This window comes from Larimichthys crocea, chromosome XXII, assembly GCF_000972845.2.
Source record: "Larimichthys crocea isolate SSNF chromosome XXII, L_crocea_2.0, whole genome shotgun sequence".
NCBI classification, from domain to species: Eukaryota; Metazoa; Chordata; class Actinopteri; family Sciaenidae; genus Larimichthys; species Larimichthys crocea.
In genome coordinates this window covers 10,903,406-11,047,584 of record NC_040032.1, presented here as the reverse complement: position 1 = coordinate 11,047,584, position 144,179 = coordinate 10,903,406, and the positions used below count along the sequence as shown (strand labels likewise).

At 43.7% G+C, this 144,179-nt stretch overlaps 2 protein-coding genes across 6 annotated transcripts; one reads left to right on the top strand and one right to left on the bottom strand.

Annotated features, from left to right (window-relative positions):
- The first annotated feature begins 42,038 nt into the window (after positions 1-42,038).
- Positions 42,039-114,569, top strand: robo3 (roundabout, axon guidance receptor, homolog 3 (Drosophila)). 4 transcript variants are annotated; one of them, XM_027273451.1, is made up of 28 exons: positions 42,039-42,604; positions 57,378-57,704; positions 77,659-77,816; positions 78,545-78,665; positions 79,870-80,008; positions 80,889-81,016; positions 82,168-82,179; positions 89,743-89,867; positions 92,536-92,707; positions 94,740-94,945; positions 100,400-100,481; positions 101,904-102,072; positions 104,300-104,466; positions 104,558-104,679; positions 104,789-105,005; positions 105,537-105,661; positions 105,752-105,938; positions 106,383-106,628; positions 107,021-107,060; positions 107,219-107,358; positions 107,518-107,802; positions 107,904-108,051; positions 108,575-108,793; positions 108,978-109,177; positions 109,389-109,496; positions 109,874-110,041; positions 110,504-110,646; positions 113,704-114,569. In XM_027273451.1, the coding sequence occupies exons 1-28, from the start codon at positions 42,541-42,543 to the stop codon at positions 113,713-113,715; spliced, it is 4,230 nt and encodes a 1,409-aa protein (XP_027129252.1). In that variant the 5' UTR covers positions 42,039-42,540; the 3' UTR covers positions 113,716-114,569. The 4 variants fall into 4 exon arrangements, with proteins under 4 accessions (XP_027129252.1, XP_027129254.1, XP_027129255.1 ...); XM_027273452.1 differs by having other exon boundaries at positions 42,040-42,604; positions 108,981-109,177; XM_027273453.1 differs by lacking the exon at positions 82,168-82,179.
- Positions 114,570-122,299: 7,730 nt separating this feature from the next.
- Positions 122,300-139,505, bottom strand: robo4 (roundabout, axon guidance receptor, homolog 4 (Drosophila)). Of its 2 annotated transcripts, none has more exons than XM_019267880.2 (18): positions 138,991-139,505; positions 133,894-134,220; positions 131,758-131,915; positions 130,566-130,686; positions 130,292-130,430; positions 129,923-130,050; positions 129,496-129,843; positions 129,270-129,391; positions 129,014-129,185; positions 128,686-128,883; positions 128,556-128,598; positions 128,304-128,416; positions 127,595-127,921; positions 127,351-127,455; positions 126,995-127,130; positions 125,248-125,469; positions 124,815-125,164; positions 122,300-123,609 (listed from the first exon to the last, which is right to left on the bottom strand). In XM_019267880.2, exons 1-18 carry the CDS (start codon positions 139,187-139,189, stop codon positions 123,425-123,427), a joined length of 3,393 nt encoding a protein of 1,130 aa, XP_019123425.2. In that variant the 5' UTR covers positions 139,190-139,505; the 3' UTR covers positions 122,300-123,424. The 2 variants fall into 2 exon arrangements, with proteins under 2 accessions (XP_019123425.2, XP_019123426.2); XM_019267881.2 differs by lacking the exon at positions 138,991-139,505 and adding an exon at positions 135,767-136,054.
- Between the last annotated feature and the right edge of the window lie 4,674 nt (positions 139,506-144,179).

Genomic DNA, 144,179 nt, shown 5'->3' with positions numbered 1-144,179 from the left:
CTTTTAATATATTTCCTTTCTTACGTCACAACAGAGTTTTATTTGATTGGATAAAATATTCATTTGTTTCACTAGTTCCCTCCATATTATATTTGAGAATGGACCAAGGGGCCTCAAATCCAAAACACTTTCCATGTTTCCACAGCTTCATTCAGACACTTGATAACATCCATGCTGCTCACACGAACCAAGCTGATTCTTTGTTTGTATTGACACACGCTGCCACAGTGCTAGATTCCAAGTTTTTGCAATGTGAGGAAAAAAAGAGGAGAAAATAGTTAGGAGCAGAAACATTCTCCCTGCACGGGAGTCACGTCGCTGACTCTCCAGAGCGCCTCCTCCAGGGGAAGAGCAATTAGGATGCATGCCACAGCATTTACTCTGCAAATTAGCAGCCACCTCCCTAACCTGGTAGGAGAGACGATCGACAAAGGGAGTGCGAGGGAGGTGGCAGGGGACAGGGTGTGCCTCTCATCCCTCGATGTGCTCTTTCATACCCTCTCTCTCTCTCTCTCTCTCCAGCTTTGCATTTGAAAGAGCTGGCACTCGCACATAAAAGCAAATGTCAGGGGGCAAAGGCTGCCGCTGACAGAGCTTCATCAAAGGAACAGCACTAATCTGATTTTGAGAGACAACACATCCTTTTTTCTTTTTTTTTTTGGCTCCTGCAGGCTGTCCAAAGTGGATAACTTGTATTTAATTTGTGCAATGGAATATGAGAATAATTATCTCTTAGATTATTGTGGTAGAGGTGAAGAGGATAAAAGATATTCTTGATGTTTTTGGTCACTCTGCTTTTCCTCAGTCTTTGAACTGATGCCACGGGTGAAGTAAAAAGTCCAGAGAAACCATGTAATGTACTGGCACCATTGAAACCAGTAAAGGATACTGTAGCTGCAGATAGATATGTAAGAACAAGGGCGACCTCCAGTGGATCGCAGGAGACCCTGACGTTCTGAGGTGGTCTCATATAAGGCAGACAGAACAGCAGCATAAGAACAAGCTCTTGAATTTAAATAAATATTTATTAATATTATTTAAATATGTGGAAGTGTACTGAAATGATGGAACTAAAATTAGCATGAGGCAGTAATATAACACAATAGTGGAACATTATTAGATGTAGGCCATCTTATGAAAGCAAGCTTTAAAGCTGCAGATATCAGATGTTTGTATTCTGCGTGACTAACTGCAAAAAACATGACAAATCAAAATCAGGTTTGGACTATTGTGTGGCATACAGCCTGAAAACATCATTCACATGTTAATGCTGCCTCACACACTGTGCTGGCTGTGTAGATCTGTGCTTCCCTCTGGTGGTCTGATGGGTAAAGCTCAGCCTCAGACTATAAAGATCTCCCAGAATATACCTGAACTCAAACCTATTCATCCCCGCCATGAAAGCTTCTTAACTATTTAACCCTTCACTAATTGTTTCAATATTCGTCTTCATACGTTATGACTGATGATGAGGAGCTTTGACAGCTGCAGGGTTCATTCATGAAGACAGAAGAAGCAGAAAGGAAAAGGCCCTTGGTGAATTCCCATGGGGATACCACCAAACCCAATCGTCCTGTCAGTGTAATGCCTGTGTTAAAACACCAGATGTCAGCAACACGTCACAGTGCTGCTCAGTAATTGGAGCTTCTGATGTGGAGGTCTAGTCCAGGTCTTCACTGGGACATTAATAAAATGTAATAATGCAGGTTTATTCCAAACACCACTACACAAGGAGCGAGGCATGCAAACAGATGGTTGTGCTCAAGGTTCTAGTAATGGCTCTATGAATTGGCTTGTGCAGTTGTGGTAATACACCTCTTCAGACTGTAGTGAAGTACTTGTAGGTAAATGTACTTTTGAGGATTAACATTTTATCCAATGCAGCATTGAAAATGTTCCTAATGTTCTCATATTATGTCATTGTAATACAGATCTGCCGATAGTTTGTGTACAAGTAATTTCTCTTACTGACATGATAAAACCTCATCACCCATTGTAAAAACACATAAATATAACGTACATGTGATGCTCTTCAGATTTTGATGGGGAATGATAACAGGTGTTGTAGCTTCAGATAGTGCTGTGTTCACATTTAACCACCAGGGGGTGATATGGATCTTTACTGGTGTTGTCATCAAATCCCACAGAAGATATTCAGTACATCAAATGTTTGGAAACACATTCTTCAATGGTTTTTCTTCTTCCCCTAAAAGCAAGATATGTTTTATATTTACATCGCTTTGACGACGGCATCCTTTCGATCAGCTTCATGAGGTAGTCACCTTGAATGGTTTTCCAACAGTGTTAAAAGGAGATCTCATACATGCTGAGCACTTACTGGCAGCTTTTCCTTCAGTCTGTGCTCCAACTCATCCTGAAGCATCTCTTCTGGGTTCAGGTTGGATGTCCGTGGAGGACAGCACTCCGTCACTCTCCTGGTTGGTCAAAGAACCCTTAAAATCGAACCGTGTGTTCTGGTCATTGTCCTTTTGAAAAACAAATAATGATCCCGCTAAGCTCAAACCAGATGGGATTTTGGCTGCAGGATACTATGGCAACCGTGCTCGTTTTGAATTTTGCCATTATGTCCAGCACTACACCCCCACACTATCACAGCTTCTCCATCTTCTTGCAGTGGGAACCACACATGCAGATACCATCCATTCACCTCGTCTAACCTAGAGCAATTCTTCTTCTTCTTGCTGGTCTCTCTCTCTTTTTTTTTTTGCATCAATTTGACCACAAAGGCCTGATTCATGCAGTCTCCTCTGAACAGCTGATGTAGAGATGTGTCTGCTACTTGAACTCTGTGAAGCATTTATGTGGGCCTCTAATCTGATGTGCAATTAAGTGGCATTTTCAGAGGCTGATAACTGTAATGAACTTATCTTCTCTCATATTTAAAGGTCTTAAAGATTTCCAGCTTTTCTTAAAGTTCTTGCCAACACTCTGACTTTCATTGATTAACCTTTGACAAGGCACACCTGTTAATTGATTCCAGGTGACTCCCTGATGAAGCTGATTGAGAGTGTACAAAGCTGTCGTCGAGGCAAACGGTGGCTCCTTTGCAGTATCAGAAAATATTGCTATTTCATAGTTTTACATGTTAATGTACCAAACATTCTGGAATGTGACCTCAGATTTATGCACTTGAGCTGTTGTCTCACAGCTTTGTTTTTTTCTCTGAACCCTCTCTCATAAACATTTTACGGCTTCACCGTATGCATTGTCCGCTCGCTACATATCAAATGCTACTTTCCTGTTGTTTGGTGGGTTTTGTTGGGGAACTATGGCAGGTGAGTGGGCGTCACTGATTTGAAACTGTTGGCCCGCCCCGCCCTCAGACATACCTTCATCCATCACTCTCCCTGGCACGCTGACACGCCCCCTCTCCATCTCTTGTGGATATGCTGTTTGTGTGTGGGCGGGTCCACTGTCCTTTCCTTGTGGAAAGTATAAATGTATATGCATGTGGCCTCAACAGTAGGTGCTTTTATGTTTTATGCAAAGCCTAAATTAAGTAAAGGACAAAGCACAATAGCAGGCAGTTTGAACGGAAAAACAAATTCGCCTCTGGCCTTGAGCGTGTGAATGTCTGTGTAATCTTTTAGTCATTCTCACTGATTTATACAGATGTTTACTCACTCAGAGTCTGTAATTAAAAATAAAACAGTTTGCCTTGACATTTTGAGTTCAAGTTCTACTTATTATCAAATAATGGAGAAGAAATAGTAAAAAGATTCAAACAGAATCAGGCGTTCCAGCAAAAACAGAGGTTTTTCCATTCATTTCAATGGAGGCTAGTCCATTTCCGGACCGGAAAGTCTACAACACAGGCATAAAACATGCCAGCATGTGGGAGAGAGGTTGATCCAGATCCAACTTTTGGGAAAATGGATCCCAACGCCACGCTCCGCAAGCCAATCAGACACTCTGATCGGTCAAATGTCTCTGAAGCTGAGACTATCCAGGTGGACTCATGGACTAAACTCTGATAATCTACCTGTGTGTGTGTGTGTGTTCTGACTTTGTTTGTTTCATGTACCCAGCTTCTAAATCTGAGTCCTACTTGCAATTTACACGCCCACAGCAACCCACCTCAGCTCCCCATCACCGGACAACCCTGCTACATCTTTCCACAACACCCGATCCCGTGTGAACTCACGCTAAATCCCATGTTTGCAACTCAGAACTAAAGAGCACAAAGATAGAAGGCGGATCAACACACCATATGTTCATACAGTATGCCACCGGAGACACCACTGAAAACTCCCCCCCAAAAAACTTCCCAAACAATGCTCCAGCCTATAGAATCGGAGGAGAAACTGAACAGCTGTGTGTTTGAATTGATCGTAAGCGCTTAAGAACTTTCTTCAGGAGGCGTACGAGTGAATATAGGAGATGCGAGAGAACTGGCAGTTTGTTGGCTTGCGAGAGCCTGCACATGGTTTATGTGGGTAACGTGGGACCCGGAGATCAGATGTGCAGGTAATTGCTATAGGTGAGCAGCATCTGGCATCAATGAGCACCTCGGGGAGACTGGGTGCATTCCAGCGGCGTCCCCATCCTCAACCTCACTTAAATCAATTAACTCCACAGAATCTCTCCTCTTCCTCCCCCTTTTTTTTCTCCTCTTTAATTTTCCTCCTACTCTCTTCTCCGCGCTTGCAGTTCTTTTACCTTTCTAAATATATCTTTGCCATGAGCGATTTTGCCTTCCCAGCCCCCAACGTCCATCGATTTTCCTCCCGTATTGATCTGAAATCCGCTGTCTGTGTGTGAGAATGTGCAAGTGTACCTCTTCGGTTTAGCGTGGGTGTGTGTGTGTGTGTGTGTGTGTGTGTGTCCTCGAATCGGTATGTGTGTGTTAAATGGAGTTTTGTGCTTTTGGGCCCGTCTCGTGTCCCTTTGGTTCAGCTCTCCAGCTCAGATGTTTGAATGTAAACCCAGAGAGACTCTTCAGACTTTGACCACAATAGTCTTATTTTCTTATTTTAGCAGGACGCTGCTGTGTCTCTTTTAAATGTGAGCCTCCCAAACCACAATGGGTTTCTTTGCTCAGCAGATGAAAGGAGCTGCTGGAGCCAAAAACGCCTTTTATCTTACAGTCATGTCCCATGTTTATTCCTGTTTTAATTAGAATATTTGTCATTTGCTTTAGTCAGTTTACCAGGATATTCAATTATTACACTCTGGTGTTCATAACAAATAATTACAACATCTTTGGAGAACAGGCTTAAAACATATATGTACCACCATCATCTCCAGTTGACTGTGAGACAGTAACACAGTATAGCAGAAAGGGAAAATTCCCCCCTTCCCTGCCCTCAATGCCTGGTTAGTTTGGGATATCGAGTCGAGATGCTTGAAGGGTGAAATTCATTCTTCCACCTTCCCACAATCCTCATCACAATCTTGTCTGAGAGGCGATCGATGCCCAAGCAATATAGTTCTGATATATGCTGCTGCCGATGGGGCGTGATTTATGCCTGCTGCACTGTGGACACGAGGCGTGCACTTGTACTTGGGCCAGATTTCCACACAAGAATAGAGTGATTAGAGAAATCAATCAGAAATGCAGATTTTTTTTTTAGGGTACTAATGTAGGAGTTAGGAGCCAGCCTCGAGCTCGTGATCGATTTTAGAAAAGGGCTTCGTGTTTATTAACAACACACTGCAGGTATTGCTTAACATCTGCTACCCATTCCTCTTCCTCCGTTCCTTCCGGTGTCTCAGCATAGTTGCAAACATCAGGGCTCATTTAACTCTCTGCCGAGGAAAACATTTGCCAACATTCAGTCTTCTCGGTGAGCGGCAGCTTAGTCATGGTGTCACGAGACCGTTATTTGGTCACAGTTGCATCATTATCTAATGGTGTCTGAGTTAATGCGTTACTGCTTGGTGTCAATCACCTGACAGCTGCAGGAAGTGACAAAAGACAGGAAATCACCATATTGAAACATGCATCTTTGTTAGCTGTGGTTGCTGTTCATTGCAGGATGGTTTTGACATTGTAAAGATTGTATTGAAAACAAATAATCAATACGTCACAACGCAGCATGGCGTGCATCAGTGCTGCAGTACTCAAGATCAGTCTTGGTCGAGTCTTTTTGAAGGTCTCGTTCTCTTCTTGGAATCAACGCCACTTTCTCCGGACTTTATTTTAAGACAGGTCAAGAGCACGTCTGTGGGGATATCACCAATGTTTCCTATTTCCTTGACTGTTGCATTCCTTGACTAACATTTCTAATTAGAAATATCTTCAACTCTACACGCTCTGGTCTTAGTCTTTGTCCTGATCCTTCAAAGTCTTGGTCTTCTCTCGGTCTCGATTCACTGGCATGTAATGAACAGGAACATCTCTCTAAAATCTCACCAGTATTCTTCTATGAAGTTAATTTTCAAAGTTTGTGCATGAACACAACATGTCTTTTCTTCCTTCTTGTTTATTAAACTTAATCATCATTGATAAGTATATGTTACAAAGCAGTCCCGGAATGACCTCCAAGACCTGTAGACTCACTATTGACTGTCAGTTAAATAAAGCATCTCAATCATGGATTAGCTCTGAGGAGATACAGTGTGTATCAACAGCAGTACTGCAGATACCCTGCATGGAGTTATTCTAGTTTTTTGTTCTCTGCTGGAATTTGCAATCAGATACGAAAGTAAATGAAATCCACCGGTTTGTGCTCACTGTCCGATTACTTCTAGTTTGACTACAAAATCTATACAGCACGCACTTAAACAATCTATTGTAAGTTAATTTATAAAGACTGTAATTTGCAGAATGCAATTATCACGCACAGCCGTCATCAACCATTATGTCGAGACGAGGGGAATCATTGTATGGTCTATGATTTTACAATTGAATTGTCCTAATTGTAAATCTATTTATCAGCGTCTCTTCAGACAGGTTTTCGAGACTCTGTAATTTGATTAGTTCTTTTGCAATAGTTGTGACAAACCCGGAGTTTCCTTTTGTGCAATTAGATTATTCCAATCAGTCACTTCTTAAAATCTTGCTTTTACTGGCTCAAACACAATGCTGACAGACCCAAACCTGTGATTCTGTGACTGTCAGTCATCTCTGTCTCTGTCTCCTCTTGCTGTCCATTAAAGAAGAATGCATCCTATGAATCAGAACAGATTATATAAACTCAACGCTGTGCTTATTTTTGGCTTTGTCATCCAACACGCACACACTTCAGTGCCGCTGCTCGTCATTACGGATGAACAAAAGATAATTGAAGAATTTGGTGTTTGTCGATGACGGTGGTGGAAAACACCGTGCAACAAAAATCTCCTGTAGCTGCTCATTTTGGTTGACATGCGGTGAATGCGAAAGCCATATCGCATGATTCACTTCACTTGATACTCATTAAACCATTCAGTGACTCCCTGTATCTTTATGAGAGGGCATTGTCATCTAAACTAAAATGTTTTTTAGTCAGGAGAAGATTTTAATATGAACACAACACTAAAGACAGCTGACCGTTCAATCCACATCTGCAGCCTTTAATAAATTTCTTAGTATACTGTACCTGTTGCAGATGTCTGTCTGCATGTTTTCGTGGTGCGTCCCAAACTGCTTTGATTCAGCTTTTTGTCTGATATACAGTGTCAGCATGGTTTCATTTCCTCCACGTTTCGCTTTCTTCCCGTTGAACCAATCAAGTCAGCTAACAGTGAAATAGTGCAACAGGTCGAGCTGCTAAGTGAGTTTTGTTTGCTGGGTTGCCTGGACTGTGAGCTCAGTGGGAGTGTTAGTGTTTGTAACACAAGGAGGAAGAGGAGGGTTTTTCTTTCCGGCCTGTGGTGCGGGCTAATGCTGATGCTGTCCATATTTATCACAGTGGTTTGCACTCTGAGCCAGGAGGTGCTAAATCACAAAAAATAACAATTTCTACGCCGAGCTTGCTGTGATGGCACGTCCTTGATTGTATCATGTGATGCACGTGCAGGGAAGCATCTGCCTTCGTTATGCTACATATTGACTTTCCATTAACTTTGTTTATCTGCAGTTCTCTAACAATTCACCAGCTTGTTGCACTGAAACATACAGTGCAGACAGATTCACTGGTGTAATTTATGGTTCATTAACAGATTGTCTCTCTCTTGTTTCCATCTGACTCTAATTTCACAAGCGCATCCCCTCGTCTTCAACAATGTTGAGAGTCACTGTGTCGGAGGAAAATGATAATTGTAATGAACTGACCAGGTGTTCGGCGTAGGATGCAGGATACAGGAAGGACCTCGGCTGTGTGTCCTGGGTTCAGGCTTCCTCGTCCACATCTGTCCACGGAGCATCCTTTTTTCCTACGCCGCTTCCTCCCCTCAAACACGCAGGAAAGTCCTCCTTCTCAGTGTTACAGCCTCTAATTTAACTCCTACGAATGCGGTTCATATCTGTGCGTGCGGTTTGAAGGATGCATTTCAACCAGCAGCCAAACGAGGCACTTCCTGTTTGTTAGTCGGAGGATAACGCCTGATAAATGACATCACCTCCTCTGACCATTCCTATCAAGCCCAGAACATACTGTATCCCCAATCATCTGCTAGAAAAAAAGAAGAAAATGAGCTCTTTGAAAGGTATTAAATTCCATAATAGATCGTCTTCCCACCACAGAGGTGGTATGTAGGGGGGATGCACAAATAAATCAATACAACAAAGTGGGCTGTGCAGGGAAGAGAGACAGCGGGCTGAAATATTAACCAAGCGCCATAGGAACACAAGCCAAAGCCTATGAAATAGAGAATCCATTATGGGCAAGTCTGGAGTTGTCTGTGGAATTGGATTCAGTAACAGGAGGGAGGGGGCGTAATGCCCGTTCACCGTTTTTATTGAGAACTCATTGCACGGCAAAATTGAGAAGCCATTGGTATCGATCAGTGACTGTACGGAGCGAGAGCGCAGACTTCCAAACAGGCTCCGCTTCTCATTTGTTATTTTTCTCGGCTCCCCTCAGGTGGAAGGCACACTTCCTTACACGCTTTTTATTCATATGTCTTTCTTTTACAATCTTTATTTCTCACCATGCCGTGAACTTGTTTTGCATCTGCTGGCGCAGACTCTCCACCTCCCCCCCATTTCTTCCTTCCTTCTTTCCACAGTCTCTCTTATTTCCCCCCATTTCTTTTTCAATTTCATCTTCTACCCGGCTGCTCGAGGTGTCCGCAAAGTTGCATCAAGCTCGATGAAATCTGAATGTTTTTTGTTTTTTTTAAGCCAATTAGAATGAAATCTGAGACATGAATCTTTGTGACAGGGCCATGGACCTTATAAAAAGAACTCAAGAGTATATTACATCATATAAATGAGCTTTGTGTGTTTCTTCAGCGTTTCAGTCCTTTTTAGTTTATTTGGAGAATTTTTCGGGGAAATTAATAAAGATTTGTCTAAAGATTGTCGACTTCCTGTAGATAATTTGAGGTCTGACATCTAGCTTTCCACTGTATTTTGAATGTCGCCTTGGTTTTTCATTTGGTTTGACAGTGCTAAATCCTGCTGTAACAGGAGACTCTTATTTTATGGAGGAAAATACAGAAATCCGAGAAGCAGAAGTGGAAGTCGAACACCTCTTCCTGACCGGAACCTCTTAAAAATGCAAATGGAGATCACATATCGCATCAAACTGAAACTGAAGATTCTTTTTCAGCCAGCGATCTTCTGAGTCTGAAAGAATTGTGGTGCATGTCTCCAGCTATTGCACCATTTCTGCTCACATCCCTCCTCCACACCCAGATATACTATCTCCTCCTTCTGTGCCTGTTCTACCCACACAGTCCCCATGCCTCGATAATGACTTTGGAAATCCCCAGCCACAGGTAGTGGCGACACAGCTCCTCCGAGAGCACCTGAATGCTGGACCTGGTCTTGTACAGTTAGATTGCGTGGGGAGATGGAAGGTGAACGAGGAGGAGAGCCAGGAGAGTCGGAGATAAGATGAGACGGCTGTAGCCTCTTTGCACAGGAGGGTGATTGTAGAGCAGGGCAGGGTTGTTGCTGAGATCAGACAGAATGTTCATCCCCTGGATTTACACTCATACGATGCTCGCTCTGCAGTCCAGCAGGATTTGTGACTGCATTCCCCCAAAATCCATTTTCTCCTTCTGTGTCTGCAAGCCTGCACATGGACATGGACCCTGGTTTAACTTGGAACAATTTATAGATCCCCACGTTGTTACAACTCTTCCTCGCATAGTTATTTTAACACGTCCCAGTAGACAACCATAGTGTCTTATCCCATCCATCATCACCACATACTTTACCTAATGCTTCTCATACCTTAGAATATATTCAGTAAATATAAGTCACGCTACTGCAGCTGTGAGTCATCAGTCAGAAAAATCATTAACATTTTCAAGCCAAGTGTTTGATGGAAGTCCAGCAGTAAGCATAATTTCTTTTTTATCATGGACACGTCAGATGTGTGGCTGTGACACTCGTTTCAAATGGTCACTGTGGCTCTGGGCTTGGCTCTGCTGCTGTCAGCTTCGCCGGCTTTTATATTTGCTTCAGTGGACCAAGCTGAGTGGGAGATCACAGAGATATAGGTCCTTGCACTTGGTCCAGCTGCTTACAGCAAGCTGTGTGTGTGTGTGTTTGTGTGTGTGTGCACACTCCTCGTGGGCAATTTGATTCAGATTCAGTGGAAATGATAGTCAGGCAAATTGTTGTTTTCCCTCAAGTTTTCCACTAAGCCATGGTTCCATATTTAACAGGCGTGAGTTATTAAATAATGTGCGCCAACAATAGCAGGACCCACCCCCGAAATCACCTACTGCCTGCAGTGTGTGCTGGTCTTTCAGAAGCACAGCTTCAGTAGACTGGAAGGATTGTGTGCTCAGAATACAGCCGAGTCGATCACTGCTGACACAGAAATACAGAGACAAGAGCGATTTCTGAAGATAGATAAAGACACATTACATACATAGTTTAATGGCTCTATTTAGACATCCACAGCAGCCGACCAAGGTTATGAAAAGACGTTAATAAATACTAAGAAAGTCTTAGGTGAACATTCTTAGAAGAACATCCATCAAATCACAGTGTGAAAGGTCGTTTGTAGTCTGGCCCACAACTTCACTGTTTTGGTTCACTGTCACAAATCTTCCCGCGGTGTTTACAGTCGGCAGCAGTTCACAGGGAAAGAGCTCTATCAATCTGTACTGTACACTATCCGCTCAGCAGACAGACACAGAGAGACGTGCTGATGGACACAGTGGAGCATTTAACAGCTGAAGAGCCACAGATGTTTCTCTAAGGGAGTTGGTGGATACCAAAAACGGAGCTAAAAGAGAGAGAATACTGTCCGGAGACATGACTCCAGATGAAATCTAATGTCGCAACCTAAATGCCGGATGTGTAAATAAGCAGCTATTTGTGAACAAGTTCTCTATACAAACTTAAAAAGTGATCAAATGTCAGCGTTGTGTTCAAAACTTGATTTTGCAGCACCCCAAGTGGCCAAAGGAAGTAGTAAAAAGGTCCCAAGGGACTAAACGCATGAGACAAGACATCTTTATTGAACCACAATCTTTTCCTAACCCTGACCAAAATGCCTAAACCTATAACCAGATGCAGGACTCGGGGATACAAACCCTTCTGTGCTGTAGAGAAACAGTATAAACTACAGCCCCATTTGCCTCTGCATTACTTTTTCACAGAAACAAAACAAAGCTCTTCCTACATATGAAATAACATTTCCCCTGAACTTATATTTGGCCTTACAATTCAGAAAATAAATTGAATTTACTGGAGGCGGTGTTGTAAGTGATTGTAGGTAACAGACTCGCTTGTCTAGACTGTAAAATAATGTAAGCTTGCCGACACACTCTGTCGGAAAAACATTGTGTAAAGTTGAGCAAACACATGTTCAAATCCCAAATCACACGGTAACAGATGATACACATTTCCATATTGCCCCAGTAAAGCGTTTGAATTTATGCACTCGTGCTTTATTAAGAGCGACGCAGCACGCGCTGCATCTGAATGACAATGCTCAGGCCATGTGTCAGTCCATCTGGCGGGGATCCACAGCCATGCAGCACCATGCTTTGACTTCTTTAAATAAAAAGATAGACCTCATCTGACGATATATACAACACGGCCAAGTGCAAACGGGGGTCACCCTCTGTCACCCCCTCACTACGAACCACTCTGTTTTTGTCAGACATCTCCTTTCTTCATTGCTGTCTGGGTCCCAGTTATGGTTGGCAGGGGTCACTTCGCTTTCATTTCCATTCATGTCAGGAAATGAATTGTAATTCCATCGGGCCGCTCTCCCTCCATATCCATCTTCATGTCAGTTCATGTCAGTCTGATTCTGTGTTTTTCACAAATCAAGTGAAAAATTGGCAATTTCAGTTTGTGTGTAACACAAACCAATATCACCATTATGACTGAATATGAACTGTTTTTGATGTTTTATAATGTGTGTACTCTACTGTTTCCATGGTTGGACGTTAAGAAGGGATTTCATGTAATTTCATGTTATTTCTCAGCATGGACATTGGATTTCCCCAGTTTATAAATCTAACCCCAGCACAGAGGATATTTTTCTTGCACTGTTTTGCAGTCGTCCATGTTGTAGGTGGTCTGACTGGTTTGTGGCCACGTTAAAAGAAAAAAAAAACCCAGCCACTGTGTGTTGGAACAAAGGGAAGTGTTGTCTTTGGGCACTGGTCTGGAGAGATGACGATAAGATAAAACGTTAACAGAGCCACAGAGTGGCAGGTCACATCAGGTGCACGCAGATAAAGTTAGCAAATAATCTGCATGAAGCCGAGGAAGCAGGTTCACGCACACAGAAATATAACACATAGACTATAGGACATCAGCATGATTTCATGTCAGATTTTTCTCTTCCTGCATGACTTCGAACATGCCTGTTTTAACCAGAGGTGGAAGTAATGAATGGCAGTACTCAGATTACTATGGTTAAGTCGATTTTGGCGTACTTTTCTTGTTTGTTTGTCTGCAGCCAGATCATGATCTGCAGCAGATCTTAACATCAATAGTTTTACTTGTCAGTGAGTGATATATCTGTAATGTAACAGTACGTCTACTTGACTTTGGTGGAAGGACTTGTGACTTGCTAATTGTTTACTACTTCATCCCACCTCTGGTTTATTTACATTTTCAGAGAATTCAGGTGAAATATTAAGTCAGATATGGAAAATTCCACGAGCAGAGATCTCTGCATATCAGTACAAAATGAAATTTAAATCAGTGAATGGGAAATATAATTACTTACTGAGTCACATCACCTATTTTTTGCAGCTTCATTCTGCTGCATTCCAGCACTGTATGAGGACTGACGGCATATCTAAGAGCCGATCACAGAGGTCGATCCTTTTAGAGCCAATCAATCAAGTCTCTCTTTCTTTCTCCCCCTCAATCTGTCATCCTTTTTGTCTCTGACCCATGCACTGAACAGTGTGGAAATAAATAGATGAATGTGATGTTGGATGTGTAGTAAATGCAAAGCCTGCAGCATCATGTGCCACAATCTCCTCTCATCATTACTGTTCCCAAACCAGGTGCCAGGTGGTCTCAAAGCTTGAGAGTCGGGACAGTGTGTAGACAAGACGGCTGCGTGTGGACAAACAAACACTCCTGATTTATGTGTTTGGAGGAGGAGAGCAGCAGTGAAACAGAGATTAGATAATTACAGTGCAGTGACAGGCAGATTCTGATCCAGTCTGGGGGGTTTAATATTCTCCTGTATCTATTAAATAATCTTGTGTTTCGTGATTGACTTGGCTTTCTCTGGCACTCTGCCATCGCGGATCGAGCCAGCTGAGCCAAGATCGATTCTCATGTTAATCCATTACTTCTGACTGGCAGAGAGGAGAGGCTGGCTTTAGGCTCGACCGCGGCGCTATAGTATGTGACCGGTGAAGCTGATGACAGTCTCCACGGGGCTCGCATACTGAAAATGATAATGCTACGTTGGAGAAAGACGTCTGGGAGGAGACAGAAGCTAAAACATTACAATGTTACAGTCCAAAAAAGATGCAAGTCATAATGAAGGAAGAAATAATGCAAACTGATAGGATGTCAATAGAATGTGCAGGGAGCGTCTGCTCTGGAAGACGTAACAAATGATGTGGTCAGCTGCAGCAAATGTGAAATAGTGCAAAGAAGCCCAAAGGGGAGGCGAGGACGAATTTCAATCAATCACTCTGAACAAACTCACCGTTCAGGTCTTTATTTTAAGAGCACAATCGTTCACACAGATTCACAGTATTTAATTTTTTTTGCAGTTCTTTTGTATGAATCAAGACAGTTAGAGGTCCCATTCTGTTATTTCTGTTATCAGCGTGCCTGATAAAGAAAGGAAGAGGAAAAAAAACACACAGTAGGGAATGGCAGTTGCCCGACTATCACGAGTTGCTTATCAGAGCTGCATTGAATTGAAATGAGGTGCCGCAGCCATAAAAAAAAGCAGACACAGGGCTCCCCGTAGGCTTTGATTGTAGCTTGTTTGCAGGAGCCTGAAGGGTTAACGCGCCTTGCACACACATGATGGCCGAAGGAAAGGTGGAGAAAGGTCATTCAGGTTTTTTTTTTTTTTGATGGCAGCTCATCAGTTGGCTGCTGCGACACGGGTCAACACAGAGTTCACAAACAGACAGACAGAAAACAGAATAAATGTGTTCAAACATTTGCCTCTTTCTGTTATTGACTGTCAAGATTTGTTGGGATGGACACTATTCATCAGATTTTTTCCATTTTTGTGATATTTTGCAAATTTTCAACGAAGTCTAACTAAAATGTGGATATCACACTGAAAGTTATATTTACATTTTATGCTTATATCGGCTGCAGAGGCAAAAACAAAGAGCTTCCATGTATATCGCTGTGAACAGATGGATGCAAAGTGACAAAGGGAGGCAACAAATCATTTGTCTTTTTGTATTTGCATGTTTTACGCCGCAATAAGAGACAAAGAGCATCCCATGAAGCGAAAGTACACATGGTCATAATTACTCATCCAAAGTTAAACAACAAATCTCTGATTAAATTGTTGATAAGTGCTCGTGTTTCAGGGTAGACACACTCGGACCTGTAGTCAACAGGTAACCGCTAATTTGTTATTCATGAAAAGCCACTTGTACATAAAGCTGCCGTCGGCTGCAGCAGCAGCTAAATTGCCCAATTACGTTAATGGAAGACCATTTCTTTGTTCGCGGTGGCCATATTGGCGCTGGTGGAGCTGATGGTGGTGTGGGAGGTAAAAAAAACAAATGTAAGTGTACACACACACACACACAGCAATTTTATTTGTTGGAAGAAGGCCACTATTCAGGCTTCAGAAGGTCCAGGTCTGGACTAAATTACTATTCGTGTGTTTGAAGTGTTCTGGCAGCAGCGGCAGTTCAGACGGACGCTGGGGGTTTGGATGGAGTGCATAATGTCACAGAAACAGCTGGAGAGAGCTAATGAGGCTAGCAGGGGTTGCTATCTCCATCAGTGCATCTCTGGCCTGACTCAGGTGAAACTGGAGGAAATCATCTGGAATTAAAAACAGAACCGCTCTCAGGGTTTTTACCTCTCCACGTTTATTCCTCCACCTTCATTTCAGCCATCCAATTTCCCCCTCCTTGTGCTGTGGGTATAAAGAACACCTCTCTTGCCCTTATCCCAGTATGTCCTGCTGTCTGGTGCTGCCCTGCTCCTGCTACAAAAGATTATTTTGCAGATATTAACATGGTAATGATTGGAGAGGGGCTCCACAGGCGTCTGACCACTGGCTTTTAGTCACGGTCAAGGGAGAGCAAATGAAAAGTTACCTGCTGGGCCTTGAAGTGAAAAACGGTGTACGTGGTGAGATTTATGCTGTGTGGGAAAGTACATATGTGTGTGTGAGAGAGCAAGAACATAGTTACTTGATAAAGTTTTTGTCCAGGAACTCATATAGGACTGTGTAGAAACCTGTATTTCTGGGTTTCAAAGAATAACTGTGGTAAATATGGACATGTGTATTTGTTATGTTGACATTACTTATGATCAAAAACTAGCAAGTTCTGTCTGTCTGTCAACCTTTTATTTCATGAAGCTCAGTCCCAGATTTAGTCTGATGGCATGTGGCTTGGTCACTTTCTTCTTTTTTCTCCACTTCCTCTGTCAGCGTCCTCTTCGGTCTTTTCTTCTTTGTCATTATGTCCATAGAGGCTGCTGAGCCTGGTGTCATTGCCAGCCTGCCCAGCTCAGGTTCTGGCACAACACCGGCTCCACTTCCCGTCTGCATTCACGCATTTGCCTGTGGTGCAAACACTAACACTTCCCCAGTGCTCTGAGCTCACAGTCCGGGCAGCCCGGCTAACAAACTGAGCTAACAGCAGCTACAGTTGGCAACAGTTTACTTTACTGTCCGTAAAGCGTTACGTACTTCTCACAGGTTTTTATGGAATCAAACCTTACCGTGTGACTTTGAGCACCAGTGATCTCTGATAATTGCGTGGGGGCAAAATATGCAGAATCTCTGCAATCAGCTTGGAGATCATCCAGCCATTCAACCTTCATTTCCATTCTCAAGCGCAGTACACAGCATATGGCAGAGCATAATTGCGGAACATTCACCGTTTGACCTATACACGCGTTCTGACATTTTGATTCCGATTGCCGTGCGAGAGCTACAACCTTAACAAGCATGTAATACAAAAGGTCCGAGCCGACACGCCGCCTGTGAATTCCTTAAGTGAGCTGAAAATGGAAAACAGACACAGCTACGACATTTCCTCGCAATCTGTCTGCAGCCGTTGAGTGTCTAAACATAGAAATTACAATTCACCACACTTGCCATGATGCTTTATAACTGTTAAATGTACCTGGGGGGGCCTCATGTGGCAACAGTTTTCTGCATTAACATTCCCAGCTCATATCGGTTTAATATCATCCCAGAGCTGTGATGGTGGTCCACGCGCAGCCGCCGTGGAGTCCAGGCATGTACTTTTATGGCTATTGCCGCACGGCAGCAGATGAAATCCAATTAAGGCAATGAAATCAAATCAAGGAGGCTACATCTGGATATGCTAATTTCTAACTACTTTGCTGCTAAATCTAATTCTTTCCCAAAGGTCATTTTTTTTGACATGCTTGTAACATGCATGCCGTACATCTCTCCAGCGGCCGCCGCCCGAGGACGACTTTGTGGGTAGTAATTTGGCAAGGCTATGGGTTTTTATTGGCTCAATTTCAATTAAATACAATTACAACCTGTTTTTGGTAATTGAATGACACAAATGGCAGCTCTGTGTAACTCTGAGGGTGGTCTCACATATGGCGGCTTTGTGTATGCGGACATGTGCACTATGAAAAGACTGAACACTACACAGCCAGATATCCATGTGACGATAAATTTGCATATATCAACCAAAAAATATGAATGTTTTTTTTTGTTTCCATCTGTTTTTGAGGTGCATATTTGCAAATGTGCTGTGATATGTACTTTACTTTTCATTGTACAGATGCTCAGTTTGGCCTAATCCTGTAAATGGGAAATGTATTGATGTGTTTATTCTATGCGCATGTGGACAGACACTTTACATACAAATACATGACATACTTTTTTGACACCATTTTATGAATTCAAACTCACCAAAATAGCAAAAAAAAAAAAAAAAAAAGCTGTGTGCACAGCACCTTGGTCTTGCTCCAGTCCTGAGCTGCTATTCATCCCCCCCTTCAGCAAAGACAGGCAGACAGAAGACGGGAGGAGAGGAGGCTCTGTAAGAATGAAATATTAATGCCTTCTCTCTTGGTCGCTGGCCTTACAAGGTCATCTGCTCGCTTTTCATTGTTGGAAAACAGCCTGACGGCTGAAGCAATTGAAACTGAAGAGATTTCCACCTTGTCCTCACACAAATTAAACCAAGGAAGCCATGACTCTTTGTTGCGTGACCTCGCTACACATTGTTACCTGCAAGGGAAAGAGGGAGGGGAAGGGATGGACGCAGAGAAGGAGGGAGAGATTTGCTTGTGAGACAGAGGAGAGCTTTACCTTCATTTATTTGCTCCTGTGTATCTGCGGCATGGCTGTCATACACGGGTGTATGTGTGTTATGAGGTGTGTGTGTGTGTGTGTGTGTGTGTGCGCGAGGTAGGCGTTCTGTGTGTTTTATGTGAGTTGTATCCCTCATGTTGAAGGACAGACACAATCAATAGAAGCAATCAATGTTGCATGAAGGCTGGAGGGAAGACAGTTCCTGAGGTCCCCCCGTATTTTTGTCTGCTGTATTACACACACACACACACACACACACACACACACACACACACACGTACAGTAAAGTCTCCCAGAGTTCAAAGCGGCTTAGCCAGTGTTGCCTCTGTCCACAAACGGCTGCTCTTCATACACATCCGCAGCAGCACCTCTTTGTCAGGATGCTCGCATTCGCCGTCTTATCTAACTACAACAATTTTCTTTCATTTCTCTCCCGCGATGCCTTTCATCTTCCCAACCTGTGTGCACGCAGAAAGATAACCGAAAAAAAAAAAGCTGATTGCAGCAGAGGGAACATGGCCTACTATTCTGCTGGTCACTGCGCTGGCTGCGTTGCAATGCCAGCTGGGATGTGTGCAGCAGCAGCACGAGGCACCGAGGCGACAAACACACAAGGTGCACAAATGGAACAATTTTGGAATGTGCTGAACCGTGTTAATAAAAAAGTCCAACATTTTAAAACTGCCCACTTCAGATCTGAAAGACATGCAGAGCTGCTGCTGATTGTTTCACTTTTCTGCATGTCGGTGCTTTTCTTGTTAACACAGAACAAAACATCTGAATTGGACGATCAAGCTGAGAGAGATCATGCTTTTTTTGTGATCATAATTGTATAATTAACATGCAAACTAGAAAGCACATCATACATCTGAAAAGGATGCACACTTCTATAAATTTGCTTTATCAGTAACAGGTCAGATTACATGTGTATCTCTGCAGAAACATAATTCTGGCTTAATGCAGATCTGAATTTCAGTCAACCACATCTGACCAGGTGCAGCACGACGCAGAGTATGGGAGAGTCTGGGATAGTTTTCCTCCGGGGGAGTCTAGGACGAGAGCCTACAGGTGGGGTTGAGGTAGAGTGTGTGCCATGTATCGAGGCGTGGAGGTTTGATTCCAGCCTGGGTCCTTTGCTGCATGCCATCCTCTCTCCAGCTGTGACTAATACATTGAAATCCCATCATTAGCAGGTTTGTTAGCATGTAACTAATACAGTCTAAATACTAGTGTCTAAAACATGGATGACATTACGCACAGGTTTCTGATGAGCTGTGGTCAGCTGCTGACTCGGCCTAATTACCATCGATGAGGCAAAAAGGTGGAAAAACAAATTCCGTCTCAGTACAGTACCGTCATGAACGGAGAAATTAGCTTCAGAGACCAAAGCCATTTTTTGAAGCAGGCTGTAAACACGTTTATTTCTGCTGTGAAGTTGGGCATTTTAACATGTGGGCTTATGGGGATTGAATCACTTTTGAAGCCTCTTGGCACTTCTGCAAAGGCTTCAGTTTTTCAGCCCAGGCAGTTGCAACTTGAGTCAAACACAAACAGTACTGCCAATAAATCCTTGGTGAAGGTTGAAATGTTCCGTTTTTGTCCGAATCAATGAGGGGCAGGCGTTTCTGTGTGTAACACGATACAGTTCAACAGCAACTAAATCCTCCAAAAACCAGCATACAGCAACACCTCTGCGTTTGTTTTAGCCAGGTGTACCTAATGCACATGCACACCTACTTTCATTCAAACCTGTCTCACAGAATTTCCAACCAAAATCAGAGTCTGGCTGAGATCTGAAATTCCAGATTTGGAGCTGACCAAGAATTCCAAGTTGTTTTTTGTTCTGCGTGTTCTGTTCCAACACCAACATGCTCATCTGTAAGCTGTTATGAAATAATACAGTACAGTCAGTGAACCCGTTCACTCCACATATTCAGACTTCTTTAGACTCCGGCAAAACAAAAAGAGTTAATATAAACTGACCTTCAGATCTGAACTGCATGTGCACATTAGAGCTGAGCTGTAAACATGACACAATAATAACACCCACCAACATGGAAATGGGCTGTAAACAGCAGGGGCTGATGAGGGGAGACAGATGAACATAGAAGATGAGAAAAACATGTCATAACACCAGTCTGCTCCCTCAAATGAGAACATACTCCTCGCAGAGTGTCGATCCACTAAAAGGTTGAGAACTTGAACCGAGGTCTGTTTGAAAAATGAGGACTTAGAATGTGATGGGGCACCTTTGCTTTAATAATTCACACGCTGAGACGTTGGAAGCTGTTATCGACTGCAACATTCGTTTAGGTCAAAAGATGAAAGAGACGTCTCTGTGTTGAAAAGCTTTGCACTCTTTGAGCTGTATTACATTTAGCACACCTAGATATGCCATGTCTTGACTTGATATCAATGTCATCTCAAAATATTACAGTTCGATTGCTACAATATGTCTCTGCGTGCATGGATTGAAGAGTGGGTTGAGTTCATTTCAGGCATAGTGAGTCATTTGAAGAGGAAAAAAACAAAGCTCCGGACATCAGACGAGGATTTTTTCTACTTTACAATCACATCGTTGGCCTTTCGTGCCACCGAGCTCTTCGGTTTTTCCACATTTCCAGACGAATGATACTCCAAAAATTTACTTCCACTCCCACGTAATTAACACATTTTTACCGCACCAGCCTTCGACATTCCAAACCACTTCAGGCAATGTGCCCATGCAATTTTAGACCGACACGAGCGGAGGCGGCGAGGGGAAGAGCTTTGTGAGACAGCTCTCTCTGATGTTGCTGCCGAGCGTTTTGCAGAGCTTTATTAGATTTACAGACCGAGTGAAAATGGACCGCTTGATGAGCTCGACGCCGGGAACCGCCTCCTTCCCCAACTAGCAGGCATCCTCTTTGTCTTGTAACGTCTCAATCATGTCTCAGACAGACATTTAATTTGTTAGATCTTGTTAATTATCTGCCTTTTTTTTCCCTCTTCTAGTATTTGAACAATTAGCTGGAAAGAAGTGAATTTGTTTGGTGACAGAAGCTGAAATTAAAAGGCTCGAGACAGCAGGAGCCGACTGTACCGCACTGTGAGGTGAACGCGGTGTTGCCGGATGGGATCAAAAGACATTTGAATTTCCTCAGAGGTAGGAATTCATGTGTATAGACAATGGCCTCGGAAAAAGCCTTTCATGTTGTATGCATAAAGAATCTTTTCTTGCACGGTGTGGTTTGATATTGATTAGGAACATTTCAGTCTGAAGCCACAGCCATCCCCAAAGACACACTGCAGTAGCTGCCTGGTTTAACTTAACTTAACAATAAACTGCGTTAGTGGCCCACACAATTAAAAATGATGCGTATTTAACTGAGCTATTTATCCCATATGACATCTTCAATATCCACAAATCTGCTGTGCAGCCGTGAAGAGGAAGAAATAAAGCGGTATAAAAATGTAATCAACACGACACAGACATGCTATGACACAGAACACGGGCTGCGCTCAAGGTCGGCACCGTGGATTCTGCTGACACAAGAGTTGAAAACAGCTTATCAGGTTGAACGATAACTCTTTAACCGCTGGACCAGTCGTGTCCATTTTCTGATGTATCATCAGCTTCATGCTTCATCGCTGAGGAGAAGCTGTTTCTTCTGGTTCCTGGGAGAAAAGATTCCTCAGTAATAATGCAAAATTTTCATTTAATCATTTAATTTAGAGGCATGTTGAATAAGCGGTGGTCCCACAAAGTATGTTTACACAATGCCGATCCCAGAGTTTAGCTCAAAATTAGACATTTCCTGTGTACTTGCACAGATTGCCGCCATCAATAGGAGCTAACGTCTAGGAAAACACTTGTAGAATGTAAATACAACGTGCCTCTTTTAAAAAAAAAGATAATTATTGGCATATTTCACAGCAGAGCGGGTCTCCTTATTTAGCGATTTGGGGCTGTTGATTATTTTAATGATTAAATCTCACAAACACGCATTCATCAGGTTGAAACAAGGAATGCAGACAATTAGATGAACCTGATTTGGAACAAACAAGCACATGGAAACAGAAAGCTTTACGAGGCTTCATTTTGAGACATTTTCATATATGATAATTTCAGGAACGATAGGGTCAGGGTCGGGGTTCCCGTTTAAGGAAACTGTCATATAAAATGGATGGATTCGTATGCACACAGCTGAAATCCTTCAACAAGTGACAAACAATAATTCAACATTGGACAGAGAGGATGCTTCAGTGCTGATGCTCTCGTTGTCCCCCCCCTCTTTGTGAACCACAGGTGCAACTATTCTAAGCAATGCCCACTCTGAAAAATGCACTCATGGTGATGTGTTTTGCTTATTATGTCCACGCTGAGCTGAGATGACACTGGTGTAAACACACATGAAACCTCCAGCTATGGCGGGGGGAAGTAACCGGTGGAGGTACGGGTGTAGGGGGAAAACAAAGAGGAGGTGGGGTGCTTTGTGAAAAAGATAATTGCATCTTTTAATTGAATCCCCGGAGCATTGAAATGCTCGAAGGGTGATTGGAATCAAACCAACCTCAGCCTTTGTTTCCTCGCTCTTCCACAAACTAGAAGGATGCATTGTGATCATCTAAGAGCTTGTATTAAATTCAGATCTATACCTCCATCTCATTTCTGCCCTTTACACTGTGTTCTCCCTAAGCGCGCACGTTTGTTCGCGCCTCCTCTTCTCCCATGCGCTCCGGGCTGTCATCCTCTCTCCTCCCTCCTCACGTCTCTCCACGTGTGAGCGTCTCTTTGTTGTTTACTCGTCTGCGCTGTCATGTCCCGATCCACCGCGCAGCAACAAGTCAAACTGTCTCTTCAGATTTTTGTCCTTTTTCCTTCTTCCCTTCCCACTGTTTCTTTCCCCCCTCCCTCCACTCTTTCTCCATCCTACTCAGTTCAGGCCTAATTAGGAAGATTCCTCTCTGATCAATAGACCCTCCTCATGGGAGCAAACGAGGCATCAGCCCAGAATGACGGCACGAGTGTGTGTGTGTGTGTGTGTGTGTACATGCATGCAGAGTGGGGTGTCAGAGGGTTACGTGTAGATCCTGCTTAGCAAACAGACACTGTATGCATGCGCACACACACCTTTTGTTCTCTGCAAACATCCTCCACACACGTGCCATCATTTCATCTATGCAACATGTTTACTACCAGCTGTCAATAAACCGGGATCATCAGTGGCTCGGTGTTTGCAGTGCTCACATTTCAGCATATTGTCATGCAGAGAAGTTTACCTGTGATTGTATTTAATGAGAATTGTGCTTCTTGAACTTCCTACAGCAATCCAGGGAGAGAGAGCTGCATCATAATTATAAAGCGAAGCTGAAATGTGATGATTCACATTTGGCTGCTTAATCCATCCATTGTTTTTCGTCAGTGCTGGCCAACTTGCCAAGGTGTTTTACATCCTGGCTCGGAAACGGACCCATGAGTTTGGCATTTTTCTACAAATGTACACGTACATTTTCTAAGCTTATAGGCAGGTAGACATGATTTAGGATTACACAGCTTCAATTAAATTCCTGTATCCCGTAACCTCGCCCAAACAAAGCCTTCCCCCTCGCACTAAATCCTACATTAACAATACATTTCTGTTAATTTCCCCTTTTACAGCTGACGAGGGACAGGCTCTGCTTCAAGGTCACAGCGGTGGCAGTATATTAAAATTTAATCGCAGTCATACACAGATTTAAAAGTGAGCAGCGTGGGGAATTAAGCAGCCAAAGAAAAATCATAAAAGGGAGGCTGCATCTAATGAGTCAGGAGTGAATGATGTGAACTTGTTTTCGTGCCAGTGATGTGAGAGCAAAGGGCCCAGGGCCGCGGAGGGCCATCTGCGGCTCCGAATCTGACAATTACACTGAGCACTGTGGCCAAAGGCACAATCCCTTTGCTGCTGTCAAAGAATGTGCATTTTTTTTTTGTGTGTGTGTCTCTCGTCGTCTATTTTCATAGAAATGCCTCATAATCTTGTCGGAAAAACAACAGCCAATTAAAATAACTGCAATCTGTATGCATAAGCCTCAGCCAATTTATCCAGGGAGCCTTCTGAAAGTGCAAGGTTTCAATATGCAGCGTGTTTGTGCTTGGCTGTGAGTCGGCATTAGCTATGCACGGCGTCGGGGAGACAGTCAAACAAAGCAACAAAAAAGCTAGCCGCTGTGCACATGCGGGCTCCAGAGATCTGCGCTCCCAGACGACTGCTTAACTATTCTGGGAGTCGAAGAAACTCAGCCACGACTCAATTAGTGAAGAGGGTTGGATATATAATTAGTTATATAACATCTTTTTTTTTTTTTTACGATTGGTTGAATGTCATGCGTGTGTATTGCAGGTTCGTGTCACCTGAGGCCAGATGTGGCGTCACATCAGCTGATAAAACAGCTTTGTAATCCAGTGATTATCCTCATGTGAACACACACGCGCATGTAGGCAGAGATAATTTAATATGTTTCTGTTTTTTTTAAACTTTTATCCCCACATTAATCACTTGTGTATTCTACCTGTCCTTATGTGTGTTTGTGTGTGCGTGCATGTGTGTGTGCTGTTTCTCCTCTTTGCCCTGGCGTCTTTAGGCTGATTACTACAATGCCTGAAGGGAATACACCATTGTTTATGTTATTTATGAGTTTCATTTAATTGGGCTGAGAGTAGCGAGGCTCAGTCAGAGGCGTGCTCCTTTTGGCTTAAGCACAGTGCTCTGTCAGTACTGCAGGCTATGTTGGAAGGTGAGGCTGTAATTACTGGAATTTATTTCAGTGTGTCGCGGGCGGAATAGATGCATGAGGCGACAGTTCACAAGGACCATCTGACGGTCACGCTCGAGCCCCATCTCTTTCTTTTGCAGCTCGTTTTATTTGGATGTTGTGCAGTAAATCATTTGCTCGTTCCATTGGCTTCATGATTGCAACTCTATTAATGAAAGGTTCATGCACAAGGCCTCACCTTGGCTACAGATTCCCTGAATCAATACCAATGAATGAGTAAATACCGGTATTTCACTTCATTTAGACATTTTATAAGAGCCCTGGTCTCAGTTCATGTTCTTTCCGTGAGCAGGAACACACGGGAAATTAATACTATGAAACCTCGAAGGTCTGTATGAATATTTTATAACATTAGAAACTGAATATTTTTAGTTTTTGGACTGTTGGACAAAATCTAGACTCTAGAAAACTGCTAAGATGTTTTTGATAGATACAGATAAAGATATAAAATATATGTTATAATACTGACTGATCTTTGTTAAAGTGATGAATGCCTTTCTGAGAAGAAAGCTGCTTTCCATTTGCATTGTTGGTCAAAGTTAGAATTTGTTGTACGCTATCTGTGTAAGAAAAATGTTTGTTGGCCAATATTATCTGTCCATGATATATTGCTTTTTCCACTTAACTGTCAGTATTAATGCTTAAAGCAGCAAAATGTGAAAGCGATCGCTCATAGTGATGAACCTACAGGAAATGATCAGCTGAATTTGCAGCTCTGCCCATCTTTAGAGAGCTTTGTACTGAGTTTCGGCTCATTATTCAGCTGTCCGGTCTACAGCTTTACTGATTTAGCTCACTCTCATGACACAGCAGACAGACACAGTTACAGTTACAGCAACGACTAGCGGATGAACATAGTGGAGCATTTAGCAACTAAATTTAATGGATGTGTGAATGAGCAACAATATAAACAGCAACTGTTGACAAGTTCATTGTAGCTACTAAAAGCAGCCAAGGTATTTCAGGTTTAAAATAAATGAACGTCTTGATGTCCAGGCACACTGACCTGAGTCAATAGATCATTCATGCCCCACTGTCAGAGCTTTTATGCCAGTGATATTTTTAGTCAGTAACACGGTCATGCATGAAATACTGTTAAAGAAATGAGGAGTGTGACAAAACAGCTTCTATTTATATTTCAGCGGTTCAACACAGCAGTTGTTGAGTTAAGTTAACAGCAGTTTATGACTAAACACTTCATCGTCATTGTGTATGTCGGTTTTATAAAAGTCTCTTACTCTGACTGAAAGTCAGAATGCTTTTTGCTTTATAAAGCGATTGTACAAGAGGATTTAAACGGCAGATCAATAGTCATCTCCTTGCAGGAAAAGCAGATTTTTACTGTTTGACGTCGGTCGATTATAATACATAATACATAATAATATGTGTTTTGGTTTCTCAGCAGATTATAATACAGGATATACAGCAGGAATATGCTGCTTTGTTCATGAGCCATGTCATCTGTTGACAAGCAAATATTTCAAATATACAAATTCAAAGTCCCCCCTCTTAAAAACTCCTATACATGTCAAGCACATGCAAAGCAACTACCTGATGAATGTAAGTCCAATGGTCGCTTTCCCTTTAGCTGTTTTTGATCTCCATCAACTCTTAAGAAAAATGTCTGGTGTTTAGTTGCTGTAGTGTCTGCTGTCTGGTGCTGAACGGGCAGTGATGAGTTATTTTTGCTGAAAGCAGCTGCCTGCTGTGGCCAAAAAGGATGCTGATGAGAGTGAAGCCATTAAGGTTTTTAGGACGGAAAATCAAAACAATGAGCTGAAAACTGCAGGGAGCTGCAGAGGCAGGTGATAAATGTGTATTTGTCACTGTGACCGACACCTCTCACATGCAAGCAGGTCACGTGATCCACGCTTCATACCAAATTATTGATCTTGGCCGCTTCATGAAGAGCAGTGTGCGAGTGTGCGAACGTTGTTTGTTTGTTTTCTGTGACTGTATCCATCATCTCTGACTCCTCGTATTCATCTCATGACCCTTGATTGGGTTCCAACATCTGAGTCATCGGAGAATTAACTCGTTGTTGGCAAACTGAGATGCCATGTTCCAACACGGGCCTCGTTATGGATATCAAAATGGGAGTCCAGCTCGGGAGACACAGCCAGTCAAATCCTAATGAGTTGTTGGCATGCCAGCTCCGCTTCGCCTACCCAGAAAGAAAACACTAGCAGATAATTGGCCAATTTCATAGCTGGGATGTTTTCTCTGGCTTGAGACTCTGTGAATTAACAAGCTGACCATCACAATATCATGGGTCAGTTCCAATGAAAAGACAGAAACTGATGATGGGCTACAAAGCTAACGATGTCTGCCATTAGCAACGGGAGCTTCGCATCGCCCCAGTCGGCTCTGACAGAAGCTGCACTGGCTGTTTTTGATTTCGTCAGCTGTTGTTCGTCGGGTGAGAGGCTGTTCTGTTCCTATTACAATCCATACATAATATTAGCAGTGAGTGCTCCGTATCCTCTCTCTCACTGAAGCCTGCTGCTGATGGACGATGAACAGCTCCGAATATTTCATGCAGGGATGTTTGTTGGCAATACAGGAATCAAGACGAGCAACCATGTTTCCATAGATGTGTTTTGAAGAAGGTAATTGATTGAAAAAGGTGTTTTTAATTTGGCATTAAGTTCTGGCGAAGCGAACATTTAAATCAGCTGTGTCCCACATGGCTCTATACATAAGCACTTACACAAAACTTCACACAAATGCCACATGTTCTCGTTTCCTACATTGTTTTTCTGTGATTGAGATCCCACTGACTTTTCTTTTAATTACATCATCTCGTTGCACGCTCGTCTTCTGTTTTTCCCAGCTGGAGAACTGGTGCCACATACTGCTCGTCTCATGAACCAGCTCCTTATATTTGCATATTGGATAGAAATAAGCATTTATTTGCATTCTAACAAATGACTCCAAATTCAGTGAAGATCTGCAGCACGTTTGGATGGAAACAAAGCTAGCGTGTGTTTAAAAAAAACCTCTCTGGCAATGGTTTCATGCTTCATTTCGCAGCCATGCAGCAGTGACTGTTGGCTTTGTTTCAGTGCGGAGCTGGGGACTGACAGTAAGTGTTTCAAATGAGTTGTGCCTCTGACATAAATCAGTGATTTGCCGCAGCGAAAGACAGAGATGACATGAGGTTTTACACCTACGTCATCTGTGAGTCACCGGTGATCTTGCCCTTCTAAATACGTGAACGCCAAATTTTGTTTTTGTTCTGGGTCATGCTAAAGTGTGAGCTACGTTTTGGCACTGCAATACAAAGCTACCTCTGCAAACTGTTTCACACTCTTCTTCAACTCTGCTGGTGTGAATAGGCAGCATTAGTACGAGTTTGAACTGGGTTGTGATGGGTATTGGGCAGATGGTGCTGTGCAGTACACCGACTAAGTGGACCCAAGGCTTCAGCGAACAACATGAGGTCAACGAGATCAGCCAGCTGAGTGTTTCAGAATCTTTCATGCTGCAAATCCCCAAGGCACCCCCTTTTTTCTCTTCACACTTCTTAAGTTACATTCAACCATTCCTTGTCTAGTCAGCAGACCTGCAAAACAAGTTTACCAGAAAATCACAATTCACAGTGTCGACAAAAAGTCTGGAATCAGTTTTTCGAAAAATGTTTTTGGAAGCATGATTTGGAAGACAGCAGACGTGCGTGACTTTGTATAACAAAAAAAAAAATACACAGTTCAACATCCATGGAATCATTTTCCCGTCAATCCAGGTAAACTCCCACTGTGCTCCTCAGTTTCAGTGCTGGAGTGAAAACAACAGATCTCAGGATGCATATCCTCTCAGCATCCGATGAGGCGAACAGACACTGAGAGTTGATTTGCAGCTCTCTGCGCCCACACAACTTGGTCTCGATGCATCTAATGCTCTCATGGCTTCACAGCTCACCCTGCCGTTTCTACTCCTCTCTGCGGTGTGAAGTGGAAATGATAAGAACGGGAATCGCAGTCGACGCACGCTGCCATTCAAAGCCTCTCTTTGCTTCATACTTATGTCTTCTACTTCCCCTCTTCTTCCTCTCTGTGCTTCGATTTATCTTCAGATGCTGTTGTTGACATTGACCTTACCTCATTGGCATGAGTGATGCACTCTTTTCCTTCCATTAGTGTCTAACAAACCGTGCTTACAAGTTCTGTTTACATTCCTGTTTTAAGTCTCCAGGATCCACAAAGCACTTTAAGTGGACATGTAGAAGTATTGTGAAATGTTAATTGAAGCTTGTGTTTTTAATGCTTGAGATGAAATATCTGATTCTTGCCAGCCAAATCTGAAGTTTGGAAGTCATAGTTTCAACTATTTAGAATAAATTGCTATCTTCAGTTCATCTTGTAACCACTCCCGCGACAAACCTCCTCATTATAAACCGGTCTGAGGGCATGCATCATAACGAGGCGAGATTTAATTGGAAGGTCCTCATCAAAATTCTTATCTCACGGTATATCCATCCTTATCTGCATTCATTTTGTTTCCTAAATGATCTGCACAATATATTTCCACTCCCAAGTCCAATTTGTGGGATTTGCTATGCAGATTTTCTAACTCAGCGTGCGTTCTGCCTCATAAATGTTAACCGGACTCAGTAAAGAAGAAAATGTATAGACAGTGCATGCCCTTTCTATAGGAATGTCAGCCCCTTTTGACACGCTGGGTGAATGTACTCTGAATGTGAATTATGAATCATGAAATCAGCTAAAGAAGGTCTGGTAGAGTATAATTTAAGCTTTAAATATGCAAGTGGAGAGTTGTTTCTGCTGCTGTGATGAACTGTCTGTCCTCTGGAACACAGACTGAATGTGTGTACACTGTCATGGCCATAGCCACAGGACTCAGGAAGAGGTAATGGAGCGTAAATAATGTGCAATAACAGTTGCCTGAGCAGCTGTAAGGTTGATTCATATCAGTTGTTGTGTTTATTGAGGATGCTATTCTCAGCTGCACACAACAATGGTTGACTTGTACAAAGTACTTCTTAACAGGCTCAGACCTTTGCTCTTTGGCCTCCCCACCTGCTCTAAAACTCAGTCAAACAGGTGTTCACACCACTTAGTGCTCCGACAACCTATTAACTACAAATAAGTCATTATGTGTCTTTGCTCTTTGCAGACTCATGTCTTGACACGAGTTGCTGAGTCAGAGCTGCTCTGCCGGGTAGGTCTACCTATCAAAAGGCAGTTGTCCATGACAAATGTTTTTGGCCATGCTAGCAGCATAGCTTTGGGGAATGTTGGTGTCTTAGTAAGTTTTCCACTTTGGTCCAGACTAAAACAAATCTCAGTAACTATTGGATGGATTGCCATGTCAATCTCTACAGAGGTTCATGGTCCCCAGATGATGTATCCAAATGACCACTGTGAGATTCACAATTAAAATGTTTCAACATGCATTGGGTGGATTGGAAATTTGGTACACATGTTCATGTGCCCTGAGGCTGAACCTTCCTGAAGTAGTACTTGGAGGAATCTCTGAAATAGTGTCATTTAAAATAAGATTTGCATTTCCTGAAGTATTTTCAGCCTGACACGTTGTCACGTTCTTTCAGAAAGTGCGCGCATACATCCCTGATTAGCTGAAATGTGACTTAAGTGGATAAATAAAATTAATGCTTGAATGCAAGCAAAAACGTGGCAATAATGGCTCCACATGGGAAATATAAGTGCACATCAGGAGTAACACTTTTCTACCAGATTAACTCTGGTTCTTGAAATGGTTTTGTTCAAAAGAAATAAAGCCTCCGTGTGTGTAGCTGAACAGGATCGGCCTACGCTGTCAAAAGAATGGCACCTATTTCCTAAGGTGGTACATGCTATGAAATGTTTGACACTCGCACCAAACTAAGATGGGGTATATGATTTGCATTAAATGCTACGTGTCAAACATCAGCATGTTTAGAAGGATCTTTAATTAACTGGATCTTAAATTCAAGAAATCGTTCGTCAATATGGTATTTCATAGATGTTCATTAAAAATAGGAAATGGAAGATTAGGACTGATGAACCTGATGCTATAACACTGTCCTGCACATGTGTTGAAACTGTAGATTAAAGACATGAGGAAAACACATCCCACAAACATGAGGAGACAGATGATGAACAGAAAATGTCAGAGCAATCCCTTCTCTGTCCCTCAAGTTGCCCAGCTTCAGGGTTGCTGTTTTCCATCAACAACATTGGACAACAATGCAAAACATGTGACACCTCCCCCGAGGGACGATGTCAGATGACGCTGGAGACACTCATTGTTACACTTAATGCGTTAAACCTCCCACTCACCCCTGCGCTCCCAAATCTAACCATTATTCACCCCTCATGGTCAAACCTTGCGTGCAATCCCGTGATAGCCCTCATTCAAGCAAACTTTAACCCAGCTGACTCCCTCAGAGTGATAGGCATGAGGGCTATTGTCTTGAAATCAGTCAGAGAACCACAACACTCGGCTAGGTCACCGCCGCTCGCGTATTGTGGGCTGCGCGTTCTCCCTGGGGTCATGCAGTGTCCCTGGTCATGCTGGAGATGTCATAAATAAAGAGAGACAGTGGAAGAGAGAGAAAGAGAACAATGAATCCCCCATTCTCCATGCTTCCAGCTCTGTCCCTCTTCCCCATCAGCCACCGGGGACATTGTAAATCAGAGGGCAGGGGTGGGAAGAAACCTGAGCCGAGAGCAAGGCAGTAAGGCAAGGAGACATTAAAGGGCGAACCTGGCTTTCTGAAAGCATGGCCATTCCTGTCATCATTAGGCAGCGTGGGAGACAAAGGGACAAAGAGGTGATGAGGCATGGGATGGGGACACAGCACATGATGTCTTTAGATAGGACGTATATAATAAAAAAACACACAAACACGAATACATGTGTAGGCCCTCTTGTGCATTCTGCGTCACTGGCACGCCCACGCAGGTCATAAATCCAGGCCGGGCTGGGTTTAGTTCTGACAGCGCTGCCGCTGGGAGACAAAGGTAATCCAGCAATAATTTTCAGCGAACAAGAGATTTTGATTTCTACCCTGTCAGGGAAGAGAAAGCTGAAATCATCTGCGAAGGGCTTTCTTCCAGTGCAGCGCTGCCAAGCCTACAGCCGAGCAATGTCCTTGCATTCACAGGGATAAAGCCATCTCTGACAATGGTGGAGGGAAAAAAAAAAAAAAAAAGGAATTGCTGATGGAGAGGGAAGAGGCTGAAGTGAGGCAGTGATGAAAGGGATAAGACAGTGTGTGTGTGTTGTGTGTGTGTGTGTGTGTGTGTGTTTGTGTGCTTCTGTGTACCTCGCTGCACTCCCATCGCCATGCCAACCATTAAAAAAAACCCAACATGTATTTATGGGAGTAAAACCATCACACGGATTAATGATCCAGACTTTAATTATTATTTTATATTTATTTGTCCTTTGGAAGGACATTGAGTAAAACTTGGCTGTGCTTGTACAATAATAATAAAAATAAAAAAAAGATACAGAATCAGTATGCACAACAGGTTTCCCATCAACCTCTCCTCATACAGCCCCAAATTGTTCCTGGTTGATATATGGTCTCTCCATTCTCTCGTTTAGCGAGCCTGTCGAGGTAGGTTTACCTAGTTCCACCTGTCCCTCTGGCCCCAGGTATCTCTCGTTCTCTCTCTTAGTCTCAGAGGTAACCAAGCCTTGTGGAATGTTTCTCACCCCCCCTCCTCCGACCTCGGCGACTGTTTGGACTTGGCTCTCACCCTTCATCTCACATTTTCCCCTTGAGGTATAGCGAGGCTTAACCCTGACAGCCTGTGAAGAGGGTCGGTGCGGAAAGCCAGTGCCACTTTTCACTGGACTCTTTACATTTGCCCACCAGACAGGGGGAGTGGAGTTATGAAGGAAAAGCGCCGAGAGGCATGAGAGCGAGCTCTGTGTAAAAAGAGAAAGCTCCTTGAGGGACCTTTAGGGGGATTCAAACCGGAGAAGCTTCTATAGGACTGATGAGCAATCACGCTGCACTGGCGCTATTCAACGCTGGTGTTGATGTCTCACAGGCTTGATCATTAAAGTGTTACGTGCCCTTGTGAAGTTGTGCTTCATACAGTGGAAAGACAATAACGCAATTAGAGCAGCGGGGACAAAAATAAATCAAAGAAGAGCAAACTATCTGATATTGCTCACGGTTCATGGTTGTTCCATTTCTTTCTTTTTCCAGGCCGTGAGAAGCATACAGGAAATGTTATATGAGCAGATACAAGGCTGATACAACTTCACTTTCACTCGGGTAGAAAAATATTGAGCAAATCCAAACACAAATCAACCATATGAGAATTATTTCCCTGCTTCTTTATACTTCTCACACCTTTTGTCACCAGGATTGAGTCACTTCATTTCAATCGTGACAGTAAATGTGGTGATTTTAGATACACAAGGCCAAACACACAAAAGAATATATCTCTACAGACATTCATGGTCTGTAGAGATAAAAGCAAAAAAGCCCATCTCTACCTTTATTTTCACGTATACCAGAGACGGGAGTGCAACATCAAACACACCGTGTATGATGTCTCATTTGAAAGATAAAACTTTGTGAATGTCAAAGACAACAAAGCTTAAAAACACGACCAGTCTTGTGGCCCACACTCATCCCAGTTTTGGATATTTTACATCATCACCTCTAGCTATTTGTGTTTCAGCGTGAAACGGCTATTATAAATTGTCATGCTCCTACACTATATCTTTTTGTATGGCTGCTATTCTTTTCCTGACTCCCAGAGTCTTTAGAATGTCAGCGGTAGCAAGATAACAAGCTGGAAATAGCTCTTCTTTCCACCTCTCTGTAAAACCTGTATGTCTATTCAGCTTTTTACTGCTTTTAACCAAGCAAAACGTGTCCTATATGCCAAACCTATGACACAGATTTAAATTCTATCAGCATGTTAGGGCAGTATACCCACACTTATTTGTACCTGCAAATTATATCCATGTGAATTTAAAAGATAGAACCAGATATAATAAGGCGTTGGGGTTTTGGCGTTCTGAACCTCTGACCACAACTCAAGCTCATCTGTAATGAGGGAACTAGAGATCACTTTTCCATAGTATCACAAGTTTTTCTTAAGATATTTGTACACGCCTGTAAGTGGAGATATTAAATTGGTTGATCTAGTTGAGAAAAGTAGATCAGGTTCTGTAGATACATTGCAGCAGGAGGACATAAAGCCGTCCTCAAACAACAAAAGCAAATATATTCCGATGACCTTTGCATTGCGGTAATGGCGGAATTTATAATTGCAATCACTTATAAACCAACAAAGGTGCTGTTTAAAATAATAAAACTTAAAGACGCTTCAAAAATAGCGATAAAAAATCTGTGGTTTGAAGCGATTTAGTGGAAAACGGAGGCAAGACCACAAGCTTCTGAAACCAAAGTGGCCTGAAGTACATCGACCTTTCCTCCTGATTACAGATGAATTGCTCTCCCGCTTTATTCCACAGTGGCTCTTGCCACATGTTAGGTGTGGTTTGTGCTATGTGAAAAAAGTCACTGCAGTATCATATGCGCACTCGGTATCTCACCATTTATTGCCATCTCCCATTAAAATGAGAACATCTCTGCCGTGTGTGTTATTTTCCTTTATTAGATCCATTCTCAATACCACAAATGAGCTGGCTGTGTATATTCATTGTGTAATTACTTTCCCTTTCCAATTTGCCAGACACAACAGCTCTGTCCTGGAAATATAATGGGGGCTATTTTGCATCAAACACAGCTAAAGTAATAACAGAATATTAGCTTACCTCTCAGCGGGGGTCCGATGAGATGGGGTCAGATTCAATGCAGGAGACAAAAGCTTCTGGCATTTTCTGTTTGCAATCAATTGGCAAAACATAGCATTGTCTGATCTGTCTGTGTGTGTGATAATTACTCCCTGGAAGTGGATATGATGAAACAGGAGTATGAAATGGCATATAATATCAGGCTGCAATCTCCTTTCCACAAATGTTATCTCCATTTTCTTATTTCAGTAAGCCTGTTGCAGATCTCTTGATTTAAAAAACAGCTTTTGCATGCCATAAAAAAAAGGCAGTCCTGTATGACAACCACAGTTACAGTGCCCTCAGCACTAGAAACACCTATGCATGTCAACTGATCAATGCCCTTTCTTCCCCTCATGCCAATGGCATTCCATTTATTCTTACTGAAAATACGGCATCTCGGGCAGGCCAACTAACTGCTAGGCTTGAATGGCTCCTATCACACACCATAATAGCTTGTATGAAAGGCCAGAGATGCCTGTTAATGCCAGGTGAGAGCAGGAATGGTGCCGGACGAGCAGAGACTATTTTGTTCAGGGTGTCCAGCAGCTTGTGTGTTGGAGAGGAGGGGGGGGGGCATAATTGTTACTACCACCCCTCCTCCCTGGAGCCCCGGTGCAGACTGGGAGAATTGAAAGAGTCATTTCATCTCAGAGGAAACGAACGGATGGGAGCTCCGTGGGGTGGGGAAGCAGACGAGGCTAAATTACAGAGCAGTGCGGCGTGGCAGCCGGTTGTGTACTCTGACCCTCCGTCCTGACACCACTTGGAGCCCGAGAAAAAGGCTATTTCGAAGAAGATGTACGTCTTCTACAAGAAACGACAAGGGGTGGACACAATGACATGACATCCTGTATAATATCATCCAATCCAAGACAACAGCCCTGCAATAAATATTACCTCTGGACAGAACAATGATTGGAGAGATCTTCCCTCACTGCTCCAGATATGTTGTTAAGGTGTCCAGCAGTTTAAAACAATAACACAAGAACTACTACCTTGCAGCCTTTATAAATGACCACGAGTTGAATCTGTTTTACAAAGCTATAATTTAGTATTTCAAGCAAACTGTTGGTCTCTGGTATCAAAGACAAAGCCTTGTATGCCCAATCATCTACCCGAGCATGTGTTTCCTTTGCTTCTGACAGACAGAAGTCATCATTCCAACAAGTCGTCCAAATTAAACAACAAAAGACGTCTTTTGTCATCCGGCGACTCATAAAGCATTTCCTGATTCGACTCCACCCTATCAGTGTGATTGCATCATTTGTCAGTGCCCTTCAAAGACGGTACAAATCTAAAATAGTTGATTATACTTATAGGATCAAAAATGACTTTGTTAGGGTTGTTTGAGGTTCAAAGAATTCCTTCATCAAGGTAAAGCGACCTAAGAAACCAGCGTTTACTGCTGAAAATGGGAAAATGAACAGCTGTTTTCTGTGTCAAAGGTCAACTTTTTGTTGACTGGTCCAACCATCACATCCTCCGCACTCTCTATTATTGCTCACGGCGTATGGGTGAACAAAGGTTGTCATATCCAATGCTGTAAGGACAGCTTCCAAAATAAAGGAGATGACACTGTATATACATTGTTTAGTGAATGGCAGCACATTTTTCTTCGTTAGGTTCATGTAACGAAAAAGAACTTTCAGTGGAAGAATTTATCTCCTGAGAGCTGGTACATCTGTGATGGCAGTGTCAATCTACAGAGCATCACATGTCAAGAAACTAGTGGTTTAAAACTATATAAAGACCATGTCATCTGTGTCTCTGTGACCCAAGCAAGTAAACAATTAAGGGAGATTGTAGAGTAAATTAATTCCACTGTGCCAATGAAAATGTCCTCGTCCTTGTACGAATTGAACGGAAATCCAAGACATGAGGTGCAAAACTCTGGATAAACATTCAGTCACCGGATTCAGTCCCCTTTCATAAGCGATTCTCATTATTGGCAACCAACTCAACTGCTGCCTTCAGAGAGAGATCCATAGAGCTTAAGGTGCCCGTGACAAAAGTAATCCCCACTCATTACAGAATACAATCAGCATATGAAACCAGTTGAATGGTTAAACCCCAGTAGATAGACAAGAGGTTAATGTCGCCTTTGACACTCCAATCTGCCCTTTTCATCATGATGTGTGGTGGCAAGCAGACAGAGACGCCCCAGCCCGCTCTATCTTCATACACCCACATCAATTCGTAGATTTGCAGAGAGCGTGGGGGAGTAACAGAGGGTGTGTTTCGCTTCACGGCACCAAAATTAATAGGGGGCCCCTCATTATGGAGAAAAGGGGTAAGACAAAGAGGTCTTGGTGAAGAAGGGGGAGCTAGAGAGGTGGATTCTTATATAATGAGATCAGAGGAGAGAGTGTGAAGGGACCGGGGAGAAATGAGATGATATATGTGAAAGAGAACTCTGGCCTGAATGCAGCCCATCGGATCGCTCATATGTCCTTGCACTCGTACTGTGGGACTGAATCCAAGACGGAGGGAAGCCGGAGAGAGAAACAGGAAATTAGTTGCCCCATTAATAGCAGCCCTGCTTTTTCCTTCTCCCCGCTCTGATTCTCTTTCTCTTTCTTCATCCCTCAGGGAGGTTGGGTAACAGCCAATCTCATTGAAAGGCAGATCAATAAAGAGATATATTGTCATCTCGGTGCGCCACCCTCTTAATCAATTAATCTATAATAGAATTCATTCACTGGAGCCTCTTAAAGGGCCCGTCCTCCCATTACCAGATATGGGTCAGAAAGGGTGTAGACATATAGGGGTCTCATTACTGGTAATGGGGGGAAAAACTGGAATGGGTTCAAATGCTTGTCTATAGATACAGGTGATAGGAGTTTAATGGCATTTAAGAAGCAGTGCTTATGTTTTCACCAAGATTACCAGCAGCAGCCCTGATGACTCTCCATGCTCTACTGCATCATCAGATATAGGGACACATGCATTAGACTGACTGTGACTTTCAAAATGTAAAGGCTGCTTACTAGACAGTACGCCGTTGATGTTATCTTCATACACGGTTATTTTCTGCTTCAAGGTTTGGTGGCGGTGTTGCACCGGCTATAACCTCATAATAAACGTTCCATCATGGCCAGCCATGCGGGGGTCGTAAAGGTACTTTAAAGATGAACAACACTGTTGAGCAAGCAGTGTTTGAGGAGTAAATCAGAGCTCAAGGTTAGCGCGAGTGAAAAGCAATGTTTCCAGTATTTGCACATTGCGTGTTGTCCCCACTTAACAAATGAATTCACAGAAAGCTAATCTTTGACATCAACAGCTGTGGGCGCACACATCTTTGGGACTTCCCCATTACCTCCAGCAACAACTTCAACTTTATCAGCTCTAATTGTAAGCATGCAGTATTTCCTCTGGCATACTCCCAACAATATCAGAGCCGCCATCACTGTAGTTCATACATGTTAAACGTGATTTATACCCAGGAAGGAAGTCTTTCTGAAAAGGATGTTGGCCATTTCTTTGTGGGCAGAACAGTATATAACTTCATAAGTGTTCTGAGGACAAGAAGAATCTTGTTCGCCTTCAGCCAGTGAACAAGACAGCCATTGTTTTCTTCAGATTTTGGGCTATTTTATAGCAAGGTTTGGGTCACGTAGCTATCCACATTCCCTCTTCACGCCATGAATTTACAGTACGGCTACTTGGCTGATTCATGTTTTGGGTTCTTTATCGCTATGTGCTATCATTTGCAAAACAAATTCTTTTAGGAAAATATGATAGATGGTTCTTTTTGTTCAGTTCAGCACTGATTCATAATGTCTAAGAGTGCAATGCTCACATGTGCCTTGGGTTAAACTCGATTACCTTGACACACATGATATGAAATGTGTTCAAAACACGTAACAGCAATGAATAGAACCTTTTGTACTTGTGCTGAACAGATATACGACAAGTCATCTACTCCGTATTAGAGGCTAAACCCACAAAGAAATAAGATATGAACAACTGAACCATGCCCTTTTTTGTGTTAATCAACACCGAGCTCACCTATTATACTCTCAGTAGAGGTGAGAAGGTGACTCACATCTATGTGTATGCACTGACGGGAAATGTTGTTGTCTGACAGTTCGTGAATCATCTTGACCTATGCATGCTGCCAAAAGGAAAATAATCGAACAAATAGAATTGTTGCATCTTTTTTTCAGAGCTACTGAAAGTTTCCAGGAAATCCTTTTGAGCAATAGAGTGTCTTCCGCATGAGGAGCATTAGACACGTGGTGAACTAAATGACTATGCAGACTGCGTCTCTTCTTAAATTAATAACACTTTTGCAATCACTCTCATTCATTATTTTTGGAGCTGACATGCAAAGTGAGATAATAAGTCCAAATGGCTTTCAGAGCTGCTCATTTGGGCTTCTTGGCAATTGAATTTTTATTTCTGCAGAAAAAGCGGACACTTGATATTGCTCTTTCGTTCTTTATGAAAGCATTTAATCAACTCCAAACAGTGTGGAATAATGATATTGCTTGTAGTGGCAGCACAAGCTCAGCCAAAAGAAATAAGCAATCCAGAGGTCAGGGATACATCATAGTCTCAATTCACTTAAAGTCATTACTTTATTTATGAACAGAAGCCCAGTTGGCCGATGCATTACGCAAATAACACACGTTTTGGCTGAAAATGATGATGCATTATGTCTTGATCTTTGCATGTTAAATTTCAGCTGTCTCGGTGGATCTGTGATAATTAAATGTATTAATGTAATTTATCACAGAAAGTTTTAAAGCACGCTCTTTCCGCAAAAAGCTGATTTTCAGACTCCTTCCATATAGAAAAGCCAATTTTAATTTATCATTTAAAAAATCCCAGCATCCATTTCAAACACTGATGTATAAAAGATAAGTCCCGAGCTAAGGAAATGAAAACACACCGACCAAACCTTTCCGATTAATTAGACTCCATAGATCTTTTTATAGGGCCGCCAGGAAACGTTTTAATGCTGGCATTTCCCAGAAACTGACTCTGAAGGTCTTTACAATACATTCGAATGAATGGCAAAAATCACTACATAAAACCAGCCTTTGTGTGTGTGGAGAGTGGCATAATTCTATGATCTATGGCTCAGCTGCAAGTGTGCAGAACAGCACCAAACCGCACTGATGGGCTGTCATTGTAATTCAGTACCTAATGTGGATAATTAGTCTAAATTCATGGAGTGCTTGATTCCACTGACAGCTACGCCAAATGTTTGACGAAGGCACCAAAGTAGCAGCATCAGTCACAGGCGAGCGGAAATGCATTTAGTGGAGGGCCTCATCATGTTTTATTCAATCACAGAGCGATGCTCAATTAATCAGTTTTTGCAATTAAATTAAACATGTACATGCATAAAACATGAAAGAAATATCAGGGGTGTTTAAGCACTGCTTGGTTCTCAGTGCTCCCAAAAAAAGAGAGCATTTATTCTCAGCCCTCTGCAGCTGGCTCACTGACTTTAGAGATGTAAAATATATTTTTTAAGAACCCTGTGTGGCATAAAATCTCATCTTAGTATGCGCTGCTTGATGCATGCCTCCATCCAATGCATTTCGATAAATGTCAAGAGCTGTGTGTTTACTAGGTCTGTCTGACCCCTAATATTTATTCAGCTCAACAGCACTCTAGCCCAATCGTTCCTTATTGCAGAATTGTGGCTCTTGGTATGTCAAGTCTCATTGGCTGCAGCTCGCCGTATCTCCTGGCACATGTAATATTGCTTTTCGCTTTCCATCAAGTGCAGGCAAAGCCTGTGCTTAGATAAATCGTGACATTTTGCAGTGGTGTGTGGGGTTTGTTTGTATGTCTTAGTGCCTGAGTCATTTCCACCGCCTGATTTGTATACATAGCACCACAGTCGGCACGATCAAAGGTCTTTCACATGTAAGACAAATTTGCATTTGGATTCATACTACTGCCAACATAATTTAGGCCTCTCTGGTTAGATAACAGCTTTGAGATAAATGTTGACATTTGCACCACATTGAATAGCATGACTTCAATGAAAAAGGGTTGTCTCTAAATGGATTTGAATCTATAGGATTATAAAGGGCCTCTGTACATTTCACATTTGCTGGAAACCTGTCTGCAATAGATACTATAGTACAGGATTATACATGTCATGTTGTGAAAGTATGAAAATATTAATATTCACACCAAATGATTCAAAGATATGAAATGCAGCGTTTTGTGTCACCATCCATGTCTTTGTAGATGTTACCCTCTAAAGATGGATAACCTTTTTAACATTTAAGAGAACACTGAATCCAATATGACCTTAGATGATCATTCAACCCCAATTAACCATTAAAATGCTGTCAACATGTGGCCAAATTAAAATAATGAAATCAATAAAATAAGAGCAACATAGAGGACTTTCTCTGTCAACGTCCCACAGAGGCTGCTACGTCCGGTTACACTGCCTGCCTGCCCAGCTCCGGTTCTGGTTCTGGCACGACACTGGCTCAGAGCTCAGAGCTCTGAACTCACAGTCCTGTCAGCCTGTCTAACAAACTGAGCTAACATGAGCTGACAGCAGCTACACCTGGCACTAGTTTACTTCACTGTCCATTAGGAAACTCTGTAAATCACAGAGAGTCGATGCAGACCAGCCAGAGGACATCAGAGGAAAAACAAGGATGCATTTTCTCCATGAAATATGATCCAGTTTCACCAAAATCAGTGAAATAGTTGGCGGTGTGGGACTTAATATCGGGGATTGTGCCCAGAACACAATGTTACATAGTACAGAAGTCTTACAGGGTGCAGAGTGGGAGTGACACCTGATTACACGTCAGTGTAACACCAGCATGATTTAAAATCTGTTACTTCATGGCAGAAAAGTTACACAGTGTTGCTTTAACCAGCTTCAACAGTAAAGCCCTTCAGTGGCTGAAAGTGAGTGCGCTGGCCCTTTAAGGGAGAGCTGCTGGGAATGTGAAGGTAGACACAATCAAAGGAGACTAAACCGGAAGCTGCTGAGCGAGACTTCAGAATAAAATCCCAGTATCGGCACAACAACAAACGAGTGACAAGAAAAACAGAAACTTTTCTCATGATACATAATTACACATAATTTGAAGAATATAATTAATCACTGGATTTGCATAGGGATGTGTGTGGAAATAATAATAAAGGACTCTTATTTAGATATTTATTTTGGATTTGTAGGCAAAATAATAATAATTATAATAGTAATAATAATTATAATAATAACAACAATAACAAAAGAAGGTTATGGTCAATTACCACAGACTTTCCTCTGAGTTTATTACTTTTATATTCATGTCGATAGGAAATCATTCAGCAGTGTTCCTGCTCCTTGGTTTAAAATAATAATAATAATCATAATAATAGTTTTATTTTTAAAGTGTGACCGGATCCTCCCTGCCTCACTGTGTCTGCTCTCACAGCAGGGTGCACAGCATCGTGTTTTGTGATGAGGCTGCTGGAGTTAATTCATTCCCAGTAACGGAGCAGAGGAGCTGCAGGAGTCAGGAGCGGTGTGTTTGACAAAGTGAAGAGTTCTCCTGTGCGCACACTTTCAGGACTAACTCACTCTGAGAGGAAACGGCTTTCAACGTTTCTCCTCTTTGATATTAACGTAAAAAAAAAAAAAAAAACGGGACTTGACTTGAGCGTCCGGGGCGCTCCCCGGCCAGCCGCGCACTCACAGCCGCCTCTGCGCTCATCACCTGCGGCTTGCTTCTCGCGGACCCTCCGCTGGTTGGACTTGTGGAGAAAAAAAAAGTTCCCCGTGCTGGATGTCTGAACTTCTGGTTTAATTGTGCGGCGGCTGAGATGCTGCCCGTGGAGTTTGATGCGGTTTGCGGAGGTTTCATCCCATAGACTGGAAATCATTCTCACTGTGTGTGTTTGGATATACCACCAGCCCGTCTCACAAAACAGTGAAGACTGAAAAAAATCAGAGTGTATAATGGAGTACCGCCACACTTTGGTTCCCCTACTGGTTTTATTTGCACTCAGAACTTTGGCATATGGTAAGTTTAAATTGGCATGGCTTTGGCTGCTTGTTTTTGGGTTATGTTTGCACAGATGGAGCCTATATCCTTCATATCAGCGGCTCCCAAACTAGGTCTCACACACACACTCCCCAGGGCCCCAAAGAAAGAGGGTCCCACAAATATATGAGGAGAAAATGCATTTCAACACTAATTTCACTCATGTGGAAGTTTCTATTTCCATATGTGGATTTATGGATCCTTGGCATGCAGACAAATATAGGATCCCTCCATGCACATATGTGAGTATATGTGCAAAAAGTGAGTAATCCTCCTGCATGATGTCATTTAAAAGGCCACTTAAACCAGCAGACAGCCCATATGCAGCTTTGCTGTGTGCTCTTGCCCAAGGGACCCTGGATTCACACCAGCATCTGCTCCCCCACAGAAATCGGACTTTGTTGTGATTCTAGCCTCCTCATTTATCTCTATTATTAGGCCCATTAGGTGAAGACATATCCTGGGCAGCATGATACAGCCCGTTTGCCCTCACTGATGCGGTGGTGTACTGTAAAGTGAGCATGGCAAGGGGCCGGGAGTTTGATTTCCTTCCTGTGGACAAACTGCTTTAAAAATGTATGAATTCTTTTTATTGCAATGCTTTTGGATTTCACCAGATGCTGCATGTTAAATGTTAGACCAGTCTCCATCTGCTTGCTTGCACTCTTGTGCTGTATTGTGTGAATGCAGGATCTCGAGCAGGCGGATGATGAAGATATATTCTGTGGTACAAAGCTCAGTTTCCTCTTTCTCAAATCTGCATTCTGGCCTTTAATGACACAAAAACACTAAACAGTGTGCAGACAGAGGACAGAGTAGGACTCTCACTTGCAGGCTGAGTCACCTCTGGGCTGATGAAACCCTCCTCGGTTGAGATTAGACGATAGATCCACCATCAATCACTGATGTATGACCTGTAAATTGCTACCAGTGGGGCTACAGGCTCTTTGTCAACATACCTATGTCGTTGTGTTCTACACACAAACACCCCCCGACTGTGATGTACAAAAGCATTTTTTTCCTCCCAACGTGACTGTGATGTGATAGTTTGTGACAGCGTGGTGTCTTTGGGGCCCTGGACCGACTGCTGAGCCTCCCTTTTTACAAGGCTGTAAATATTGGCTATGAACCCACAGCATATGAACTCAGCATCTGTGAACGTGCTCCTTCACTGACTCCAGATGCTCCTGCGGGACTACAAAGGCTGGATTAAAGCTACTTATTTTCACTTTAGCACAACACACAGTGACTTCTCATAAAGAAAAGTTCTGTTTTGCAGCTTTTATTAGTTGAAGTACATCACATTTGAATACACACACCTGTGTCACATTCTGACAGTATCATCCAGAGCTACTTACATTAAAGAGAGAGGAACACGATGATACATACACGATGAATTCAGCTTTATATGATAAGATATGATAATAAGAACATAAGAATCTCTCTGGCTTCCTGTCTCCCTTTCCCTTTTCATATCTGAAGGGCCCCTTCATGTGGCGTCAGAGTCCCGTTTCAGCTGTCTGGTCTTCAGACTGTTTGTCCAGTAAGGTGACACTGGAGTCTGTGTTCTTGTTTTTTTGCCAGTCATCTCTGTCACTATCAGTCAATACAGTCAGTCAGTCTTCTTGCCGCTCTCGTCAAACAGGGCCATGTGTTTGCCCATGCTCTCGTTGAACGGCTTGAAAAGAAAAAGCTGCCTTGTTGTCTTGTGTGTGTCCTCAAACAGACCAGTAACCAGATCAAATAGCCCTGCACCAAACCTTGATACCACACACTGTAATTACAGTGTCAGCGTACAACTCCTTCAGGGAGGGAAGGGTGGTGGTGGTGGTGGTGGTGGTGGTGATGTGGCTGAAATAACAATTATCAAGATGGCTGTTTTAAAGTTCTTGCTTTGGATTCGGGCAGGAAGTTGTGACCTTTTCACATGAGGTGTTTACGACATGCTGTCATACTCAGTGACATACAGTGGTCAAAGACAGTTTGTTTGTTAGAGCTGCTGCTGGGAATGAACTTGTGACAACTGTACTGCATAAAGCATTTAAATTGTTAACCTAAAACCCGAGTATCAACCGGTTAAAGGTTCAGTTAGTGAGTTTTACCCATAAAAGAAATCTGTCTCCAAACCAATCCAGTGGAAGTGAATGGATTTTGTGGTGTTCCTGTTCCACTGGATAATCAACAGGCCTCACAGCCAGCAGGTTTCATGGTACAAAGTTGGTCTCGAGGACTCCCGGTAGGCAACCAAGCAAGATTAGACGGGTCAGACTGAGAGCTCCGAGTCAGAAAGTTGGTCTAACAGAAACAGTTGACAGGAAGCTCTGTTGCATAAGATAACGTCAAGATTATCGTGGCTGTTTAAGCAGATATTTGTTTTATTTATAAAATGCCAAAGAGTAAAAAGAAATCTCTTCAGATGAAGTTGACTGTCTTGAACTGGGAAGTGTTTGACATTTTCGCTTAAAATATAAATTAAACAATGAGTTTAATTTACATCAAGATAGTTTCTGATTCATTTTCTGCAGACTAATTATTTTGGCTGTATTAAAGAATCTCAGGTCTGTGTTTCCTGGAAAGATACAACCTGAAACTGTGAAACCAAATCTGCCTGCATGGCGAGATATCACTGTTTTTGTTTATCCTTCATTATCTGTGATGCATATCCAGTTTTTTTGATTACATATTACCTAATCGATCTCAGCGCTCAGGGCATCAGCCCTTGAATTAATTATCCACACTACAAAGGGTTAACCCAGATCCAGCTCCTTATTGTTTCTCATTGTTTGTGACACTAACCGCTTACCGCTTACGTCACTGACGATGTGACAGACGTGTAGTGTAACCACGGATGAGTCCTTACAGCAGAGCGAGGTGACACACAGCTGCTCAGGTTTTTTCTTATCGACGTATTGACGACATGTCGGCTTTTTTCCTGCGGAGAAGAAAAGAGAGAGAGCTTTGTAGTCATTTCTGAGAGCAAACATTGCACTCATGCAATGTGTACCTTCCCCCTCCCCCACCCGCCTGCCCATCTGTTCTTTACAGATCAATTAAGCTGTCGATACCTCAGCTAGCTTTGGTATGATACACTGAAATACCAATCAGCAGCGTTAATCGGGCGCTGAAGATGCAGTTTGAAACTCAGCTCCTGGCTCGCTAAATCTGAAAATAAGTAATCGAATAACTTGTAACTTCAGCCACTCATGTAGATACACATGATAATAGAATTTCACAGATCCGAATATTTATCACACAACAGTTTGACGCTGCCAGGATGCATCATTAATAAGTTATTTGTGCATTCGACTGTAGTAAATGAAAATAAATAAAGTCCCCGTCACTTTGTCTTTCCAAATGTAATCACATACAACACCATCTGCCAGCCGAGGGCTGCTGCCTCCCTCTCGTACGCTTAATATCTGCCGCCCGCATGGTTCTACCACACGGGCCCAAAATAAACACAGTCACAACGAGGCACCGGAGACTTCTCTGACGTGGCGTCAAAGAAAAGCGACTGAACCCGAAGAAGGAGCTCCATTTAGCAACGTGCGCTGACAGGACGAGTCAGCTAACCCCTCTCCTTAAAGGTCGCAAGTGTGACCGCCTGAGGGGTCCCGAGACACAATACCGCCTGAGCCCCCCCTCCCAGCTCAGGCTGTAGACAGATGGATGGCCCCCAACATTAGTTCCAATGGTTTTAAAAGGTCTGACCTGGTCAGAATGACGACATAGACGAGGTGCTGCGTAACAGCGTGGGATAGTGCAGCTTCTAATTGGACCATACAGGTGGAATAGGTGTTGTTGAGAGCTGTGTCAAATTTATAATCACTCCTCGCTGTCACTGTCGAAGGATTAAAGTGATTGGGGGGGGTGAGAAAAAAAAAGTGTCATGCATAAATTTACACGCTGTGTCAAAATGTCACAATCACGCACTCATTGCAAAAAAAATCTGTCATCTTCATCTCCAGAGATGCATCTTACACCCCTGCACCCTCGAGCGCATCCGCGACATCTTCAGTGCTTTCTAATAGACCTGCTCCAGTGTGTGGTATAGATAATATGACATGGCCTACACACACCATTTCTATTATATTACATCGTATTTCCAGCTTTTATAGTCGTAGATGTATTTGTGATTTTCTTTTTGCCCATAATTTAAATCTTTATTAAGCATAATGGGCAAACATTTCACCTGAATTGGACTAAAATACACAGCAGAGGTTTGTAAAAGTCCATAATTCATCACAGTCATTAAATGGTAAATCTCCAATGCAGCAGCAAATCCCAGATGTGGAACCAGATGGGTTCCCACGGAGGTGCTGTCGAATAATATAAACACAATCTATAAGTCATTACAGTCTCACAGAGCATTATAAATGAGCTGCACGGCTACTGCAGGTACAGTGTGAGCAGTTTCTGTTTTTATAAGAAATATTAGACGTTCGGGCTCGTGTAATTTAAGGACGCAGAGTTGGAATAAACAAACAGTGTGAATAAGTAATATGTTGTTTTCCTTTTTTACATTTATATCATCTAGAATAATAAATTATACATAATACACACCAGAAAAGATACACTCATTGCTGCATTACAACCTGCACACCCTTAACTCTAAACCTAACCTTCAATATTAATACAAATAAGAATGAGTTTATTAATCCCCCACAGGAAGAATTCACTCCATTGTTATTATTACACACACACACACACACACACACACAGGCCTGGAATACAGTGTTGACAAAGTCTGACTGTTTTTTCTGGAGAGTTATCTTCCTCACGGGCTGCGTTCAGGCTCAACAACCTCCACCAAGAAGGTAGGGCGTCTTACGCGTTGGGGGAAACGTCTTGGAATCGCTGTAATAACTGAAGGTGAACCAGACAAGTGACATTTTTATGAACTCACATCTTCGCCCATCTGGATTTTGGAGATTGGAGGGTCAGAGGTCATGATTTATCTTGTCTTAGGATAGCATGTTGAACAGCGATCCCTAATGGAAATAACACCCCTGCTTGTAATTGATTTGGAGAAAGTCTGCACACAAACAATAATCCTGGATGGTGTACCAAAAGTGTTTTCAAATAATTTTTACACAACACCAACATCCCGTCTTTTTGTGTCTTCAGTGTCTGAGCGTATGGTTTTCATCAAGTTTAGCTGGCGAGCCAGATCTGTGTTTACCTGCTTTTTTATCGTCCACAGAAGCACAACAAAAACTCTGCCGCGGAGTCAAAAGGAAAGCCTCGTGGGTATAGCTGCAGCTGTCGCCGCCGGGACTTTGTCGGAGGTGTTTGGATATGTTTGTGAGAGTCTGGCACTTGAAAGCTCGCTGTGAGGAAAGAGCCAACTGATAATAGATCATTTTCTGCAGCGGTGTATCAAGGTGATGCTGACAGCTGCCGCAGATGATTTAATGGCTGGCTTTTGGAACTGATGGGAGACAGCTCCTTTTTGAAAAGGGACAGTACCTGTTAGTTTGTGATGGGCGTGTTGATACACAAAAAGTGACTCTGGGACTGGAGGCAGTTAGAGTGTCTTTTTGGGATATTTGTTCCTCTGTAGCAGCTCCGCTTTGATGGCTGACGCTTGTGCAATAATATCCTGAAGGGATGTGCTTATTAAAAGAAATGTGACTTTTGCTGCAATTAAAGTGCCTCCTCTTCTTGTTATGTCACCACAAAGCTCAAAAGCATTCGTAGCATTTAGGGAAGTGATAGGCAGCTGGATTCAAAATCGCTCGCTCTTCTGAAACTTAATTATACGTCAGAGCGAAGAATGTTCCTTGAAATCTCTTCAGCGGCATGTGTCGGGCACATCTATCTGCCTGCTATCGCACTCATAAATAACGGCTCTTTCACTAATACAATTACTTCTACATTCTGAGTGTTTCATATATGATTAGGCCTCCATTTGTTTTAGGATTTCATCGTCTAGTCTCTTGACAGTGGCAGCAGTGTATCATGACGAAACATGATCAATGAAACTTTATATCAAGTACAAGCACACTGAACTCTGTTCATTCGACTGAAAAGAGAAGGACAAAGCAGCTTGTCAGCAAGTTGAATGGTTCGCTGTGTGTCAGAACTCTCCGTCATTGCTCGTTGTTGAACTTTATAACCAGACTCTATTTATAGATTAGTTCAAGTTTAATTCAAGAATGAAAAATGGGCTTCAAATCTCCTTTGTTAACTCTGACGTGGTTGTCAACTCTCATCGCTATCAGTTTGTACAAAAATTAAAAATGACCCACCGCGGTTTATTTTCGGTAACTTTGATTGTGTTTCTTTTGAGTTCAGGAAGTCCTGGTCTTAAGCCTTTCCTCCCCTCGGAGTGACTTGTGTGATCTATGTGGTCAAGACAGATAGGAGCAAATAGCAGTCAGCCTGTGTGTGTGTGTGTGTGTGTGTGTGTGTGTGTCTGTGTGTAAGGCGGACACGGATCTAATATACTGCTGTGGGACAGGAAACCAATGGCAATTCCCTGCAGCTGTGCTAGGCCACCCGCGACCAGTGGTGTGCCCGTCCTGGAGGGCCCTCGAGGATTTCCTTCCTAACATGAGTGATAGCGCGCACATGCACTGCTGTGCCGTCATTACTGATAAGAAACCATGCAGCCATCGACCTTATTTAAGAAAGAGTACGATTGAAGCGTCGTCGATGCTGCCCATATCTACCCCGACTTCTTCGCTCCAGGATTTTCCCTTCTGTTACTTACACTTACGTAAAATTTGAGAGAAGATTGAGACTGTAGTCGCCACATGCAGTCGCTGCTTTTCTTGTTCTTTCAGAGCCCTATCCAAAAAGCCCCTCGGTGGACTCGGTGGAGAAAATCGATGCTTATTACTGGCGGGCTACTGGAAGTCAAACTGACAACTCTTGGCAGGATTTACGATAACTTGAAGGACGCCGGAGTGGGTTGTATTTAAGTCCTCGGGACTTCTCCTTGGGAACGCTTCTCTAAGTTGCATTCGAAGTCCTCTTAATGATTAAATATGAGAATAGTGTAGCTGAACCATCCTCCGCATTATCGATGCTGACATTTCATGGAGCCAAGACTTGATTATTTGATTGTTTCGGCACTTGGAACTGAATCAAAGCTCAATCAACTCCCAAAGCTCTCAGCTATGTTTTATCATAAGTAACATTTTGTGTAAAATGGTCTGTTAGGCTTTACGGTCTTTTCCTGCTGGACCAGCAAAGATGCCACTGTTTTCTCTATCTACAGCAAGCTGCCTCTGCTTTGTCAACTCGCCTGAACATCGAGCCAAAAACTAATTTCAGCTGCTTTGCCAGTGCAAGAGGCCATACTCAGAGGGGGCATGAAAGAGAGTGGTTAGTGGAGCTGCTGTGGGAGTTTGGATCTTTTTACTCCCCAATTTCCACAATCCCCTGTTCTAAAGGAAGAGAAACAAGAAGCAGCTCCAGCCCCTACTCATGAATCTGTTCATGGCCTCAAGAGAGACATGATAAAAAAAACACCCAATTTCCTTTTGCAAAGTTGACCCTGCCCATTTTAGATGCTTAGCATCAACACAGGCTCAATTAAGGAGGCTGTCTCTTTATGGCCAGCACTCTGTATTCTCATGCAAGTGCCTCATTTTTGTTGTCCCCACAGGGTCAAAGAGTGGGAGGCTGCAGAGAAAAGCACTCCAGCTTGCCTTTCCTCACCGCTGCCAATTTAACTTTGAATGCACATTTGCAAATCAATTCCTGTGGCTTTGGTGGAGATCGAGAGAGGGAGAGAGAGGGAGAGAGAGGAGGAGGTGACAAAGCTGTAAAACAACAAATTCTGTAAGAGGGGAGCCGGCCTGTTAAAAAGAATTGCAGATGAGGGAAGGATGGGAATAGGAAAGTGGTTGAATCTTCTTTGATCGTAATCTTTACGCCCCTGCCGGTCTCTTCTTCGGTCCTTTTTAAAGATTACGAACTTATTCAGCTCACCAGTGACAGGTACTTTTATTGCCACTGGAGTTTCAGCTCAAAAAGACTTTTAACATCTATGTATTTCATTAAGTAGAGTTTGGCAGGGGAGGGCGGTTATCTTGGGTGAGCTCAGCTTAGCCTTAATTTTAGTTGCTAAGCCAGAGCACGGCTTAATCTTTCTTTTTACCACAACTCACCACCGCGATAAGGCATGCAGGCTTTAGATATATAGCAGTATTCTGACTTATTCTCAAGTCCTTCAAGCCGAGTATGAAAAGCATTTCTCACTCTGTCTGTGTGAAGGACTTGATGTGGCTTGATGCTCCTGCCATGTTTTATGTCTTTTTCCCCCGCAGTGCCGCAGTGAACAGAATATTTTTGATCATATGTGTGATGACGCATACGTTCCCTATGAGCTGGTAAGGCTTTGCTTTGGGGGGGAGGATGGATAGGGGGTGGGGTGGGGTAGCCTTCTGGACCATGAGCAGTGAGACAGTTGGTAAGTAGGTGTGAGGATTTTGGTCGATCTCAAGATTTGAGCCTTATGCAAATATCAGACAAAATAAGGCACCTTTCAGTTGATCTATGGCGTGAGTCAGACCGTCATCTGAGTATTAGACCATCTGTGTTTGGAAAATAGTGTCTGAGTCTGAGAAATGCAGTCTGGCAAAGATGCAAAGGGGTGAGCGCACACTTTTCTACAGAGCTATAGAGACGTAGGAAAAGGTTTAACAGCCTGTCACTTACAGCAGATGGCTTGTCAGGTGGAATTACGCTGGAATGAACTTTCCACAACTCTCTACGTTCCAAATCAGAAGATGTATTCGAGGTATCATCCTCCATCTACCTTACATCTTTTTCATAAATTGCTTACTTTCCCTGATTTTTTTTTTTTTTTTCAATTATTAACCGTCACGATCTTTTGTCAGCAGCATAGTGAGCACATCTCTAATCACATGCTTGAAACAAGTTGACGTTTTTTAGAAGGTGATTATTTCTGGCTATTTTCTTGTCAGAAGAAGCTGCGTTATCATCGTTACTCACTGCACTAATCTGCTGTTACAATAGAAAATGATTCTTCAAAATGTGTCTGTTTTAGCCTGATACCTGATTCTCAGTTTGACAAGCAGCAACGTCAACAGCCCAGCAGTCATATGCAAATAGATGAACCCCCCCCTCATTCCCATTGTAGCAGCATTTAAATGCAAGTTAAGATTACCGGAGCAATGTGGCTGAGTTACTGGGTGTTGTTCTGATGTTTTTGTAGTAAATCTGCTTAGGGATGAAAGCCCACTTGTGTTTGTGATGAAATAAGGCCTGGAGAGAGGCATGGAGAGCGGTGGGGATGTGTGGAGAGGAAGGGGGGATCTCTCCACTGTCGATCTTTGGCAGTTGTCCTCTGTTCTTGTTTTATATCAGCAGGACACGCCAAGCCACTTGTTCTTGTACTAGATGAGAAAAAAGTTCTGCCTCAGCACTTTGCCATCTTCCATTATAAAAAAGGAGATTGCTGCAGGAGTTTGTGCTCCCCGCGGCTGTTTTCCTCCAATATTTCTCATTCTTTTTTCTTTTTTTTGTCTCGTGCACTCTTTTTCTCTGTCACCTTCTCTGGCTTTATTCTCTCCTCTCATTTTCCCACAGTTAAAAATACTTTGAGGTTGTTTGACAGTAATTAACTTTGTCCTGATGTTTAAATATAATCTATATATAGCGCGCACCATATGAGCCTTTTTTTGAGTTTGAGTCTGTCAGTTTGGACACGCCGTAGGTTGGGGTCGGAAAAGTTCCTGCTGAGCAGAATTAATTACAATAAATAGCACTCTGTCTTTTTCTGATGGATTATCCAACCATATAATTACACTACAAGAGCAATTCAATTATTTTATATTAGGAGATACTGTAATCCCTGAAGCAGTGACTCACTGTTTGCCATTGGTACGAAGGAGCCAACATAGGTAATAATAATAATCTGCTGCTGTATTTGAACTTCCAGTCTTTTAGTTGTCAGTTGCAAAGATTCTCAAAACTTCTAAAGCTATACCTGCAGACCGTCGGAAAAACAATATTGCAGCGTGTTCACCCCATAATCATCCAGGTTCTAAATAAAGCTATCGACTGCCTTTGCAGTCATCCATACTGTACATGCAGTAAGTGCAGCTAAACACCCGGTTCTTGCATCAACTCAGATAAACATGAGTCACTCAGTCATGAGACTTCCTGCCAGTTGATGTTTTCAGACCCGTGAATGCAGATTTCCCCCTTTAATTTGCCATGTCCGGTAAATATAGGTTGTGTTTCTAAAGGAAAGATAACACATTCACAACTATCAGATCTGTAAGTCAAAGACTACAGCTGTCTTTTGCTATTTAGACAGTAATTCATCTTTTCTCCGTGCACCATTCTTGTCCAACACTGGCTGGACTCCTACAGAATCCCTGTGCTTTCATTATCTCACACGCAGCCTTGAGAGTTGCTGCCGTCCTGCTTTAGTACACCATGGGCATGAGCTAATGGGTCCTTAGAGGGTCCAGACTTTCCTATTAGACACCCTTCTCAAGGCAACCAGATGTACTGTCCAGACACCGGCTGTCCATTTAACCTGATTTTGAGTTCATCTTTCGCTGCCGCCCTTATCTGTTACATGCATCGCCGCTGACTGCGAGCTATGCAGCTGCATGTGGGAATACTACGCAGCTCAGAGATTCAAATATCCTTGAGTTGTGTGGCAGCACAGTCGGTCTGTATCAACACACAGATCTGTACCCATTGTCGACCGTAATGCACGGCCTGCAGCAGCAGCACAAAAGGAGCTTGTGCAGGGAGCCACGTTGTTATCGTGCCGTCAGTGCGGATTCAGAAGATGTCTCATCATCCTTCAGAATGTTTAACGGGGGGGCAGAGCGTTTCTATTTGTAGAGATCGTCAAGTCTACATTTCCTCGGGTGATAGGCATATCATCTTTGAGAGTTGCTGTTCAGCGGTTGCCACTTCGATGTCATCTTGATGATATTTAGCTCACTCACACACACGGTGGTCTCTTCCTCTTTTTAAAGGCCTTTGCTTTACATTTCCACATGGCTTGTTCCAACCAGCTTGCACTGTAAAATTTATGAGTCAGCTCTTAAAGGCTCTGTCCTGCTGAGCTCTCGCCACAGACGCTCACCCCCCCACTCCAAACCCCCACCGACTAGACAGACTCGGGTCAGCCTTGATACATATACAGTATGCTGCCATATGCCAAGAGCCCTTGAGGGGGAAGAGGCACTTAACAAAATAATGACTGTTTTTCATTTTTATTCCAAAGGAGAGAAACCTTGAGAGAAAAAAATGGCTTTTTCATCATCTTCATTTGATTTATTAAATTGAGTGTTTTATTTGACAGCCCAGGAATATTTTCTGAAAGTAACCGCAACTATATTACTGCCTCTAAAACGAGACTGAAGATCTCTGAACAAAACAAGACATTTTCAGGCGTCACCATGTGGTCTGGGAAGATAATGAAAATAAATTAATTGTAATTGTGAATAGATTCAGATAGATATGTCAGTTATGATTATTAACAATATATATATATATAGTATGTAGGATTTAGTGGAATCTTGAAGAGGTAGATTTAGCATGTTCAGTTGTTGTTAGTGTTGTAGAGGAGGCCCTCTCCAAAGAGCTGGAGGTCTTCAGGGGTTTAAAGGTAGAGAGGGACGCCCCTGATCTGCTAGGAACTGGTTGTGGGTTCCACCAACGGGGAACTACGGATTAGAAAAGTTTGGATTGCCTTGAAAAGAACGGGTGGCAGAGCCAGGCGTCGTTCATAGGAGGAGGTAACATATGCAGTACCGGAAACAACTTCGTAGCCGAGCATCAGCGATTTGTGTTTAATGCTGCCAGTGGAGCTCCATGAGCAGCAGGGTACATGTGACTTTTTGGGTTGGTTGTAGACCACATGAGCCGCCGCGTTCTGGATCACCTGAAGGGGTTTCCTGTCAGGAGGGCATTGCAGTGATCTAGTCTTGAGATGACCACGGCTTGTGTCAGGAGTTGGGTAGCATGTTGAGTTAGGTAAGGCCTGATTTTTCTGATGCTGTGAAGTTTTTCACCACCCTGGTAGGGGCGAGATACAGGGAGTCAATTCTGAAGTTGATGGTGTATTGTAGGTTTGGCAGTTCAGTTTTTTCGAGGTTCAGCTTCAACCACGTAGAGATCTTGCTGTCGCCGTAGCTCCAGGTCGCAAAGCGTCACCTCGCCCTCTCCTTCCTGGCATGAAGGAGGAACTATGGCGGCTATGCCATTAAATGTGCAAAAGGCCCCAGCCAGTGTTTAGTTTGTCCATTTAACACGGCGGACTGTGTGCAAAAGAATGTCACAGAGGTCTGTGGATAGAAAAGGCTCATTCTTAGCTAACAAAGACATAACGATTCATATTTTCAGGTGATTGTACACTAATGGGAACGTAATGATGCATATTATATTCCATTTTCTCCATATTCTGTGAGCGCAGCCTCCTAAATCTTACTGCACCTTTAAGAAAGAAGCAGACAAAGCAAGGGTAGCTGTGTGTTTTCCATTAACGCCAGTGAAATATCACCTTAAAAGGTATAACACATCCTGCTGCGCTGTGATGTCAGTCAGAAACCCGGCCGCTGTTTGATTCTAACTCGATGCAACTTCAAAGCCACAACACCATCTCCTCCTATTCAGAGCCTCCTCTTCCTCCATCTTTGTGAATGTAATTGCATTGAGAGTAGGGCCATCAAACAGAACTCTATATTCCCATCAGCGGAAAGCACTTCTTAATCCCCCAAAACCTTATAGAGGATTTGTCGCTTGGAGAGCAGGAATTTTTGAACTCATCAGTTGTTATCAGGAAAAGCCTGGACCTTTTGAACGCCTTCTCGTTCACGCACCTGTGGGAAGAACACTATCACCTTTTTCTTTCCCTCATATTAGACCTGATTCCAAGATCTCTGAGTAAACAGGGCTAATTGTCTGCTATCTTTCCAACGGGGAGAGCGAACACAGGAGCTCCTGCCTCTTTGCCCATACCTGATCAGTCCAGCTGAACTCCACGAGAGCAGCGTCATAGAAGAGAAACAAAACTCAGGCGACACTCTGCTTTGTAATGCAAGAGCTACAAAACTCCTGAATGCTGAACAAAGCGATTTATGTTTTCTATATTCCTGTTATGTGCGCGAGCAGCCCCACAAATCTCCCGCTGTGAATGTTCCCAAAGCACAAAAGTTGTGTAACACGTTGCTATATGGCTCAGCTAAAGCATGCAACACTGCGACAGGGAAAATTGGTTTTAGGTGAAAAACAGCATCGCTCGCTGGTTGAGTGGGAAGGCAAGACAAATCAAAAATACCCTGTTGCAAAGTCATGAATGCTGCAACAATCATTACTCCAACAAAACTTGGTTATTCTGAAAAAACACCGGCGCGATGCAACCGGCGGTTGTCACTTTTTTCATATGCTCTCCAGGGGGAAATTTCACTTATGCCTCGTGGTGCTTGAGTTTGTGTTATTGCTTTTCATACATAATTGTACCGCCAACATGCTGTCATTCAAATTGGAGGAGGAAGAGAAAAGATAGAGGGGAGGGGAAAAAAAGCAATTTCAAAGCCTGCAAAAAAAAAAAAAGAAAAAGAAAAAACCTGTGGGAATTACCTCGCCTCCGTCTTCGTCTGCTTCTGTCTCTGTCTTCATTTATTTCTTTCAATCAGACATTCAAAGCTGGAGACTCTGCAGACTGCATAAGCACCGACTACGAACACAGTGCATTTATATTGAGAAGGATTTTAAATATACCTGCGCTGTGCAGAGCGATTTTCTTAAATAGAAAACACAAGTTTAAATGTGTTTAAAGGTATTTTCACTTCCCAGTCAAATGAACAAACATATGCACTGGTTGGTTGTATAGTTTTGATATATTTAAGTAGTCCAGTCAACCTATTTCCCCGTGCCCTCCTGATTAATGCAGTTCAACCACATTTACTGCCGTCGTGCTTCCCCTCCACTGCTGGAGAATTTGGTTTTCGGTTTGATAGATGCAGAATTCAGGGCATGTAATTTCACACGTCCTCTTGATTTATACTTTGGATGCAACTGTTGAGCAATTACATTACATGCTCATTTCACACAGCCGTGTTGTCGGTGATTAAAGTGTGTGTGTATGTGTGTGTGTTCTTTTTTCCTGCTGCTGTTCACGTGCCCGGCTTGAGAGGCTCGGAGAGAACGGCCGAGTGTGTTTTTATATGTTGAGTCACCCTCGCCTCTCGTGTGCAGCGACATAATGTTAAAAAAAAAACTGTTTATTATAGTACATACTCCTACCCAAGTGCAGCCACGTTCATCACACTACATCCGGAAAATCTGTGAATGCGAAAGTATCGTTTGTGTTCTCTCAATAACAGTTAACGAACAATTAAATGTGTGAAATTCAGTTCAGTCTGTTGTCTTTTGTAAAAAAAAAGATTTAAAACACCAACTGGCTCCGGATCAGAGATGAGTTTATTTAATTACTACAAAATACTTTAAATTTCAGTCCCATTGCTGGCACCTTATAATCTGACAAACATGGTTTGTTACACAGAACCATTTGGGAAGTTGTTGTTTGGCATTTTTTAAGAAAGTACTCGGCAGGTGATTGGATGAATCATCCGTCTATCGCCACTTGTCATGGGCAAACTTTAACCAATCAGCTCGAGATTGATCAGGAGACGGACACATCTCTTATTCTTCTCCTTCTTCTCCATCTTCTTCTAATGACACAAATGCTGCCCTTTGATAAACCACATTTGAACCTTTTCTCTTCCCTGTGTCGTCCTTTCTCCAGGATCGCGGCCCAGGTTGGAGGATGCAGCTCCACGCATCATAGAACACCCGTCCGACCTGATCGTCTCCAAGGGCGAGCCCGCCACCCTTAACTGCAAGGCGGAAGGTCGACCGACCCCGATGGTGGAATGGTACAAAGACGGCGAGCGTGTCGAGACGGACCGGGAGGACCCTCGATCCCACAGGATGCTCTTACCCAGTGGCTCCCTCTTCTTCCTGCGAATCGTACACGGGCGGCGAAGCAAACCGGACGAGGGCGTCTACGTGTGCGTGGCGCGAAACTACCTGGGCGAGGCGGTCAGTCGCAATGCATCGCTGGAGGTGGCAAGTAAGTGTTCTTGAAGTTTTGCTATTTAGGCTGGTGTGTGAGAATTTTAGATGATGATAAATCATTTCACACTCATGATAATGCCCATAAGAGGGGCAGAAGATCACACACAGAACAAAGCGAATGCCACATGTTGTGCAATACTGTAGTCCAGTAGATAGGCCAGTCCTTGTCCACATATCAGATGTCAGACATCATGTTATGCATTATGTAGTTCCAGTAATAAGAAACAAATGAAATCACAGATAGATGGTAATGCTATTAGCCGCACTATAAAAGCAGAGGAGCTTTAAAGTACTCTCAGGTCTCCTATCATCGCCATCACTCGGCTGAGTTAACTCAAGACGCCACCCCTGACCTTGGTGTCAGATCTCTTGGCAGTTTGCACCCCGAGACCCCCCGCTCTCTCTCTCTGTGTCATCCAGCCGCAGACATTACATCCTATCTCCTTTCCCCGCTCCGGAGAGTCTGGCCTCTGTCGTGTTGTGACCAGGGCCTCTGTGAGCAAGCCTGTTAATGTAGATGGATGACAGCTAGCTCCTGCAAAGAAGATAACAGTTGTCGCCACTGGACAGGAAAGCTAAAAAAAAAAAAAAAAAGTTCTTGCAGAGAGGGGGAGGAAAGGCCACTGTTGGTTGGCAACGTCTCACTAGCAGATGTTAGTTCCTTAAAATACAACAAACTCCTGTCAGATGGGCTTCCAGCAGACACCTCTTGATTTTTTTCCTCCATCGCGAGGCTGTTTGGGATCACTCTGCACTTTAATGAAATGCAGATAGGGCCAATTAAATCTCTGCTGTTCAGATTAGGCCATTACCGTCGATGTTAAAAGATCACCACGAAGTCTAACTTTGTTTTGACGGCAGCAGCAGCAGGTAATGTAAGGAAACGTACTGCATCCAGGCAGGCTTTGTTGTGTGACTACAAATCAGCCACGTCACACGACTGAAATACTAAAAGACAAAATGAACTTTTGCCTCTGTTGTCCTTGCTTATCTGCTAATTCAGACAAAGAGGAGTCTCAGCAGCACGCCGCGAGCAGCTTCAGCAGAAAACACCAGCGAAAGATTCAAACATTTCCTGTAATCCCTTCACTCCGGCCTCTCCTAATATCACCCACCCTTTAAAACAGAAACTATCTCAGGAATTTCTCATAGCGCTAACACAAACCAGCTGAACGCGATAAAACAAACTCCGTTCCCAGTAAAAAAAAAACGGTGAAACTCTAGACTCCTGTCAAACACCTTTTTTTTTTTCGGTTGGGCATCGTGTTTTCCTGAAAGGCTCCAGCCTCTCTAACTTAATAATCAGGCTGACTTCCTCCGTAGAAAAACAGCCAATGATTCATTCTCTATCGTCTTAAAACAGCTGCGATCTGTGCAGTGTGTCCGTCACCTTTTTCTAAAAGCTTTCCTCGAGCGGCATGAAGAATTACCTTTCACCGTGCTCCTTTTTTTTTTAGGTATCAACATTAAGAGCTGCAGGGTATTTGTGATATAAGCCGTAGAAAAGCAAGCAAGTGGAATAGGTGGAGGTGTTGCGCCTCACTTTTCATAGAACTGGTTATGAAAAAGAGCAAAGGGACAGAGCAGCAACAGATGCGAGCAATTTCTTCTGTTTTTCTGCACAGTTCTGAGCAAAGGTCGTCTTTTACTCCTTCTTACTTCGTGACATTAGGATAGCGATCACCCAAAGCAAAGGACACACTGTTTTTCTGATTATTTTTTTTGCCAGCACCCTTCTGATATTTCTGGCAGCTCCTGAAGGTAACAAGAGAGTTGGACGTTTCCTTGTAGGCCGGCACTGACAGGATCTCAGACAAGGCTCTGCAAGGTTGCACAGTGCTTTTCACTCTGCAAGGCCACGCGTCTGATCAGTCCATCTGGTTTCTTGTGTATCTAGCTTTCTGTTGCCCTCTTTCCTAATGCTGTGTTCCTCCGGGAGGTGACATTCTGCGCAGCTGTCTGCAAACAGACGCGTGCACAGGGACACAGCTCACAGATAAGAATCCCTAATCCATGGTGGAAGAGGGAAAAATGCAAGTTTTACTGTCTGTCTGTCTGTCTGTCTGTCCGCCCTGCACACCCACACAAACCACACAAACACACTTTTTAGAGCATTGCCTCCAGGGAGAGAAAGAGAGCGAGAGGTTGTATTGAACAAACAGTGGCCGGTGCCAAAGCCAAGTCAGTGCCAGCGCCTGCCAGCCCCCTCTACGTGGCACCAATGGGGCCGGAGATAAGGCCTGCAGGCACACAAGCCCGCCTGGAGCTGCCAGGGGGCTCAGCATGGCAACCAGAGAAGGTGCAAGATGGCACTTTGTGGCATGGTGTCACTGTCGCTGCTCCCCAGCCTGTGACTTGGAAGCACTGGGGGCGAACTGAGTGGGAGCCGCATTGTGTATTGGTGTGTATATTTGGTATCGAGTGGGAGCCAACACTGTGGGAAGGGTGGAAGGTTCAGGAGGTTTAACCCCTTCACAGTCCATCTGCTGTAGGCTGAGAGACAGGCAGGGTGATGAAGGGCACTGAGCCGCAGTATGGATGACCTGGCCAGAATTTCTGCAGCGTTGACAAATATACCTGACATCAGAGTTTGTCTTGTGGTGGTTTGTTCTGTGGTATTTCAAGTCATACGGTTTAGCTCGCTGTGTTAAAGGGGACGAGAGCACAGAGCCTTTACCACAGACGGCTCGTCTAGACGTTTTCTCATGTGCAATTGAAGCGGCGGTTGATGAATGAGTCCTCAGAGGTCAAACAAATAATACTAGGCACTCCATCACCTCAGCCGTAGTTTGAAAGCGCGCAAAGTTATGGATTTCAGCTTTTAAGTGATACTCCGCCCGAAATCTATCTTTTTGAAGATCAAACGCCCTGTGAAGGCTCAGAACGGTGCTGCTGGTGTAAGTAGACTTTTCACTGACGGAGAACATCTGCTGTAGCTTGGATTCAGCCGGCTGTGCTCTAATCCAATGGTTAAAAAAAATAAATCAAAAAGTATTTCACACAAGCCCTGCATTGTAATCAGCTCACACTCGTATTTCCCACACCTCTCGTTGGAATTGCTCCTAACATCGGAGTGTGATGGACACGGGTTCGGTGCCTTGTCCCGACATGAGGAGAAATGATTTGAACTGCACTATCGCTGGTGTTAGATAAAAACCCAAGAGATTATTAAATTAAGATTCACCGGGTTGAGCGTTGATCATCTGGGCAATCTAGCAATTTGCAATATTTCACAGTGGACTGACTGCATTCCCTAGGCCTTTGCCACGAGTACACGCGCACGTACTATTTGGAAATTTGATGGATCAATATCATTCCAAGGGTTTTAAATTATAAATGATTATAATAAATAATTTATAGACACAGCTACTTATGGGAAAGATAGATGTTTTTCTGTAAGATAAAAAGGCATTCAGAGAAATTCATTTTTTATTTTAAAAAATGATCTTTTTTTTCTGGATACGTTCAATAGATTCTTACTCATTTCTCAAAAGTGCCGACCATTTATCCTTTGCAAACATTTATACTGACAATCAGACATTCAATAACTCATTAGGGACGGCTCTGCTTAGTTACCTCGGCAACAGTTTCCACATATTACTAATGACACATTTGATGAATGAATGTCTGATACACGAAGCTCTCGAGCTTTAGTAGGTTTAACCTCGGATGGTATGTAGCTGGCAGGTTACAGTAGTTGTGCCGTTTTATCTTGGTACATGACCATGAATTAAAGATTACTCGCAGAGCTCGTGGGATCAAAAGGAAATGCTGGAACCATAAAAACGAGTTGCCTAAATTCATATATGTACCGTTAGTGTAGCTGTCATCCAGCAGTAAGCCTTAAAAAATCCCTCCCTTTGCGCGCTGTCCAAACTGTACATTCCATTATCTCCCATTAAGAACAGATCACATACCACTCGGCTGAATATTTCGTCCCAAACGTTGTGTTTTCGAGCTTCGATCCTTTCCGATTTCACGCATTAAAAGAGACTCTTTGATCCCGAAAATGTGGCCTACAAAAGTTATGTGCCAAGAGCAGGGGCCAATTCATGTCAGATGCATAAAAGTCAGTCAAGCACAATAGACCTAACGGGCCAGACACCCCTGGGTGGGGATTTGACATTCAGAGTGACTTGCCCAAGCTCCTGGCAGCTCTTTCTTTGAGTGTTTTATACCTCTGACGTTTTTATTATGCCTGCTACGTCTCTACCGCCTGGTTTTATGGCTCATGAATATTCACGCAAACAGGGGAGGGGTAGAGGTACTTTTTCTAAGATTCTGGGGGCGGGGCCAGAGGTATTTCAAATAAAAGTGACCTCTGAGGGGTTTTATGCCCACAAACCACTTTTTTTTTTAAAGGTTGTTTTGAGGTCAAGCCTTGGAGGCAAGATGGCAGCTGTCATGTGGAATTTAAGGAATGAACAGGTGAAGATGTGGTGAAACCTCTGTCTTCCTTTTCCTTTGTGTGAATCAGCTTGTGTGTGTGGTGTGTGTGTGTGGGTGTGCGTGTGTGTGGGTGTGTGTGTGTGTGTACATCCGTAAGTCTTTGTAACGGTAGTCAGGGCCAACTTTCTCAGCCGTAGTAATCCTAGACACCAGTGTGGGTGAAACAGCTGAACAGCACTGTCACCACTTGGATCGTCCTTTCTCTTTCCATCTCCTTCTCACACACACACACACACACACACACCTGTCATGCTGTTTTTGATCACTGAGACCTCTGTGCAGAAAAATGCATGTCAGGGTTTATGGATTTGGAAATGGGGAAATGATTTGAGGGTGTTCAGTGTTAGAGTTATAGCGTTGGAGAAGCATTGGCTGCGTCGGCTCTGATAAAAGATAAAGTCAACCTCCCTCCCCCCTTAGCTGTTCCCCTCTGCCCCCTCCCCTCCACTGTCCATGCTCTCCTCGAGCTGCCCTCTGTCCCTGTTATTAACCCCAGTGGTCTGGAGCCATATGGGTTGTGATTGGAGTTCTGTGGTGCATGCTGTCATACACAGTGGAAGTGCAGTCACACTGATCTGTACATTCAACAACCAACAGACTGAACAATACCCGCAGGATCCGGCTGAAGTGACCACTGAACTGCACAGACCTGTGAGCATTATAAATCACTGGATCACGAGTACGGTCGGTGCTAATCAAGAAAAATGTGACATGATGTTAAAATAACATTAATGAAAACCTTTACTCTCAAGACTAAATGCCAGTCTGTGCACTGTAAAAAGAGACTGAGCGAGCCGCTTTAGCCTGTTTTAAATGAACTGATATTATCTGTTAGATTTATCTTTCGACCAGTCATCACTGACCACAGTTACATGAACAAAATACTCTGAAAAAGACTTTTCACATGGATAATTCAGATTAATATTCCCATTTACATGCAGCCTAATACTCACTAATGCACTTTCATTCATTCTTTCTTTTCATAATGTTTAAAATTAGTGTGTGTACGGTATCCGAATAAACATATCCGACATGTTTTAATTAGAAAACGCTACATAAATCTGAATAAATCCAAATTCTAAATGGGATGTGCTGTTTCCATGATTGTATCAAATTTGGAACACCGTCATATCGAGTGTGCATGTAAATGTAGTCAGTGTCCTTGTCCTCGTCCTTGTCATCGCTGACACCATGACGGGCTGATTAAGACAAAAATAGAAAACTTTTTGAATCAGAATCTGTGAGAACACGTCCCACCGGCATGCAGCTTCATATTCCTGTGCATCCACGGGAGCATGACGATGTTTTCTGCCAGCTGTCTGAAACACTTTGTCCATTCAGAGCCGTTTGTCAAGACAGCCTCTGCCAAGTTTTATTTTCCAATTACAGCCTACTCAGCTCTGCACAAATCTGCCTTTTTTTCCCCCCCAGCTGAGATATCTTGTTCAGTTTATTCGTGTCATCACGCTTCATCATACCGTCATACTTAAGAATCAGGTTTAATAATTAGCACACTGATCCAAGAGGAAGTACATGCAGTGACGCCGTCACCTCTACAGCAGTGACATTGCCAGTTGCTTGATGATAACAAGCTCTCCGCTCCGTATTTGTGTGCATGTAAAAATGTACTATCTGTGTGTGTGAGAGCTCTGAGGTGTGTTCATGCTTCACTAATGGGATTGCAGGTCCCAGCCTTGTGGAGGACCCAGCCAGTGGCCATTCTGGGTCTTAAAAGAGAGGAGGGGTGGGATCAGATGGCCAGAGTGAGGCCACGGGCCTCGATCTGGCTTAACCCCCTCTGTATGATCCGGCCGTCTGCCGGTCATTGAGCCAGGCCCACCAGCCAAAAAAAAAAAAACCTCCTCCAGAGGATAGCAATGAATTAATTAGACCATACTAAAGGCGAGTGTGACATGAGTGTGTGTGTGTGTGTGTGTGTGTGTTTTCTCTGTGTGTCATAAAGGGTCAGTGGGACAAAAGCAGAAGGATGAAGGGTTGGGGTTGGGGCGGGGGTGATTCAGGGATGGAGGGAGGGGGGGGTGTTGACAACAGGTGGTGCGAGGAAGCGCTTTAACCCCTCCCCTTTAACGACAGTGGAGCACAGGGGCCACGGGGGCCGCGGAGAACAATAAAGGCCCCCTTTGCTCCAACCGTTGTGTCCAATCATGCCCCATTATCTCTCTGAGAAGCTGATCACAGGCGCCGTTCTGCCAGACCCACCAGTCCCTCTGCGGTAAACGACTGTCCTCGATGGTTACCTTATGTGTGGATGTATATTTCTGTGTAGGTAAAGGGGGTTCGCACATGGAAAGAAATACGGGGGGCAGTATGGATACACTGAAGCAGTTCGACTTTGTTGTAATTTAACATTCATCAGGTTTTAATTGTTTTATTTCTTATTTTAACATGATAAAACCAAAGTTCCAACAGCTTTAATTCACCCCTTTTTCTTATTTTAAGGACATTAAAACAAAATTGATCATCTTGATTAAGAATGTAATTAATTGAGAGTCATTATTCATGGGCTTACAGGATGCAAATGACCTCCTCCTGTTTTGGCTCATTGAGGCCAACAATAGCCCTCAGGCAAAACTACACAAGGGGCTGCTGTTTGGTGTGTGTGTGTGTGTGTTGCTTCAGGGTAAAGATTAAGAGAAAAGAAATACAATACAGGAAGTCTAGTTTGAAGCCTTACCAGACACAAAGACACTGCCCGGCAGTTTATACTCCATTTGGGCCACAATTGAAACTAGGAAGTGATCACAGCAGCGGCTCCAACGCTACAAGGATACATGATTTACCTGTAGCTGATCTGTGTATCGCCAGATGTTTCACTGCACAGGAGAAGTTGAGCAAGAATAAACCCTTTTCCAGACTGCTTGGTATTTTTGAGCCAGATCTCTGTGCCAATGCAGCAACCTCGTTCAAAGTAATGAGGAGCCTGTGTTTTTTTTGTAATGCACTCCTAAAGTCGGTCTGAGGATGCTTCATGATAAGAAACAAGTCAGACAAGACAACAAATGGAAAACAGTTTGACACGGCTCAAAACAAAAGCACCAATTCATCACAAATAACGCAGAAGCAGGAAACATCTGGGGAGTTCCAGGCATCATTAATGACAGACAGTGAGCACGAGGCCAACACGATCAATACACAGTTCAAACCAATCAATCAAATGCAATCAGAGCATCATTACAGCACAGATAAAAATGGAGGACATTAAAGAACAGTGGGAGGAAAATCAGTGTAGGAGTTAAAGCTGAACTGCTAGGTGATGTCTCCTAAGAATCAAAGCGATCTTCACTCAACTTGCTTGTTGCAATTATTGAACCAATCAGTGGAGTTATTGGGAAAATCATTTTGTTATTGAACGACAGATTGTGGCTATTTATGATTTCATCCTGTTCAAAGGACAGCGCAGAGCACAGTAGCTGCAGGACATTGAGGATTGCGGTAAATTGACATGGCCCGACTTCATTTAGTTGCTGGACGGTCCAGCGGAATTATCGTATCCCAACTTAATGGACAATGTAATTGGCGGGAAACTTCTAATTGTTGCAATTCTCATATTTACCAGCTCGTTTTAATTATAAGACAATTTATTCTAGTGATTGCATGAGTCAAGTTAGAATTCTGGTTATCTGGCATTTCATTGTACTTAAAGGACGACTCAGTCCAATGGCCACCGTCAAGTTAAATCACGATTTAATTTGATGAAGTCTGGTGATGGTTTCTAACAAGACATTTAAGCAATATCTCCAGTGCAGCAACTTCTAAGCACTTGGTGGAAAATTAATATTTGAGTGGCAGAAAATATCAATGTACTCCAAATCACTGGTGGTAAATGTTAAATTAGCATTATGTTAATCGACACGGCTCCCCCTCTGCATATAAATAAGGGGCTTATGTTCTTTCCTTGTATATTGGGGGCTGTTATATAAAGAATCCTCTTGAGCGACAGCGTGTTCAGCGATTGCTTGATACTCTCTGTCAGCCTTGTTGGATGCGCTTTTAGTACGAGCGTCTTCGTTCTTTTCTTTCTCAGTCCCAACAATCGTCTTTCCAATTCCCTGACTTTGACCAGCACAGGGACTGTTTTAAAGGACGTTTCTCACAATGATTTAACCTTTGGAACTTTTATATCGACAAAAGCATTCACCTTCGAGTGTTTGGTATGGCTGAAGTAATACCGGCCATCAGCTATTTGAGGGGAAAAAAGAAGGTATTTCAGGGCGATTTAGGTATATTTGACCTGTCTGAAAATGGTAAATACGAGGATGAACAGCTGTGGAAAATGCTTATTGATTTCTACTCGTGCGTATTTGTAGAAGATTCATTTCTCCTTAAGACGTGCTCCCACCTCGGACTTAGAAAAGGTCATTGAATGGGGGCTTAAGTCATTCAAGTGGAGCTAAATGGATTTCTGCTCCAAGATCCATCTGTTTTTGGAGTTTGTTGACAGGGTGGAAAATTGGAACTGTTGCTCTTCCCTCCCCCCAATCGCACTACCACCACCACCACCACCTCCGCCACCTCCTCCCCTTTTAGTGCAGGGGTATGAACAGGCATGGCAACGCTAACAGGGTAAAAAGTGTGCTGGGCACAAGGCAGGATACAAGGCTTGACCATCTGCTGCTGCTATGTGAACACATTCACATACATTTGACAGGAAGAACTGTGGCTTTGGTTGGGCTTCCGCCCTAAGTTGCGTTAGCAGTCAGGGACAGGTGACGGTGGTGGTGGTGCCGGTGGGGGGGCATAGCCAGACTGGTTTGCCTCCAACAGGCAAGACGCTGATGACAGACGGTTCACTTTCTTCACCTCTCAGGAACCAACAGGGAAAGTATACAGTGTCGGAGTCAGCGACCTAACAACAAAACCGCACACATGCAGAAAATGACAGGGCTGTGTGTGTGTGTGTGTGTGTGTGTGTGTGTCTGTGATTGTGTGCAAACAACAAGATACACCACTGAGAAAATTGACAGGGCTTACAAGACAATGAGACAGCATAGACAGAGCTCACAGACTTACAAGCAACTGTCAGGGTTCTCCTTCTCTGTATTTAGCTTTTAGCCATCCATCTCCCGGCAAACATTTTCCCACCATTACTGGAAGAAGTTTTAATGAACACTATAGCTGCAAATTTAACATCATATAACCCAAAATACCACACTAATGCAGGGGGGCTGTGTTGGTGTGTTACGACAGGTATGAAGATTTGTTCCAGGAGGTCTATGTTAGTGCTCCATGCATGAATTCAGAGGATTAACAGGTGCTCAGACAAGATGTCACGACATTTCTTCTCCTTCTCAAAGTTACAACATTACAACATCCACTAACAACTGGCATTCATGAATACTTGATTCTGCAGCACATTTCTGTTCGACAGTGCTGCACATTGAACTGAATGATGAGGCTGTAGAGGGTCTGAACACGGCCTAAATCACCCTGTTAACATTTCACTTGAATTGCCTTATTGTTGGTGAGGAATGCTTGAAGGTGCTCATTGCCACCGTCCCAGTGCAGTGGTCAATAATTAATGCGTTGTGTGTGTGTGAGTGTTGGGTGTGTGTGTGAGTGTTGGGTGGGTGGGTGGTAGCACCCATTGTCTACGGACGCCTCCTTTCAACCCCGTTCCCGTTGAGGTCGAGTTAAAGAGTGTTTTTGGTTTTCCAGATGGGTGAACTACAGTAGTCTTGATTGGGGTAGAGGGTCAGCTGAGGGCAGTTCGGGGCAGGCGGGTGGTGGGGGTGCTTCGGTTGCTTTACAATGGGCTTCTCAGCCAATTCTCAGTGACCCTCTTACCCCGCTGCTATAGGCCGCACGACGTCGGCCATTACTAGATTAAAGTAATCCTCTTTTCAAGGCCAGACAATTGCTTTATTAGCTGACCACACACAGAAGTCTGACCACCTCTGTAATGGTATTGTTGCGGGGGGCCCCTCAGGGTCCCAGGGTGGGTGTTATTGGTGGAGGGTTGGCAGAAGGAGGGGTGGAGGCTTGTTGTTTTTTCGGCTCTACTTAGCAACATCATGCATACATTACTTCTGCTTTACCTCCTCTTGTTTAACAGTTAGATTTGTCTGCGTGATGGGATTTTTTTTGCAAACGCACACAAGCCACCCTCCACACCTCGTATTCCGAATCAGATATATTGATGGACATTTGCTTGAATCGCAATCAAGTGCCCATAGGGATGTGCATGTTTGCACATCCCCTTACTCTTCCCTCCTCCCTCCTCCCTTCTTTGCATGCAGTCCAGATTTTTCTCTAAATCTCTCCACCGCCTTGTTTTTTGCCAAACAGCTCCCATCAAAATGCTGTTTCATCTCCTCTTTTCCTCGGTTTCTAAAGGCATGGCGCGTTTCCAACTAAAGCAAAAAAATAAAGAAATAAAACGTTTCTTTAAAATCCACTCCAGAATGTCTGTGTTTTTGCTGACAGATCTCTTCTTTGTCAAAGGGGCATAAGCTGTTTCTGCGAGCCCGTCAATCACGCGTGAACGGCTTCACCTGATAATTTATTCAGCTTCATGAGGAAAGGGGGGGGAGCCACTCAAGATGAATTAAGTATTGTCAAACAGTTTGAATATTTCATGAATAGCTGGGGTAATTTGAAGGGATGTGGTATGTCTCTCTCTCTGTCATTTACACCAGCGTGTCCATGAGAGAGGCGTACATTTACAGAGCTTTGGGATGCATCTCTGCACTGTCCCTGAAGGATATATAAGTTCATAACATCATAGAGTTTATTACATCAATTCAAAATAATCTTCAGTGCTCTTCTTTTATCATCAGACGTATACATATTTGGATTAAAATCCTTCACTCCTCCACGAAAACGATAAGCCAGTAGACACACAGCTTCATTAAGTTGATAGATTTGACATGGACTGAACAGGGAACAACCATTCACCTTGACTGTACTCCATTTAACATTTTTCTTCCTCAGAGGTCACAAGCCTTCACTGTTTATCACCAGTTCCCGGTAAGAGACTAAAGACGTGGTGAAATAAATCTCAAATACAGCTTTTTGATAATGCGATATTATTGATCCATGCCAGGAGATTGTTTTTTCTTGCTTCTAGAGCACGAGGTCACAAGTCAGGGTCAGCCACACAACAGCACCCTGAAGTAGGAAAGAAATCATTGTTTTGCACGAGGATGCTTCAGCGAGGTGGACGTTTGTCTCTCTACAGTCTGCCCTATTCCATACTTTAGCTTTCTAAGAGGAAAATCCAGCAGCTGGAGAGCCGCAATGTTACTTTCCCAGAGATTTACAGCGTCCATACTCCGCTGAGTTTGGACTGCAAGTCGTGAGTGGTCTGGGGAGTCATGTGTGTATCCCATCAGGAATTGCAGAGATCAAAACACAGATGAAAAAAAAAAAATTGGCAGAAAAACACACGGACACACAGGGGCCAGCGTGGCATGCTAGTGGAGGTTTGCGGTGGATTAACCTCCAGGTTGCTGGGTGGGTGAGCACAGCCGGAGCAGCAGCACCACCAGCTCGGAATTGGAATGGGAACCCGGCTGCTGAGCCACACATAGGTGAACGCTTCCCGTGCCAGGAGATTGGAAAGAATTTACACGTAAATGAGAAGTTTTTTTCCTGCGTGAGAATTAATGCGTGTGTGAACGTACACATGTTGGGCTTTACAGTAGACTGGCTTTATCTTTTTTTTTTTCCCGTGCACAAACTTGAGGCATTTTGTCTGTATTGCCAGATTAATGGGAGGAGCTGGGAATGGGTTTTGTGAGGGGCAGGGGGGCTCCGATGTGAGAAGACTTTGCCTGCCAAGTAGTATTTTAATACAACCCCCCTATTGACTTGAAATATGGCTATTTCAATCAAATAGGCCTGGCGTGCCTCGGGCTTGTTCTGCTCTGTTTGAGTGTGCACACGCGTGTGTGCGTGCATGCGTGATGGGAGAACGACGGGAGGGGGGCTTAAGATGCAGTAGGAGGGATGGATGGTTAGCCAAAGCCTTTAATAGCTCTCTAGACACACATACAGTACACGCACAAAGTACAGTGCGAGGCTCATTGTTTGAAAAAGTCTTGTACTCCTCATTGATCATTAATCATTTCAAAAGTAGCATTAATATTTCATCTTTTGCTTCATCCTCGTCTTGCCGGAGCTAACCTCACATATTACTTAACAGAATGAGTGATGGTGTGTGAAGGAGAAATAAAGAAATGTTGCCAGCAAGTTTTTTTGCCCTTCACTTTATTTATTTATTTATTTATTTTTTTTGTAAAGCAAAAGCAATAAAAATAGTTTCACTCTGAGAAAATCTCGATCGCGGCCCAGTATCCACAGGAATTCCAGTTTTATTGGAAGATGCTCCAGGGCATGATATACGCCTAGTGCCAAACATCCACCCAGTGAAGGCAGTAATGTGCCCTTCAGGTGTCTAAGACATGAGGTTTTTTATAGTTCAGTGTTGGGTTTCGCACATCGAAGGGATTCCTGCAAAACAGAATGGATTTGTTGTACACAGAATGGACATATTATAGTCATTTTGTGATATTAGATCTAGTTGGAAGGTAGAGAGTAGTGACCATGGCGAGTGGAAGGTTTTCAACGGAGGTGGCTTTGTTCGATGTATCTTATTGAGAAGGAGAAGGTTGCTCAGCTCCTCAGTCTCAGTATGTTGGACACTTGAAGGACAAAAGAGAAGCAGCCCAGTATTGTCGTAACGCACATTTCTAAGGAGGCACGTGTCAGCTACAGAGTGGCCGAGAGCGTAGCTAACACAGCTACACGTGTATACACTGTAACCTTTTAACGTAAAAGCGTGTGTGTGGCCTGGAGGTCAGGGACAAAACCGTCATCATGCAGAATCATCCATTACCGGCACATTAATTGGGTTGCATGGAGGGGATGTAAGCTGCGGCAGTAGCTCGCCGTATTGCAACCACGTCTCATGATTTATTGCAACTTTAGAACCTGTGATGTCAGCTGAGGGTGCTAGTTTGCTGAGCTTGTGTTGTTCTGTCTGTCTTTCTCCGAGTTTCTCCGTGCCTTTCTTTTCTTTTTGTATCGCAGTGATCAGGGGCAGTACTCCTAAATTTGTCATATTCTGTAAAATAATAATGCTGCATTCGCAGGCAGACAGTTTTGTAGTGATACTGCTGTATGAATGTAACTTTTACATTGATAAATTAACTGCATGGCTGAACCTCCAACACCTACTGTAAGTGTAACACCCCCCCACCAAAGTCCAGATGTCGACGTCCCCCACCAAGAACAAAAAGACTCATCTGCATCGATCGGTCTTAGTTTCCCCTCCGCGTCTGAGGCAGCGCGGTGGCATCTGTGTTTGTGTCATATACATTAGTGCACAACCTTGTGAGACCCGCAGTAATATTTGCAGGACTTATATTTTACCACATGTACTGTGTCACATGCACTGCTGCAAAAAGCATGAAGCAGCTTACACGTGTAACATTGTTGTCACATGACTGCAGCTCTGTGCTAACAGGGCGCCCCGATCATCCTCAACCCCTGGACTTCGGCATGTTACGGGCCATGTGCTTCATTATAAGACACTCATATGCACACACACACACTCATATGCACACACACACACTCATATGCACACACACACACACACACATGTGCACACCCCCTTTTCCCTCCCGTGTCTGTGTGGCTGATAATGAGTGCCTTCTGTGCCGTCCCACTGCTGCATGTGGGGCCCACGGTCATATTGGCTGCAGACTGCACCGCTGCCAAGTATTAGACCCCACCTGCCCGTTCCCCGCTCCCCGCCGCCGCCCCCCTTCCTCATCCAACACGTCTAAGTGTGACAAGACACTGCGGGCCTTCCTGGGCAATTACAAGCGTTTAAAAAGCCGTGAAACGTCACACCTTGACAGATAACCTCATCTATTTTTTTTTTTTTTTTTTTTTTTTTAGTCAGCCGCACTGGGGGGGTCGGCGGTTGATGGCGGTTTCTCGAATTTTGTCACGTAATTCAATTTGTGCAGTATTTTACACGTAGTGATAACACATTAATTATTTAGGCATCGTAAACAGAATCAAAGGATGAAATAATAATAAATTTAATGTTATTTTCTTGCCTTTGCTTGATTATGTTGTTAGATGTTTTATCTGCACTAATACCAGGATTATGTTCTTATGTACTCGTGGCTGTTATCTGAGCACTTATAATTGGTTTTCCTGTGGTTTGTTGTGAAAAATGACGTGTGTAATTAATTTATACTGAGATTTTCTGTCAACTCCCGGTCAGGATCAGTTTGGTAAACACTCCGTTGCTATATAAAACTTTTTCATTTGATTGTTTGTTTTAATTTTAATATCTAATCTCCTCGCTAATCGCACAACCCCACCTCAACCTGTAGGGGCTGAACCTTTTACAGCTATGGAAATCATTTTTCATGCTCTTGTCATCATGTTCTTTAGTGGGACCAGCTGCTTTTCAACCATCATCAGCAGCCCAGGTTTGGTGGCAGCATGGGTAGGAGGGCTCCGGGTGGGGGGGGGGTGCATGTGGTCGCAGCTGTTGTGGCTGTTAAATGGACTCAGCTGACGGGTCTAAAGCAGAAGCAGCAGTGACCGAGGCCTAAATGGCTTCGTCAGCCGACACGCTAGGGGACAAAAGAAAATGGAGGGAGTAAATTTGAGAGGGGAGGGGGGGTGCATCGGACATTGATGAACAGGTTATGTGTGTGTGTGATTGTGTGCTAGAAGTGTAGGGCAGGCGGTAACGATTGGGCCGAGAAGGTGACCCTTCTGGACTCGTGGAAGGAGTAATTGAAATGCCCTGTCGCCGCTGTGATTCCCATTCATTCAGCTTTAGCGCCGGCTCAATTTTCGTTGTTGGCCGTGCAAGCGTTTCCAGAGAACTAAAGCATGTTATGTCATTTACTCAAGGCCATAAAATGCTCTCAGGCCAAAGAGCCAAATGACAGCGCCACGAGAGAAATGGAATTACTTTTTAAACCCGAGTGTGTTTTTTGTTTTTTTTAAGAAGAGGGGGCGACTTTTCAGGTCAGCTGTCAGTGAATGTTGATAAAGAAACGGTAAGGGCTTCTTGACAGTGTGTGTGTTGGTGCACCACGGGGGGAGTTTCAATCTCCAGTCAGCTTTTATATTGAGCCGAGCCCGGTCGTATTGGATGCAGACAGTGTTTTGCTGTATTTGCTGCCGCAGCTGCCGTGCGAACGTATCCTGCACGAGTGTCTGTGTTTGTATTGGGTGGTGTGGTGGGGAGGCGGTGGGTGCTTAGAAGCAGCGCGGACATCTGTCTCCAACTGTGAGTCCGCCCCCATCTCCTTTCCATCCTCTCTAAAGCACCACTGAAAACACACACACACACACACACCAATATCCTGTACGGGCCGTTTCATCATGGTGTAATGGTTGATAGGGATCTGAGGGGGTCCACTATGGATAATGAGAGTGTCTGATGGAAGATGGCTTCTGATGGGGGGGCCCCTGTGGGGCCCAAGGGCCTGGACAGATATTGCCTTGGGGAACAGGCTACACCTACAGAGAGAGCAGAGAAGACACACATGTGTGCATTTAAACAGACTTGATAAAGGGATACGAATGATGTTGGGCACAAGAGCAAAAAAAAAAAACATCACTGTGTTGTCGTGTGTGTTCACACCGCGAGATGTGAGCTGACGGATAGACGTGTGACCAGCTCAATCCCCCTCAACAGAGCCTGAACCTGTCCCCTCCATCCCTGCCTTTGCTCTGCCAGCCAAGGGACTATCTGTCATTCTCTGTCCGCCATCTGAATATTTATTCCTGCTGGGGTGCTGTCAAACACACACAGACACACACACACACACACACACACACACACACACAGTCCTTGGAACATTAATGACAGCGATAAAGCCATTTAATTAAAAGTGAGCCTGAGTTTGCCCCAAAGGTGTTTTTTATGTCCAATTAAATGCTCAAATGACGCCCTGATATACAGCAGCGTCCTGATACTTTGTGGTAAATCACAGCAAAGCCTAGTGGTCACAGATAAATATTGCCTCTGTACAATAACACACATTGTCAGGCGCAGGACAGATAAGCTCCTCCGGTGGGTTTTAATTTTCGTAATGATTCAGTGTAATTTGCAATTCGCACATCCATCACGTGTACATCGCGAGGGGAATGAACGCACATGCAGATGGGTGTCGTTTGTTTTTGTGTGACTAATGTGTTTGTCATTGTGTAGCGACACAGACTGACAGTCAGTCAGACAGACAGTGAAGCCAAAAGCCTCAGAGATCTGATTTTGAAATGTGGTTCTGTTCTGTTTAAGAATGGGGGATGAGCTCCTCTGTCACGATGATATATGCAGCTTAATATCATAATATTGATCTGTATGTGTTGTGAAATCAGTTTGAGTTGAATGCTTGATATTCATGCACAAATCCTGTCTCATACGAGAGCTTTGAAAGATAGAGACACCTTAATAGAAACAGTATTATAAACAGGTAGATAAAGCCATATTGTGTTATGGTATATATTGTCATATTGTCGAGTCGTAGGTGTTGCATGCCATGGATTTCAGTTCCACTCAGACTTCTAGATTTCAAATATATTCACTTGTGGTCCTTATCTATCTCACCCTGTGTGTGTTACTGTGTGTCAGTGCTCTGATTAAAGCACGCCGCTCAGGCCCAGTGGTGGGGATTACTCTGGCTTTGTTGAAGGGGGTTTAAAGAAAGGGTCAAAGTGCACCCACTTAATATGGGCCCCAAAGGGCCTCATAGGTAATTGCCAGTGCCTAATAAACTTCGAGACACCCTTTCTTTCCGCTCAAATCCAGAGAGGTGCGGAAGGCAGATCGGAAAGATCTGGGGGAAGGGGGGAGGGAGCCTGGAGCCATGAGCTCCAAAATGGTGTGTGACAGGTCATCGTGGCAGTCCTTTAACCCCTGCGACATGGTAATTCAGACCCCGAGTGCAGCGGACTGTCCTATTTCCCCTCCTCGCTTTTACGTGATGGGACAGGTTCCTGGACAATTTAGTCAGGATCTTTGTAATCTGCTGTGAATAGTGATTGGGCGAAATGTCGGTAGCAGGTACGGATAAGGTCAGGGGTGTGGTTTGGCATCTCATTCCAGGATCGCGGAGCGGGGCAATGGGATTTGGAGTGCCCCAAATGCTCTGTTGCTAAGTAATTGGCCATCAGGATATTGGTCTGACTAAAGCCATAAGTGGCAATTTGATCCCCGTAAGAGACACAGATAAAAAAGACAGCAACAAAGCATTGTGGAGTCCTGTATTTTATCAATGTATAGGCAAGCACAGGCTCTGTTAGCTAATGAGGAAATGAAAAATATCCTCCCCTCTCCTTAAACACTGATGCGCCTGTCTCTCACGACCTTGATTACAAACAAAACGGGCTGATTTATCTCCTCATATGCACACCCTCGCTCGCCCTCATTCAAAAGAGTACGCCACGCTATCTTGACAACAAGAGAAATGAGCCTTCGCCGCGTTCAGCCTGACATTGAGATACAATGCGTTTTCCACACAAACCCAGGTATTTCAGATAAGGAAATGTTAGAGCTCCGAGTGTGAACGAGTTCATGTGGATGGGCGGATGGATGGATGGACCCATAGATATATGGATGGTGATGATAATGGTAATGTCCCGGGGCTTTGTTGGCCTGTCGGGGCTGTCATCAGGGGAGGTGTGTCATTAATCAGATGAGGCGGTGACCCTCCCCTGCTGGCCTGTGACATTGGTGCTATTTCTTACAAATGTGGACACACACTGCGCATACCTACCCTTATATAAAGACATGTCCAGAGGTGTTCTTGAAAGAAGTGACCATCTTATTGGAGGGCCTCGCAAAGATTCCCTAATGAGGGCTTGGCCCCGAAATGAAATGTTAAACCTTGAAATGTAAGCTGCACTTTTTGTACGTGTTATCTTAGTGGTCTGGGAGTAAAAGCAGATTTACTGACTCCAAAAAAGTAAGTGCTTGGAAAAGGTGCCAGTGAATGTTCTTATATAATTAGATTATTTCCACCCTTTGTCCTGAATGTGTAAAGGTTGCAACTGCTAACACATTTCATTTCCCAAAGGGCGAGAAATAGTGCAAAATGTGGTCGGTTTAATCAGAAGAAAAGTAATTGTCGAAGAATTGCATGGTGATAAAGTGTTGTCTTATTTTGAAAGGTGTTTCTCTTGAGATTTACAGACATCCACATTATATGATAACACGACGTTACTATTTTCCCCTCAAACATGACACACTTATCTGCCAGTTTTGCACTTCATTTTATAGAAGCTTATGCTTTGGCAGCGAGGCGATGTACTCGGCAGCTTTTTTTCCAGTCTCGATGTTCAAAAGTCTGAGAAGAGTCTAAATCAGGACACTAGCGTCTGACATGACTTGCACTTTTTAAGGTGAAGTAACTGATATCTCTCCACTCGTCTTTATGACAGTCTGCACTGCAGATGAGTGGAAAGTAAAGTAAAAGTATTGACATAACTTATTGATATGATCGATGAGATTTCCATAATGCAAATCAGCCATGCTATCCTCTTGCATCAATTAATCATCGACTGACTCCTTGATGTCCAAATCTTACATCTACCCAAAGCTTCAAAGATAACTGGGTGGAATATTTGAGGGTAGAAATTTGATATGCCCCAAGTTGAATTTCTGTTGTTTCAGTGACCATCTCATTGGTTTCTCCCCTTTGTGTCCCTGTTGGCAGAGGCTAGACTTCTAGCCTGCAGGCCTGCATGGCTTTGGCCTCTTCCTGGTAGACTGGTGTTGTCAGTACATCATCAGAGACTGCAAAAACCATCCTCCACACATGTAATCTGAGAGGTCACAGAGCTCTAGAGACTGAAATGAGAAAGAAAAATCGCAATGCCTCCAGGTAACAGGCACAAGAGTTTGACTACAGAGGGATGAATGTGGAACTAAAGGAGGCCTCTAATGTCTTATGAATAGACTGCAGGAGAGCAAAAGAAAAGAGAGATAATTATTTTCTGGATTCTGAATTAAATGTAGCCACCTTTTATTCCAATTCCATCCTGCAGATGGTTTTGTTGAATTATCTGATATACTTGTTATTTCACTGACCATGACTACATGTCAACATGTAAGATGACTGACTTTGCCAAGGGAGTGCGTGTCTGTGTGGGTCAGATTTAATAATTCATCTACTGTGTGTGTGTAGGCCACAAGAGCCTTCATTATTGATGTGCTGTGATGCCGCACACATAACACTGGGTCAATGAAAACCTTAGGGACATGCACACCATGTTAAATTTAGTCATACAGTATCAGTAACAATGTCCTGTCAGTCTGCGTATTGTTCAGTTCAGTCAAACAACGAGAAATTCTGCTATTTTTAAATTTATTTTATCATCAACAGGCTAAATGTCAGCAGAATGTTGGCAGAGCGACATGTGTGCAAAGAGATAAAAGACAGTATCATCCGCAAAGAAGTTTACACGTGGTCTAACCGTGCCTGTTTCTCTCTTTTCTCCAGTTCTGAGAGACGACTTCCGTCAAACGCCCAGTGATGTGGTGGTAGCAGCAGGTGAGCCAGCCGTCATGGAGTGCATCCCCCCCAGAGGCCACCCTGAACCCACCATCTCTTGGAAGAGGAACAACATCCGAGTCAATGACCGAGATGAGAGGATCACTGTAAGTCGGCTGACTCTTTTTCGATAGGAATGTTTTATTTTTTAAAATAAGGTTTCATGAAACAGTGATTTGAAATTGGAGACTGCTTTTTTCTTTCTCCTTATTTTACTTACCTGCAGCCTATTAGGTTTGAGATGAGATAATTTGCTTTATTTTTCAAGTAATCATTTTCTTCTTTCTTTTTCATTATCCAATGCCCGATCAATAATTGAGAGTTATTGATGAGAAGCGCCTGATTAAGAATCAATCCAGTTCCATTACGGTTGATAATTGAAAAGCAACGTTACTATTGAACTGTACTGATTGTTGTTTAATTGAATCGCCTCCTGGAAAACAAGCTTCGGAATCCAGTCAAATTAGGCGTGTAAACCTGTTTTTTCATGTGTGTGAACACTGCACCATATATCAGAATCAATCAATGCAGCTATTACAAACTGAGCAGTGGAAGATGTTTCTATGGCGATTGGCCTGAAGCTAGACCCATTGTCAAACAGTGTAAGTACGAGCAGACGAGCCATCTGTCATGACACACACTGAGAATGACGGAGTGGCTTCTCTCTTGACGAACATGCCTCAATATCCTGTTTCCAACCTCTTCTCATTTGTCTTCTTTCTCTCTCCCCCCTCTCCTACCTCCTCATCTTCCTCACCGTCCTCCTCTTCCTCTGCTTTGCTTTTTTCATTCCCTTCGTTTTTTCATTCCCACTCCCTTCGCCTCTCATTTTCAGATCCGCGGAGGCAAGCTGATGATTTCCAACACCAGGAAAAGTGATGCTGGCATGTATGTGTGTGTTGGAACCAACATGGTTGGAGAGAAAGACAGTGATCCCGCCGAACTGGTGGTGTTTGGTGAGTCTTTTTGCTACATGCAAATACTGGAAATAAAACATATGTAAATCCGATTTGTCAGATTTGTTATCACATTACAGATCTCTATGCAAACATGCTTATTTTAGATGCAGCATATTCAGATATCTGTGTCTCCAAATAATAATGGCTGAGGTCAGAGAGTAAACTGTGATTTATTTTCTCTTGGGCTAAATTATTTTTTTCCACAGCTGGTGAAGATGAATCTTTCCCTTCCAGCTGCCCTTTGCTTTGCTCTCTTGACCTCTCTGCTTCGTTCCTCCTCTCTGATCCTCTTACTCTGCGCTCAGCAGAACAGCAGCAGCAGCATAAGCGTTCTCAAAGCGCGTATTGATCCCAGGAAACAGATAGAAGATTGATATTTTCTTTTCTTTTTTCCGGCACCTCCTCCTCACCAGCATCCAGATGCTGCTCCTTCTGCACACTGTGGTACAATAATAAAGCTTAACTCAGTGTGTAACAACCTAATTGATCGATTTATGGTTCCTAAAAAAATATTACTGCCATCTGTGAAATTAGCAAGATAATACTTCAACTAATTTCTCAGCTATAAGACGTAAAACACGTCCGTGTTTCTTCCACCTGTGTGACTGAGTGTTGTGTTTCATGTAACTCTATCAGTGATGATGCAAAATCTCTTTATTTGGAAACAGGTTTATCAGGTTCAGTTGTGATGATTTGGTTTTCCCTTGGCGGTGACTGTTTCACTCTCATCTCATGTCACATTCACTGCTGCTGCAACCATCTAATCACCAGAGAGGCCGTTTAAGATGACTAATTTTGGATTAATAGTAAAAGACGTGTCATCATTTCCTGCGTGTTTGTGTGTTGATCTTTAGACCTTTTGTGGTGAGAAACCTCAGGCTGAGCCGAGGCTCGCATCAGATATTCAGACTTAAAGTGAGCTCTGGTGCAATGCAGTGGGCATCAGCTTTCCCACACAGCACAACATTACTCACTTCTTTTGTTTGTCTTTTTATATTTTAAGATTCACAGATGGGATTTCATGTGATGTTTGATATAACATCACATGATTTTCTATTAAAAAGTTCTGTCTGAATTTCCCCCAAGCTATGCCAAATTAGTCCACTCTCCTGAAAAAAAGAAAAAAAGAAAGTGAAAAGTCAATCTGCACCACAAGCATTTTTTAATCCTCACTTTATTCTCTGTCTCTGGCTAATTTCAGAGAGGCCAGTGTTCACCAAACAGCCGGTGAACCAGGTGGTGTTGGCAGACGATACGGTGGACTTCTTCTGCGAGGTGCACGGAGACCCGCCACCGACTGTCCGCTGGCGGAGAGAGGAGGGAGAGTTGCCCCGGGGCAGGTACGGCGGCAAGCGATTGTTCTCTGTTTAGAAGTGCAAGATGTGTCAGCACCACGCTGGTTTCATCCAGCCAACAATACGTGCTGGGTGCCAGGGCATTACTTAGCACACATAGCACACTTCCAGTAACAAGTCCTGTTGTTTATCATTTCACTGCTAATACATCAGCTTCCAGTTATAGTACGACTGTCTGCATGTATCTATGCATGCATCAAGTGCTGTTTATAATACAAATGATCAGCAGGAATCAGAATTTATGGCACAGTAACATGAACAAGTAGAGACACATCATTCAGATAACAGGCGGCATATTGTCGAACAGCTGACTGTTAACACAAAAGTGTTTTCTGTTCTTCCTCCGCTGCCAGTAACAGTCATCATAATGCCAGTAATAGTATGTAATAGTCATCATGACACTGTTGCAGGGTAACACCGTGAGAGCTGCACTCCCTCTCTCACTGTTTTTTTTTTTTGATTGGATGTACCATTAACGATCCCCCAAGGGAAATAGGGTAAAATGTTCCTTGTTGTCAGCAGGATTCTGCACAGAGAGACTCCAATGGATTTTTTTTTTGTCCATTGCCTAAAGCTACACAGGACAACTCACTCTGTCTCCACATGCATTTATAGCCCTGCAGGAAACCCATCAACTATTTTATTCATAAACTTATATTTTCTCCTTAAAAATAACTTGCTCTTGTCTTCTCTTCACACATGTTGACATGTAGAAAATAATCGGAGACACCGTAGCGTGAAGAAATCTGATGTTGTTTCCTGCGATACATTATCTACTAAGAAAAAGGAGCCTGATGGCTGAGTTTTCAAAAAAATGTGATGTGTCGTATCTTGAGTTAATTTGTGCGCGTTGATGTTTTTTCAGGTTCGAGATCCGCAGCGACAACAGCCTTCGTCTGACCCAGGTCCGAGGTGAGGACGAGGGCACTTACACCTGCGTGTCAGAGAACAGCGTGGGCAAAGCCGAAGCATCGGGTACCCTGCAAGTGCACGGTAAGACACACACACACACACACACACACAATACACATGCATCGGAAATATTTTGACAAAATTCTCCAGCTTAAATTTAGATTCAGATTCCAGATACAGTTACATAAAGCAGGTCTAATTTTTTTTTACATTATTTGCACAAATGGGCATTTTTCGCGTTTATGCATGCTTTTATTTAACTGTCTTTCATTCTGATGAATTCAATTTGGCAGCTTCTGTAGAGGCTGAATGTTAGCATCGCTGTCCAAAATGTTTATACGAGGAGATATGAGAAAATCAGAAAAACCTAACAGGAGAACAGACAGCCGGGCCGACATTATTCCACCGGTAACACGCTGTTAACTGAAAGTATGAGAAAGAAAAAGTGAAAAGTGGATTTTAAGTTCTTTTCAAGCCTCGGCTCATCATCCCTCTGGAGAAAGAGATCAAAAAACATTGAAACTGCCTTAGAATAAAGTCAGTCCCTTGAAGAGAGAAATCTGTCATTTGTGATGATGAAAGAGAATATTTAGAGTTGTAGTCTGTTACAGTTGATTCTGCGAGCGGGCCCTCCAGTCTGCACTGACACTCCTGACGTCTGTCAACACGTTTATGCACATATTCCATACCCACATGCATGCAATGCAAACAGACACAGGGCATTTGTCGGTGCATAGAAACATGCCTTCCTAATAGAATTTCGTAGCAGAATGAAAAAGTCGTTCCCAGTGGCAAATGTTTGGCAAATAGAAATTGATTGTAGGTTGGTGCATGCAGCTGCAGTATTAAACACACACACACACACACACACACACACACACACACACACACACACACAAAAACAAAAATGACCACAGATCATTCAAACACAGCCACTTATTCACCACTTTAGTTCATGATGCCATCCCTCAGTTCATCCACTGTTTCTTTCTTTTGGGAGCCGCTTCGTTTAAATAGCAGCCACGTTCACCTCAGTCCATCACCATTCGGTTAATTCATGTGATTTTTCAGTTTGAATGGACCTGAGTGGCGGTGGCGCGTCAAAGTTTTGTTTGAATGTTTCATCCAGTGTCGCTTTTCATGATCGGCTCATCATCCCATTCTCATTCATCGTTCTTGTCCTCTTCTCTTCTTTTCTCTCTTCCATCCCTTTCTGCATCACTCCATCACAGGCGGCCCATCCAGTAAGTATTCCACTCCATCCCATCTTTGCATGCATATATATATAAATCTGTGTGTGTGTGTATGTGTGTGAGAGAGACTTAACGTAGATGACACATAAAGATAAACTTTAAGGTTGAAAACATATCCTCCACTATCACTCGTACTTCTTTGTCCAATTAGGAATAGAGGATTGTCAATTAGTATTTAAATACCTCTGGAAACGCGAGGAGCTTTTGATTTCCCAGAACTGCAATCCAGTCATGCTTGAGCTCATCCAGCAGAGCGTCTATTACTACAAAGAAAAAGCTTTCATTAATACCAGTGATCTTTAATTTAGTACACAAATACATAAACCTTGCGATGAATGGGAACTGCAGTGGATAAAACAGCTAAATATTCCAAAGACTACAAAACAAATTATAAAAGCATAATAGTACTGCAGTAATATACTGATTATTCAGTGTCTCTATACTTTGAAAAATAGTTGTTTTATCGTCTTCTGCAGAGACCCCTTAAGCAAAAAGAGCAGTGCAGTTTGGAAGCTGACAAATTCGTCATATAACACCAAGCTGCTCGGGCATGATATCATTTCCAAGTCTATTTGTGTACTAATGGTGATTACACTGGAGGAAAGCTGTGAATTAAAGAGGCGACACAGGATGTTGTTTTTCGTGCTATAGAAAAATACCAAAGCCGAGAAAGTAGACCTTTTACCACCGAGGTGAAAATACCGGTTCCTGCAGACTCTGCGTCGCACCGTACGAGTTCGTCGTTGGTATTCCTGGAAGACAAACGTGTAATTGAGGAAAAGGACTCGCAATTTCTCACAGGGGTCTGAGAAATCGGCTGTCAGAGAGTTTCTTTTTTCCAATGTCACAGCAGCAGAAATGGAATAAATAGCAGGTAGTGTAAATGATGGCTTTGGGACCAGTTTAGGTTACACAACAAGAGGAGTTTTAACTAAGGCGTGTGTTTGGGGAAAGTGTTGTCTTTGTGTATCTGAGTTTTCACTGTACATTTCCATTCCTGAAAGTGCTTGATGCTTCAAAGGTTAACGTCATTATATGATTTAATCTTTTCCCGCCTCTCAGTCACTTCACATACGCGTGGGCAGTAACAATAGAGAGGGATGGAATAAACCTTTTAAGGCAGAGGACATCAACTGATTTATGTCCATTAGAGAAGCAGTTCTCTGTGGCAGGAAGCATAAGCCACACTACATGAAGTTTAAATCTTTCCAACACTGTTTGACTAGTATCATCATACGTAATCTGGTATCAAGGAAATGCCATTGCACTTAAACAAAATGGCAAGTGCAATTTTGGATAAATGGATTGGGTAGGCGTGGGTTGGAAATGGTTCACACAGTTGACCAAAAGAAAAAAGGACAAAGTGACATTTTCCTTTTTAATCTGACCTTTTTTTTCTTCTCCTCATCCGGCTGGATGCGCGTTAGGTGAACAAACGTAACATCCCACATTACCTGGCCGTGATTTCCATCTTGACATTGGTCAAAACAACAAATTTCTTGTTCGCTCTCTCGCTACAAGACCTCAGACTAAAATATCAAGCCTGCTTGATAACAATTGGGACATCCTTAAGAGAGAGCTGTAGCCAAGGATGGCAATTAAACTGGGGCACGCCAATCGCTTCACAGTAGGAGAGGAGGGGAGGGGCGGCACAGGGCTCCAAAGTGACCTTGCTGACGTGACAATTCCAAAAACTTTTCTGGTCTAGTTACTTCAGGTTTTTTTTTTTCCTGGAGTCAGTGAGCAAGAAAGCAACACTAAATAGACACTGATGCTTTATGTGCTCATGTTTCCATCGGGATTTCGTCCTAAATTATAAGTAACGGCACGGAAAACATCAAGCAAATGGGACTTGATGTGAATTCTGACAACTGGAGTCTGTCTCAGACTCGGGGAGCCAGAAAATGAAACGACTGCAAGTTGTACCGCACATTTTGGTTTGCTTTGCTTATTGTACGTACAGACGGGAGGCAGAACGGACTTCTTTCCTCCCTAAACGAGGCGTTGACTTTGTTTTACCTCCGACATTATCAAAGCAAAGAATTCCAGCGCTCCCTCTATAACTTATCCTCAGTCCATTTAAAGCGCTACCAGCCCTCCAATTCATATACTGATGTTGGATAAATAGGCAGGAGTTATGGGGCACTAAGGTCTGAAGTGAAAATTAAATAAAAGCGCAAATGAATTATGGTCCAGCTCTAATACATTATGCCTTGGAAATAACCACCTCCTCAATCATCAGAATGAAAACAGCGTCAGAGCGTACGTGTCTGAGAAAGAGAGGTTGTTTTATGGGAGGATGAAGCTGAAGCCTCATGCAGCAGCAGCAGCGGGGATGAGAGTGTGTTTACTCGAGCGTGTTTGTGTGAAACACACTGTCTGCATCAGCGTGGGACTGTGACAGCTGCCTGTCACATCCAGCCCCCCTGAGGAACTCCTGCTGGGAGTCTGTGTTGGTGTGTGTGTGTGTGTTTGTGTGTTCCCCCGTGTGTTTGATAGCTTCAGTATGTTGGTGCAAATCACACGTCAAGCGTGCGGATGGTGGGGGGGGGATAATGGAGGTAAGATGCTTTGGTTGCAAGCACTTTGTCTGCCTTTGCTGTGTGATTGAGCAACACGCTGTTTTCACACGGCGGCGGCGGCGGAACAAATCGCACACTCTGATCTGTCGTAGTGGCAGCACAGTATGTGGTGAGCAGCTGAAACATTTGTCGGCTTTATTTCGTTTATGAGGATCTTTCATTGAGAACGTGTCTTCACAAACCCGACTGATGACGGGAGCCTGTCACCAGACATAATATTGGATATTGGAGTCGGGGTTATGATGCTGCATTTATTTGTTACGTACGTAACCGCTATGAAACCTTCACCTGTTTTCTCGATACTGGTGCTCTCACTCTCATTCACTCTTCATGTCACTCGACCACCGCGCATTCTCTGTCTGTTACACCACAAACCATTGGACACCAACCAGCAGAAACTTCTTGGTGTCTCTATTTTGCAGTAGTGCGTACATGAAATAAACCAAGCCAGAATACAGCTGGGAGAGTATCACAACTCCACTTCAGATAGTGTTGCATAAGTGTGGAGCAGTTTGACCAGTGTGAACATTGGATTGACCACAGCTGCATGACATTAGGCCCGCAAGGTGGCAGCCAAAGTGCAGTACTGCCGTTCAAATGAGTTTTGGCTGCTGCACTAGATTTGGAGTCAGACAGGAGTCACTGATCCTGTCACCAAAGTAACTTTAGACTTATCTTTATGGTTAATTTAAAAAAGCGAGACTGGCCATGCATCCTTCCCAGGATTCTTCGTCGTCACACAGAAACACATACAAACATCCGAGGAGAGCGAGCACTTCACACTCCAGTCCAGACCTTCCTCCTTCAGCCTGACAGCTCTTATCGTAAAAAGCTGTGGATATTAAACTTGCAGTCGTCGTCTATTTTTGCCTCCCTCTTGGCATGTTAGCCTTGTTATGTGTTCTCCAGCTCTGGCAATATCCAGCATAAAAGAAAGTCTTCAGGCTCCTTTTGAATTCCTATCTCGAGTGTTTTATTCTTTATTTAGACGTTCCCCAATTTACCTTCCCCGACACAGCCTCCTGCAGCTATCTGTTTGCGTGCCATCGTTTCTGCAGACTCAGTTTTATATTTCATAAAATTGGAAAGTGGTGTTTGATGAGTAGATCCAGTTTCTGTCTTTTTAAAGGGCACTTCAAACAACAAAGGCTGTCATACCTAAAAAGCTGCTGTACAACGCTGTGCAAACAGCTTCCATGACATGCAGGCACTGTTCCCTGATTTTTGTCATGTATATTTCAGCTGCTCTGTTACAAACCGTCTCCCCCGTCGCCGTCCCATGTGAGGATGCTAATGTTTCTCCCTGCCCTAAATCTAAAGCTCAGTGTCGCGCCGAGTGCGCCCATTATTGCTAATTATTTATTACAGCCTCAGGCATTGTGCTGGCTTGCCTCCTCAAATCAAACATTGTTATTCTCCAGACAGGGCTGTGTAGCACACCAAAAAAAACTGCCTTTTAATAGCCTGAATTTTCCGAGCTGTCACTGTATTTGGGTCAAAGTTACGGCGCCGTGTGAGGCGTGAGAGGGGAAAATGTTCAGGTGTCGACAAGTTTCCGTCGTGAAGCGGCTCGCTTAGCACGGCGACACGCTGTCTCAGCCTCTTGTGTGTTCATCATATCGTATGTGAAGAAGACTGGAGTCGCATTACATAAGAAGCAGGTGTTACACTGCGTTTCTTTAATATTTCAGGCCTTTGCATCACTTGGCAGGAAACCTGTCCATGAGGTAGCTGGGAAGCGAAAGCTGGACTCTGCGGTTCACATCTAAACACCCTGTTAGCACGTTTTAGCTTTGACCTTTAGTGTTAGTGGGGGGGCTGCATGTTTGATCCCAGGACATGACCCACACGGCTTCACCCAAAGGCACCCCGCCCCCCTCAGCTGTGATTTATCCTGGGGCTGACACATGGATCCCCTCCTGCTGTGTGAAGGGGGCCCATGGTGGAAGCAGTCTTTAAGGATAGTAAAGGGCAAGGTAATTCCCAAGGTAGGGGAACATAATGTCTATGCAGGGCATGAAATTAAGCCTGCACGCTCAGAGGGTGCGCCGAAAAAAGGAGGCTAGAAACTGAACCAACATTTCACGTCAGGCGAAATTTCAACTCGTTACACTCGTCTGCTTTACACGCCGCTCTGTTTTTCTGACCCGACTCTCCAACTTTCCTCTGTTTATCTCAGTTTCTAAGCTGTTTTCTCCTCATTTAAGCGCTCAGTCGAACTCTAACCCTCTGAACGAAACCAAAAAAGAAATCGGCCTTCTCCGAGGCAGCAGGCGTTTTTCAAGGTTTAATTGCTGAGCGCTGACAAATTGAAGCAAGGTTATGTTGTGTTCGAACGCTGCAGCAGACAAACGTAAAGGAAAAAAAGCATCTGTGAGTCAAAGCACTGCACCCTGCAGTACGTTTGTTTGGTTTCCTCTATTTCTCCGTCACCGGATTCATCATTCGTCGGAAAGGGCCATTTTCTGGTTTCACTCTCACCGTGACTGTTTCTCTGTTAGTCTTTCTATTCTTCTGGAAGCTTCTCCACCTCCCTGCCTTTCTCTTTCTCTTGGCTTCTCTCAATGCTAATTGAGACAGAGAATGAAAGAGAAGCCTGAGATCAGGTGGGAAGATGAGAAATCAATTAGGGCTGGTGGAGGGCATCATTATGCATTCACACCCCCCTCTGTGCAGGAAAAGCCTGTCACTTGCCACCGAATCAATAGAAATCAAAGAGGTGTGTGTGTGTGTGTGTGTGTCTGTGGTGTGTGTGAAGACACAGCACAGACCTCCCCTCCTGCCCTCCATCTATGTCCAAAGACATCTGATTAGCCTGGTGCCTGGGATCAGAAAGGTGACCCACAAACCTGGATTTAGGCTCCTGTGGGTTTCTGGGCTGGCTTTTTTGATAGGCTCTACATCCAAACATGGGAGATTGATTATCATGGCCTATAGCTTAACCAATAAGCATCTGTATCAGGCTTCATCAGTCAAAGCCAAACAAATCAAGGTCACAGAGGACCTTTTATGTGTCCCCGGTCTGGCAGTTAAACTCGGGAATTTAAGCAGGAACTGAACGTCCCCTTTCCACATTCCTGTTTGGCATCTGAGGACCTTTGAAAATGAGTGGAAAGTCTGAGATCGGCTTGAAAAGATGACATCCAGAAGTGGAAAATGAGGCTGAGAACTCAATAATCCAAAAATACAACTCGCCGAGTGTTTATCACTCACTTATTTCTGGTTTATTGGCTGTGAAACAATTAGCAAATTAGGCTTTGTTTCTCTGGTTCGCCGGCTTTGTTCCCTCATCGTGGCTCTCGGTCGCTCACTTGCGACCTCTCCCAACCACTGCTCCATCCTCTGCTCTCAGCTCGTTCTCGCTCTCTTTATCAGGTCATTTTCTCTTTAAAAAAACGTAGTCGTGAAGACAACGGCTTCATTTTTACCTTTAATGAACCTCACAAAATAGTTTCCACTCCTCGCTCTTATATTCATGCAAGTCACGCTTGGTACTTTCATCCTTTGTGAATGAAGCGAGTTGAAGCAGCTGCTGTTTGACCAATCAGTGATGTTCAGCCCCCCCATGGTTCCTGAACTATTTAAGATCTCCTCCACCTTTCTTTGCAACCTGGAACTATCCAAGAGATGAACTAAATTTAGTCTCCAGTTGCTCCCAGTCAAAGTCCAGGTAAAGTTTCCATTCTTACCGCTCCTATGGAACCACAACTTTCTAAAACTTTCTAAAACTTTCTGAAATAATCCCACCTGGCGCTGGTTCTTACCAGCCTCAGTCGAAATCAGTGCTCACTGTAGGGCTGATAACGCTGCTGGACTCAAAAAAAGGTTGCAAGTCACTCAAAAAAACAGCTTGCCACCCGTTGCACGTAGGCAGCATTATAAAACACAAAATCTAACCGGACAAGTTCAAGGGCTGAGACACAATCCTGCAAGTTTTCAGACTAAAACCGAGCAGCAGTGTTTCCAAAAGTCTCGGTCTCAGTTTTAGGGGGTTCGAAAATACCAGAGCGATGTGGACGCTGGGCATAAATCACCTTAAACCCTAACGTTACAGCAGGAGAAGCTCACACTGTACAGATCTGCACCAGCTCTCGCCCTGTTTGCTTTTAATTATGAGCTAAGTGTGTGTTACTTTAGGGATTCCTTACAGCCTCCAAGCATCAGTGGATTGAAATCATTTGTGTATGCATTAGGACAGACTGACCCCTCGTTAAGTATCAAACATAATTAAGGTCTGTTCTTGCTTTTCTCCCTCGCCTTGTCTCTTACTGTGTTGCTATTTTCACACACAATCCTCTTATGTAATTGGTTGGTAACCTTGATTGAATATTTAGCCGTGATAAATATCAGAACGAGCGTTGGAGGCAGGTAGAAGCTGACGATAAGATAGCAGCTGGGTGATTTATCAGGATTTATCAGCTGCTGTCGTACGTTCTCCTCGATGAACTGTGTTATTAACTGTTAATTGAAAAAGCGTCGATTCACCGCGCTCGGTGGAGAATGTCGTCTTGACTTTGTTGCCTCTAGATCAGACAAACAGACTTTTTTTCAAAGTTTGGTTGCAATGTGGCCTTCACAAACTGAATGAGCAGCAATAAGTCATAAAATGATGTTTGCAGGTTGCAGCAGAAGATTCGCGTTGTTTGTTTTTATGCTTACTTACAGTCAGTTTGTGTACATATGATTGGCCGCCTCTGGCTGTGTTTGTGTGCATACGTGTATGTGCGTGTGCGTATGTATGTGTGCATGCTTGCATAAGAGATAAAGAGACGGGGAGAGAGGCAGAGAGTGAGAGAGTTGTCAGATTTGAGTTGCTGTCATCACTGGTGGCCTGTCACGGCTTAATGCACTCACTGCTGGCACATTCTCACTGTATTAAGTCTGCTCAACACACACACACACACACATAGAATGACACAAGAGATTTCATTTCTATTGTGCCCTGATAACCTCTCTGTTCTCTGTCTCGCAGTGCCACCTCAGATCGTGGTTCGACCGCGGGACCAGATCACAGCTCCGGGTCGCACCGTGACCTTCCTCTGCGGCACCAAAGGAAACCCTCCGCCTGCTGTCTTTTGGCAAAAGGAAGGCAGCCAGGTAAGAAACACCGCAACGACATGTGTTATTAAAGTCAGCTGTGAAACTCCTATGTCTGCCTCCTGAGGTGTCCATCAAGGTTTCACGTCCAATTTGTGTCTGACAGCGGAGAAACGGTGTTTGAGTGGCAGGTAGAGCCGGTGGTTAACAGGGCTCCCGCCGATGATGGAAGCTCCTGTACTATCACATAAATGGGAGTCAGAATAGTGAAGCCATGGTATATTAGGTCATTTTACAAATGGGCCACATCACAGGAAAGTGCCTTATATATCTGAGTATAGTTCCAGTTGTGTTTTTCCACAGAGTAGTTAAAGTAACATCAAGGTTCTGACACACATTCGCCTCCCAACACGGTGCAGAAAGTTTGGAGTCAGCCTTCAAAGCTCCAGCAACATTTATATTTTATTATGAAAATGTTTCAACCTATGGACCAAATGTGGTGTCGATAACAAAAGACACGCCCAGAGATTTGTCGCACATTTCTTTGCAGCATTAAAATAGCATGGATGACTCTGAAACTCTTGGAACTTTTGCACCTGGTGGGAATTTGGCCTTGGGAATTGCACTCAGCCCAGAGTGTGTTGTGCAAAAATGCAGTTCAGAACGAGTTCACGTCCACCTTGGCGAGGTCATCCACCAAAAAAAATGTAAACCTGGCACCAACATTGCTACAATTTATTGCGGTCCATCCATCTATTTTCCCGTGACCTCTCAATCCTTATCAGGGTCGCGGAGGGTCTGGACCCGATCCCAGCTGACATTGGGCTAGGCCGGTCACACCTCGGACAGGTCGCCAGTTCATCACAGAGCTGACACACGGAGACAAACAACTGTTCATGCACAGAGAACAAATACAAAACAATCAACTACATCTGTGTATAATGAACTGATTTAGCCGATTTGAGCATTTTAAACATTTTGAATACACGCTGACATATTCCATATTCATCAAAACCAAGAGACAGTCTTTGTTTCCTCACATGCCGCTCTGATCCTGAGCCTGCATCTCTTCTCACTGTCGTGTACTTGGCTGTCATCTTTTGGTTTTACCGCTACGTTCTGTAGTTTAGTGACTCACACACACACACACACACATTTATACACACCTCATTTCCCATCATCCAAACAGAGTATTATTCACCAAAGCGTGAGTCTGCACAGACCTGCATGTCTTCAAAAGCATGTGTGGGTTTGTGCACACATAAGTGTGTGTGTGTGTTAGACAGGCGAGCGCATGATAAGCGATGCAGCCGGGTTGGAATGCGCTGAAAAGCATGATGGGTGTGCGTGGGTGCCTCGAGCATGGCTCTCAGGTACAGATTAGAAGGGGAAGAGTGAGATTCGAGGAGGCCTGGAGAATGTGAGTGGGAGAGGGAGAACAAGAGCGCAGGAGGGAGATAAAGAGGAGCGAGCATGGGAGGAGGAGAGGAAGTATGTGGGTAGCATGATGCGAATAAAGAAATGAATGTACAGTTATTTCATACAGACAAATGAAAATGGAAAATCGGGGATTAACGTTATTGTAACGTAAAGATTTGTACAAGGCGCCTGCAGATGAACGCTCATGCATGTGAAGAGGTGACATAAACTTCAGCAGCAGCATCAACAGGTTTAATTCAGCTGCTCAGCTCTGTGATTGGAGGATTCTGGTGACCTGTTTCTATCTATATTTATATTTATATTTATATCTATATTATTAATATTTTATTACTATCTATTTATTATTATTTTATTGTACATACGATCCTCATTGTGTAGTACATTTAAATATACATGTATAGTATATATTCCATGTTTATATAGTGATTCTTCTATATGTCCCGTACTGTTATTGAACTGAGTGTTCTTACCGCTGTGCTGACCTCTTCTCCATCTCCATCCAACACGTTTCGTTGTACCGTTGACCCCATGTTAACCTACGTATGAGAGTGCCCTTGAGCAAAGCCCCTAAATCTCTATCTTCTGACTCACTGGATAAAAGTAACAGCTGAAGGTTTGCATAACGTAGACGCACTTAATGTCAGGTTGAACTGCGGTCCGTGATTTCAGTTGCAGTTGGCCTTAGTTCATCTGTATTTCCATGGTTAGTCTCCGCTCTCTGTCTTCTCTTCACTCTGCATTCAGATAGTGTTAGTTATTGTTACAACTGAACAGGTCAGCCCACGCCTAACCCTGCGAGCGTTAACGAGAGCTACATTTCTAAATTGATACTGCTGCAAAATTCAGAGCATTGAACTCCCACTGGCAGAACTTCCTTTGTGTTGTAGCATGAGGGTTGTAGCCTCCAATTTCCATAGCCGCTTATCTTTATCAGGGTCACTCGGGCTGCAGCTGATTGTGCGAGGCAGGATACACCCCGGACAGGCTGCTAGTCACACAGACACATCATGTGTCAACCTTGTGACAGCACAAACAACCATTCATGCATTTTCCCCAGTTTACCTTAAACACCTGGAGCATCCAAAAGAACCCACGCAGACACGCGGAGAACATGAAAGCTCCACGCAGGGTGGGGTTCGAACCTTCTTGCTGTGAGGCGACAGTGCTGTCCACTTCACCAACATGCCGCTCAGTTTTTAGACATCCAACGTACAGAAAGAGTCATGAATCATTGTGAGCAAGCTAAATAAGAAAAAAGACTAATCCACGTGATGTCTTTCCTCTTCAGATCTTGCTGTTCCCCATCCAGGAGCCGTCACAGTCGGGTCGTTTCTCCGTGTCGCTGAGCGGCGAGCTGACCATCACGGACGTCCAGGTCGAGGACTCGGGCTATTACATCTGCCAGGCGATCAGCGTGGCCGGCAGCATCCTGACCAAAGCCCTGCTGGAGGTGGAGAGCGGTTAGTGTGAACAGGCCGGGTGTGGATTTGCATTGACCTGAGTCAGGAAGAGCAATAAACAGCGATCACACTAAGAACACACTGATTGTTGGCTTCATTATTTATGGAAAGCACAAACCTCAAACTGCTTTAATGTTTTCTCATCATTAGCATTTTCTGCTTATTAAGCCAAAGTAACAGTTGTGAAACTTTCCTCTGTTAACTGGATGAAGTAAAAAAGTAAAAAATTCCGGTATATTTCAGGTAAACAAGTAAAAATATCAAAGAAGAAACATTCCTAATCTAAACTTCTTTGCTAATCTTTAAACTTTCTCAGCTTTCCTTCCTCCGAATCTTTCCCCCCACATGCTCCATCAGGAGTTAGAAAAATCACAAAATTAAAATATTCTTCCTCGTAATGAGCAAACAGCAGGAGTCCTTATCTGATGTAATCAAACGGGACAACTGGTGATGGCGCTATGCAAATAACCGCCCGCTGCAACATATGCTCCGCTCCCATTCAGGGAGGAAACGGAGGATTTTGTTCAGCTCTTAAACTACTCCACCGACTCCTGTGTTGACGTTTCACGTTTCCAGTTAGCAGATATCAGAGCTCTCCCGTAGCACAGAATACTAATGAGGTCTTTAGGCGAGTGTCAGACGGCGGGAGGTGAGCGAAGCGTTCTATTTTTGCTCAGTCATTGAGCGGCGAGGGCTTTGTGAGATCCCCTGAACAGGAGGAAACAAAAACCATTTCTGAAAGTGCAGGAATTTTCCCACTGTCTGGACTGAGCATAACTCTTCTAGTTGGCAACGCTCACGCCACAGTGTTTACATTCAAAGACATACAGACGTTAAGTGGAGCCATATATGTCCACGAGTGTCTTGGTGATGACAGTGGAGACGTCAGGAAGGCTGTGGGTGCACAGGGACATTTATAGTATAGTATACATGAACATATGCTTCGGTTTACCTGCACATCCAACAGAGATATGCATGGAACATTTTCTGCTGCTGTGAAGCCCAGTGGTGCAGCTGATCTGAACAAAACACACAACATCTGTTCATTTATTTTTGTGTTTCTTTGAGCAAAGTGCAAATCCACCCTTCTAAACGTTTGAGTCACTGTATCTTAACACACGGCAGTGAATTTAAATGGCTAATACGCCGGTAGTCAAGTTATAGAAGTCATTAATAGTTTAAAAACCTATGGTGCTTTATACCCTGCAGACACGTGCATATATATATAGAATATATGCTTACTCAGATTTATAGTGTTTGTTGAAAGGACACTTTGAAGTATAATAAATATTAAACACTGTATGCATTGATGTACCGCTCAATATCCTGTCAAGCAGTCCATCACTCTGACACAAGGTAACTGTATCAACATATTCCTGCCTGAGTAAAATCTATGTCATCGATTTGCATGTTGAACTGGGGCAGGACCGCAGAGAGGTGGACTTCTGAGAGGCGCCTCTGGGAGTGGATGTTCTCTTCTGGTGACATTTTACATTTTCACGTGGCAGGACAGGCTGTGTGCGAACGTGGACATTTGTAGCCCGAAAGAGCGAACAGTGACTTTGTGTTTCTCTGTAAATGTAGCTTCCAGGACGATGACAACAAACTAAATAAGAGATTGACAACCACAGAAAGATGTAAAATCAAATATAAAAATGAAATATGTTTATCCTGGAACTTTCCTGATGGATAGTCTGAGTGGAAACAGGATGTTGTGGATTTTGCATCAGCCGAGACGTCTGTTCAGATCAGCATTCTGTAGGTTCTGACGAAGCCGCACTAGACTGAGCTGCTCGTAAGGCTTGCATCTGATCTATTATTAATGCTGTTGTTAAAGATATTTGTGGTTATTTTGGACCTGAGTTTTGTTTTAGCGGGAAATATTTGAGTTTACGAGAAAACCCATTAAATACCACGATGGAGATGACCGTGAGAGCGCTCCATGATCACATTTCAGGCCGTGAGCAGTCACACGGGGGACGTGGATCTCCTTCAAAGTTCAAAAGGTGACCTGAATCTGTTCTTCCAACAGCACCTTCGGACCGCATCCCACCCATCATCCGCCAGGGACCAGCCAATCACACTTTAGCTCCCGGTTCCACCACTCAGTTACACTGCCACATCATGGGCAACCCCATCCCCAGCATCCAGTGGGAAAAGGACGGGCAGAGAATCCTGGGAAACGACGGTCGAATCAGCCTGATGGAAAACGGGACCTTCCAGATCATCAATCTTCAGGTATTTGACTAAAAAAGTCCAAAACAAATAAACGGCAGAGACACTTCATGCATTCACTATGACATGTTTCATTTGCACCTATGAAATATTCACAGCTTTTCAGTGATGACCTTCAACTTTAGTTTAATTCATTGTATATTTATGACTGCTTCTCATTCCACCGCGCCTTCCGGTGAACTGAATTCAGATGTATTCTACATGTATCACTATTTGCACATCAAACACGACGCGGGTGACACAGAATAAACATATTCGCCGCCGTTTTTTAATCACAAGGAAAGTAAGAAACGCTTAAACAAAGGACGTTTTTTTTATGGGTTGACTCAAACGATGAGTTTTAATGAGCCGGAGAGAAGGCGGGGAAAGTAACAAAACCGCATCTATGAGTCGTGATCACCATGATAATGAGTGCGCGAGGCCATTAGCAGTCGTTAGTGGCGTCTTACTCCACGCTAATGAAATCCTTTCTGCACAGAATTCCCTCCTGGGTACGAGGCAGCACCTGAGGTCACCGCAGCCGCTGCAAGACTCAAGGAGGCTCGCACATTAATTGATTGTGGGTTCTCAATGATTAACGATCGCCGAGACTTGTAATTAAATCCTCGATACATCACTGCGAGTGAGGACGGGATGAAAGAGAGAGGGAGTGAGGAGAAATGGAGTGAGAGGAGAGGATAGGAGGAGGAGGAGGAGGAGTCAGAAGCCTAAAGTACATTTGATGCTGCGTTCATGTCATGTGGGAATAAAAGGGAGTGACTTGACAGCTGAGAGCACCAACTTGGAAGTGCTTATGTTTTTGGAACCCATTTTAAGCTGTCAGACAGCGTGTTGAAGATCTCTGTAGACGTTTGATCAGAGCACAGACATGCCCTCAGTCACGGCGGTGCGTTTGATTTTATTGTTTTACAGCAAACACAGCAACAAAATTTGTATTTATGGCTTCGGAGTTCAAAAACGAGATCACAAACTCGCTCATGATCATCTGTTTCATTTGAAATGTTCTGCACGCTGCAGAAAATGGACACTCGAGTCCAACGCTATAACAATGCATCAAATATTGACTGAAAAGCTGCAGCCATGTTGCAGTTTCACCTCCAGACTCATTCCATAACCTGGAGTGATGGTAGGAAACAGCACAGAGCTCTGAGGCTGCATCGGCACAGCGGATATGCTCAAATGTGCTGATGTTAAGCAGGTCTGATGTCCACAGTGTTTAACACCGTAGTTCAGAGTGTTACTAAATTAACAACTGCTTAATTAGCACTAAACCCAAGAGCTGGAGGTTTAGCAGGTGTCACCCCAATAGGAACATGAATATTTCTAGTTTTATGGAAATCCAGCCAATAGCTGTCGAGACTTAAAATCCTCCTGCCGGTGAAGTTCGATGAGAACACTCAGGCAGCTTTTACTGACGTCCTCTCTCCTCAGCCAAACTGTGTGAGAAGAGAAAATCGAAGGTGAATGATGAAATATTAGTCAAACTGTCTCCTGTAAACATCCAGCGCAGATTTCAGACCAACATGCTGCTTCAACTTTTGCTCCAGTTGGACTTATTTTTTATTAATATCATCGTGGTTCCAGATCCCGGCTGTAAACGTGGTGATTGCAGGGTACTGCTTCCAAAGCTACGACCGTAATAATTAAGTTGTAACAGACAGGAAAAGTCTTTAAAGTGCTCTAACATACTACTGCCACCATCAAATAAAAAAAAGTGGATGCAACTGAAAAAGTACGAATGTTGTAGACACTCGATGATGATGATGATATCACATTTATCCATTTGAAAACATCCCTTCATGCGAGCTCTGCTATGAGTTAACTCTGAAACACATCGACACAAAACACTGAGCACAATGTTCCTTCCGCATGATGAAATCAGCATTCATAAAACACGTTTAACCCTGAAATAATCAGTATAAATAAGTCGATTTCATCTGGGCCCCTGGAGAGGGGACAGATGGTCTGTTTGTTCCTCGTACCCTAGCAGTGGGGAGATGCCATTACCCTGGGATCTCTGCCAAACACACACACACACACACTGTCGCTGTCCCGCACTGGTGCCAAGACGCCCTGGACAGACGGGAAGTGTGTGTGGTGCTGGTGGGGCGGGGGGGGTAAAGAGAGGTCTGTGCTGCCATTCTGCTAAACAGTTGATGTGGGCGTGGGACGGTGTGTGTGTGTGTGTGTGTGTGTGTGTGTGTGTGTGTGTGTGGGCATGGCAAACTAAGGGAAAAAACCCAAACAAAGCCTGAGGAGAGTGTGTGCGGAGCGTAAACAGATTACCAGGTGTAATCGCGTTGACTCGGACGTACACGTGTCATCTGCGTTAATCGGATTCCCCCCCCCCCCAAAAAAGGATGTGACATCATCACCGACCTTCTGTTTGGTACTGCGCAGGCGGCTGATGCCCATTCACGTCACTCTGTTTGACTGACAGATGGTTTCTGGGAATCGCAGTGCAGAAATATCGTAAATGTCAAAGATGTAATCAAACCGTTATAAATAAATAAATATTCTCACACTCCCTCTTTAATTTTGCTGCTCCTCTCCCTCCTCACCTCGCTCCGTCCTCCTCCTGTTCCCCTCTTTTTCCTCGCCTCATCCATTTTTCAGCAATCTGTTTTCGCGCAGTGCCCAGAGCTGCGGGCCTTGATTAATAGTCAGGTGTCTCGGCTGTTTACCCCACACCCGCCCTCCGTGCCGATTCCCCATCCACCGATCAAAAAAAAACAAAACAAGAAACGCCACCATCTGGGGACTCGCTTTTTACCCAGACAGACGCACCCATCAGCCCAGGCCCACAGGTCAACTCAAGGTCAGGGCCCTATAGAAAGGAGAGGCGGAACAACGAGGGATGTTGTATAGGGGTGGAGAGTCACCTGTCCCCGTGTCCTGCAGGACGCTTTGACAAGCCACTTAGGCTTGAGTAATTCCTCTGTCACTGTTACTGATGAGCCGGCCCAGATGCAGGAGAGGAGAATGGCCGAGTACGTGCACGCTGCTCAGCGAGGCATTAGTCATGATAGGCTCTGCCTCGCGCGTCCTCTGCATAATGTATAAGGTTTTCAATGGAGAATGTGGGCTGTGTTCACAGAATAAGCGAATAAGGGGAAGGCTGATTGTGTTTGCGGCAGATCGTGTCTGCATGTAAATTGATGAACAACTGAAGAGTAAAAACATCTTGTAGCAAAACAGATGAAAAACTAATTAAAAATTCCCGTAATACACCCACGCACACACACACACACCTGTACAACCACACACACACACACACACACACCTGTACAACCACACACACACACACACCTGTACAACCACACACACAAACACACATACGAGTGCAACAGGAGAACTATTCTAGAGCCGGCAGCTCTCACAGGTGCAGTTAACATTAAAATATAAACAGTCCCTTTGCCCTCACAGTGAATTGTAAATGAAGTCAAAGTGTCTGACACTCTCACTGTGATTTATCGACTTTACACCAGCCCAGTTTCTATTGTAAACAAACCCAAACACACCGTGTGTGTCCTTTTCATACCTCATAAAACAACCTAAGACGTCTCTCGTTGTCTTTGTTTTACTGGCACACTGCTACTTCTTCACTTGGAAGTGTGGAAGTGAAAAATCTTCAGTGTCTCTTCAGCATATACGCTTCTATACCTCTTTAGCAGCCGAGCAAACACTTCTAACGAGCCACAATCAAACCACGCCTGCAGCTCACGTCCATAGGATGCTGATCGGTCTGTAATCGCTGTGATTTGCATCGTCAGAGATGTTTTATTGCAGATCACTAATGAGTGTAGCTCATGAGGTTCTTCAGTTATTAATCACTGATTAATCTGTCGATCGTTTTCTTAATTAATCAATTCATTGTTTGGTCCATAAAATTCCAGAAACACAAACCCGGCGTGACGTCCTCTAATGCAGGGGTCTTCAACTGGGGGCTCCGCAACCGCTAGAGGGTCCGCAGAGGTACTGCAGGGGGGTCTGCCAAAAAATGAATTACATGTGAGGGTCCCTGTTCTGTTAAAAGCTCTAACACAAAGATATTCAGTTCACAGAGGACTAAAGAAACCAGAAAATATTCACATTTAAGAAGCTGAAGAAAATTTTGATTTCTTTTTTTCCAATCTGTTATCAAAACGTTGACAAAACTTACAACTAATTGTCGCAGCCCTGGTGGCATATTTCCTTTTGTAACGTTCAAACAATGGTTTGTCGTCTTTTTGAACTCCACCTTCAAAACCTAAAATGAAACCGAGAAATAAAGAAAGACAAAAAAAAAAAAGAATAACCTGGAGCAATGAAGCCGAAGCAACAGAAACGTGTTCAGAGGGGAGTTGTTACCACCTCAGAGTCACATTGAGAGATTCCCCAGTGTAGAGACCCCCAACATCCCCCTCTGTTGTAAGCAATTTCACAGCCCGTCTAGCTTTTGGCTTGCCTCCCTAAAAAAATTTAATAGCCAGGCATTCACATGTGCACACACACACACACACACACACTTATCACACACCTCTTAATTACATCTGCTCATAGCCTGTCCAGAATGCTAAGTAGCTGTTGAGTATAAAGACCGGCTCCTCAGAAATGTTCTAGACCTCGAGCCGGTCATTAAAATTCTGTCCTTTGATCCTTCCTTTAACGCTCCTCCTCTGCCGTGTAGCAATCAGACGAGGAACATAAAAGCCAGCAGCTTGACTTTAGCTCCGACTTCAAATGGGCCCGCTGAGAATATATCATTTCTGAAAAAAATTCAAGTAACAACAATTGACAAAATGTCCAGTTAATTAAAGCAGATGTTATATTACGCTCAGTGCAGTTATTCATATGTAATTAACAGTAATTCACCCTCGAAAGAAGAAAGAATAACGATGACGGCTGCGTTTGATGAACTTTAAATCCGTTCACATTACCACGACACGCCGCAGGCCTCTGATGTTCACCTGTCTGAGGACTAAAATGTTCACCTTTATGTTATTATGTCTGTCCGTGCATCACTAATTCCATCCCTGTTGTCAGGAATACGTGCTTAGTTTCCGTTTTCGATACTTAAATGAAGCCATCTGTGCTTTTCATGCCTGCAGAGGTGAGAGGTGTCATCCACGCCCTCGTCAGAAAGCCGATGGACAGTCTACTTTACAAACACGTCGGCACCAGCGGGAGCTTCAGTCTGCTTTAGACTGAGACTAAAAAGCCGATCTTACTTTGAGGTGGATGTGTAAAGACTCACTCGGTCGGCTTTGTGTGAATAACAGCTCTCTTGTTCTGCCAGCTTCCCGCTGCTCAGTATTCTGAGTACAAACATTCTGGTTTGAGAGATATGACATTTAGAGATATGACATTTAGTCTCAATCACTGGTAATGGGTACATTAACATAGTATCATGGACACACACACACACACACACACAGACACACACTAAACTAATGATACACTTTTCACTGTTGCCAGGAAACGGACTCTGGGGTTTACACCTGCCTGGCTTCCAGCTCCAGTGGAGAGACGAGTTGGAGTGGAGTGCTCACAGTCAAAGGTAAAATGTCTCAGCGTGGTTTAAATAAAAGCGATGTACGACAACAGTGAGACGTATGATTCACCAAAACAAGCTTTTTATTTAGCTGAAAATACGAGCGCCCTCGCCGCTCTTTACTTCATTTAACGTGGGGAACTTTGGAGAAGTCGCCGTGTGACCCTTCTACTGTTTTAATGAATAGAATAAATGATCAGCTGCAGATCCGAATGCTGAGAGTTCTTAATGTGCTAATTTTCTGTTGGAAAAAAAGTTAGACTAACAAGATATTGTACCTTGTCACCATTTAATTGTTCAAGTATCTGAGTCTAATTAAAACACTTAACCCCTGCTGGTCCTGAGGCTGTTACCGGGCAGACTACAAATATAAATGTGAGACACTACACTGCTGAATTTTGAGATTTTCTCATTTGCCTATTTAAACATAATGTGATATAATCAAACTGTGGAAGCTTCAAGGTGATCTGTTAGTTGACATTGACAAAATGTCATTTTACAGTTCATATTTTGAAGGTTGAAGAGTTTTTTTCCTCAGACTCTGAAACAGAAATCTCCACATCAGTAACTCCATTCCTTCCAGCTTTATTCCGATCTTCACAATAGAAGAGGCGTTCGTTCATATATCATTCAGAGAATGATTCATATAACATTTTATTCCTTTTTTTATGGCTGTTGAATTTTCTGATTTATGGAGCAAAGACTTAAAAAAAACAACCTTTGACTCTAATTTGTCACGAACAGAAACAAGAGTTTTAAACCTGACCTCACCCAGCGTTCATGTTTCTCTTCAAACGAGCGCATGTTTAATTAGACGTTGCACCATTTGCATATTTAAACACTCAGTAAAAATAACTGAGTTCTTTCAGGATGATATTTGTCAGAATTTCACCTGTTGAGTTTATGAATGTGAAGCATGACGCCGAGCAGTGCAGCCACTTTTCTGTGAATGAAGAAAGGTTGGAGCGTGCCCTCGGTTCATGCCCACGCTTTGTGAGGCTCTGCCCCTTTTTATTTTCTCCGCACCTAATCGGGCTTTAGTGCATCAAATATTTAAAGCTGTAGAGATTTCATTAGAGGTATTAAACGAAGGAGTAACGGCTTAACGAGCTGCTCTGATGACACCTCCGCTCTTATTTGACTGTTAGCGTGAAATGGTTAGTTAAGATCTAATAGTTGTGCTGAAAAGCAGAATTGTGAAGTCTGTTAGAAGAAAGTGAGAAACTCTGCCCGTAGCCACGGCGATGCAAATGTTCAGTCAACATTAGTGCAATTACACCGAGGACATTATGAAAACTGTGATGCTGAAGGCGGATGTTGCAGTTTAATCAAATCCTCTGCTTTTATTTCTCCTCCACCTCCCTCCTCTCTCTCCTCCCTTCCTTCCTGCCTCCTCTTCCTCCTCTCTCTCCCCCCGTCACCATCCAGAGAGTGCAGACTCGTCGGCGGCTCAGACCGCGGAGCCCTTCCAGTTGCCAGGTCCGCCGCACAAACCCATAGTCACAGACGTGTCCAAGAACAGCGTCTCCCTGACCTGGCAACCCAATGCCCACGAGGGAGGAGCCGCCGTCACCTCTTATATCATCGAGGCGTTCAGGTGAGTTCTGCAAAAACATAAGATACATCAGAGGCAGGTGCAAAAAACAGAAATGCACGGACACACAGTTATTGAGAACAAATGGGATTCTCTTTGTCAGGTACCGTCACTGCCTGCGTGCTTTTTCTGCAATTAATGAAGTCACAAACCATTTCTCTTTATTTAGCAGTCAAGGCTGTATTCTTCCTGTACTGAATATCTTAGAATATGACAGTTTTAATGCAGAAGTAATGGTCTTGCAGGAAAAAAAAGTCCTTTTCATTCTGCGACAGTAAAACGCCTTCACTGGAGCCCAGACTAATGAAATTCTTTCATGGTTTGCTGCTCTTTAAAGTGAGTCGAGCCGCCACATATATTAATTATTATTAGACCTTGAAAAGCAGACAAAAAAAGAAAACGACATACAGAACAATTCAGTGGATCAAATGTTTGCAGAATGTGTCATTCCAGGTTCCACAGCCCAAAACATGTCACAGCACGTACAGTTCCCAAGTGACAAACCTGTGAGGGACTCTGTGCTCTTGTTTGTCACGGTTAATCTACACACAATCTATACGTGAACCTGAACGCACCTCGGCTGAAACCTTCAGGTTGCTGCCACCTGAGAGCCTGAAGTCCGCCTTGGATTAATTAGGGGGCAAAGTCGATCAAGCCGAGCCGTGATGGGTGGGTCGACGGATGGAAGGGAGGCCTCCAGGAGAGAGGCAGCGTTACTGGGAAATGTGTCCTTCCAATTCGATAAAGATGGGTACACCGGCAGGGCTTAATCAGATCCAGACGTCCGCCGTGGCCCCCGTGGCAGCAGAGCGTTTCCAAGTAACGCAAACTGATTCTTTATAAAGCAGCTGGAGGGGACCGGTGGGACGTTTGCAATAACGTTTCCTTGCCTGAGGTGCTTTGGTTTGTTTGTAAGAGCACAGGGTAGACTGAGGCTTGTGTGCATGTGTGTCCATATGCATTGTGTAACAGTGTTTATGTACAAAAGCAGACTTTCTGTTCTCCACACAGCCTGAACCACCTCTGAGCATCTTCTGCACCTTCGAGTTACCTTGAATCTAAAGCCAGCACACTCACACTCAGACACACACACACACACACACACACACACACACACACAACAGATGAGTATTCATGAGTCGTTTTCCTCTTTGGTCTAATTGTGCAGCACTGAAGCTAGTTCTCCACAAACCCCCCCGCCTCACAGTACCCTTGGGGAAAATCTAAAAGTGTCAAACAAATGCTCGGCGAGGCCTTCGTGACTGCTGCTCTGCCAAGGTGACGGCGAATTCACAGAGAAAAAAAAGAAGAGACGGGAGGAAGAGGGAACGGGGGTTGCGGGGTTGCGGGGTGGCGGGATAATGCATCTGAGGGGAGTGCCACAAGGCTGAGAAACATGCCCTCGTTTCCTGTTGGCAGCTGTGCCTTCGTACAAGCCTCATTACATTATTCATCAGGACGGCAAATTGTATCGTTTGGAGGAGATCTTTCTAGTGAGCGCAAAAAAACTTCTCTGAACCCGAGTCACTCTGCTCGCATCTGCTGTTGTTTACCAGACAAGAAATATCAGAGGAAGCCGAAAATAGGTCCTGCTATCGCCTGGAGATCTTCTCATGCATTGTTTAATTGTGCAGCTGCACATCAAATCAGCATCACAAAGCACTCCTGAACGTGTGCAGACATGCGTTTTGTATGGAGTGATGTATGTATTTACTCGAGTGCTGTGCAGATTTGAGGCACTCGTGGTTAACTCGAATATTTTTTTATGCCACTTGACACTTCACCTCAACATTTTCAAAACAGATATTGTACTTTTTACTCCAAGTAGTACTACAATTATTTGACAGCTGCAAAGGTGCATCCTGGTAGTTGACCTAGTAGAATCCATTCTGCTTCTATTTTGCTCCATCTCCTCTCCGTCCACTGTCCTGTCTGTTTTCAGCTGTCAGTGTCCAAACAAATTCACAATTATCAGGCTACAGGTAGAGCGGGTCGTCCACTAATCAGAAGATTGGTGCTTCGATCCCCGGCTCCTCCCTCGGGGCAAGATACCGTGAGCCAAATTCCTCCCGAAGGCTGTGCCATCAGTGTGTGAATGATCAGCTCCGATGAGCAGTCAGTGTGCGAGTGTGTGTGTGGATTGTGTTGTTTAAAAGCTTCCTGAGTGGTCAGAAGACTAGAAATGGGTTTTATAAGTATAGTCCATTTATCAGCTTCTGTCCTTTTGCAGCCAATCAGCAGGCAGCACGTGGCAGACTGTGGCCGACATGGTCAAAATGGAAACGCACACAATCACCGGCCTTCTCCCGAACACCATCTACCTGTTCATCGTCCGAGCTGTCAACGCCTACGGCCTGAGCGACCCGAGCCCCATCTCAGAGCCTGTCAGGACTCAAGGTCAGATCTCATGCCGAATGAAACCATGACTGTGTTAATGCATTGGCAACAGCGCTCCGATGTGAATCGAATGTGTGTGTGTCTCCTTCAGATGTGAGTCCTACAGGTCAGGGAGTGGACCACAGGCAGGTGCAGAGGGAGCTGGGAGAGGTGGCCGTCCAGCTGCAAGATCCCGTCACGCTGACGACAGCTTCCATCCGAGTATCCTGGACTGTGAGTGACCTTTCATGAGATGTTTTTAAGGGTTCACTTTATTTTCATCTCTCCTCTCTTTTCACCTTTTTTTTAACTTTCCCCGCTGTGTCACCCTCGATTCATCAAGGTTGACCGGCAGTCTCAGTTCGTCCAAGGCTACCGCCTCTTCTACCGTCCCAGCGGCGGAACCTGGCTCCTCCAGGACATCAACTCCCCCTCGGAGCGCAGCACCGTCCTCACCGCCCTGCTGAAAGGAACCGAGTACGAGATAAAGATCCGTCCCTATTTCGACGAATTCCAGGGCAAGGACAGCCGAACGCTGCTAGTTCGGACACCAGAAGAAGGTATTCCGTTGCCGGAAAGAGATTCAAAGAAAAATGTCTTTTAATAAACTAGGCCAGGCTTTCTTTGACATTGCAGGGCCTTGAAAATGGTTGTTCATTAGCCTGTCTGACACCACATGAATCTCAGTAATGTTATCTCATTTTAGGGGTTAATTTTATATCCTCTGCAATTTGAGTTCATTTATATTGATCCCTCTTTTCATTAAATTCAGCCTCCGCGCGCTGCGATTTTCTGCAGCCTGAGGTTCACATCAGTCTTATATTGGTTGATGCAAACTCCAGATTAAAAACAAGAGACAACTTTTTCTTTGCCACCAGCGTTTATAGACTTTGGATCGACCTGCCTGAGTAGCTTACTCTGGCAAAAAAAAAAAACATTATTAACTTTTTAAAGCTGCTCACTTTCATATTTCTTCACTTGTGTCTTCGATGTCCTCGCTTTTATTGCCTGCTCGTTTTTGTAGTTGTGTACTCACTTGTTAATCGTTTATTCCGTTCATGAAATGACATGAACGCCGTCTGCTCTCTCAGTCCCCAGTGCCCCGCCGAGAGCTGTTACAGTAGCAACGGTGAAGCTGAGCAACAGCACCGCCATCAGCGTCACCTGGGAGCCTCCACCCAGCCGCATGCAGAACGGCATCATCCAGGAGTACAGGGTAAAAGCAGCAGCTCACACACGCAGCTTCCGCATGTTTTAACACCAGATATTAATCTGCATGACAAACTCTTGTGTCTCCAAAATAAAGGTTTGGTGTGCGGGCAGCGGCGGCTCCGACAATCAGACCCGTTACCACGTCAACCGGACCGTGGACGGGAACGTGTTGTCCACGGTGCTGAGAGGCCTGATACCCGGCGTGCTCTACCAGGTGGAGGTGGCGGCGGTGACCGGCGCCGGCATCGGCACTCGCAGTCAGCCCGTGTCCGTCCTCATCAGTGAGTCACAGAGACGAGATGCAGAAACACTCCAGGCAAACTCTAACCCCCATGATGCACTGTAGATCTGTCTGTCGGTCAGTCCACCACAGACGTAGTATCTCAATAACTCTCAGGTGGATTGCCAAAAAACTTTGTAAAGACATTCATGGCTCCCAGAGGATGTATTGGAATCACTTTGGTGATCTGTCTTTTCCTGTAGTGCCACAGTGAGGTTGATAGTTTTGATCTTGAGCAAAATTTCTAATTTCAAACTATGAAATTTGGCCCTAATATTCATGATGAACCAAAATTGTTTAGGTCATCATGTTAGTTGATTATTTTTGCTCAGTATTTTGGTTTATGACCAAATAAATCCAAAACTAATGACTAATAATTAAACTGGATGTAGTTCTCCCTCAGTCCGTCCTTGTTGTCTTATTTTGCCCTCCCTCGTTCTCCCAGAGCCGCCGGCCGAACAGCCGTCTACGCCAGGCGGCGGAGGCGCCGGCACCGGCGACGGCGGCGAGGAGAGCAGCGTCAGTCTGGCCGAGCAGATCACCGACGTGGTCAAGCAGCCGGCGTTCATCGCGGGCATCGGCGGAGCCTGCTGGGTCATCCTCATGGGCTTCAGCGTCTGGATCTACTGCCGGCGCAAGAAGAGGAAGGAGCTGAGCCACTACACCGCCTCCTTCGCCTACACGCCAGCAGGTCGGCAGAAATGATTAAGACGTGAAATGGTATTTTGTTATTGACCCGAGGCTCTCTCTGTCTGCTGCCTGATATGATACCTCGCACTCATGGCAGAAGTCTTGTAAATTACCTGAAGTGGCAGATTGTTGCCCGAGGCTTTTTTCATTTAAATACATTTTGGAGCAAGTCTGATTTATTTTATTAAAGAGAAAAAATAGTCACAGCGTTCCCCTCACATGGGCTCAATTTGACCTTGAAGACTTGTTTAACACCTCTAGATTTCTTTCTGTGTAGTCGTGTTCTTCACTATGACACTGGCTTTACTGACATACAGTATTCACACACATCAAACCTTATGGAAGATCATGCATCCTTACTTCTGTCTCTCTCTCTCTGTCTGTCTCCTGCAGTTGGTTTTCCTCATGGAGAGGCATCAGGACTCAACGGACGGTAATTCACTTATGTCCTACATTTATATTCTGCTCTGTGTTCATGCATTCTGTCTAAATTCACAGTCGGGCCGTGCAGCTTTTTCTTTGCTGGGTCTGATTTCCGTCTGGGAAAGTCGTTGCTGTTTCTCTCAAATTAATGCCAGAATGTCTCTGCAGGCCCGGCGTGCTCGGAGGCAACATGGGCAACTACCCGTGGCTTGCAGACTCTTGGCCCACCACCAACCTGGTCCACAGCGGTAAAGAGGCCGTCAACTGCTGCACCACCAATCACGACACAGCTGAGAGATACTACAATGGTATGGCTGCTCACACAGACGGGTTTTTGTTCTCTGGTGCTAATGTGGAAAATGTTTTTGAATTTGAAGCATTATTGAGTTGAGGTGATAAGTCGAGACATTCAGCGTTAACAGACGGTGCTGAATATAACCTCCATCCATCCTCCGCCCCCTGTGCAGAAGCCGGCATCTCCAACTACTTGAACCAGACAGAGAAGTACAGCATGGGCGGCTCCACCGAAGGTCCTATCTATAGCACCATCGACGCCACCAGCGAGGACCTGCACGGCTTCACCTACGCCCAGCACACCTCCACCACCCCCTACGCCTCCACCTCCATCATGCCTTTCACCAACCAGACACAGGCGCCAGCACACGGCGGCGAGCAGCAGCCGGATGACGGACACTGGATCACCCAGCCGGGGCCCTCCGGAGCTCAGTACGCCCAGCCGGACCGCTGCAATGGTGAGGAGGAGGAGGAGGACCTTGACCTTTTTCTGTTGGGTGTAGACGGATCTTCTTGTTACAGCTTGAATCATCGTGTTTTTCTCTCGTCTCTTTTACAGGAAAGCCCAAGCAGAAGGCGATGGGTAAGGCTGTCAAGACCCCGTCTCTGACCTGGATGGAGGCGTTGCCCCCACCTCCTCCAATCGGAGAGCTGGAACAGTGTGAGCAGGACGAGGAGCCCCTGGAGCACGAGGACATGGACTTAGGGTGAGTTAGACTCCTTCTCCATCGCTTTCTCTCACACACACACACACAGCTCTATAAATTAGTATTACACTGCTACATCATCGTTTAGACTTACTGTCACCTCTAACGGGCACATTAAGTATTGAACCCAACGTGGCTCCAGTGCCTCTGGCTTTAACAACTCAATTACCTCAGCTGTGGTCAGTTGCTTGAGTGATTTAAGTGTTTTCCCTACCCTTAAAACACAATTAACTGTGTTCCTCCTTCACCAGTCGCTCTTCACATCTTCAGAGCAAACTATCATTCAGCATCATGCTCAAAAGAAGTAATCCCACCCAAGTAGAAGCTTAGCCTCCTGCAGTTTTGCCAACGGCAAGGCCCTCCGACTCGAGCCGAGCCTCAAAGAACGGCATTAATCTTTAAGCAGCCTCCGAACGAGCTGGAATTTAAGGCACCAGTGAGACCCCGTGCAGAGAAGATCCAGAAATGTCTCTTACACTGTCTACTATCATTTTAGCTCTAACACTCTCTGTCTTTTTTGTAGTTCCGATGAAGAGTGGTGTCCTCCTCTGCCAGAGAGGACCTATCTGATGGAAGGCTGCGAGGACGGGCCCCAGCCCCCGCAGAGGAACATCGCCTCGTCTCCGGCCACCTCCTACAGCCACCAGTCGACCGCCACGCTCACCCCGTCGCCTCACGAGGAGGCCCGAGTCCCCCACGACCTCCCTCGCCTCCACCAACCGGACAGCCAACAGTTGTCACGGTATGTAAATAGGCTCGGCCTTGCCTGGTGTTCATATTTGAATCTACTCTTTACGTCTAGAGAACAGACAGGCAGAACCTGAAGCATCAACACAGAAGATAAAACCTGACTCTGAACCAAAGATTTAGCCTCCGATTGCATCGATCTGTCCTCTCCAGTAACATGTTGCCCTCACTTCCCATAGCAGAAGGTTACCCTGCGGTCCAGTTCCAGTTCCCCAGGCGCCGAGCCCGCCGCTCACCCAGTCCAACCCCAACCTCTCTGGCCAACAGCATCACGGCTCATCGGAGGTTGGCACGCTGCAGTGCCAAAGTCCTGCCCATCGCTGCCTCCACAGCCAGGGGCCGGCTCTCGATGAAGACAGCGTCAGCGCGACTACACCCGGTAAAGTGTCCAGCAGTGCCGTGTGCTCATGCATACAAGCCTGCACGCAACACACACACACAAGATCATGCCAAAGCCAAACCACAATTTATGCATTCACCCTAGAACTGTGTTGACTTACTGTTTTCAATTTCTGCATGAAATGCTCCGTGTCTGTTCAGTATAAAGAAAACCCTCTTTCTGATTGTTGTCCCTCTCCTCCCTCCAACAGTGCACAGTCGCTCGTCCCCAGCAGACACAAGCACTCCCCCCAACCAGAAATCACGAGTGAAAAAAAAGGTGTCGAAGAGTTCGGCGTACAGGAGAGACATTCAAGGAGGTGAGATGGAGGGAACAGTAACACTTATTCATGGCGTGTTTTCAAATTCAATAGTATTCAGCATTTATTTACTCTTTGTCAGTGAGTGAATAAATACGCTCCATAATAATTCAGAATGCACACACACACACACACACACACACACACTGCACCACCATCTGTGATTGAATATCTACGACAAATCTACAAAGACGAGCTGTGAGGCTCGTGTTCCTGTTTTCTAAAAAGGAAACCGTAACTCACGTCTCAGGCTCTTTCAATTATGCAGCGACACAACAACAACAACATGCTGTCATTCTTGTTTTAAAGCAGTCTTAAGCCATGATGTAGCAGACATTCTTCACAGATGCCCTTTCCTGCACTTCTTTCTGTTTCAGACCTGCCGCCACCTCCAGAGCCACCGCCAGAGGAGAGCAGGTTGCAGGGCCCTCAGGGGTGCACAGAGGCCAGCAACGTGGGGAACAGCGCTCTGTCCTCCCTGGAGAGGAGCGAATATAGCAGCAATAGTCACCAACGGAAAGGCTCGGGACAAAGACACGGCGAGAGTAAGACAGTGTTTGTTTTTTTGCAGAGCGTGGTATTGTAACACGTAACATGTGTCCATGACTGCATGCCAGGTCGTTCCTTATGCATGACTAGAACATTTAGAAGCAAACACGTCGCAGGTTTGTTGGGCATAAATGAAAACACAACGTGTGGTCTGGAAAGCCCAGGAATTCTGCAGCATGATGCCTCCGTGTAGCAGAAAATTGCAGCTTTTTAAAGAGAAAATGATACGCTGTGTTTTCATTCACCTCCTTCCACAAACAGTCACAGCTAATGACTCAATGGCAGAATTCAATATGGGCAAGTAGAAGTAGTTTGTTGGTGTTTTAGCCCTGAAAAATCATCTTTAAACTGCATGTGCATCTCTGTCTAAATTAACCTTCATTTCCCCGTTAAGACACCGTGTTTCTGCCTTTTAAACACACTGCTAACCCCCGTGTTGCTCCCTTCATCCTCCTCAGATGAGGACATGATGGCGTACAGCAGTAAGGCTGGTTACCTCTCCAGGAGTCAGATGTCCAGTAACTGCTCGACCACAGGAAGCTCCTCATCTAGAGGCTCCACGGGCTCCCGCGGGCTCAACTCGGCCAGAAAACACAACGAGGTAGGACGCGGAGACGCTGATGATTTTCTAATTTCAACGCGGTTTCATGCAAGAAACCTCAAATGGTTTTAAAAATTGGTGCTTTCAGATATCTCTGAGCGCGGGAGCAGAGTGTTCCTGCCATGTGGTTTAGTTTTATCTACATATCATTTACTCGTGCTCCATAAAACACACTTAATCTTTTAGGTGCAGACGCATGAAAAGAGCTTCTGCATTCCCTTGTTGCTCACACACACACACACACACACACACAGATCTACCATTACGTCTACTCTACTGCTTTACAGTAAGAAACAATGTCAGGCGTGCACGCCCACTGCTCTCTTTGCTGTCGGAGTGCTCCTCTAAACGCGCCCCCCCGCAGGCTCCTCCGTGATGCGCCAGTGTCTTCTATGGCAGATCAAGCTGTGCCAAATGAATGGGAAGCTCTGTAGGAACAGGGTTTGACATTCCTCGACGTTACTGCAGGTAGACAGAGGTGTGCCAGCTGACAGAAAGCAGAGGCGTGTATAGACCGAATAACTTTTGAGGAACTGTAGCTCAGGAGGTGGAGCATGTTATTCCACATGGCCAAGTGTTAAGCAAAGATACTGAACCTCAAGTTTGGGCGGGTCAGCACCTCGAACAGTCTCCATCAGACTCAGTGTATGCAGTCCATCTGTGTATGATACACTGTCAGGAATGTGACCTTGCTGCAGCCCAGGGTTCGAATCTATTAAAGTAGCAACTCTGCACTGACACTGTAAGTCCTAGATGGAAAATGCTTTAAAGAGTAAATATATGTGAATTAGAAAGTGTCGTAGAGAATCTGAGTTTGTAAAGTTACTAGTAAATCTAGCTGGAATACAGTAAAAACTACAATTACTACTACTACTACTACTACTACTACTACTACTCTTTACAGAAGTAAACGTAGCTCAAAACTGTGCTTAAGTACAGTACTTGAGTACTTAGTTACTTGCCCTTAATTTAAAAATGAATGAATTAAATTAAAGTTTCAGAGTGAAATTGTGCAGCAGCAATCAGACAGAGTCAGAGTGAAGTATTAGAAGTTCCTGATGACGTTGAACTTAGTCGTCCGCCGCAGCTTTGATGCTTTCTTTCAGTGCTGTAGTTGTTAAGTTTAACGCTGTAACCTGAGGCGTCGCCATAAAGCCGCCTGTGTACGGAGGAGGAGAAAGGACGGGCCCGGTCACGGGTCACTCCACGCCGACCTCGACACACATCTGACATGGGAATGTAGCAAAGCGACTTGTAAAAGTGACACACATGCACAATTGCTCCTTTCACTGGCTGTCAGCGCGCACACACACACACACACACACACACACACAGAGCTCCCTTGTATCTCGTGCCTCTCAGGTCAACCCCCTGTGGAGCAGTAAAGGAACACCTCACCCCCTCCTTAACTGACCCGTACTGGCCCTTTCACGCCTTCCCGGGGACATGAAAGCACAACCTCCCTAATCTGCAATAAAGTTTGAGGTGTTTCCACAGGAAGCCTGGATTAGGTTACCCCCCTCCTTCCTGTGGTGCTGCTGACTGCTATCTTTGCCCTTTGACCCAGGCGGTCAGTTTAGGGGGAGTTGGTGTTGAAAGGTGGAGCGGGGAATGTTGCCGTCTTCAGGGTCTGATGCTGGAGACACACAATACACCTCTGTGCAGAGGAGGGATATCAGATGTGGATTTACTGGCATTAGATAGGCATGAATGAAGCTGACAGCAAATTAGACTCTGGGTACGACACACAAGGACAGCGTCACCGTACCGAACGCCGCTCATGCAAAACTGATGCTTGTAATTTGAACAAAACTTTTTTTTCTTGTGACCAATTAGATCTCAGGGGGAATAAAAAAAAAAAACAGACTTCACAAGTTTCCACTTGACGCACTACCCTCGTTATATCAGGCGTCCCAATTCTTGCAGGAACATAAATCCACAACAGATCTGCCACTTTCTGTCACCATCTTCTCGCCTGATGTTTGTTTTCCTCCGCCTCAAATGTCACTTTCCTCCCAACCAGAAGTGACATTTGAGGCAAAAATAAGTTAGAAATATATCCAATGAAAGCTCTTGATGAGCTCCTTCTACTCGCCAAAAGGGCACATGTGACTTCTGAACAAATGTAAAAGTTATCTACTGAAAGACGTTCACCCATTTGGGGCTAAAAGGGCAGATTTCTTTTTGTCTTGGCTCTCCTGTGAAGTTAAATGTCACTTTGGTCCCTCTGGTTCTCACCCCTCTATCTTTTCCTTTTTATTCAAGTGTGTGCATGTTTGCCGCATGCTTCTATACATACAGTAGGAGTGTAACAGATGATGACAGAACGGCTGCATATTCATGAAACTGCCAAACCATCACCGGCAGATTTCAGATTTGATGTGTGCTGTTGCAAAGTCGCTGCTGTGTGTCGCAGCGGATAAATCAAACTGACTTCCACTCCGGGAACGTGAAACATAAAATAAAAAAAAGGCGGCAGGCTGACGGCTGCAGACTGTTTGCTGCGCATTAAACTTTGTTTTCATATTCAAGTCTAAAACATTTGTGTGATTTAAAACATTCTTCATCTGATTAATGGATAACTCTTCCCTGCAGCGCCACGGAAAGCCACAGCTGAGAAGTACTTACAGTAAAAGTGTGCGAGACGTGTGAAAATGTAAAAACGTACAGCATGAGGCAGGAATGTGGAAGATGTTGAAGGCCTGACTGCAGAGAAATCTGGACTGAGTAAATGTGACACCCAACCTCGGCCGTCTGCTCACAGCTTATTGGTTAAGTGTCTGTCACATTTTGTCTCGGTGTATTAAACATCTTAAGCTGACTGTTTGAGAAGTGCAATCACAAAAAAAATATCGATTGAAGATTGAATAATGTTTCCTGTCCTTCAGCAACTGTTACACACATGCAGCTGAGCAAAGTTCAGTTCTGGAGCAGGGTGGTGCAAAAAAGTTTGAGCTGACATCTGCCTTGATTTATCATAACCAAATGTCAAAATGTATCAAAATCAAGCAGAGTTCTGCTTTTTTTATTGATGTTAAAATGTTTCTCTCTTACTAGGAAATGAGATAAGGACACCAGTGACTGTCAGCGTACCTTCGATGCCTCCATCATCCACCATCTTTCCATTGTGAACACGACGAGCTGGACAAGAGGAGAAGTTTTGGGTTTCAGGACACCCAGACTCCACGTCATTGCTGTGAAAGAAAGACATAACGGACTTTACATCATGTTTTTGGTATTACTATGATTATTTATGAGCTACAGAGTTCACTCCTCTCCCTTGATTTGTAAATACCTGTGTCTGTACTGTTCTTTTGTGGGCTCTGGATACAGGGAAAAAGATGTATATTGTATTTATGAGGATTAAAGTTAAAAAAACAAACAAAAAAAAAGTCTTATTATTAAAAAAAAGAAGAAAAAAAAGCTCGTCTTGAATGTGCCAACCTTTTTGTCAAAATGTATACTTTTTGGAAAAGCATTAACTACTGTTGCACTCTCTTGTTGTGATGGCAAAACAACAGAAAATACGAAGCACAAAGTGTGTTTGCTGGTCGAGAGGTGGAGGAGGTCAAGAAAAGCCAAAACGAGCGGGTTCTCGCTCCCGGGATGGACACTTCCCCCACCCAGAACCGGGATCCCTGCGCCCATGTAGTCCGCTACGAATGTCATACTTTTCTATGTTTCTTTTGGTTTCCCTGCAGCGAAACGTTCCGGTGTGCCAGCAGACAGACAGGCTTTATAAAAGTTTGATTGTAAACCTCCCTCCCCGCTCCTCCACGTCCGTCTGAGGGACTGTTTGCTGCAGTTGTGAGATAAAATTTGCATATACTCCTTCCAAAACAAACTAAAAAATGTCTGTGGACTGACTTTTTTGTACTCTTGTTGTTTTGTAAATGTACAATAAAATACATTTGCTGATCCAAGTACCAGGCTGCTTATTTTCACTTTCATGACGCCGTTACATCATTATACCAAGGACGACACGAGAGCTTTGGTGACTCACCAAACTGAACAGAATTTTGACCACAGCACCACCTAATACTACGCTTATTCAGATAAACACTAATGTAATAAAAAAAGGAAATTAACGGGAGAGAAATAAATGCATGAAACTTCCAGTGAGAATAAAATGCACAGTCCTCGTCCTGTGCTAAATCACGTTCTAAAGTTCAGCTAACATGAAGTGAGTCCTGTCGGGGCTGACAATTTGCAATTAAGTCTGCCTTCAGCAGCCACGTCACATAAAAAACGGGCAGCAAACAGTGAAAGATTCATTCTATATTTGTTGTATCATTGATATTTAAATATTGCAGTTACAGTCTGATGCATGTGTGTTTATTTGCATTCAGTCAGTCAGACTACTGATATTTTGTATACCAGGAGTCAAATACTACAACAATTCTTTTGTGTCATTATTAAACTTATCTATGACTGAAAAATATAAGTGATACTTTTCTGTCAGCCTGGCAACCACTTTTAAAAGTTAGTATCGAGCCCTGCTTGTTGTGATTTAATTCAAAATCTTAGTTTCCCTGGACACTGTTGTAGTGATATAAGTTTTATGATAAAAATACTGTAAAGAAGTGGAAATTTCATATGAAGCTCAGTGAAATTTAAAGTGTATTTTTGCACAAAACTGAATTAATGTCAACTCATATTTGAAGTCAAAGGCAAAACATCAATTTATCACTGTACAAAATCTGCTAAATTGTTATGAAAAGTGCATTTTTCCTTTACACGTGTTCTTTGTTATTAAGTGAAACAATGAATGTATTATTTCATAAATTAAATTATAAGTTTAGACGCATTTACACAAAAAAGAAAATACACAAGGGAAGTGTCACGACCCGGCTCTAGAGCCATGACAAACACAATAAGGGAGACTTGAAGGCCAAAATTAAAGTTATTTATTGTGAAGAATTCAACAACACAAACCAAAGAAGCAATGGGGTGTGTTAATCAGTCAGTCAGTCAGTGGTGAGGGTGCGTGTATGCATGGGTGAAAATGTGTAGATGTGAGGTGTTGTGTGCGATGAAGAGAAAGAAACCAAAAAACCATGAGGAGAGGTGGGTGGAGCCTGACAGAGAGAGACAGAGCTTTAAATACTCTCCCTCACTCCCAGGTGTTTCCACCAACAATCAGCCGGGCAAGGAAACACACTCAAATTACCCAGGGAACCGTCACAAGTGAAGATAACAAGACACGGGTGAAAACTCGTCAGGGCGGAAATGACGATCAAAAGTGGCGGGAAACAAAACAAGGGACGAGGGCAGGAAGTGACATTACAGACGGGAGGAGAGGAAAGAATTAGAAAAGTAAACAGGAAACGCTGAAGAAGAAACACGACACGACGACTTCTCCCCAAACTAATGAAGTCAAGTTGATGTCACATGACAGTCAGTGAGGCTAAAGGTCACACGGCAGTCACCTGAGAATCATCAGTCACATGAATGAAGAGAAGCATGCACACGGCAGATGAGGTCTCACACCAAACAACTTTTCAAATGATTTATGCAAAACCATAAAAAAAAAGTCTTGAAAGTTTTCTAGTGTATAGTGGGCATAAATCACATAAGTAATCCATAAGACGAACTTGGAAAAACTCCACACAAACTTCTTGAAACCTTCAACTTTCCAATCAGACCTAAATAAATAAAAAAAAACCCTCTGCCTTATTTCTGAAGCTCTGTTTGCTTCTTAATCTCTTAATGCCCCATTCTTCTCCCCATCCTGCAGCGCACTGCACATGGGCGAGTGCTGTACGCGCCGAGGAGCATGAAATTGCAGAGCTCTCTACTCCGAGAGTGCAACACACACTCCCTCCCTCCGTCCACCTGAGACGAGGCACACCCCTCCCCGCGGATGCTCGTCGTGTCTCGGCATACGCAAGCTCACTGACACACACACACACTCACACACTCACCTGCATACATGAATAGCCTACGGTGTGTTTCTTTCTTTCAGTAAAGAGCATGATAAGATGCAGCAGCACAGCTTTGTTGCAGTCCACAGACGGAGATGATGAAGGTGGCAGAAAAAGAAATCAGACACAGATCCTGATAAATGTATTAAGATTTGACTGACAGGTGTTTTTAAAGGCCTGATACTACAGGTTATAGTGTAACCACGTTAATATTTCACTGTAGCAACACACATAACACATAACGTGCTGAATGGATTTGGGTTTTTGTCTTTTGCCTGTCTGTATTAGATAAAGCAGTTATTGTGACGACTTCAATAAAGTCACATTATTCCGATGACGTGTGACGGTTTTGTGTTTCCTGTTTTATTTTGTGGTTTCTCTCTTCCTCTGTCTGTGTCTGTGTATTTCTGCTCCTTGCCTTTGTTTCATCATTCTGCTCCACCCTGATTAGTTTCACCTGTGTCGTTAGTTTCACCTGTGTCGTTAGTCTCACCTGTGTCAGGTCGTCCCGCCTGGTTATTTAGTTCCTGTGTTTCCTTTGTGTCTTGGTCTGTTCATCATGTGTCTGTGCCCATGTTACTGCTCCTGTTTTCTTTCTTAGTTCTGGGGTTTGTCTATTGAATTTTAATTTGTGGTTTTTTTTTGCCACTTTTACTTTGTTTCATCCTTTGTGTTCATCCCAGCCAAGTGAATTATTCAAGTTACGTTTCATGTACTGCCTCTGCCTCTGCATTTGGGTCCATCCTTTGAAACCATCTGGGACATGATGATGATGATCCAGAATGAAAATCCTCTTTACACATTACAAATCCAGCTTAAACAGCTGCAACATGTTATGTAATTGAGTCCCTGTAGTATTCTACAGGATGTTTGAAGTATGAACATACAGATGGAAGGTGAAGCGTACTGCACTGCAGAACGACGATGTGTGGCCGTGGTGGCAGGTTTATCCGTCACACCGTTAACCTTTAACTGGATTGCATTGTGCTATGCTCGGTGTATTTTTAGGAATGTGGCCACAGATTTCTGTGACAAATTCCTGCCGAGAGTTGGGTGGCAAACTATGTACGAGGAGTTCTTGTGATAACCTTCAAGGCTGGATTCCCGTTACGCAAAGACTCACTCAACAAACTGAGCTTTAGTTTCTCGTAGTTGAGTTGAAGGTTTCTGATCACGCTCGAAGCAGAAACTTTATAAATGTGTTAGTTTTTGTTCTTCTCTGTCAGAGTCTGAACATCCTCGGGTATGTGGGGACCTTTGATATATTTCAGTAATGATGTTCTTACATTTTACAGTTGTGTGCTCATATTGTCGGACCTGCATTTTTTTATTCTTACTCTACTCTAACTTTTATTTGTTCATGCCTCACTGGAGTCTCGTCCACACGGCCTCCTCGTGGGGCTAAACCTTTGACCCAAAGTTACTTAATGTTCCAGTGACTGAGTACATGTAGCTGTTCTCACTGGAGTAAGGGAATACTTAAGTACAGTACTCGGTTTGTACTTAACTTGAGTATTTACATTGCTACTTTATACTACTATTTTACATAAAATCATGTTTGTTACTGTGAATACAATGCATTGTTAGAGATTCAAACCATTCCTTTAAAACAGCAATGATTTGTTCCATCGTAGTAGTTTCTGTCTTGGAAGGAAGTCCTGTGTCCTCATACGTCCTCACGACGATTACAATGCATATTGTGTTCTTAGGTTGTTAGCAAGAGCAGAGGACAACACAAAACAATGAGAAGATTTACGTTGCTGACCTTCTCCGCTGTGACCCAACACCCCTTTACCCTTTCCATGCCCCCCCTTCAACCTCCCTCCATCCTCTCTCCATCCCTCCCTTCTTTTCTCTCTCGCTCAGCTATAAATCATCTCGCTCATTCATTAGGAGCCAGTGTCAGGGCCGAAACGCCCACCAGGTCTGAAGGAAGAGGGCCCGACGGCCTGAGAGGGGAGGAATATAGACAGAGGCAGGAGGAGAAAAAAAGGGAAGGATGAAAGGGAGGGGACGGCGTCGTTTAAAGGCCCGTTCCCTCATTCCAAAATGCAACACACCAATTTCCATGTTAATTTGGCCTGTGACAGCGGAGATGGATGTTCGGGACTTCTTTTTTTTTTGGCTGATGTGATGCATACATAGAGACGCTGAAATGAAGCCATTATGAAGGCAGCGGGGTCAGTGTCTGTAGAAGGTGAATGATATCGTGGCTCATAGGGTAACAGAACATTTAACATTTAAGCGACGTTGGAAATCATCAACGTGTCACACTTTACATTAACATATATTCAAATGATTCAACAGACGGGGGCGCTATAAACTTTTACTCAGCATGCACAGATATAAGAATATTGTTTCTGCAAGACTTTAGAGCAGCAGATCTTTTTAGTCCTACCATTTTTACCTGAGTACAGCTGATGTACCTGCCTGTTTTTTGGAAACCTGAACAAACACATAACTCATCCCTGCACTGCATTAGCCACCACCTCCACTTTGTGTGGAAAAAACAAAACAGGTTTACAGTATTTTTCATGAAGTTTTAGAGAATTTAAACTGGGCTTAAACTTTCTTGCTATAATTCAACATAGCATTGAACCATCTCAACCTTTTTTTGGTAAGGATTGAAGGTTCACTGTGTAAGAAGTCGCCACACCATGTTTTTTCCAGTATAACAGACAAACTAAACTCCGGCTGAAGATAGAATCTTCTTGTGTTTTTCATGGCCTCTGTAGTTCATCCTTTACAACAGGAAGGCAATATGCTATGGAACCCTTAAAGTGACAGTTCGTGGCTTGAAAGAAATCTTCTTAGCCTCTCTGGAAAAATGCACGTCACAAAGGTGGAACCTAATCCTAACCCAACCTTTGAGAAGTCGACCTTTCACTGGACACTACAGGAGAGGAGGCTGAAGAAAATGCTAAATGAACAGAGACATCTGGTGTCCGTGTTCAGTGGGCGAGTTGACCAGCAGCTCCAATAAATGTGCTAATGTGCAAGACAGTGTGTGTGTGTGTGTGTGTGACTGGCAGGGCAATATTGAAACAGATCGCCCGTATGGGTGCCATTGATTTCCAGTTAATTGAATGATTACCACTTTAGCATGCAACACCACTGTTAACCAGTGCTGTCAATCAATGCGAGCGTGTCACTGCCACCTGAACCGCCGCCTGCGTGATGACAGGAGTCAGTTCAAACCACAGACGCTGAGAATGTGTTGCAGCTCCTGTAATCACACCGACTGGAGTGCTGCTGCTTGTACTACATGTTGTAACGTGTGCTACTGAATCAATGTGCTGTGCACTTTCTGTGCTCTGGTTTTAAAAAAAATATACATCGGGCTAACCGCTTCGCCGATATCGTCTCCTCGTGTGATATTCTGTTTGTGTTGGTACACTTGATTTGCTTTGACTCCCTGTAGAATCTGATTACGTCTATGGCCACAAACTAACCTCATTTCCCCGCAGATCAATAAAGTTCTATTGTATTATATAAACAGAGGTGTCGATACAGTTATTGGATCGAAGTGAATGGCTGGGTGCCGAATTATGACAACCCGAGGGTGTTATCGTGTAAAACTGCTAAATGATTTAAGACAAAATGGTTCCTTCCATCGTCCGTGGGTTCCACACACCACTGCACATATTTTTATGTCTGGGCTTTAGAAATTAATTATCCATTTGGTAAAATAACAGACTGCAACGAAAGACAAATCTACATGTGTCCGCGCGTGTGCATGCTGGGTTAGCATGGTTTCAGGCCATGTCTAATATGGGTCATCGGTTTGCTGACATGCTATATAAAGCTGGTGTTTTGGCCCAAATGACCGAAATGTATGATGCATGCATGAACTCCCAAGGGCAACGTGTGTGCATGCATATCTTCATATGAGCTAATAAGACAAGCAAACATACAGTAGTGCTTGATTCATTAGTATGTGAACCCCTCGGTGTGAGTGTGCACGTGGCCTCATCTATCAGTGAGTGTGCGTGCCGCTCGGTGGAGCTGGAGGCTTCCTGTAGAAACATATGGCCTTTAGTGAAGAAGACAGATGAAGGATTATCCCTTTGGCAGTCCAGTGTACGCACACACACACACACACACACACACACACACACACACACACGTACACAACAAATAATGCAATACATGCTGTATTTTGTATATAGATTAAACACAGTTGGGGCTGCTACGTTTTGATAAATATCTTGTTACTGGTGGATACTTTGTCCATTCCTACACAAAAATGTACAGCCCTTTTTTATTTGAAAAACTTATTGGACATATATATATTATCCCTTTAATACTTGATTTTCATGCACCAAACACCAAAAAACTGTTTCTCATTCTGGTTTAAAGCCTGATTTCTGTGCTAGAAAGCCTATTTTGACTTAATTATTCATGTTTTTAGCCTGCTTTGACCCTTCTCCCAATTACAGGTCTGTTTGACTTTTATCTGACAATAGCTGCCATCAAACAGGTCTTAGAAAATTAAATAAAAAGCCACAAAAAACACTGAATTCAATCATTCTTCAAATTTCGGTGCAGAAACAAAGCCTGCTCCTCTTCTGAAAAGAAATACGAATGACCCCTGTGCTTCATATTCCGACATGTTTTCTCAGCTCCGATAATTATGGACTGGCTTTGGCTTTTTTAAATACTGCACTCCATAAATTCTGATCCTGGCGTTGCTGCCTCTGTGCAGCTTATAAATGAAACAGACAGCGAAGCACTTCTTTGCTCAACGTTCCCAGTCTCATTTGACCTCAGCAGCCCAGATATAAGACACGGATTACTTTGGAAAAGAGCATGTTGTGCTTTGCAGCTGCATGACAAACACTCATCCTGAACACAAAGTCACTGAAGAAATCGTACCAGATTTACACTGAGAATATCTTAATACTTTAATGCAACTTAGACGAGGTCTGAAACATCAAGTCAGAAGAATGGGCAAAGACTGAGAGAAGCATGTGGAAGCTCTGAGAAATAAAATGGTGATCCATGTGTGCCTGACGTAACAACAGGTTTGTTGTTGTAATACTCATTATTGGCCACAAGAGGCTGAAGTACAGCTCTACCCCTTCTTCTAAATGGGACTAAATTAGACTTTCATATATACAGAGAGAGCAGGTCCTCCATGCAGTGTGCCATGTTTCTATCTACAGTAGTCCTAAATGGACAAACCAAACAGTGGCTCTAGAAAAATGTTTTCTGTGAGTTTCATGGCTAACACAGTTTCTCCTGGAATGGGGAGAGTGAGGCGAGGCCCTCACATGGTCCTATAAGTCATAAAGCCAGGAGAGATCAGGGCTTCCATGAGACCAACATGAAATCTTTGGTTTTTCTTTTGGAGAGGAAACATTACTTAGACACAGAAGACAAAAACCCCATGTGTCCTAGTTTTGTACAAACACAAAAATAGATTCAGTTTTAATTATTCTCTGCGATGGTTTGTAATTAGAAAGTACAGCAGCTTTGTTTGCCTCGGTTAATCAAGCAAAACAGATGAGGTCTATATCACCTTCCTGCTCCACACAGCCAATAAGAACAGCAGTGGTCAATTAAATCCTGCCCACAGGCCACAGAGGGACGCTGTGTAATGTGAGAAGATGCTTCACTTCATCCACATCCACAGACACGGAAACAAGGAGCTACAAACGCATCCTGAAGCTTGCATGAAGGTGTATTTTTTTAATAATAATAACTCTCACACTGTTGCATACAACATGTAACATGGCAGGAACTTTTTATTTCACAGCTCAGCTTGGACACACTCCAAATATAAAGTCCTGGCAAAATGTAAAACTTGATTTCAGTCAATACAAAGATTTATTCAAAACTATGAAACAAATCATGTAATGTGAACAACAACAAAAAAAAAAACGCTTACAAAATCAAAAACATTAGTGAATTTATATATAGAAATTGCAAAGACTAAGCTACGCATAGAGCGCTTTTCATTTTACAAAACCTCCCGGTGAATGCTTACTAACTTAATTCAGTTAAATTTGAACAAAAACAACTTTTCCTACATTTCTTCTACTCTGAGCTACAACATGTTTCGTCTAATGCAAACTTTGAGTAACGTTAAAAAGTGGACAGGGTGTATGAAGATAAAAACAATCTTTAAAATATAAAAGAATTCCCAGAATGTCGAAGAAATCACCAGAATAAACAGGAAGACAGAAAATGATTTGGAACGTGTTCACAATTATTTAAATAACATTTGTTGAATATGCTGCATATATATGTATATATACACTAAAACGGTTTGTACAAAATCACTATGCTCTGTTTAGGACCTACAAATCCTGCAGCAAACATGAAAATAGGAAACAAATGTGTGCTGTGAGGGGGAAACTCGAGCACACTGTAATGACTCGCTTTCTCACTTTCTCACATCCTGCCTTTGTGACTTTTTGGCCTTTTCCAAACACGCTGGGTGAGAACATCCAGAGGGAAGTATCTAATTATCCTGTTCCTTAATGAGAGGAAAGGATACGCGGGGAAGGAAACGAGACTTTAAAACTCAGTGGAAGTCATCCGAAGGATGCCGAATAGTGGCTGGACGGCCCTGAGGTAAACTGGGAACTATTAAAAGACAAACAAAATGTGCATCTAGTAGCAGAGGTGAGCGAAACATCAGGGAGTGAGGCTCCAATTATATTTCAAATACAGATATTTATCTGTCCTTGACAGAAAAATCTGGACCCTGGATTATTCAGACCTCCAAATAGTTTCTAGCACTCTCAGTAACTGATGCAGTATCACGTCTGTCCGCTCCTCGTCTTGCAGTTCTGTGAGGTGCTTTTTTTTTAAGTTATGTTGTATCTTTTCCTCTTCTGGCAGAGTCCCTAAGTGTCAAAGGGTCTGGCAGTCCTGCCAGAATAGTGCGCTCTGTACTTAGCTTCCATTTCTTCCACCCAGGCCATGTTCCAGTCCCACGCAGGAGCGTGCTCCAGCTCCCCGAAGAACGAGTCGCCCTCTGCATGAAATGATGGATACAAGCCGCTGAGGGGGGAGGCTGGCGGAGAGAAGTCTAAACACAGAAGAAGAAGAAGAGGGAGGACATGTTGACGCGCGTTTCAATATCGAGCGGGGTGATTATATTAAAACAGAAAAACCTTTCTGCCGTCTGGGAAGGGGAGCAGAATGAGTAAACATTTTAAGAGCTCCTTTCACGCTGATTCTCTCAGGAGGAGCAAATTTAGAAACTTCTTTGAAGCAGCTGTCTGTCATTGAAAATAAAAACCACACTGCCAATTCACATCAGCCACATTGTGGATTCTAAAGGTACTAAGACATTTCAAAGAGCTCAGAGAGTGTTAGCTGTCCAGGAATAATAATAAGCTGCAGTGGGTCCCAATCTGAAACCAGCCTGTCCCTGCAGCTCCACAGTTTTCATAAGATTATAGTTCAGAGAGAACTGTTGTTCTCTGACAAGGCGACTTTCATTTAATGGATGAACGATCTAATTCCTGATTTGATGCAGATGATTCTCCAAAAAAAGCACAGCTCTGGGTCGGCCATTAGCGGGGACGGATTTTCATCTCATCTGAGGCCTCGGACTCGTATTATTAAACTTTAACATCAGCCACAGGGAGACTGCATTATCAGCTGCAGAGGGGGGGAAAAACACTCCTTTTTTTTTAATCACAGTTTTTTTTTGTTGTTGTTGTTGTATGTGTGAAAAGTAGCTGAAGCTGAAAACAGCCAAAAGTGAGAGTTTGGCAAATGGAATAAAGCTGAATGGTGCCTGCAGAGGGAGAGGAGAGCCGAGAGTGACTGATGAGGTGACTCAGGGAGGGGGGAGGAGGAGGAGGAGGAGGAGGAGGAGGATGACTCATCTGGAGGTTCAATTTGCTGAAAGGTCCTGAGTAATTGCCTGGTGCCACCTTAGATTTTGCATTTAATGTCTTTGTCTGTTATATCAGACAGACACATGCACAACCACTGATTTTAAAATCTTCTCAGACATGTGTGCACACACACACACACACACACAAGTACAATCCTCCTATACGCCTTTCTTCTTTTGTGTTTATAGAGTCTTAAACATCAGAATGAACAAACTCATCTGTGTGTGAGTTTCATGGTTCTGGTTGACAGGTTTCCTGCATGCTACCTACATGTCTGCATCACCTACAGACAGAGAGCTCCATCTAGTGGAGGAATGCAATAAACACAACAGATCCTCAAGTCTCCAGCTGTTTTTTTTTAAGCATCAGTTCCTCCTCTGCTTACCTGACAGGGAGGCTCCGCTCATGGTTTCAGCTGCCGCGGCCAACAGTCGGGCGAAGTTGGTGCTGTCGTTGGTGTAGCAGCTGTCCACCGAGCTGATGAGGCTCGTGCGCGCGCTGGCCAGGTTGCCGTCCGTGACCGAGCTCCAGGTGTTCCACAGCGAGCTGTCCCATTCGCTGTAGCAGGAGGAGGGCGTGCTCTGGAGGCGGGCGCGTCGCAGGCCGATCGGTGGGGCCTCGTGCTCGTCGGCGGCGGGGTCATCCTCCAGCTGGGTGGAGCGGACTGGCCCGCAGATGTAGCCCATAGTGGGGGGGAAGTGGTGGGGCAGGGAGGGACGCTGCTCAGGCAGGACACTGCAGAGAGAGAGAGGAATGCTCAGACTGACACATGTGCTATAAACTAAACTACTTCTGTTAATGTCTGTCTGTGTCTTCACCTGCATCTCTCAGGTTTAGGACTGAGCTCCAGATACTGGATGGCTTCCTCTGCTGTCAGCGTGCCACCCTGTTCATCATCCACTGGCATGCAGTATGATGTAGCTGACAGGTGGCTGTAGGGGGGGCAGTTGTTGTTGTTGTTGTTCTTGTTGTGACCTGATCCAGCACACACTGACTGCAGAGAGCCCATGTCCACTGTGAGCTTTGTAGAACGACTGGAGCTAAGGAAAACGGAGGAGGCAGACACAGACATCATAAAGACCGGAAAGAGGGGGAGACCGAGGGCTAGACTTTGTGGCTGTGAAGTGCCAAAAACTACAGTTCCTCGAAAGGCCACTTGAGGGTGGCTACAAGACAAGTCAATCTCCGTAAGCCCCCATGTTAAAATGTTCAAAGTTCTGCATAATTAAGGGCAGCTTTGGTCACTTTGACAGGTGAGTAATGTCACAGGTGGCTTGTTTGAGCAGCCAGGCTTCTTTCAGCCTGAAACAGCTCCTGTGGAGTCTTTGCACAAGATGGTGACAGTTTAAACTTGATTCAGTCTCTGAGTTCAGTGCACAAAACTTTTATTTCATGGGTATATTGATTCCTCCCAAAACGCTTTGCACTTGTTTTAAATTATTCAAATCAAAATAATTATTAATATTTATGCAAATAGGTTATTTTGTGCGTCCATCCAACTTTTGGTCTTGATAACTAGTGATGTCATGCCTTTATACTGATAACTAATCAGTCATCGTACTGTATGAGACTGTGAAAGATAATAAATACACGGTGTAGTGAATACTTCAAGATACAAATGTGAAAAATTCTCTATAATTTTGCCCCTGTCAGATTTCAATGATGGCCATGTCATTGGTTAATAAATCCCAGTTTCTTTATATAAATGTGTATAGTGCGTGGATTGGTTCGGCTGAAATGTGAATGGCACCCTATCTATAACTCGGGATGGACTGAGCACATTTTAAATGTCTTCAGGCAGATAAAAGCATCAATAATTCCAAGCAATAATAACTGCACTTTTCTCCAGTGACTGACTAAATTACTAGTTTCAAACTCTCTCAAAGCAAAGTGCTCATCGGCCTCAGCTGTCACCTTCTTGCTTTGCACTTTCTTGATTTTCCCAGTTGGCAGTGAAAGGCACCAGGCTTTCAGGCCATCAGTCTCCAGCCTTTATATGAAATTCTACATTTTCCTGTGTTGGGAAACATAAACGAGTCTCGCTTTTAACTTCCAGATGTGTATGTCTGCAAACAAGATGCCTGTCAGAGTTTCCTTTTTCCTTCTTGGGTGTTTGGTCATTTCTTGGGCCTCTCGAAACGACAAAACATATACTCAAAGGAAGGAAGTTTAGGTAATCTCGGACCAATTAGGCATTAAGAAGACTCCAGTATGAGAGGATGTACTGCAGGAAAGAATCTTTTTTTTTTTTTTAACATCCAGCTTTTATGTTTTTCTTTTTATACCTATCCGCTGTGCAGCTTCTGTTGTTTCAGGTGTTTCTAAACAGGTCTGTCACACATTAGAGCTAAACTCAGCTGGGAACGGATATACTGTAAGGACAGCACAACTAAAATGCTGTGTGTGTGTGTGAGCACAGTGGACGTCCTTCGGGACTGTGTGGCTGTTTTTCAGTCGGTAAACTCAGTGCTGATAAATCTGATCTGCCTGACTGACCTGCATGAGAAAATGTGTGGTGTATGATCCGACCTCGACCTTCCAGTATGAGCTGTGTGTGTCTCTTACCCTTCGTCTGAGGTGTAGCTGTGTGCGTCTGCGCTGTCCTCCATGGGTAGAGGTGGTGGTGGAGGCAACATGTCCACGAGGTGTAATGATGCAGAGTAATGCAGCAGACGAGGACTGCTGGCAACTTGATTACACTCTGGGTGAAAGAACACAGCACAAGTTCAAATCAAATAACACACACTTACTAATTACCAATAACAATAATTAACACTACTGGTGCTTCAGATGTGCAGAATGAGTGCATTCGCCACTTTTCTGAGAACATTAGGAGTTGTTTCATGAGATGAGCAGTAGGTGGCACCAATTCTCCAAAAAAACAGAGTGCAGAACAAGACAATGTACACATGTTGTCATACCGTGCCGGCCTGACGGTACGTGACTGAGTCTCTGTTTGTAGACACCGGATGGATAAGCCTGCTTCCTGGTTGGAACTATGGGGACGCTGTTTACTGCATGCAGCTCTGCGAGGGACACAGATTTAGTTACACAGTATTCTATGCTGATACACTGAGAATGCAGACAGTTATGCAGATACAAGCAAAGAAGGAATAAACTGTAGTATTATTATTATCACATTCCCAGTCATCCTCCACTAGTCACCCTGCTTGCTGTGGCTCTTTTCCCATGACTCCCTCAGCACTCCCATCTTAGGTTGGGGGCGTATGGCCTGTTTCCACGGTAGCGCCTCAAGGCTACCGAGGCCCGAGGTCTTTGCCACGGGCTGGCTGAATATCTGGATGGTCTCGGTTCCTTGTTGATAGGGCAGGCCGTGAGGCATTTTGGAGCAACGCCCGGGACTGTTGAAGGTCTTGAGGCCGTTGCCCATCAGGTCCACGTAAAAAGTCCCATAGACACTGCAGCTGTCGGTCACAATGGGCACAGCTGAGTCCGAGCAGCTGGGGTCCTTCTTGGATGAGACCGGGAGGCCTAATGAAATACAGATGCATATGCACAGACACTCATAAGCATATTTATGGTAATGACGTTAGTTGTGCTTTTCTAAATGTACTGACATGGATTAATAGCGCACATTGCTGATGTGTTTGCAGGCTGTCTCACTCTTGTTGTTGACTGACAGCTTTCACACCACGCCAAACAAACAGAGTTAAATGGGTGCACTTGAGGTTCACTTGAAACAAACAAAGCAGGTTAGATGTGACAGCACCCTGGGAGTCTCCAATCAATGTCTTGCTATATTAGCGAACTGTCCGTTTTATCCTCAGTTGCATGGACGTAGTATTTCTATCCAGATTATCGTGTATGTCAAGTGTTAGACCACTGCTTCAGCTTATTTATGATCAGTACTCACTGCTGCTCCTGATTCCTGGATGTTTCTGACCTTGAGCCCATAAATCCTGATACTTCTGGCTGAAGGCAGGTCTCCAGCCTCCAGATATCCAAGGGGAGTCTGGAGCTACCATCCTATAGAGGAGCCAACACATGTCACTTTAAGGAAGTTTTATAATAATATTAAGAGTCAAGTTATCCAATCTGAATAGAAACCAAAAGAGATGTTACTTTATTTGTCAACACCAGGCTCTGCACATTCTCTCCACTCTACCTGTGTTTGATGATGAGATCTTCGTTGGCTAGTCTGTGCAAACCTGAGAACAAAAACAACATGATATGAGCTGTTTTGTCTCTTTGACATGGCTTTATTACAGACTCAAACACTGAAACTGGGGACACACCTTTACTCCTGCCATGTCCTGGCAGCAGGTGGCCTGTCCTGCTGTGGCGTCTGCAAAGGCAGACTGCTGCCACCATGAAACTGCACCACAGGAGGGCGCCAACGCTGCCGATAAACACCGGGTCCTGAAGCAGGGCCAGGACCTGAGATAGATCCCGTCTTTGGTCGTCGGACTCAGGGAGGCTGCCTATCTGTGGGTCTAAACAGTAAATAGAACGCAGGTCAAATCAGAGATTTAGACATGATATCTTCTTTAATTCCACACTGAATACACCGACTGCATTTGATCTGTTACAGAAATTAATAGCAGAATTTGCCGTTTTGCTCACTGATGACAAATCCATGGGGATCACTCAGCATTCCTACTCCAGCTCCGTTGATAGCTGCTATGGTGATCCAATACCGATTCCCTGGTTTGAGAGCAGAGATATCCAGGTTGTGTCGGCCACTATCCACTGTCCAGTTTTGGTACTGCTGCTGCTCGGACTCCACACACCACACCTGCAGAAACAGGTAGCATACATAATATTTGGACCTATACATGAAGAGCCTGCAGTAACTTTCAGGTTGTTTTCTAGTGATTACCTGGTAACCCTGGATGATACCATTGTGGGTGTCGTGAGGAGGAGGCTCCCAGCTCAGATGGATGGTGTTATTCTGCTCATGGCTCACCGTTATGGACACAGTCAGTGGAGGGGCACCGGGCACTGCAGAAAGAGTGCTGAGTTTAGTATTACCTTCTAATCATGGCTGTGCTGTAGATTAAAGTTCAGTAAAACAGGTATCAATCTTCCATCATGTGATGTCTCACCTGTCTCAGGGACTCTGAGGTGCCGGGTGTTGCTCTCCCTCCCGTACAAGTTGCTGCCATAGGGACGAACTTTGAACTCGTACTTGTAGCCTCTCTTTAAGGGGCCCACCTGAGTCTGGAAGCTTGGCATTGTCACTTTCTTTGCTGCCCAGTCAGAGGTGGCGGGCAGCAGAGAGCGGTACAGAACCTCGAAGCCATCGAGGTAATGAGGCTGGGCCGGGAGGGACTGAAGCTTCCACTGTACCTGGGAGATGTTAGACCCAGGGGCCACGATGGTGACGTTCTCCAGAGCAACTCGCAGGGCCGACAGTTCTTTGTGGAGGTCTTTCTGTGTCGTGCTGGCAGCCTCTGGAAAAACAAAGAGTTCTTTATTTCAGGCTTTAAAATGACCAGGAGGTGTGCGATGCTTTTTGAAACATCATCCTACCTTCAACTAGCAGCTGTGCGCTGGCGGCGACCACACCTACATCATTGACAGCCGTGCAGGTGTATTTCCCGGCATCCTGGGCTGTCACATAATGGATCTGAAGAGTCTGGTCTGGATTTACAAGATACCTACATACACATAGAGAACAGTGAGTTTCATTTACTTTATATTTTCATTTAAAAGCACGAATGTCAGGAAAGCAATAAGCCCCGAGGAGACGTGCAGGCAGCTGAGTGACAAGCTGGAGTAAAACCTTCAGTGTGTGCATGGGAATATGAAATGGGATGATTGTCATTTTGAAAGTATGTTCCACCTGATGTTTGATAGCATGTCTGATAGCATGTTAAGTTAACTCTATGAATGAAGTACCTGCCGTTGGGCAGAGGCCCCTGCTCCCTGCTCCAGACCACAGCAGGAGGAGGGTCACCTTTAGCTTGGCAGTAGAACTGGGCAGACTCCCCCGTTCTCACGGACACATTTTCTGGCTTCAGCACCAGCACAGGTTTGGCTGAGGTAGAAGAGAAGAGGAGAGAAAGAAGAGGAGGGGATATTTTTCTTGTCAGTGTAGGATAAAAACGGCATTAAGAACACATGGCTGAATTCAAAAGAGAGACAGTAAGCAGTTTTGGGAACATTGTCTCACCCAGCACAGAGAGCCGAGCCGCCCTGCTCTCTCTCACTCCCACAGTGTTGCTGGCCACGCATACATAGGCACCGGAGTGGTTCTTCTCTGCAGGAGCAATGATAAGCTTCCCACTTAGCTCCTAAAGGACGAGCATAGTGCAGACAGAGGGTGCACGGTTCAGCGAGAGGTACATCAGAAACATAGACTTCAAATGTGATGTGGGCATGGCTTTAAGCACTCAGTGTCAGATTAGTACTGCAGTTACAGTGCACGATCCTCTGGTGCTCAGTGTGAACTCAGTCGATGATGTCGTATTAGTCAACCGGCACGTCTGTGTCCTGGTGCTGACTAAACTCACAGAATGTATGACTACATCAAGAGTAATATGAAGAAATATTGACATTAGTAATGTCTGTTTGCCTTCTAATCTCAGGTTGGACGTCACAGTTTATTGACTTTGAATGAATCATCAGCGCACACATGGACATGAATATCTGCGTGATGTTTTTTTTGCCATTCAGAGAGAGTTGTCTGGTACGTTAATGTTCTTTGTGGCTTCGTGCAGACAAAAGAGACACAATGCAAAGAAAAGAGAGCGCTCTGGGCAGCGGGTCGTCCTCTAATCAGATGATTGGCGGTTCGATCCCCGGTTCGATATCCTCCAGTCTGCATGTCGAAGTGTCCTTGGGCGAGATACTGAACCCCAAATTGCTCCGGTATATTGCATCGGTATGAAAGGGTGAATTAGATAAGTACTGTAAAGCGCTTTGAGTGGTCGGACTATATAAGTACAGTCCATTTACAGCAGCAGAATCAGACCCTTGGAGAGCATTGTGTAGCTCAGTCCTGATTATTGTGTTGTTTGCTGTTTGGGGGTCGGGTTGATTCAAGAGCGGATCGTTAAAGATCAGATATTTTTGCAGGTCGGGCAGTGTTTGGCTCTCATTAAGGGGTCTTAAAAACCCTGATGTGCATCACTATGCCTCAGAGGATACATTTTAAAATAATAATAAAGAAATCTATTTGTAGCTTGTCATCGTCTCATCTTGGTCATGGAAGTTCACATTTTTTTTATCATACTTAATTAATCTGGGTGTGACCGTCACGTTCAGTGTCTGACAGTAAGATCTTAAGAGACTCCGGGTGCTTCTTCAGTCCAACATGTAAAACTATCACGGCCATCACAGTCATGCTGAAGCAGAGGGCTTACGGTGTAGTGGCGATCGGTGCTGTTGATGGGCAAGCCGTCCTTCTTCCAGATGACGTTAGGCTCAGGATGTCCCGTCGGGGGGCCACAGTTTAAGACGGCCACTTCCCCCTCTGCCACCTCCACATCACTGGGCTGCACAGTGAACTCCTCCTGCAACGCTACGACAGCACAGTCAGGGTTAAATGGTCCTGTTCAGAATCCCATTTAAATTTTGAAGTTTCACCACACGTCACAAAGTTACTAAAGTAAAACTTACTTTGTACTTTTGCATACTGACAAAACAAAACAGTAGACATAAAAGTGTCAACCCTGCCCAAACATCACTGTGATTTAGTGTCTTTACTCATTAGCAGCTCCAAAGGCAGGCAGTAAAGCAGCCTTTAAAGCCTGTTAGGGGTCATTAAAGTGAGAACATCTGAGTGAATGGGCTTTCGCTGCATAAGAAAACAGGCAATGACAACAAACACTCCTTCCAATTACAGTACATTCATTCTGAGCTGGAATTTTAAAAGTGTGACCATAAAAGTGATTTGCTTCTGTTCTAATCATCAGATCACACGATGGAACGTGACAGAAACTTTTCCTGCAGTTACTGTCTCTGTGTGTCAAAGGCCTTAGTCCTCACTTTCCTACGTTGCCGTTTGTCCCATGCAGCTTTAAGCGTCCCGTAAAGACTCGAAGACGAGCAGCTGCTGCATTTCTACTTCACTGCGATCCAGATAAGTAAACAGGGAGGCTCCGAGGTCAATTAGCACCAATGTTTGACCCCCCTCCTGTCCAGCAAACACTGACACTGGACCCCTTCTGTCATTATACATCTTCATCTGCCCCTTTATATGTGTGTGTGTGTGTGTGTGGGATTACGCCTTCATCTCCCCGTTCCTCTCCTCTAAAAGGGTTTGGGGATTAAATGTGCCTCTGTATGTAAAGGTTGGAGGAAGCTCACACATTTTATATTTGTCTCTTTTGCGATGTGTTGGCTTTAGAGCTTGATTTGCTCCTTTCTGTGCCAGAGAAGAAAAATATAAATGTTGCTATTTATTGCCAATACATTGCCGTGTAAACAGGCTACTTATATCTGCAGTCTTTTATTCTATCACACCAGTAACTATAGCACTAGATCTACTAATTGGATTCATTTAAATATCCCCAGGGTGCACTCAGAGCCAACACACACTTGGTAAATCTGTTTTCACCTTCTATGCAGCCTCTGCATGGAATAAGCTGCAAAATACTTCAACCTTAGCAGCACTCCAATCTTTGAATACCTTTTAAAGGTCTTTACAAACTGCCCTAGAGGGAAAAATATTGCTATTTTACATAATCTTCGACCTGAGGTGGAATGTGCTGTGGATATCGTCGGCATGGCCTGTATCCCTCTCTCTTTTTTCCTGTGTTGTAATTATCTATTGTATGTGTCCTAACATGAATCTTGCCATCTTGACCAGGACTTCCTGGAAGAGGAGATCTTGTGTCTTGAATAAATCAAACTTATATTAACTTTAACAACTGGAAAAATCATGTTCATGTGTGTGGAAAAGTCGTGTTGTGGAGAATTCTATTCAGAAATGGTCAGTTCAGTGTACAGGAGTCTGAGATGTGTCATGCCGAAAGCTTGACAGAAGCTTGGCCAAAGGAAATCAAGGATTTATCAATACGCTTGTCATAACATGACGCCTTTCCTCTATGGCTAGTCTTTATGCCCTCGGGACAGTGCCACAACTACAACTACTCGATGTCTCGACATGGTTATTAGTCTACAAACAAGGAAATGTGGAAAACTCTGGTTCGACATTATGCGACTCTGTAGAGGGTTCGATGTTGTGTACCTGTCTGTGTCTAGGGAGTGAGACAGCCCTGTCCTCTGACCTCGGTTATCAGAGTAATGATGAGAATGGCGCCTGCTTTCCTAAACACAAACACACAGCTGCTCTGTATCTCAAAGAGAAGAGGTCAGCGTCCACTAACAATCTAAGATTTAACACTATTCCTACAGTGCCCACAGGACATACGCTTGACCCTGTGCAGCCCCATATGTGGCCTGAAAGAACAGAAAGATGTTCATGTCAGCAGTTCACTTCTGATTCTTCAGGGGTAAAATAAAATACTGTGACCCCTCCTCCCCCGCAGTCTTACCTGCAATATACAGCGATGCATTACGGCTGATGGCCTTGCCCACACCGTTCCTGGCCACGCAGGCGTAGACACCCTCGTGCGACTGACCCCGCTTGCCCCCTCCTACGCTCAGGAAGAAGAGGCTCCCCTCTGACAAGACCAGCGGCTGTAACTGTCCGTCTCCCTTTGTGGTGTTCAGTGGCTGGCCATTTCGTAGCCACTCGATGGTCAGCTTCGGGCTTCCCTCGGCCCGGCAGGAGAGCGTGGCGGGATTCCCGACTTTCACCACCACGTCGGACGGGTGGTGGACAATGCGGGGCGGCGAGTTCTGTGCACGAACTCTGGAACCTGGAGAGAGTACAGAAAAACTGACTTTAGAGTATCTGCTGATGCTGAATGTCAAGATTTGATAAGAGCCTGTTGTGACTGAAACTGCTTTTGAATCATTTCTTAATAAATGAAGGTTATGGACAAGACAAGACACGTGAGGACGTCACCTTGTGTTTTAGGAAACAGTGGTTTGAACATTTTTCACTATTTTCTGACATTTTATGGACCAAACAACTAATTGATTAATCAAGAATGATCAACAGATGAATGAGTAATGTAGTTGCAACCCTATACTGTAAAACCTTGAGCTCCTTCTTCTACAGTGTCAGAGGAGCCACACCCAAACGGCAGCACCTGGCACCTCTGGGTTCATTTCAGCGGCGACAGAACGCTCACAACAAACAGGTTTAAGCCTCGCTACCAACAAACAATGACTGTTTGCATCCAGCAGCAGCGGAATGCCATTGTTTGAACTTCCCATGGAGTTGGATGACCACACTGAAGGAAGTGGGGAGACTGCGATCAAACTTCCTGACAGGAGAGGAAACTCGAGGGTCTCGGGAACATCGACCCTGACAAAAGCAGAGTGGAACTCCCCCATCGGAGGCATATCCGCAACAGAACAAAAGAGCTTCTGTGGAATTTTTTACTTTTTTTTTTTTTTTGTATTGACTCATTTGCAAACAGAACGGAAACTTTAAAAATGAACTTCATGTCAGGATTTGGCAGAACTCTCACAGATGGAGAACGTTTGTTTTTGTCTGGAGATAATCAAGATGAAACTTTCTGAGAAATAACTGAACATAATCCCAATCTGGCTAAAAACTATTTCTGGCTGCCTTACAGTCAATAAAAGGGTTGGACTTCTCCTTGAGCTGTTCGTTCCTTTACTATAGCCGGAAATACCTTCAAATCACAGCTAACAATAGCATGTTTAATCTAACTGTCACCGGGTAGAAAGAGGATGCAGAGGACGGTTACGTCGAGGATGTTTCAGTGTGTCTCAGAGTGTATGTTGATGGTAGAGCTGAAACGATGAACAGAAAAGTTATTCCAAAATATCACAAGTGTGAATATCTGATCAGTAACAAAAATCATTGTGAGATGGGAGGAAACAAAAAATCTATATATTATAGGGCTCAGTGAAGTCTCACATCATAAATGAACATTCAGGAGTTACTGTTTGAATACATCAGCTGACTTCAGTAACTGCATGTCATGTCGGATTTATGATGTTGGCTCATTTAATAGGTATTGACAAATACAAAATACAAAATTCTTGTCCCACAGCCTCTGTTTTACTTCTTAAATTGTGTATTTAAGTAAAGTATATTTATTACATGCTACATGTATCAAGAGGGAATGATCAGAACCTTTTAGGTTTAACACCAATACAGATTATTATATGGATTTTTCTAAGGATAGACATCAGCCATTAGCAGTAATAAAAAAACAAATGTAATATTCGCATTAGGCTGATGATGATTTACCGTATTTACCATAAACTATGACAATGACAATGACAATTTTGAATGTTTTATGAATGAAAGTCAAACAGACTTACCTGACAGAAGAACTCCAAATACTGACAATAATAATAATAATATTGCCATGGAAACACAGCTGGTCATCATGAACAGTGAGCGCAGTTAACAGTCATAGAGAAGAACTACAAACTAAAGGTTTGAGGCGCGTCCGAACAATTTCTCCTTCTCTTCTCCTATTGATACATATTAATATAATATAAATAACAATATTTTGAATTGAAGTGAAGCCAGCTTTACTTGGAAAGCGCTTTCTTCTATTGAAAATCAACGACAACTTCATTTAACGCGCACAAGTCAAGCTGGCTCAGTCCCATTAGGCTTCCTGTAAACTGGGTTTTCAAAATAAAACTCATTGACAAAAGCACACTCAGATGCACCAAAGTTAATATTTAGTTCATAATCAGTCATTTTTTGTGTCTATCCTAGTATTTTATAAGATGTCACAATGAATTTTTTGTGTCTATCCTAGTATTTTATAAGATGTCACAATGAATTCAGAACATTTTGCTGCCATTTATTGCTATTAATTTAGATTTTTTTTTATTGATTGAAGTGTTTATTTCGAATATGCAAACCAAAATAAAAACAGAAGTAAGGCAAAACATTTAAACATAGAAGTACATATTCAAAAAGGAGTAAGAAGAAGAATAACTTATGAACTCCCACCACTTCTCTTTAAACTTCCTTGCAATTTGGAAAGACGTATTTTAATTTGAATATAATGCCTTCAGCTTCCGGTAATGTTCTAGCTTTCTTTGTCAGATTTGACAGACGCAGTGGCAAAAAGTCATGATGGCGTCATGACGCATGCCTCCATTCAAATGTTCAACATGTGGAACCTGAGGGATGAGAATAAAATCTGAATTTATTATCTGAATATATTTTTAATCTATCAAATTATGTGGAAATAAAAATATTAAACTCTTCTGCTTCCTAAAGATGGTACACCATCAAACACTGAAATCTCAGAGTGTAGTTCAGACTATTTTATTAGCCACTCTTATCTAATTAAATTAAACTGTCTGTGGTGGATGTATTGATCTTTGCTGGGTCCGTCTTGGCACTTTTCTAGTTTGCTGTTGACAGTTTGTGGCAGCAGCTCTGTGAGGCAGGAAGCCTGCCATGATTCTAAACAATAGAAGGAAATTATGGATCTGTAAGAGTCCACCAAGTAGTTCAACTGTAAGTAAGCTGTTCACTTTAACTCTTTATTTATAGACTAACTCACTAGAAAAGTGAGCATACTCATAAAAGTCAGTTTGCCTGCTAATATCATCACACAATGCTCTATGTAGAGCTGATGTCGGCACGGCAGATCAAATCCATGGACGAGGAAGCACGACCTAGATATGAAAAGCTCAATCTATGCAAACAAAAACATAACGATTCTTATAATCAGGTGATTACACACTGATGAAAACATAGTTATGCATGTCAATGTATGCCATGATTTGTAATTAGTACTGCTGCAAGAAGCTAAAAGTGCCTGTGAGACAGAGACACAAATGAGAACAAACTCTTTGTAATAACATGTTGTTCTCTCTTTGTGAAGTTTAATTGGTGGCTTTCTAATCTGTATGATTCGTAACAGGAAAGTATTTTAATTTCCTGTATTCAAAATACAAAAACAACACAGCCAAGATAATGAATTCTGTTTACTACGGTGTGATTGTATTTAAAGTATAAAGAGTAATGCAATTAGGCTCAAATGCAACTTTGGGAAGGATTAAAACAGACACTGAGTTATTTTCAGGCTCCATCATGGCAAAGCGAGGGCGACCCAGAAATAAGTGAACTACCACTAGTTCATTCCTTCCAATGGCTCACATAAATAAAGCATTGTTTGGTGAGCTGTTCATTGTGCGGCTCAGAAAAGCCCAGGGCTAAGTGATGGATGTTTATATTGATCCAACAACTTGGGCTTGATGGCCCCGGCATCGGCCAGCTTTCACTCTGCAACAAAAGGTTTAGAGAGGATGAAGGATGAGTCCCGGCTAAACACAGCCCATGGGAATGGTGCTGGACTGAGAGATGTGCCGAGGGAAGGAACCTCTTTCAGGCTGTAGACCAAAGGTCAGGGGAAGTATTGGACCGGGCATAGAGGGCGGGATGGAATAAGAAAAAGAAAGAATGTGTCAGCTATAGTGAGGAATGTGATAAAAAGTGACTTCAGAGTAAATTCAGAGTGTAATTCAAGTGTGTTATGTAAAGGAACCAACAATCACTGTCAACATGAAAGGCTGCTTTAAACAGAAATGCATTCTGTATTGAAACACGCTGCGCCTCCATTTCTTCATGGCTGCACTTAACTGAAATAATTACGTAGTGGGGATGACAGCAAACTGTTTATCTTTATGTAAACACGTTTCTTTCACACACACTATAATTACACTTTCCCGCTTTGAATAAATTGGTTGAATAGTTTGTTTCTAAAGAATAAAATATTTGATGTAATACTTAAACTGTCCTACAGAGCAATTAAACCTGTTAAAAAGCAAACAGATGTTCTGTGAACACACAAAACGTTCATATTTTACCCTTCACAGTTAGAACATGAATATGATTCCTATAATAGGTTTAAACAGATAGATGTGCCACCAAAAGACAAATTTAAACACATCGACAAGTGTGAAACATTTTACACAACACATTTTTCATTTGTCTCACATCAGCTATAAAACAGCTCAATAAAGTGAGTCTATATCCAGACAGTACTTTTTTACAGAGAGTTTGAACTCCCAAACATCGTAGATGTGATAATATACTCTGTATTTTGGCAAAGATGCATAGTCCATACATATAACATGTCATGGTTATTACTTTGTTTCATTTTCATCAAATGTATCAGCTCTGTTTGCGGCAGAGGGAACAGTTACTTCACTACTTTTCTACATCTTTTGTTTTAATAAAGTCATAAAGGAAAAAAATATACATGTTATAAACAGAGGAAATGGTTAATTTGTTGTTACTTTTATATATAAAGCAGTGCAATCTGCAGGATACCAAACGAGGAACAAGTAAAGTCAATGTGAGTTTATTTTATTCAGATTTATTTGTATTTTAAAATAATGCCCTGCATCAAATTACTAAAGTACTCTGACTTCTAATGCATCTCAAATAAGCTGCTAAACTATCTGTTATTGCATACTTTTACATCTCCATGCATGACACAACGTCAGTTGACGTGCAGCAGGTTGCTGCATGCCTCCGATCTGAAAAGTTGCGAGAGTTCAGGGCTCACCTTTTCTGCGGTGCAGCCTGTTCCTGTGAGGCGTGTGCTGGTGTCCACCACCGTGACGAACATGCTCCCTGACCCGGCTCTTTGACCCCTTGTCGAATCCCCACTCGGTGAGAGAGATGTCTTGGCACTCACACCTCTGTGAGTACTCTGCCCAGGTGTAGAACCAGGACACCCAGAGAAGCCACGCACTGACCCGCATCTTCAGTCACAACACTTCCTGGATGCAAGACACCGAGCCCCTTACTGCAGCTCCACCGCACCATCCATACCCTCAAAATCTGAATCCTCTACTGTGACAGTCCACAGACGTTTAGCACGTGACCTTTCCTATGCACCACTTGTTATTTGGAAATTGTTAAACTCTGTGTTTTCTTCATATTCCTTAAACATGGTTGTGCGCTCCTCTTCCCTCCCTCTTTAATTTGGCTGCTCTTGGTCTCCCCATCTCCCTCCTCTTTGGGTCCTTTTTTCCCTCGAGGAGGGAGAAGTTGGGGGGAAACAATGATCAAAAAACAAGTTTCAGACCTCATGCTGAGCGAATAGTGAGGGGAAGGGGACCAAGGGGTACTGTCTTGTCCAACAACATCTGTGCCATTCATTCTGCATAGGATAAGGGGAGGGGGGGGCGCAGAAAACAAGGCTCAGTCTAGGGGTGGAAGGAGGCGAGAGGAGGTTGAAATAAAGGGGAGGTAACACAGAGAGGCCTGTTTTCCCAAGTCAGATCAGTTCCATTAATCAAATGTCTAACATGTGACTGATCAATGTAGCAGAACAATTTTTGATTATCACATAAGTTGAATATATTGCACAAGTTAAATGTGCTGAAAGTCAAATATTTCACCTAAAATTAGCAAATGATATAAAAGAAAAAGGTGCACATGTAAAGATATGAAGTTAATCTGCAGTGCAGAGGTGAAGAACATTTCTCTCTGCTTCAACAAAGCATCATTTTTAATTTGGAGTTCACATGGTCAGATGTAAATTATCGCAGCGGAGGAATGTTGTTTCATTTGACAAACAACAGCTTCAAAACAGACGAAACGGGTACAAAGGCTTCTCTTTCTCTTTCACCGCGTCGCTTTAATGTGACAACTCCCCCCCTCCATCCATCCATCCCCACCTCCCACGACTCACTACCCAACCTCCCACCAGTCAACTAGCCAAGCAAATTTGTAGCTGCCTGTCTGCACAGTATGAGTCTCATACATCATCTTGGCTCGCCCCATAAGAAGCAAACAAAAGTATGAAGTCGGGCTTGTCAGAATGTTCTGCTTTAATTTAGAACACAGTCAGTTAGTCTGGTTTGAGTGGACACCCAGAGTGTACAGAGATTACACTTCTGATGGGGCTTTCATACAACGTGCTGCAGATAGACTGAGTCATAAGATTATGATTGACCTTCCTTATTTTCACTCTTCATGCAAAACTTTTTGTTTTCAATATGTTGATGAAAAAGAGGTAATGAATTCCACCACAGGATTTATCAGAAAGACCTCAAACAACAACATTCATCATCATTTACTCATTTAATGCCTGATGAAAATGACCTCGTGACATCTATAACTGGCGCTGTGTAGTATTCTACACCCGGCTATTTTAACAGTGGATGGTGCTGAGTGAAGTCTAATAAACTTGCTAAACTGTAATAAAATGGATAATCTAAAACAGATGAACACAGATAACACAGAAAAATAATATAATCTATAATACCTACTAGATTTGTGTTAATATCAGTGCTTTCATGCAGCCATAAATTAACTAGAGCAATGAATCAATCAATTATAATCTCTTGTGTCATATAGAAACGCAGAACATCCACATGTAAGAGTGACATAAGCTGTTATGAATCTAGTCAATCCTAAAGAAGTTCTCTATCTTTAAATTCAATGAAATATATGAATGTAATGTTTGCACTGAACGCCTTTTATTTCTTCAGGGAAATTAAAGAAGCAAAAGGCTTGTTACCTTTTACAGAGGAGCAATAAAAAGCGTCCTGAATGGACAGATTACAGACTGGCATGAGATGTGCACGGCCCAGGACAGGATGGCTCTGCAGCGAGAGATTAAAACAACCCAGAACATCACGGGTAGCCATCTACTGAGCATCAGTGATGTGCAGAGCCCAAAGGATGCTGAAAAAGGCCAATCCCGGCCACGGCCTGTTCACTCTGCTGCCAGCTGGCAAGAGATGATGTACCATCAAACTACAGAGCAGCTTCTTTCCTCAGGCGCCTCGATTTCCACAAAGAAGAGTTTCTTATTACTTAGTATTTGTTTATCCATTTATAGAATTCTGATGTGTGTGTAATATAAAGAGACTAGATCTTTGATTTAATTTCCTAAATGCTAATAAATGAACCTTGTATATGAAAGAAATACAACTAAAATGAAAAGCCCTGAAGACATGTTTTAAAATATATAAAAATAGGTTCAAATCTAATATGTGTCTGTAGTTTTTTTTTCACAAAAATATTCACTTATCCAGTTCTACTGTTTCTCCCTCGCTGAAAAATACAGAATCTTTTGAAGTTAATTAAAAGTTATTAAAAGTTTCCACATCACACTTAGTGTGTTAGTTAACTGCTGAACCGTGATCGGTTTCCAAACAAGATGTGACGTCACAAATCCTGCAAGAAAAACTCTGTGCATCCATCGTAACATTTTTAAACCATTCTCTCTGTCTGTGTTAACCTTCTGTGCCAAACTGTACCTAGTTCAATCAAAAAGCTAAAATATTAAAGAGCAGGCCAGCTGGAGCCTGAGCGTGCTCTGTGACCACCCATGTTCAACTATTGTGAACATTTTCTTTGATCGGTGTAGCCACTGCCTTTTCTAAGCCCGGCCAATATTCAATCATGTCTTCAACACTGTCAAAATAGAACCCCCCATAGGGTCGAGCTTCGGCCCGCAATGGGGTGTCATGTCCAAACAGCAGAGGGCTATTGGCGAGAGACCTGACCTCTAATCTGGGCCTTCATCGTCCCCCCGAGAGGCCGAGCTTTAGGGTAATCCTTTCCTGAGAGAGAGAGGTAAAAGGCCAAGGCAACACCGGGATCTCAGCTTAAGGATTCTGCCCCCCTAGTGTGTGTTGCAATGATAGCATCCCTTGGCTATACACAAGAGTGCATAATAGAGCACAACCAGGCAGCGCTGAGAAAAAACTCTTCTTGGCCACAAAACTGCATAGTTTGTTGCTCGGGTGACAAGGCTCTGGTTCATTTCCACGTTCCATCAGTGGCTCTTTCACAGCTCAGTGAAATACCCAGCCAGTGAACCCTGATGTCTTCAGGTTTGCCAAACACCCACTTGTTGGCTAATAAACCCGTATTTAATCCAAGCCTATATGAGGATTTAAAATGAACTCGTGCATTTTTAGTTTTACCCCGCGGAGGACTCGTCGAGTTTTATTTACCAAACTTTCTGAAAGGATTGCAAACATTGCCATCTGCTTGATTTAACATGAACTGAATCGCATTCTTCTGGGATAAGTGCACCGGCTGAAATCCTTAATGGATTTTCGGTGTTGTGAGAGCTGGGTGGGGCGGTGACGGTATCCATATCACAAACAGAGGGAGAGATGGCTATGGATGTGAACGGCAAGCCAGGAGTTCCGCTTGGGTGCATCTGAATGCGGGATCTACCAGAGAGGAGCACACCCCGTCCCCTCGGCGGTTTCAAAAACCAAGCACCCTGAGCTTTCTCCTCACACCTCTTTGCCCTTGCATTGCCCCCCCCAACCCACCCACCCCTCTTTCTCTATCTCGCCCGCCCCCATCTCTTTATATGTCCAGCTGGCTGCGCCACAAAGACTCTGTCTCCCAGTTCCAAATGATCCTCAAACCCCCACATGCTTTGTTCTGCTCATTTTCCCACTCCCCAGAGATGGAGTTTAGTCGCAAAAATTGAAATGAGGAAAGGATGTAGGGAGAGAGAGAGAGAGAGAGAGAGAGAGAGAGAACGATGGGGAAGAGAGGAAGATTAAAAAGGTGAGGTGGAGCGAGGGAGTGTGTGAGAACGAGAGGGTAAGCCAAGGAATACTGTCAGTTCTCCTCCTTCGACTCACTCTTCAGGGACTGGAAAGACCTTGAGTTTGGAGGCTTCAAAACACTGAGGAATTGGTGTAAACACTCTTTGCATTGTGACCTTGAAACATAAACTGCGAGTGAATGTTCTCACAGAGGTAATTTGTTGATCAGTGATGGAACAAAGAAGCTGAAGTTAAAGGGAATATCTTCGTCTCCCTCGGTTTAAACGAGCTCGTTCCTCGGTGCCACTTTCTGCGAGGGGCTAAGATCATGTTTTGCGGTAATCATGCGGTCAATTACAGGCAACAAGTCCCTCCAGGTTGAAAGGTTTTTCAGATCCCCCCCCTATCCCACCCTGCTGAAATCCCCCAGTTCCCCAGCTTGTGTGAAATCATGCGGTGGATTGTTGTGCAGAAAAAGGACCACAGTATGGAGATGTGGGCCGGAACTAATAGGATTGGTTTTGATTCATTAGATTCTCTTTCATCATCCTGGTTGGAATTCCACTCCACGTCTCCTCAGGCTTCACACTTTTAAAATGGAGGTGGGAGGGGGGCAAGTGTTTATAATTGAGCCTCTAGACTGCAAAAGCTCATTACTCTCTATGGAATCATTTGCTTATTTATACCCCATGGAATCAGCATCATAACCATGTGAATGCCGCACTGTGTTTGTCAAACTACTGACAGCGCGGCACAGGATATGATTCAGTGGTTGGCAAAAATGTGTTACCAAAAACGTAGAATAGCAAAACACAATGATACATTTCACAGAGAAAGCTACGACTGTGTTCTGTAAAGTCGTGTGGGCCTCACTTCTTCATAAATCACCTGCCCTATCCTCAAATAAACTTCTGACCACACATGAAATAACAACGTACCTTCCTACCAGTTACACCGGCTGACAGCTTGTTTCCTTTCAGGAACAGACACTTTGGGAAGTTCACTTATTCGTTCTGCTGCTGTGAGTTTGATGATATGATTGATGCTAGCCTGGGAACTAGACAAAATCTGTGAACTCATATTTTATTTTCTCTGGCAGATGCGTCTGGCCACACTCCCGTTCAGACAGATTTCCACCCGCTCTGAGTCAGGCCAGGCCAATCACAACTGACTATCTAATATGTGGCAGGTTTGATATGATGACCGTACAGAGGAGTGATCT

What these genes read in the sequence shown, in the direction of transcription:
- robo3 (XM_027273451.1), top strand. Translation starts at nt 42,541, where the DNA reads ATGGAGTACCGCCACACTTTGGTTCCCCTACTGGTTTTATTTGCACTC. An exon ending in TCCAGATCATCAATCTTCAG is followed by an intron (nt 94,946 to 100,399) that starts GTATTTGACTAA and finishes CACTGTTGCCAG; the next exon opens with GAAACGGACTCTGGGGTTTA. An exon ending in CACGAGGACATGGACTTAGG is followed by an intron (nt 108,052 to 108,574) that starts GTGAGTTAGACT and finishes TCTTTTTTGTAG; the next exon opens with TTCCGATGAAGAGTGGTGTC.
- robo4 (XM_019267880.2), bottom strand. Translation starts at nt 139,189, where the DNA reads ATGCGGGTCAGTGCGTGGCTTCTCTGGGTGTCCTGGTTCTACACCTGG. An exon ending in CAGGCTGCACCGCAGAAAAG is followed by an intron (nt 134,221 to 138,990) that starts GTGAGCCCTGAA and finishes TACTCTCTCCAG; the next exon opens with GTTCCAGAGTTCGTGCACAG. An exon ending in TCCAGGAATCAGGAGCAGCA is followed by an intron (nt 127,922 to 128,303) that starts GTGAGTACTGAT and finishes GTATTTCATTAG; the next exon opens with GCCTCCCGGTCTCATCCAAG.